We start from the raw sequence: 128,323 nt of genomic DNA, 5'->3' as shown, positions 1-128,323 counted from the left end.
TGTGTGTGTGTGTGTGTGTGTGTGTGTGTGTGTGTGTGTGTGTGTGTGTGTGTGTGAGTCTCGAGGGATGTTAATCCATTCCATCATTAATATTTCATTCAATTGGTGCAGAAAAATAGGCAGAGGGTCATGATGATGAATGTGTTTTTCAAGTTAATCTTAAACATGCTAGATTGGATTGAGATCTGGCCATGGAAGATGCCTGAAGTCTCTTGAAACCATTCACACATAAATCTGGCGCAGTTGATGGCTGCATTATTGTCTAGAAAGTAACCTTTGCCGTTAGGGTCCAGGTGAACATGTTGCTTAAGTTAAACTACAGGAATGACATTTCACATCACATGATCAATTTTCAGGGCAATGCCAAATCTAATCTGGTAATCACTTTTTTAATTGCCATGAAAAGTAATAAAGAGTTATGGTAACAGCAATATAGTATGCACTTGACAAAGTAATTACAAAGCGGCAGCTGTTTATTTTAATAACATTTCACTAAATTAATGGGAATCCACACTTTAACTCAACAGGTACCTTTTCAATGTTCCTGGCTGATGGTACACCCATAGGATGAGAATGGAATGTTTTATAAGCTTTAGAATGTTCACGGAGCACATATAGTGTGATTCGTAAAGAGCTGTACAGCATATTGAAAGCATGGAAAAACATCGCATACCACATATGTGATGAAAAATTCGGAAACATGGTAACTCATGTCAGCTATAAAACAATTTGTTGCAGCAACTGTCTTGGATTTATCCCTTCAAGATCTTTCTTACAACAGTTGACCAATGGATGGCGCTGTGTTCCAGACAAAGGTTCAGTTCAGAGAGAAAACCATGGCAACATTTGGCACTGTGTCTAGTATAAACGCACTAAAAATAAAGACATAAAAACAACGATGAAATGGTTACCGTAAACCAAAATGAAATCATCAAGAAAGCTTAACATAGTTTTATCTGTGCTCTTGGTAATAGTGAATCCAAACATTTTCAAAGGCCTCTCGTCTAATATAGTTTCTGCAGATGTCAGATCATAGCCATCATTTGATCACCAGGAGGCTTTATTATTTAGCAGTCCTCACCTGCGATAGCGTCTGCATGGGGCTGAGATAATTAGCAGTGCCAGTTTTTTAATAAGATGAAATGAAGGTAAGTAATGGAAAAACAATAAGCAGGGTTTTAGGTCACAGATTGGAAGAAGGGGAACCCTGCAGGCTGTCCTTGATGCCAGGACTGGGGAAGGTGGCAGCTGTTTCAATGGAAATGCCAGAAATCATTTATTTTTGTTTTAATGACCATGGGCAATAAAATCCTGGTAGTTATTTAGGAAAAACAATCAATTACAAAACAACATTTCCCAAAGACGTACTAACAAATGAAACCTGTATCAATTACAAAGAAACACGAAACACATGTAAGATTTTGGTTTACATGAATAGTCATGCAGTGGGTAACTACAAGTAGGTATTTAGAAAAAAACACCCTGCACATTGAACGCATGTGGAGCAGTCTTCTGAGTGGACTTCAAATAATCATATTGTAACACAGTGGTACAGGCCATCCCCTTGCAATGCATTCCTCAAATTTCTTCAGGGAAATTGGAGTGCAAATCTACAGGAATGGCTGTTAAAAATACAGCCCAGCCGATTGCTTTTCTTTCACAGGAAAAAAATGTTTATTTCAGGATGCTTCAAGGTCTAAAAATGGACATGTCATGATTGAAGAAAAAATGATGTCACATTCAAAATGGATCTTTTCTTTAGTTTCTTTCAGAAATATGATTTTTTTTACAGGGAACTACATATTACACGCAAATGGGTACAATTCACAGAAAACATGGAAACCGTGGAAGGAATAGAGCCTTAGTAATTGGTATTGGCTACAGGGTCACCTATCAGCCCTCTATCATTGTATATATTGAGGTCAAACTAAAAGACAGCAAAGTAGACAACCGCTTCATTTATTTCTTTTAACCAAAGCTAAATGTAAACTTTGGATGGACTCATATAAACGTCCACTACACTACTGCAGTACAGTATATAATGGTAAAAGTGCATTTAAACCTTATAAAATCATTGTGAAATCATGGGAAAGCAAAGATAAACAGGGTAAATAACAGGTAAGTAGAGGATACTCCTTGAATGTTCATTGTATACTTTGTTTAATTTATATGAATAAAGGTGTCAAGCTTGTTATATGAGACCGTCTTCAGTGTAAATAAACTCTGTATTTATTTGGTTTCAGATTTATTGAAACTATACATTTCAGTTGAATGCAGTACCAGTAAGGGTAGCTGTGGTCTTCAATGGTCTCTACACTTTGTCTGTACCAGTTCATTTTCTTATTCTGGGGATCCATCAGAGTCAAAATCGTGTCGTGTTCCCTTTTACGGGGGTTATGTTTTGTATGGGAATGATTTGCTTGAGTTTTACAATTTATGGTTTGAAAAAATTCTAGTTATCCAGACTTACTCATTTTACAAACTGAGATTAGGATTAGACCCAGATAAAACCAGTACATGTGTAATGTAATTAAATATATATATATATATATATATATATATATATATATATATATATATATATATATATATATATATATATACACACACACACAAATTCTTTGATAGATGTCGAATACATTGATAAACTTTAGTGCAGCTTCTGTATATTCATAGAGGCATGAGAAAAGCAAGGTAAACTGCAAAATGCAGTTTTCAAGGGGACTTCTATGTTTGAGAGAGAAACCATTTGCAGAGAAAATGACTCCTATGTCATCTGAGGCAGCCCATTTTTTGATAAAAGCCACTGTTAAATATTGGCGACAATAAATGTATTGTTAAGCCACTGTAAATGCTTGTATATTGCTTTCTGGTAGATAGTGACAATAGGACTTATACAGAACGTATACATCAAATGTAAAATTCCATGCTTTTTACAGCCTCTCTGTCGGAATGGATACCCCAGGGTTTGATGACTCTGTATAAGGATAATGGGACCCCTGCACTCAAACAATAACAATGATAGATAATTCATTAGTCAGTCTTTATCTTCTCTTTACACTTGTGTCAACTTGGCACAACGCAGTTCCAGCTGACTTGATCATCATTGTCAGTTGTCCTCAATGAAGCAAATACCATTTAGTTCTCCCCATGCTGTTAAAGGGGAGTATGAAAGGTAATCAAATGATATTGTGGATACAGTTAAGAGATTATGATACCTGAAAAATCAACAGCTTCCTTTGAACTATTCTGTTGAATCATAATTGTTTATTTTACTTTACCTTTTCAACGCTGAAGGTAACATTAAGATACCTAAATAGATACGTGTGTGTCTTTTACTGAAATGTGTGTGGGAACATGTGTGTCAGCACAATTTTAGGGTAAGGAATTTGATGTACGTGTCTCTGATATCACAAATGACTCCCTTGCATGTTTGTGTGTGACGTGTGTTTCTCGGTTGGCAAATGAACATTGCTGTTCACTGCCCTCTCTCCTTGGTTTACCTGTATTGTTTATTGTATTTGTTGTGGTTCTCTGTGTTTCCATGGGTTAACAGCAACAACCAAAAAAGAATATAGATGAATGTTGAAGGAAGGCCATACAACAGAATGTAGAAACTTCCTTCTTTTCTTCAGCCTTCAGTCCGGAAACGCAGAGACGTGGATAGAATGGCAGGAAACTGTGAATCCTTTAAGAGGAGCATGTCAGGCTCGGTGGGAAATGGGAGGAAGACAACCTCATGCTATATATGGACTTACTTACTTAAAGCTATTTACATTGTTACCACAGACATGTATACATTCAGCTTCATTATCCCATGCTCAGAATCTCTGGAGAGTATTTAATTAACAAGCCGCCAAGTGTATGAACAGATAAAGAAGAGTACTGTTGTCTCCATGTACCCTTTATGTGTCCTCCAGCTATAGTTAGTATACGACAAGTGCTTTGGTCTTTCCTTGTTTTAAGGTTCTATTTTTTAATAAATAAATCGTGCTTCTTCTTTGAGGTCAACAGGACCAGCCATTCGGCACACTGGCATGATGATGTTGCTATGTTGTCAATGGACGCTTTATTCAATTTTCTTTTGATCCCTAAGAGTGAATGGCAGAGATTCCACTTGTCATATTGTGAGTAATTGCATCTGTGTTCATCGTGTTTGATGACAATCTCATCACTCCCAAGTTTTATAAAGGCGGTTCAGTGCACCTGCCTTTAAAAAATGTCACTTATTATAAATTTCCCTTCAGGTTGGATGGTTTGGTTGAGTTGAAGAGAACTTGGATGAGCATTGGATATGATACTGCTCCAAGTATGGATGGAGGACAAGGGCAAAATGAAACTATTGTACTGTAATAAGCCTTGTTAGGATTTGGGTTATGTTTATGCACAATCTCTGTTGTATAAAAACTAAATATGCTGTACTTTGTAAGAAGCGATATACATGTTACGTCATAGATGTCTGTGAAGCCTGCCTGTTTATACTGGGCACTGTCATACAGTCCTTTGTACAGAAAAGAAGCCTTACAAACATTAAACAGCCATGGGAAGCAAACACATTTGACTGGATCTGTAACTCCTGCTTCAGAGATGTTGAAAATTGCCAGCATTTTAATTCCATCTAAACCCAGCTGCACTAGATTTGCTGACTATGCCAGTACTTAAGTTAACCAAACATCTCTAGCAGAAACAACAGCAGCCATTTGTATCTGACACAGAGGGGTCCAAAGGCCAGACCCGCTGCTGTTGACAGGAATGCAGTGTGAGTGTGATTGGATGGGTCAGCAACACAGTGGCTAGCACAGGCTGACACAGCCTAAAATGTGTAGCTACAGTATAGTTTGTCTGCGGTAAGCTAAGTACAGTGTTTTGAGTTTGAGCATTTTCATATGGAAATATATTCCATTATAATTTTTTTTTTCTTAAATGAAAATATGTTTTCAGCTTATGTTTTTCGTACTTTAAAATGTCATTTCACCACATGTGTTTAACAGCTATTAATATTACATGTATTATACCTGCTCAGCATATATAAAAAAGTTTGAAAAGAAATAGTATTTCCAACATATAGAAGTAACATCCTTTTTACAAACTGTCACAGTTAAAAAACAGCATTGATTTATAACACCTGGGTTACAATTACCAACAACTGCCATTATAAGATAAGATTTTTTGTATTATTTTGGTTGCCCTAAGCTTCAGTCTTAACCTTAGTCCCAACGTGATTAACAGTTAATCCTATTAATGTTTAACAGAGAAAAATACAGGTAAGTATCTTATTAATTACTCTGTAAAAATGGGTGATAAGTATAAGGAACAAGAATAGAATTACTGGTAGTATATGGTGCTGAGTTATTTCAGGCACTGCATTTCACCCTCACATATCTATTTGATAAGGAAATTCAGCCCTATCCAGATGTTCTGTTATAAATGGAGATAATTCTATGCTACTGAAATAGTCCACTGTAGCTGGCAACCATTTTGTTTCTCAAGAAGCTTTTTTCATGTCTTCAAAAATGTGTCAACAGTATTGCATTTTGCATTTAATTTAACTTCTTCAATATCCCAAATTGAACAGTCATTTTTTAGTTTATTGAGTCTGTTAAACAGGAGAATGCTATCATATGGAAATATCAAAAGATTTTATATATATATATATATATATATATATATATATATATATATATATATATATAGATACAAGGTTTTTTTAATTTTTCATCTTATATGTTTTTCATATATTAAGATCTACAGCAATTTATTTTATATTTATTTAGCCTTTTCAGCATATACAAAATATATTGAAAATAAAATGGTATCATATTTTTTGCCACTGTATGTAGCAACATGCAACACATTTTAGAAACATTTTCCTCCTGTGGCAGGTGGATAAGTGCAATCAAAGTTTGATCAGTTTTTTTTTCCCAAGCCTTCACTTGTCTGACCAGTTCACCAATCAAACATGCCTATACCAAGCTTCCTCAGAAACCTATATATCATCTTCAGCCTAAATGAATGATTCCTGAAGCACTCTTCTCTCTTGACCCTAAAATCAATAAAATGCCTTTCTTAAACGGTATCTTAAATCAAAATGGTACATTACAAATTTCAAACAGTACTGCATTCCTTCCTGAAAGGGTGTAATGGGCCTTTTAAAGAAAACTGTCGCTGGTTAAAATAAATAAAATGAAGTCACATCCAGTGAATACACTCTCAGACTCCTTTTTATGCAGACTAGACTCCATTGTTAGCCCTGCTGTAAACAGCCAGCTGGGTTTATTTTATTGGCAGGGAGAAACAAAGGTAAATAGCTTTGAGAAAAGATCACATCAGAGTTTGGCTCTAAAGCCCCGGTCTGTGCCAGCAGCCAGATGTTGCCCCCGGTAACCCTGTTGCAATGGTTGCTAAGGAAGTGGTGGTATCCAGGCTGCAGTTTGTAAGTAAAAATTAAATTCTGCTGATTAATGACAATTGTTCCAGCGACAAAGACGACAAATGATGGAAATATGGTAAATACCAGTCACTGATAAATGTAATGATCAAACTTTGTAATGTCCAAATTAGGAAAAAAAAAAAACCCAAAAAAACCACAGTTATTCAGTCTTTAAAACTGATGTGGTCATCTGCTTGAAACCACCTGCCTGTGGGCTAAGCAGTTAGCAAGGAACCCACACTGTTTATTACAAACAGTCACCTTTAAAGCTTCTTTTGAAAAACTTGAATTTATTTCACGTATCCACATATATTATGAATCTCACTTGTGTATTCATAATGCATAAAACACTCATTGAAGCTAATTATCAAGTCGCTGGCATGCATTTTGAATCCTTTAGTCATACATTTTAAAACATTACTATTCACATATGAAAAATCAACAAATAGCTGATAAGGATTTGTCAAAATGCCTGTGCATAGAACATCATGTGCATAGAACATATTTCGTACTTCTAAAGTAAAAAAAAAAAATGAAAAAAAATGACAGCACCGTAAGACACCCTACACACGACATATAGTATGATTTAAAAAAATAAGCAATACTAAAATCTTTTTTAATCTGAGGAATGTAGTCTTAGTTGGCCCAGGTTGGAACCAAAGCCAGGTTCTACAGGTTAAAGGGGAGGTGGTAACCAATCACCACTGCAGTGATTGTCCATTTGAAGAGCCCTTAGCTGCATGGTGCTGGAGAGCCAAGCTATAAGTAGTGATTCTGTTGTCCCAGTTACCTTCCCCCTCTCTCCCTCCAGGGGAGACCTGGCACGTCTGTAAGTACAAGCCAAGTTTGTTACACGCTTGGCTTGCCAGTTAAACAAGGCACGAGCCGGCCCCCTTGGGCTAGAGGGAGAAGCTAATTAATTCTCTTTACAGCCTTCTCTCACTCTCTTTCTCTCTCTCTCTCTCTCTCTCTCTCTCTCTCTCTCTCTCTCTCTCTCTCTCTCTCTCTTTCTCTCTTTCTCTCTCTCACCACTCATGCTAATGGGGATCAGCATGTCGAGTGGTTTTTCAGAATGTTTTTCCTTTCGCTGGGCGGTGACCGCACTTCTCTTCGTTTAGCACAGATGAGGAGCTTCATTTTGTGGCTTTGAGCAAAGGAGTCCACTAACTAACCTTGCACATGGAATCCTAGGAATTTAACGAGGACTGCAGTAGGAGAACTAAAGGAGAAGCTCCATTAGCTAAGCAAGTACAATATCAGCCTGCTTGTTACATTACTCTAAAAAGTCTCAACTACAGTCAAATTCAAGAGGTTGTATCATAATTTAACAATAAAAAAGTAGCTGCAAGAGCCAGGCTGTGGCAGCAAGCCAATGTCATAATGCAGGGAATACAATTTATCTGCTGATTTCAATTAGAGTAACCATTGACTCAAATACTGTCACCTTTGAATTTTAGTTGTTTAAAAAAGAAAAAAAAAAAAAAATCAAATTAAACTATTTAGAGTGATTGACATGAGTTAGTGTCAATCTGCATAAATAATGAAAATGCATCTGAGAACCTGGTCAAGTTTATTTATCTTAAGGAAGGACATGGTAGAGACACCTGAACTGGAAGAGCCATGGTTACCGACTGTAATACAAAGTAATGATGTCATGCTAAAACTAGGTTCTCTGTGCAGTGCATCAGTGGTGGTGTAGGCCACACTGTAAAGACACTGTTGCCTGATGCTTTGTGACAGATTGAGGCCAACAGTGGGGCAGCTAGCATGTGGTCATTCTCATGCAGTGTCCCTCACACTCACACAAGCTGGGACATGTACAGCAACATGGGCAGTAACCATCACTAACACATTGAGCTACTTCATGCTTTTTTAATCGATTTATCTGAATTTCACACAATAACTAACCTTGATATGTCACAGTGGAGTTGAATCCTATCCCTGCCAGCAATCACAGGTGTGGCCCTTTTCCAGTTAGGTAATTAGTGCTAATTGGAAAGTGGCCACATGTATAAAAGGAACCAGTCATACTTTGTTTGTTGAAGGGAGTTAGTGGAGTGTTTTGTGTAGATGGTAGTGAAAAGTGAAAACTGATTTTTTGCATTTTTGCATATTTTTGACACTGAATGTTATCAGCAATTAAACCAAAATCTAATATTAGATAAAAGGGACCCTGAGTGAACAAATAACACAACATTTTGATACTTATTTCATTTATTTATTAAAGAAAGTTATGGAACACCCAATATCTCCATGTGAAAAAGTAATCGCCCCCTTAGACTCAGTAACTGGTTACGCTATCTTTAGCAGCAATAACTGCAACCAAACGTTCTCACAGCGCCATGGAGGAATTTTGGTCCACTCCTTCATGCAGAACTGCTTCAACACAATGACATTTGTGGGTTTTCGAGCATAAACTGCTGGTTTCAGGTCCTGCCACAACATCTCAATGATGTTTAGGTATGGACTTTGACAAGGCCATTCCAAAACATTAAATTTCTTGTTCTTCAACCATTCTGATGTAGACGTGCTTGTGTGTTTCAGATCATTGTCTTGCTGCATGATCCAGCTGCGCTTCAGCTTCAGCTCATGGACCAATGGTCTGACATTCTCCTGTAGAGTTCTCTGATACAGAGCAGAATTCATGGTTCCTTCAAAGATGGCAAATCATCCAGGTCCTGATGCAGCAAAGCATCCCCAAATGATGACACTACCACCACCATGCTTGACCGTTGTTGCAGTGTTTGGTTTTCGTCAGTCATAACGGGGCCCATGTTGGCCAAAAAGTTCCACTTTGGACTCATCTGCCCATAGAACATTGTTCCAGAACTCTTGAGGATCATCCAGGTGCTTTTTGGCAAATTTGAGACGAGCATTCATGTTCTTCTTAGTGAGCAGTGGTTTCCGCCTTGCTACTCTGCGGTGAATCCCATTTTTATCCAGTGTCTTTCTGATGGTGGAGTCATGGACACTGACATTAGCCAAGGTCGAGAGAGGTCTGCAGATCCGTGGATGTTGTTCTAGGGTTCTTTGTGACTTCCTGGACGATTTCATGCCTTGCTTTTGGAGAGATTTTGGCAGAACATCCACTCCTGGGAAGATTCACTACTGTCCCAAACTTTCTCCATTTGGACAATATGGCTCTGACTGTGGTTTGGTGGAGCCCCAGAGCCTTAGAAATGGCTTTGTAACCCTTTCCAGACTGATAGGCATCAACATCTTTTTTCTGGAGGTCTTCAGGAATTTCTTTTGATCGTAGCATGATGTACCTGTAGAATTTGTGTGCTGACAACTTCACTCTGATGGTAAGGGCTAAAGTTAGTCAGATATATATTGAGCAGGGCTGGCCCAAATCAGGCCTGATTGTTAACCAAAGTATTCAAACAGCTGACCCTAATTATCCCTTTAATTGGGTTGAGTTAAATAGGGGGGCAATAACCTTTTCACACCTTAAGATTGCATGTTTGATTACCTTGCACACCAAACAAATGAAAGAAGCACCAAACTTCGGTATCATTTTTTAATCTCAGACTCCCTATGTATACTACCACCTACAAAAGGATCTCACCAAATTCAATGTGAAAAATGTGCAAAAATGCAGAAAATCAGACAAGGTGCAAATACTTTTTCACGGCACTGTATATTGTATTGTTTTTGTAAACCTTTTGTTTTGGCCCTCATGCTCTGTTTATTTGTGTCTGTTTGTTTAATAAACATGCGCTTACACACTTCAGCTGCAGCTTTTCTTGTTTCTGAGTCTCTCTTCCTGCTAATAACATCTTGGGCACTATCCTGTCACAGTCGCTAATATAGAAGATAAGCTTTACACTGGCATATCACAAAATAATAATGAGCAATTCCTGCATGCTCCTGGCATCACTTCCAGCTGGCTTGAGCTCACTGGGCACCCTGCGGGACTACCAGAGCCAATATGTTGTTCCCTGTGGAATCTCCAGACAAGAACAGTAACTACGCACAACTGTACCTTTACCAGGTGAAATCCTCCAGGACCCACTCACTGTAAAAGATCTGAATTAGCACAAACAAACCCCCTTGGTAAGCTGTCGTGCTCTTTGGCCCTGTTCTCATAAAGAAAACGTGCTCGTCAACCCCCTATCACTGGCATTTACTGTACATAACACTATTTTAAATTATACATTAAAAGGTTGTATTTGGGTTGTAGCTAAAGGTTTGTGAATATTGCATGTTACTGTAAGGCCTAGGGTAACCTTCGGTTCCCGGGGATCAGTAGAGTGGACAAATGGATCAGGCCAGGTGCTTTATCATGCTTACAGTTTTGTTCAGGTTTTATTAAACAGCGACTCCAGTGTACAGATTCAGCAATAATTGAAAAACACAAAGTAATTGGCCAGCAGATAGTATATAAACTGTGGTACAATTACAGTAACAAAATAATTAGAGTAAGGGAAGCAGTCGGGCGCGATCTGCACTCCACCACGTCTTCCGCACAACAACCCTCCTCCTCCTTTTCTCTCAGCATTGTCTCTCATCTCTCTAGCTAAGGGAGTTGTTAAGGTACCAAATAATATACGTCCACTAACAAAATCAAACTAAATATTGTAATTCTTGCTAGCTTCATTATAACGGCTCACATCATGTTGACAGTTTTACAGTAATAATTTGATTAACTGTACAAATACATTTTACAAACACCCCTGGTGCCAAGTAGTGAAGCAATAGATATTTTACTATAGTATAGTGGTCCCAAATGCAATTTAAAACTTATCTATAAGCAGTATCTCTGAAGCAATTCCAGGGGCCACGCTAATGGCCCTGCAGACTAAATTGTCTAGAGGGTCTGTCTCTGAGTTCACTGAGAATGTTCACACCTCAAGGCACAAACTTCAAATGATCTAGACTTCACACCTCGGGGGCGATGACCACATGAAAGGTAAAGATCCTCCCAGGAGGACTGAGAGTGTAAATCCTGCACTGGGCAGAGTGAAGTGCACCGAAAGAGCTATTTATCTTAACTACCCTGAAATAGCTACAGTATTATCGGATCAATATTGTTGTATAATGGAAGATAATGAAGTACTTTTCTTTACCACCCATTAGAACAACACAATTCCCTTAGTGAACTTTTGGTTTTTCCCATTTTTATATTCACTTTGACCCAAAAGATTTCTGGCCGTGACACTGGCTAAAATTCTTGAAGATATTTTACTCTAATAGTCATGAGCACAGGTATAATTCTAATTTAATTAAACAAGTTGTTTAATTCTGTTTTGGTAACTTTATTGATCTCTCCCTTTTGAAGAAATTGCACTGTTTCGAGTGAAAAGCTTTGAGAATCTTACCATTATATATTAACCATTGTAGAAGCAGTGTCTTAGCAAGCATGTGATTTATATACTATGCTCAGCTCCTTTCATCTGTTCAGCCAGGCATGCATATCCAGTAATGGCATCTCTGCATCTCTTGGATTCAGGCTGGTCTGTTCAAGGGAGGCAGCCTTGCCATGGCACTTATTGATTTTGTTACTGCAAAGTGGGAAAAAAAAGGTTATGAGAAAATAGAAAAGGGGACCTTTGTTTTAAGGAGAAAATCCTGATTCATTGATTCTCCTTGGCCCTAAATCACTAAAATAAAATAAATGCATATCATGAATGGTACCTTTAAAAAAACGTAGGTAATCACGTTTAATCTGTCTTTCCTTAAACAAACTATGCAATAATTTATTGATCAACACAGAGAGGCACAATCTGTGCATGGAGTTGACCTTAAATTAAGTAATATTGCAAATACAGTATTCTGCTAGCGGGTGACACTGTTATTATTACGCACAGTTTTTTTTTTTTTTAATCAAAGGATATCAATAACACTTTAAATGTGTTTTTACATGTCTCTAGCCTTACCACAGAAGCATAAGGGTAAGCAGGTTTTAATGTTTGGTTAGGATTAGGGTTAGGGTTAGGGTTATTGCAGATACAGTATTGCGCCAGGGAATGGCACCATGGGCAGCCTCTACCAAAGGATATCAATAACACCTTAAATGTGGTTTTTCAACCAGGTTTTAATGTTGGGATTGATCTTAATTATGGCTCTCTGGAGTATAGTGCCCAGAAGGCTAAACTAAGATAATAAACAAATACTAAGCAATTATATTGTAAATTTTACTGTAATGCCTGCATATACTGGAGCTATAATCTGATAAGATTTCATAATTGTGTTATTATTATTTTATTGGCTAGCATTAACTCAGACTTCAGAAATAAGTCTTTAATCTACTCTGTTCCTCCTAGCATTACCACTAGATGCAAAGCCAATAACAAGCCTAGACTGAGGACTCCAGTGGGTGTCTAAGGCTTTATTTATTTCAAATGGTCTGCAAAGAAATTATGATGAATCATCTCATTTACGTGTTTCCTTAGGGGCATCACAGAAAGCAACAGTGCCATCCGATCAGTGCATATGAGTAAATAGTGACACAATGATTCAAATAAGATGACATAGTAGGGCTATAATAAACACACCTGTTATGCGGGCAATACACTGATTACATATACCTAAGGCAGGCAATTGAACTCATTGTCAAAGCACTTCGACATGCTGTAGACTTACGAACCATAAAAAGAACACACTGTTTGAGTAATCGCATTAAGAACCATTTCGAATGATTGCAAGGATCGTAAAATGCCACAGACTGACAAATTGTGTGTGTGTGTGTTTTACAGCAAGGATAAGACATGCTAGCCTGGGAGCCAACGACCCTTGAATGGAAGGAAATGGAAATTACTCTTTATTGCTGTTGTGATATAAGAATATTTCTAAATATTTCTAGATCCCTAAACAATACACCAAAAACCATTGTTAATAGATAATATATAATGTGCAATAAAAAATGGCTTTCTTTAACAGTCTTTTTTTTTGTTTTCTTATAGATACAGACATACAGAATAGCACATGTAATAAATACTACAGTGTCAACAAAAAAGATCAGAGCCTGCCGTATTATCTGGCTTACCATTTGTGATAAAATTGATTCGTGACACAGGGAGCGGGACATTGAAGCCACGCCCACGCCCCAAACTCCCATTCACAGTTTGGTCAAGCGTTTCGGGGTGTGGTTACAAGCAGGACATTTCCTTTAGACTGACATTCCAATATTCGACTGCAGTGATCACCAAAAGGCTGGGGATTAGGGGAGGGTATTCGGGTCTCTTACGTAGCATTAGGGCGGGGTTTATTTGAATAGAGGGAGGGCGTAGGGCGGTGTAAAGACTCACGACCACGCCTCCAGGGGCACGAATTTTTGGTTCAAGCATGCAGTGACTCTGGAGCAGAAGCAGCTAGTCTTACCAAACAAAACAAGCATGACCAAATTTGGGGGCTGTAATACCAGCGGCTCTGGAATTTATTAGTTTTAAAGGAGACGCCAGCAATTGCCCTCAGGGCCAAATCTCACTTTTTTGTTTTTGTTTGCCGTTAACACAACAAACAACAATCTGTTATCTTTACTTTTGTGGAGTACGACTATACGCATTCTTTGTGGATTACTGTCAGGTTTGCAAACTTGATTTGATTTCAGGTAGGATGTAGTATATATATATATATATATATATATATATATATATATATATATATATATATATATATATATATATATATATATATATATATGTATATATGTATATACACTGCTTAACGCTGTTTTTGAATCTTTGTAATTAACATGTGTTTCGAATTATTTGGTTTCTGGTGTTGTGTTTGCAGTGTTATTGTGCATTGCTAGCGCCTACGCTCCCCTAGTTGTACATCATTGACACATCAAATCAGTTTAATCGAACTGAGATGTAGCAGTCTGACTGCACATGTCTAGGTATTGCCAGGTACAGTATTACGAATCCGTTTTTGTCTTTTTTTAAAATCTGCGGGAGTGCTTCAGTGTGTATTTTTTGACTAACTGCGTCTTTCTTTGCGAACACAGACGTAATGTATGTTAGTTTGATTTGTCACCTGACTCTGCACCTAACTGTTTTACAACTTTGTTTTTACATTTCATGTTAATCTTACAATCTCTAGCCAGCCCCACTGTTAAGTACAGCTGTGTGTATCTAGTAATTTAGTACTATCTACTTCTAGTACCCAAAACCAATGCACACTACAGTTGTACAATGCTAAACATTTGTATTATTACACAGTACAGTATTAAATGTAAAGGTAGTAAAACAAACAAACAAACAAACAAACAAACAAACAAACAAACAAAAAAACCCCAGTAGATTCAATTTTCCATTGAACTAATAAAGGCATCAGGATAGCAGGGTAGGGGTTGCTTTGACATTGTAGTTAAACTTTTGACCACCCCATCGCTGAATTTATTTTGCTATTGATCAGAGGCAGCTCATGAAATTCTCTTGGTTTATTGATTTAGGTGGCAGAACACCCTGATTTAGCCGGTACAGCATTCGTTCACGAAGGCTGGGTTACTTATTAGTAACTCGGTATAGACAACGGAGTTTCTTGATTGGTTCTTGATAATCTTTTGAAATCCTGCCCTTTCTGTTGGTCTGGAGTAAATAGGAGCCAGGGAATTTTTTGAGTTGTTAAATGCTTGTTAAAAATACATTTCAATGAAAAGGTTCATGACTTGTGTGAAAATGTTTTCTGTGATCCTGAGAAATATGATACAGTACTGAGACCTATTATAATAAATACTTTGTATAGACAGGACTGGATTAGTTTGAATCCCATGGCATACGCTATTGGAGAAAAAAATACAATGATATAGTAGCTTAATGGATCTTTGAGTGGTAAAGATGTAAGGAAAGGTACACATAAATATGTTCATTTGTCTATCTCTTTGGCTATCTCTAATTTTCTGGTTTTCTTGGAATGAATCCTAAAGTCTGTAATGAATTTGAACACTGACTATCAGTCCACAGTTACTGTAGCATACACTATTAGCTTGTTGGAAACAGTACTCAATATACATGAAGTCTTCAGGATTAAAACTTTAGAAGGCATATTGAATGCAACTTGGATATCTTCCACTTTGTTTAGGCACTGTAACTGACGAGTCACACTAAGTAACTTACATCTAAGTTACTTGCATAAAGTACGTTGCATTAAGTATGGATTTCTACCACAAGAATCCTTTCCAGTTCTGGTTGCTGTAACTATGCAGTGTACTGTAAAAATAATGAAGGAATAAATGGACTCAAGGTAACACAACAATGCCTGAGCTGGGATTGAAATCCAGGGTTTCTTGGCTCCTACAGAAGTCCCACCGCTTATACTGTAGATCAGATTGCATATGTCTCTGCCTCCATTAAGCCCTACTTTGCCCTGGAGATATTTGACTTCCCAAACCCAGCTTGAGGACAGTGGCTCTTTGTGAAAACTCATGCATTCTAGAAAGGGAAGCGATAATTACCTGTGCATGCCAGTTTATATTTTATTAAAATAAGCAAACACACCATCAAACAAACCCTTGAGGTGATAGCATCTCACTTCAAGGGTGTCCCAGGAGACTACAGACACATTAATGTAAGGAAGCCTATTGTTGCAAACTGCATTCATCCAGGCACATAAACAGTAATTACACAAGAGATATAAAAAGCAATTCAGAAATGCACAGGGTTTAAATAATATTTTTATACCAATCTAGAGACAAGGAGAGTTAAATATTAGCTGAGCACTAATATCAGGAGATGCCTGGTGTTCTGTTGTATTCTTTGGATAAGGGGTGAAGGGTGTTTAGATCCAATGTAAATTCACAGTTTTGCAAATAAATCAGCTGGTTTCTAGAGTCAAGCTCTAGTGGGCTCAGTTAATGATTTACAGTGGTGAAAGTTGCGTGAGCCTTACATTTTTCAGCCGTTGCGAATTAGCAAGCTACTGCGATAATACGATGAAATTCTACATTTTTTACTTGGATGTATATAATCCTCAACATTGATAACTGACCGTTCTAGGTGCAGTCAGCAACCAATTTCCTTATTGAATATTGCAATGCGATAATCATTGCATTTAGGAAACTTTAGTTTTTTTAAAAACAAGAAGCAAAACAGTGTGTAGGCTCTTCATAAAAGTCTTCAAATACAACTGAAAACCTGTGCCTGTGATCTACCTTCATATACAGGCTGCAAATAGGGCACCAGGGCGATTAAGTGACCGCTCATGTAATTGAGGCTTGCAAAATAAAAGCCACGGTGATCAATAATCATTTGATTGATTTATTCTTTAATCTCTTAACTATTTTAATTTGCATTGTAAAGGACAAAATGTAAAAAAAGGAAACGAACAAAGAGCATTGACCTTTAATTATGCATTGTAAGTACTGTAGATTGATTTGAAAAAGTCATTGTTCTCCCATTCAAGTAATGACTTTGGTAGGTCTGACCCTGCTAATTTGTGGGGTTGGACAAAATCACTCAGAATCCATTGTGCACAGCCTGCATGCCACTCCATCCCTCCCTTCATTAGAACATAAGTACAAATATCATCCTGTAGTAGTTTGGCAATTACCTCCATCCCCTCCTCTCCCAGTAGAGGTCACTGTGGAGTTCAGACAAGACCTTGGAAGAGGACACTGGAAAGATCTCTGGTCATGGCATGTGTGAGGATTGAGCGGAATTTTGAAAAATGACTTGTGTTGTTTTAATCAAATGTAACGTAACTAACAAAGAGATCTTGGGAACCCAGCAGCACTGCATGCCAAAAACCTTGTTCCATTTGCTACCACAAGAAACACAGAGTAGTTGGATGGCTTCTTACATTAGGAATAGCACCAAACGCCAAAATTTGTGGTCAAAAAAGCATAGATTAACAAACAAGTTCACGTCTTTGAATGAAAGTAAATTAATAAAAACTGTAATATACTGTTGGATAATTACTACACAAATGATATAAGATTTAGCCTTCATGTAAAAGGTAGCTTGCAGTACATGTACAGGAGAAAAAGATCTAGCAGTCCCATCTGTTCCCACTAGCTACTCTAATCTCTGCTTCATGATGTTCATTTTAGGATAAAATAAAATGCAGAATGAAGTTTTTTCCTGTATGGCATTAATTAATGTTCAGGACACATGGCCCGCAGCTTGTTTCACTAGGGGGTTCTTGATGACCAGCAGCCAAGATCAGAATTAAAAAATCTGGCCTTGGAAATGTGGGAACCAGAAAAGCCAGGCTTGGCTCTGAAATCTGTATTGAACTGTTGGCTCAGATGAAGCTTGGAAGATCCACATCGAGCATAAAAAATGTGAACGTTATTTTCCAAATGATGCCACCAAAACAACTACAGCATTTGTAAGCATGGGGTATAGTGGCTGCTAGTATAGTTCTGACATTCAGGTAAAAAAAGGGATTTTTTATTTGACTACTGTACCACCTTTTTTATGACAGTACAATGTCAACTCTGTCAAGGTCTACAAAATGCTGCAATCAGATATTGATATTATGCAGGCCTATTATTTCACAATTTCACTGACATTCAATGACGTTCAGCAGCTTTATTATCAAATGGCAGCTGCAGTTTCTCCCAGCACTATTATTCAGTCTACAAATATGGCATTTTTACTCAATATAGCCGTTCCCCCTGATATTCCCGAGGGGGGAGAAGACCTTTTCTGTTGAATAGCAGCCATTAAAATCATGCTACATCAAATTCATTTATGTTACAGTATCCTAACAAAAAGACTAGGCTTTTACTTTTTGCATAAACATGAATATATCCCCTGATCTGACATGAAGGCAGCAGTTGGAGTTTGTTTGATCCTTGATCTCGTTTACATATTCCTAATCAGCTCGGATAATTCATTCCACCTATGCTAAACCTTCAATCTTTGTCAATGAGCATTACCAGACAGGAGAAAATGAAGCTATTCCATTTCTTCAGTGTGCTCGCAGCTGAATATATATGAGGTCTGTCTGCACGTATGTCTTATTTTTGTGTTAAAATTGTATTATTGTCACATTTAAAAAAAAAAAAAAAAAATGATGCTTTTTTTTTTTTTTTTTTTTAAAAGAGTGGTCTTTTACCCAATAATAGAAATACGAGTTCAATAGGCATTTTGTGTAAAATTACAAAAATAAACTGTATAGAAGTAGTATAAATGACACTTGTAACCTTCCTCTGCTGCATATTGTAGCCATAGCATAACTTTTTGATTCACAAGAGTGCCGTAGTGCCTAGCAGTTTTAATGATTGTGTGGTCTTATGTATCTACAGCTAAAACACACTGTTAAGGGAATTTAAACATACAGGACTCAGGTAGGTCTGCTTTCTTGTAGCAAAGCAAGGAGAACACAGATAGAAGACATTAATGAATTTGATGTTACTGTAAATAACAGATTACTATGGGGCACTGCAGGTTTAACAAAATCTTTGCCAATCTGAGGTTAACACAGCTTCTTCTGTAGCTTGGCAGTAGTCTTTGTATGCTCATTACTGTAGAAGTCCTGTTCCCGATGGCCAGAGTGAAGTTTTTTTAAAAAGATGATTCAGACAATTTACTAATTTATACATTGGTAAGATTCTTGTTAAGAGAAGGGTCAGTTTGTACTGCTGCCTGTTACAATGCATTACTGTGAATGGGAGCTGGCCAGATGGAGTACAGTTCCATTTAGCAACAAGGGGCACATTGTCTGCCTGCACTGTAGCGGTCTAATTCCATATGGATGAAAGACGGTGTCATTTTAAGAAGAGCAGAGACTGATCGATCATGTGAATTAGCTTCCGCTTGCTTGGCTTAGCTCTGCTGTCCTGCCAAATTGGAATTGACTGTTGTCCAGTGGTTTAAAAATGATTGGGAGCCTTGTTTCACGTACCGAGCTCATCTGCTGACTGAGTGTGAGACCCCAGGGAAAAGTTAGTCCAAGTCAATCAACCTGAGTCGACTATGCTTAAATGTAGCAATATGAGCACCCCCCCGCCCAGCCAGGGATAATAATAGCCTGTTTTTCTAAATGATGTCTGCTCAGCTATAGGAAATAAAAGGCAGTTTAAAGAGGCAGTTTTGTATAAACTGTTATATGGCTTGTTTTAGCTCAGTTAGCGCTAATCCTGAACTATCTAATGTAAAGTGAAGTAGTTCGAGATTACTGTTAGTCAGGGTCCTTGAAATCAGACGTTAGGGCATCAATAGCTCATTAATGTTTAACATTATTTATGAGTGTAGTGATACGCTAAAGCCATGAAACAAGCATGTGTTTATAGCTTCAGTTTAAATCGCATTGATCATTCAAGAAGCATTCAAGAAGATCATCACAATGCATGATCACGATTCACTGATATACTGCTGTTTACATCCTTAAAACAGATCCCCCAGTTGAGAAGGGAAATGCTCATTGCTGATTACTATTCAGGCCCATGTCTTGAAGGAGACACAACAAAATCCACTTAAAAGACGTGTCTGGCTTGGCTCGCTTGTAATTTGATAGGTTAGTAGGTAGCAGCCAGGGAAGATAACTTTTTATCAGGGTGATAGAAGGATCACTTAGTTAATGCAGTATTAAGATGTCTTTTTTCGAAATGTCACGCACCACAGTGACATTGTTAGATAACAGCTTGCTTGTGTTTGTATTCTATTTATTTCAGATATTTATTTTTCCACTTGTTATATCTGCTTGTTTTACAGGGGAAAAAATTGATTTAGTTGCATGTTCCATGATTGTCTTGTGAAATATGCTTGCTAGACATAGTTTAATATCAAAGTGTGTCGAATAACTTTTGTAATTTAAACCCTATTGTATTAATGCTCTGCAACTATAATAATATTTATAGCACCTTTCATAGTGGACCACCATCACAAAACGCTTTACAATATACAAGACTAGGGTCTGTGAACTATGCATCCGCTGCAGAGTCACTTGCAAGAACATCTCACCTGAAAGATGGAGCACAAGGAGTTTAAGTGACTTGCTCAGGGTCACACAGTGAGTCAGTGGCTGAGCTGGGATTTGAACCAGGGACCTCATGGTGATAAGCCTGTTTCTTTAACCACTGGATCACACAGCCTCCTATGGCGCTACAAAAGTATTATGAAGATGCCAGTATAGCTTCTCACCGTTCTGGAATGACCTCTTGGGGGCAGGGGCTGAAATAATTGCTCTCTCTTTCTGGTTCTCACAGAGCACTTTTCAAGTACTGTACAGTCACTGTTTTTGGTTCACATTGTTGCATCACATGTTCCCTTGCTGGGGAATTGAGAGTGGTTGCAGAGCCACAACAAGGTCTGTGGGGTTTTTAAACAAAGACTCTGGGGAGCTGCAGGAGGTGACGATTCACAGATTTGCTTTGTAACCTCTGCTCCCTTCAGCGAGACCACTAACATTGCATATTAAGCTAAATTTGTATTTTTTTTCATGCTATTCTGTTACAGGACTGAAAAAGTCTATCAATTGGTTTGTCAGTTAGCCAGAACATCCTGGTCAAATCAACATAAATAAATAATATTATATTATATTTTAACATTGCTAGATGTTAATTTGGTTCTTGCAGGCTGCAATGCTCTTTTAAAACAGGCAAAGCTAGGCACTTGCAGCATGTTCTTGCTGATTTCAAGGTATGGGTCAATTATCTACTAAATCAGCAAACCAGATTGCTAACACCGCCCTGTTAGTCTCTTCCTAACCATTTCATTTGTCTTTAGGCATTTTATATGCTGGCGATATCTAAAATCTAAGAAAAGACTGTAGTGCAGAGGGACAATAACGATATAATCATCAAATCCACAACCATATTTAAAAAAAATCATTTGAATGTCAGGAATAATCACACATACTTCCTCTTTGGTGATTAAAATCTTGGCTCTGGTGATTCCAGTTGTCCAGATTTCCTGGTTAAACTCCCAATTCTCCATGCTGCTGATGCAAGGGCCTGTCCAGTCCCATTAGTTCTGCACTTTAACTTGTTTATATGGCAGTGTTTATTTACTAGTGACTGGCAGCTCTCAGCATTGCTGAGTAAGGTAATCCATTGCTCTTTTAATCCCCTCGTTTTCAGTGGATTAAAGCAGCTCTATTTTTCCAATGAAATAGTGCTGTGCTTACCAATAGAAGTTTCAGATGATGGTGTGCAAAAGTGTTGAGAAATGTAGTTGCACTAGCCACATGTACCTGGCTGTAGTATAGCACATTATGCCTAAAGTTCTTTTATATTTCTCCACAGTGAAGCCCATAAAAATAAGCATGGGCTGTAATGCAAACTTCCAGGGACTGTCATTTGGGTCTTAACAGATACAAGGTAGTGTGTTAACACACTGAACCACAAGGCATCACAGCAGCTTGAATGTAGCAGAAAGAGAATGAGAGGAGTGACCAACTTGAAGACAAATACAGGAGAAAATATCTGAGATGGATGGTAAAAAAGAGAAGGAAATAAGTTTTTTGTTCTGGTCTTTTTCTTTTGTTTAAATACGAGCTTCTGTTTGTGCTCAAACATAAAGCGTGTAATTTGTCTCTCCTCCGATTACTGAGAACTGCGGTATGTATGCTCTGGAATTGCAGTGAAAACCCCAAAGTTGCTCATCTGTTATTTTTATATTCTGTTCGGCACACAAACTTGGGTAGCAGCTGCAGTCTGTGGATTCCATCCAGTTCTTAAGGCCATTGCACACTGGATCCGATAACACATCCAAATTTAACGTGGATCTAAACAGAAAAAAACATCATGTGCATTCCCTGTTGCACCTTGCACACTGAGTCTGTAATTGTCATGCAACGTCAATTTTGGAATTTCACATGTGTTTAAAAATACATTGACCAATGAAAAACGACTGGGAAAACGCATGGATTCATGCAGTTCCCTGAACAAAATGGAAAAACGAATTATGTGTGTCCAACAAAGATTAAAGACTTTGAAAAAAGAAAACATGATATGTGAATTATATGTATTATAAAACATGAAATTATGAACTGATAGCATTCATAACACATGGATTTTGTGCAGTATAGGTTTTTACAAGCATATATTTTTTTATGTGAAATGTAGTCGAGGAACTAAAGAAACAATGGCCTAACCTGGAGACACATCAGAGAAAGAAGCGTGACAGGGCAACCAAGAGCGGTCAGGGTTTAACAGTCTGAAAAGAGGGGCAGTATATGAAAGTGATGGAATTTCTGGCTCCATACACAGAGAGTAGAAGTCATTATTGTAAAGTATTGTAGTATTGGACACAAAACAGAGTTGCTTAAAGTAAACACTTGGTTTATTCTCACACAAATAAATCAAGCAAAATAACCAGTTTTAAACAATCCAGATTCTTTTAACAGTTCCTTCTTCTCCAGGCTAACCCTGAAGTCCTGCTCACAGACCCTTTTTCTAGGGGAGCTGGAGGGAGGCAGTGCCCTCCCCAGCCAATCCATATATGGTTGGAAGTACCCTGCCTGACAGTTGGTGAGGGAAAGTACAGGCAAATGGCGATGGGAAACTCCCCAGCCCAGAGATCCTGGAAAGTCCCTGCTAGAAGTGGGCAGCACCCGCCGTTACAATAGCTCATTGCTAGCTTCCCAAGTTTTATATATATATATAAAGTGTTTGAAAAATGTAATATTGGTCATATGGTTTCTGATGCTATGACAGCTGTGTTGTGCAAAATCATATGTTGTTGTTTTTTAATGTGTTGCGTGTTATCATTATTGTAGATCTTGTAGAAATGTAATAATTAGTAAACGTTTTAACTTCCATCAGCGTTTGCTAATCATTAAGTTTATATGACATTTAACTTTGTGTTCAGAGTTATGAAGAATTAACAACAGAATTGTATTAAAATACTGAAACGCTATATTTACTGCAAAGCCTCCACTGCACACCAGCACTCTGAAGTACAATATTAACGCATCTAGTGTGCAATGGATTGCCGCACAACTTCTTCAGATGCCAGATGACGGAACAGATCCAGTGTGCAATGGACTTTACTCTGTTGTAATTGGGTTGTTTTTGCTGTTGGAATAAGTTTCAAGGCAAACAAAATGCTAGTGTAGACAAATCCTAGATGATTATAATTCTAGACAGTTTTCCTATCATTTGATTTTTATAGGATTCTATTAAGTATTTCAAGTTTCAGTATCCTGTTATCAATTCCAATTTCATAAGCATCCATAAGTCCTTGTTGACGGTTTACAAGAAGGGTGGCCAAAGTTGGCCATTCCACTCCTCGTCTTTGTTCCAAACCTGTTCTAAGTTGTCTAATTGAACCAATTAAAACTCTATCCAGACCCTAGAGTAAATAATTCATATAATTGTATCCATTAAACCTGGAGTGGAATGGCTCTTCATTGGACACCCTTGGTTTACAGCATTCTTCCACACCATGCCCTGTGAAATCAGCGTCATCAGAACCTCGATATTGTTCACTGTCCAGTTTATTTACACCTTGTGCCATCTGAAGGCACCCACGATGGCTACTCTTTGACTTCAAGCCTTCTTCATGCTCCGCTTTCATGCGATATACTGGATGCTTGTGAGTCTACTGGGAAGTACCTGCATCAGTTAGATGTTACAAATACCTTGGCCCTGTTACTGTACATTTTACAGGAAATATCTTCAGATTTGATCATTTCACCATGGGTCACTTTATGTAAACCGGACAATAATATTGGGTTAATGTTATTTTATTTAGTCTTACCCACATACCAGAATGCTTAGAGAATTGCCGAAGTGAAGCCTCGGGGGGGGGGGGGGGGACGACAAAATCCAGAAGCTCTTGTATGTGAATAAACTTACAAAAAATAACCCATGAACACCATTGTATTATGTATCCAAAGTAAAAAGATGAGAGAATAGTATTTTGCAATGTGAGCAGTAAATGGTGTAGTGTGAGATGTAGCGGCTGAATCTGAGTCCTCCATTGCATGAGGCAGGCCTGGCATTGTGGTCGGGTTTTAGGAGACCTGGCCCATCCAGTTTAGATCCAGCGCCCCTCAGTTTCAGATTCTAAATTGATGTAAAAAATCTATGAGAAATCATTAATCAAGTCAAAGTAAAGCACAATAATAATATTACTTAAAAACACGTTTGTTTGAGTCTGTGTGGTTGGTCGTTTTTTGCATGTCTGCTCTTAATGTTTTTTTTTGGATGCGTTTGTAAGTGGCCTATTGCTTTGTTTGTTTGAAAGCCTACAGTGTTAGAAATGTTATCATCTTGTCTCAAATGTTCAGGTCACCACTGTACATGCATATATGGATAAGAGTAGGAAAGTCCTTGGGTGCTAGCATCGTAAACAGGAAATATAAATTAAAAATGGATACTGCCGAACTTTCAGGATGTCTGTTGCTGACATTTTAAGGTTGTTTATCGAGAAGTGCCAAAGGAAACATCCCATTTTTAATCGGATCAAACCTAGGTTACTTTTCCTGTTAAGTCAGGTTCTTGCAATCTGAGAAACCTGGTTTCTGCCAAATCTGATGTGATTCATCCTAACCATCAACCCAATCATAAATTGGAATTGTGGAATTGTGGAATTGTGACAGGGTAATGTCACGGCCAAGCTGTTTATTACAAAGACAGTACAGACAAAAACACATTTACCAAAATAAAAGGTCTACAAAAGCTTAGAAACAGAAACACAGCACAGCAACACATACCTCCACCTGTATCACAAAAATTTAATTATCATATTAACACCTTTGATACACCCGTTATACACCTGTGACTATCTGGAGCCTAATTATTCATTAATGATTTATTCAATTCATTTCTCCAGCCACATTCCCATGTGTTACCCCCCCACCACACACACCTTATACCGGCTGGGCTTTCATCCTGCCACGGGAATTTATATATAAATATCATCTCTATAAAGGTATGTAAAATATCTTGTAAAGACACCTAGTATTTTTTTTAAGTGTGTGATTTAAGTTTTATCATCTTTTAAATGTGATAAGTTTCTTTTTTTTCTAAAGGTGGCATGTTCACACTGCACCTACACAATAAAAATGTATTGCCTCCCAGGCTTCCTTTCATCAGTGACCTATTAAAGAAGCTGGCTTCCTGCCTGGCACTCGAACATCAAATAGCCGCCTAGGGACTGATCAGGGCCTTATTAAATCCCACCATTGTTCTCTGGCTAGCTGGGGGCTCCATTAATGAAATCTACCCAGCCAGGATTGCTGCCTTCCCTCAAAGCATGCATAGCAGGGCTTGTAAAGCTTCAGAATAAAAGACATATTCCTATCTGCACTTCTGGGTAATTAGGGGAAGAGGAAGCTTTATAGAAATTCAGTGCTTATGAATATTGTGTGCATTGTATTTGTCACACTCTCCACCAGGCCTCATGATGGTGTATATACTGTATTTGTAAAATGTTATGTAATAAACAGAGCATTCAGAGGGGTCAATGGGAGGTTAGAACAAGTTTTGGAGAAGATTATAGTTATCATGCTCAACATGTAGTGTGACAGACAGACAGATACAAGCAATGCATAAGGTTCCACATTTTGAATCAGGACCCCAACAAGCAAGTTCTCCACTAGGCTCCACCAATGAGCACACCCTTGACCAGATGGACCAGCCGTGCTATATGGTCCTCATTCTCTGTTACGAAATTCTGTGGTAGTTTTGAGAATTATAACCATTAAACTAATTGCCTACAGTAAGCAGCATTCAAACCCAGACTCCTACTAAGACTTTGATTGACTGGGTATCTGCACACTTTCTTCAGCCTGCGAGTGTAAACTCCATACAGCTGTGAAGATTTCCATTCATGATAGCTTGTCGGCTTGCCTTTATACTGTAGTTCTAACCCCAGTTGCAAGGCGACTGTCACTGGAAAGAATACTAAGTATTTCTACTAATGCTGCATTGTAATCAAGACATTTGCACTATGACATGTGGTTGGGGGGAATTTTATTGGGACATAGATTAAAACCAGGATCAGATACATACCCGTGGGTATTTTTAGAAAATTTCCAGCTGCAGTATTTTCATGATTATGTACTGGGAAAACACAAACTGTTTTTGATCCTCAGGCCCTCCTACAAATTTGCATTTGTGGAATCTGATCCCTGCAACAATGCAAACAAGCTTAGTTTCAGAGCTTAAAAATATAGCTTTTTACATGTTATTTTTAGGAATACATTTCTCAAAACCTCCCACTGGCAAATATCTTTCAAGCTAGCGTAGCTAATCTTCTGGAGCTTTTAGTTCAAATGCACTGAAGCAACATCTCATTACAGTTTGTGGGGTACTATACTACAATGTGTTTGGTGGTGTGACAAAGATAATGGACTCTGCAGTATGAATGCACTCTGCAGAAACTCCACTTCAAAGAACAATACTGGAGATTAAGCACTCCTCGGGGTATTAACACAGATTAAAGTTCTAAATTTATATAACTTGGTTTAAAAACAATACTTGCTGCCCTTGCCACTTCTTTGGATCGGTGCATTTGTAAGACTGTTCGGTTAAGCAAACACGCTCTTCTCTTTAGGAAAACCCTCTTTCAAAAGCCTAGGAATGTAGTGAAACTAATGGACGCAGACGAGACCGGAATCATAACATACTAGAGTTTGTTCAAATTGAAGATATCCTGAAGCTGCAGAACTGGTTTGATATTTGTAAGGTTTCTTCTGTACAGTACTTTCTATTTGTAGTCAGAACCATAATGAAGGTAGTCTCTTACATTACTTTAAAACTTTTAAAGCCATAGCGTTTGATGATCTGCCACTTATCCCACATGTACATTGGCAGGCTTTAAAATTATTCAATCTAAGTTTGTTTCCATTGGCTGCAGACAAGATTAAACCAGTTTACATTTCACGAAACCTCTGTCAAACCAACATCCCAGTTAGCATTGGACGCTGGTAGAGAAATCAATTTCTCAGAATTCCTTTGATTGAACTAATGATAATCCTTCTGCAGATGATGGATAGAGAAGAGTGTCAAATCAGAAAAGAATACATGTCAAGGCCCTTTGACCTTTGTTGTTAACATCTGCTGGCAGATTAAATTGTAGACCAGATGAAACAGGTGGCAGTCCTAATTTGATAACGGAGCAGGATCAGATTGAGTTTTAAGGCTCGGTTTCAGAACACAGATGGAAATGGAGCGGGAGCTTCTGGCACAATTGCTTATCTAGTCTAGAGTCCTGCGCGGCTCCCATTTTTACGACCTGTTTTGAACTCGGACCTGCTACTGCAGGACCTGACCTGAACACGCAACCCACTGCAGCATCGTCTTCTTACCCATGACCTGACACGTTTTAATAAGACCTGCAACCAGACCCGAACCCATAAGTATTTGTCCTTTACCTACTGCCTGCACCGACTGACTCTCTCACACTCACATTCACACACGGATATATCTACCATTCTCCACAGATTGAGTTTATACAATAGGCTATACAGCTTGGTAGCTCACTTGAGTGGTCTGGATATATTTTAACATTGTAACATATTAACTATCAACTTTATTATAAAATTCCTTTTGTGTCTCCAGTTGAAAGGGAGCTACACCTGTGCTTTTGAAGAAATGATGTACACAAAAACAGGTTTTACAAGCAACAAATCCAGTCGATGTTCAGTATTTTAATTCGCTATGATTCCAAAATAATTCAGATTTACCTCTGAAAGTATTATGCAGTACATGATATAAACCCTGCGCGATCTTTTGTTTCACCCTGTCCATATGCATTTTTAATATCACCAAGCAGACGTGATTAAAGGATTTGTAACTTAACAAACAAGCAGCAGTATAAACCGAGAACACTGCTTAGTCAGCTGACTCCTCCCTAATCGCCTCATGCTTTATTGCAGGAAATACCAGTACATTTACCTTCTAATATGTTATTTGGGAAAGGGTTACATACGAGTACACTGAAAGGACTGAAAGTTTTTGGCGAATTCAGATCCGCAAACCGGAAAACAGTTAACATTCTGACCTGAACCTGACCCGCTTTTCCAGGTCACCCACTGGTATCCGAACCGATGCAAGACTCTACTATAGTCCCTATCTTGGTGTAACTAGGAGTTAATGTTGTTAATGACCCCCTTATTTAGATTTTATACAAATTCTTTTGAAATAATTTAGTTTTTTGAATTTCCTCTTTGGCCCCTTGAAGAAAATGCCATAATATCTATGCAATTGTGTGGTTCAACACACTGCATAATACTGTTGCAACAATATGTTAAGACTTGACTTTATATTCCGGTAGTTAATGTTGTAAAGGAGAGCTGAGCTGGCAGAGGCGTAGTCGCCAGTTTAGACACCAGTTTAGACAGCAAATCTCTCATCCCCTCTCTGCTGCTATAGAAATAAGCTAATTGAGGACTAGAGTGCTGGAAAAAACTTCTGGAAAAAGATCACTTTGTACAATGCATACTCAGTAATGTGTATTACCCTGAAGAACCCTATCGTAATTAATAGCAGATCCCTACAGTGGCAACACTTTGGATTTGAGTCAGCTTTGCTGAGCAATTTGGTCCAGATTGGGTAGCACACTCTTAATCATAATGGTACCTCTGCAAAAGATTACCAGAGTAGAGACCATTGTGTTACTGTTGATGTCAAGTACTGTACCATCCTACCTCATGACTCATGCTCAGTACTTACCCCTGTTTTAGAACTGTTTTAAACTTAAATCTTTATTTTGGATTCATATGGACCTCTAAACTGGTGGGTGCGGTACAGTAATAAGGCAAATGAGCATACAAACATGCTGGTTCATTATATTTTATTGTTAGTCTGACAAACTGATGCAGTTCCCAATGATCAGTCACCTGTCAATCTGCCAGCACATTACAACACTGGCTGAAGCAGCTTAATTGTAATCACCTGTTTGTGAAAATGAACTCTTAGAGACTGCAAAGCAAACTGTGAGGATCCCTTGGAGAATGCACAGATGTTAACAGTTGTAAACTGAACAAAGCTGTGGTGTGCGCTATCGCTGCAGGATGCTTTTTGGAGCTGTAGGAGGTCAAATCAAATCAATGCTTGCAGCTTTATTGTTAGCATTGTGCATTTGTTAAGATATTGCCATCTGCCAACATGATGCAGTGTAATGGGTGGAGTTACAGTATCTATTGTCCATGTCACATGGAACAATGTTGCAAGGTGCTGACAAACTGGAGCTGATCAAGTGAAATACAATTATTATGATAATACATTGTAAATATATCAATAAAATACACCACACTGTTTAGATCAATTGAATACACCACTATAAATCACAATTAACAAAGCACAAGTTAAAGAAAAGCTGAATATCTGCAATCTCACTGGAGTATTTCTGGATTGTCAGAGCCTCAGTGTTGACAGAACCTCTTCACAGGGGATGTGGTTTCTATGGCAGCCAGAGAGTGGCCCTTATTTTAGAAAGATGGCTTTGAGAATTCGTAAAGAATTATAAAATGGAATGAGATGGGGTGTGGGGTGGGGGGGTGGGGGGGAAAAAAAAAAAAAAGGCTGTGACAGTATTTACTTAAACTCTCTGAAGAGCTTCAGTCCGTGCTGGTTGCACCTGGTGCGGCTGTGGTTTGGTACAGTATAGGATGTAGGCTGACTGGTTTGCTAAAGAAAACATTATTTTGTTTGTAGTTGCGACAGTGTCTTTATTTATTGATTTATTTGTTGAACGTTACTGTCCCAGGGCTGTCAAGGTTAAATAGAAAACCAGTAAAGTTTCCAGTTTGGGATAATGCTTGATAAAACAGTAAGTTTACTCCTGAATGTGACTGAATCTGTAGTCTTTTTGTATTATTTTCCTCAGGACAGCCATACAGAAGGTTTTACTGATCCTACAGATTATATATTTTCAGCGTGATGTCCTTTTGAAATATGTAAAATCTGTTGGCTTTTCTTGTTTTGTTTCATAACTGTATGTAGGGCTCTTCGTGTTTTGGTTTTTATTTTTGATCACATTATGTCTCTTTTTTTGAGCCAACTCTGTTCAGTTAAACTCTTGGAAAAGTGTTGATTGTGAAACAAGTTCACTTCAGTTTTTCAGGCTATGATTCAGTTTTACTGATAATATAAAAAGGCAGCTCCTTATTTAATTCAAACCGAACGCAAACAGCGAGTGAAGTTAAATTGATTTCATTAAATTGTAATTAAGAGGAAACTGTTAAACCAAAACAGTTTATAACATTTTTCATTAAGATTTTAAATCCAGGAAAAGCAACTTAACTGAAATCGCTTTTTGTGATTGGGTTGAATAAATAATTAATGAGCTATAGGACAGAACGTAATCACACGCATAAACTGCAGGAAGGATCTTGATCATAAAATACTGCAGGTCCAAACCTACAGGATTATCGGTGGAAATGCATTGAGTGAGAGTCCTGAAATACAAGTCTACAGAGGTTAAATTCACAACGCCAGCCGACCTCTGTAGCTGAAGCTGTCTGTGTGAGAATCAGTTTTGGTTGGGATTGATCCTAGTTAACACCTGTACTCAAAATTCACTTTTAAAATAGAAACAACACTTCTAAAACAATGGTCATCCACCTGACACCAAAAGGGCTCTTTGAACCACAAAAGAACCATTCTGTTACCCTGATTCCAAGATAAACAGGCACATTTTGGCTGAGTGCAAGATTATAGAGAGAGTCTTAATGATTTATCCTGATTTTGCTATTTAAAGGGTTAGTAACGGAGTCGGCACAGTTTAACTGTAAAGGGGCATCGCGTGACCGAAAATAAAAAAAACTAAAAACGAAGAGCCCTAACTGTATGGAAACCTACCTTTAACTCTTTAAGGTACGAGAGACATGTGTCCCACAAATACAATTATACTGACTTTCTTATTTTCGCAATGAGGTGCAGTTTCCTTGTGATACTTGAGTCACTCTCAAATGTATTTTAAGAAGAAACCATTTGAACAAGCGCTCAATTCCAGAAATTCACCTATGGAATTGTCTATTTCTGCTATTAGTTTGGTCAATTGCAGTGGTTCTTGCTTCCTGTAGCTCGTTCGTTATATTCCAATCCGTTATCCATTTAGAAAATGTGATTCTGTTGAGTAGATTAGGAGGTGTGGCATATTAATGACATTGTTGCTTGTTGCCATACAGTGCAACACTATTAAGTGAGGAAAAGTCGCCTGTAAGACATATAACCATGATCAAGTTAGTTCATCCAATTCTGGAATAACAAGAACAGCGGAGCAAACATCCTCAGGGTGTGTGGTCCAATTACAGCTCACAGCACATGACACAGTGGTTACTTCACTACAACTAATGATTAACACACCCTGCAATGTAATATACAGTGTGCTGTTCTTCTTACAGAAAGCCTCAAAAGTGATGACAAGCAACGACTCTCTGGATCATTCTGGAGAACAGACAGCATGACAGACTTCAATCTTCAATAGATTCTTATTTACCAACCTTTATAAAACCCAGTACTGTAAAATGACAATTTTGCAGTATACATTGCTTTTATGGTAAAGTGGTTTAACTGTGATTTATTGCCATAATACACATTTAAAAGGGAGGAGAAAGACTGCTTGCATGGAGGAAACTCCTTGCATCCCATAATTAAATTTAACTTGTGGAGCCACAAACCAATGTCTTGTTTCACTGATTACTACCACTAAACATAAATAAATCACAAACATCTTCCATGACAACAAGGCATCAATTGCTGCAGACTGGTGGGTGCAATTAAAGGGGAAGCTTTAACTACTAACATGCATCCTGCACTTTTAGGAATTCAACATGCTGTGAGTCAAGCTCCTCCAATGGCTGTAACACAGCAAAGGTTAAGACCGCTTTCTGCACTCCAGCAGATACTATGAGGCACAGTAATAAACCTGCTGCAGTCCTACTGGGGTTGTATATTATTAACTCCTCATCTACTATAGCAACTGCAACCAACAGGGCTGCTTTTTAATCTGCATTTTTATTATCTTAAAGCCCTAGTACACACAAAGAAGTGAGTCGAGTTGTTCTTATTATAGTGAGTTCTGTCATTAGGTAAAACATTTTGTTTGTGTTAATTTAGAATTGACCAATCTATTATAATGCACCTGTGTAGACCTTGTCAATATTGGAATGTTTGGTTGACCATATTGTTTTGGATGGACAGTGGTGTAGTGGAGTCAGGGTTCTGAATGTACTATGAGAGTTTACTATTTAGAGGACTGCCTGTTCAATTACAGTAGAGTGACACTGAGTGATTGGCTGTCAAGCCGTCTGTATGTCTCACATTTTTACATATATCTAGAGAGTAGCTAAAGCCAGTTGTGTTGAATGCTGACACAGGTGTTCTTTAGCACATGTTAACAAGAGTATCAAGAATCTGGGGATCTGTGCATGCACCCTGTATATCTTCAGTCCCGCACACGCATTCAGACACAAATCAAGATAAGTGCTTATTCAGTAGTGAGAAACTTGGCTTGGACATTCTTTATCAAAAGTTTATGAGAGCACCAGAATCTAGAGGTATATGGAGGTATCTGTCCATCTGTCTGAATGTTAAACTTCCAGTTTCCTGTGTAACAGGATAGAGGCAAGCGTCTAAACCACTATGCAAAAGAACCAGGCCCATTTGCATCCATGGTTTTAGAGCTTTCAACCTCATCTCATCTCACCGACAAGGGACAGAATCTGTAACAGCAGTGTATCACACACTGCTGCCCCTTACACATACAGTGGATGCACAGTAGGTCACAATGATATACAGTGGCTCTCAAAAGTATTCACCCTCCTTGGACTTTTCCACATTTTATTGTGTTACAACATGGAATCAATATAGATTTAATTAGGAGTTTTTGCCACTGATCAACACAAAAAAAAGTCCATAATGTCAAAGTGAAAAATAAAATCTACAAATTATTCTAAACTAATTACAAATACAAAACAGAAAATAACTAATTGCATAAGTATTCACCACCTTGAGTCAATATTTGGTAGAGATACCTTTGGCAGCAATTACAGCCATGAGTCTATTTGGAGAAGTCTCTACCAACTTTGCACTTTCTTCTTTGCAAAATTGCTCAAGCTCCATCAAGTTGGATGGGGACCTTTGGTGAACAGCAATATTCAACTCTTTCCACATATTCTCAATTGGATTGAGGTCTGGGTTTTGACTGGGCCACTCCAGGACATTGTCCTTTTTGTTTTTAAGCCACTGCAGTGTGGCTTTGGCTGTATGTTTGCAATCATTGTCCTGCTGGAAGATGAATCTTCTCCCAAGTCCAATGTCTCTTGCAGACTTCAATAGATTTTCATCCAGGATTACTCTGTACTTTGCTGCATCCATTTTGCCCTCTATCTTCGCGAACTTTCTAGGCCCTGATGCAGAGAACCATCCCCATAGCATGATGCTGCCACCACCATGCTTCACAGTAGGGATGGTGTTATCAGGATGATGTGCGGTGTTAGGCGTGTGCCAAACATAGCGCGTAGCGTTGAGACCAAAAAGCTCCTTTAGAATTGCCATAGGCCTCTTGGTGGCCTCTCTGACTAGTGCCCTTCTCGCCCAGATACTCAGTTTTTGAGGACGGCCTGTTCGAGGCAGATTCACAATTGTGCCATATTCTCTCCATTTCTTAATAATGGACTTTACTGTGCTCCAGGGGATATTCAATGCCTTGGAAATGTTCTTATATTCTACCCCTGATTGGTGCTTTTGAAGAGTATTACTCCGGATTTGCTTTGAACGTTCCTTCGTCTTCATGATGTAGTTTTTGTTAGAAAATGTTCTAACCCACTGTGGGACCTCCCAGAGACAGGTGTATTTAACCTGAAATCATGTGAAACACCTTAAGTGCACACAGGTGGACTCCATTCAACTAATTATATGACTTCTAGAAACAATTTATTTCACCAGAGATTATTTAGGTGTGTCATAGCAAAGGGGGTGAATACTTATGCAATCAATTATTTTCTGTTTTATATTTGTAATTAATTTAGAACAATTTGTAGGTTTTATTTTTCACTTTGACATCATTATGGACTTTTTTTGTATTGATCAGTGGCAAAAACTCCTAATTAAATCCATTTTGATTCCATGTTGTAACACAGTAAAATGTGGAAAAGTCCAAGGGGGGTGAATACTTTTGAGAGCCACTGTACCTTTTCATGTTAGTCACTGCTCTAATTTTGTATAGTGAGCCACTCTGAATATAAAACCGTGTAGTGTTCGAACCACTATACCCATCAACTTCTTTCTGAAAGGGTTAAGTGACTGGTACCCCAGAGTGCACAGCTGAAAGAACCGCAAGTCTCATTGGGTTAATGATTTGGAGTGCAGTATTTTATCAACTGAACATTCCAGCCGCAGAGCAGCCAATTATCAAAGCTGGAGAGGTTTTCAGTGACCGCAGAGTGAAGGAACAGCTTTTAATTTCACAGACTTTAAAACAATTACACAGGGCTGCTGTGGGTTAATCAGCTGCATGTATCGTTTTTTCCAGTCCATTTTAACAACGAGCATGGTCTGTTCAGGGATTTATTTATCTACACTTCTGGTTTTAATTATAAATTATATAGCAAAAGACAGATGGCTACAAAGAATCACTTTGGCATATTTGTTTAAGAAAAAAAAGTCCCTCAATAACAAAAGAGAAATCACACAACAGGAGAAATTTCATTATAAACTGTGTTTAGCAGGGATTGTAAACCTTACAGAGAAAATGTTTCAGCCTGTTTTTTCACAAGAATAGGTTTTCTTGAAATTGATCTAGCTTTGAAAGAGGCCCCCAGAAGCTTGTTATATTTAGTCTAAAATACACATTTTTTCTTTTTACTATGATGGGTGCATGCAACTTGTTAAGCTAAATATTCACTGTGCTAGAAAAGGATAACTATACATTATTATTTTTACCAAGCCTCATGTTTTTAGAAATAATTTCTGACATTTCATTCTCCAGTTGTAAATGATGTATAAAGGAGCGCTACAGCTTGCTATTAAACTTGCAGTAAAAGATCCAATTTAAAAAAAAAAAAAAAAAATCTATAAGTGCAAAAGTTATCAGATCATTTTTATGGTGTTCTGTTTATCCCATACAGCCTCACAATTGATGAGGGCTATGCAAAAAACCTGGGCCTTGACAAGAGTGTATCTGGTTACTAAATAAAAAATTTGAGGACACCTTTGTGAATCAGCATTGGTTTGTTTGTGTGTGTGTGTGTGTGTGTGTGTGTGTGTGTGTGTGTGTATATATAAACTCTATCTTTATTTTGCCATCATATACAGTAACCTGCAGTATAGAACGGGTTAAAGTTTGCTAGTGCATACACAGTGCCTTGATCTTGGCAGTCTTCTTGGTTGATGTTATGGGAAAAGACTAAGTCTTGCACATTATGTGACCCTTTCATTCATAAGTCGTGAAAAGTGAAGCTTGGAACAGCCCTTCACCAATAGCTAAAAAGCATGTGTCTCAAACAAGCACGTGCTGGATGACTCGAATCTTAAGCGTCATTGGCTCTGCAGTAGATCAGGCTTGTTCTGTTTATTTTAATACATGAAAAACAGTTGAGTGAGTGGGTGGGGGGGGGGGGGGGGGGGGGGGGGGTTCAGGGAAGAGAATACTGAATCTAGTAGGATCGTTTTTTAAAAACCACTGAACCAAATACCTGCAAACTGCATAAACAAGCTTAAATGCTACTGTATCTACGTTTTATATAGTCTGTGATATGAAGGGATTTGAACTAGATTGCAGTACTGCTGATCCTTTTGAGGATAGGAATGTTGTTTGTATTATGAAAACAGGGACTGGCTAATGATAAATGTACTTTAAAACAAAAAGAAAAACACGCTGAAGACATTGCAGCGAGTGGAAACTGCACAGATGGCAGCTGGTACAGTAGCTGGACTGTGCTACCTGTGACATTTCCACTACAGAGGTTCTGAGGCAATCAGCAGACAACTGCATCTCTCTCTAACGTATACTACCATCTTAGGTCACTAATAAATGTGAAGCCTTGCCATTAAACACATTTTATTGTATACAGTATTATTTGCAGTAAACATTTTGTTTTTTTTCTAAACTACTATTTTGAGCAAAAAAATAGCCATAATTTAAGGGACAGTACTGTACGGCAAGTAATTTTCCTTCAGTAACTTTAAAGACAAAAATTTGTTTACATTTGAGGAGAAAGAGCTTAGTAAATCTGGCACTTAATGCGATTTTATTCATCTCTTGTAATTTGGTCACATTATTGGGAAACAATTAAGAAATAAACTAGGGCCATTATGCAACAGTAAATGTTTGTATACAAAGGCTATGGCCACCCAGCCTGTACAGTATACAATATATGTCTCTGTACAATATTGAAGGATGGATCTGATATGCAATTATGTCATTCAGTTTGACTTTAACAAAGGGTCTAGGGTTTCAATTTATCTTGAATCAGAAATTCACTGCCAGCTGAACCCCCTGCCATCTCTCTGAGAGGCCAGACAGCAGCCTCTCGTTGTTTTTGTAACCCTCTTTGAAGGCCCTCTCGTCTACAGTAATTGCCTCCCAGAGATTTAACCGTCACTGGTTTGCCTGTCCCAGAACACTCTTTCCCCAGCGCTCGACAGCTCCATCCCTGTGTTGTTTTCCTTTCATGCTGCTGCTTCAAAGCAAGGCCTCCCTCTTCACAACGACACGGAATGCCTTCTGGACCCATGAACTAGAAGCAGTGCATTACAATAACACGGACAAATTTACAGAATGTTTAACACTAGCACTAAATCATCTGCGTGGTACGGCTCTGAGTTGACTTTCCCTACCTTTTAAGACAGACAAATAGCTTGCACCCACAATGCAACCTTTTCAAAACAAAAGAAAATTCCACTTTGCAAACCTGATGTATAGTGAAATAGAAATATGTAAAGATGTAAAAAGATGCAATCAAACCTAAATTCTGAACTAAACAAACTGACTAATGTTATCTCATAAAAATACATTGTGTTGGGATTTGTCCACTTTGCTATGCCTTTGGTGTAGTACATTCACCAGGCTTTCTGGAGCTGTATGTGAGTATGTTACATCAAAACAGTGTGTATTACAACGTCTCTCTAGTATATTACTGCTGGGATACCTAAATAATTTGTAGCCCCCTGGCTTCATCCGCTAAGCTATCAATAGCTTCTTGGAGCTTCTGAAGGCAAGTGTTTTTGTCAGCAGCCTCTTACTGCGTTGAGAGGTAACAGTGGAGCACTTCAGGCCAGGTCTACAGAAGTTTGATGGAGCTGAATTCAAAGGGCAGCTTTTCATGTTGGCAGTGGTCCATTTCTACGGGCTCATCAATCGTTGACTCTTCCACAGTCATGGTTTGTTTTTCCCCTGGATTCGATAATAATATGGCTGCCAAATGAGTACAGACTGGAGTCCTCTGTTTGAGCTGTCTGTATAACAGTAAGCCAAGTCATTAGTGCAAAAACAAAAGAAGATGACTTGATGTAAGCCCTGTTAAGATAACAGCCTGCCGACGACAAGCTTTGACTGTTATTTGTTTATATGTGCATGCTTAGTGGTACTGTTGGTTTGTATTAAGGAACTGGGTTGAGACCACTTAACGTCCTACATCACCACTGATAACTTCAAACACTTGTGACATCGATGGCATTAGCCAAAGCTTTCTCTGGGTTTACCTCGGAATATCCACACAACCAATAAATTACTGTCAATTAGAAAAGTGCTGAAAAGCGGGCTTCAATTTGTACTAGCTTGAGTTATTCAATTTGGTCACTTGGTTGTCCTGTGTGTTAAGTTAAATTGACACAGTTCAAATAAGTGTGCTTATTCGTTTCAAGATATATTTTCTTTACCAATTTTTATAATATTTTCAACTCAGTTCCCATGCCAAATCAAATCCCATGCCAATAAATGATGTGAAATTGATAGGTAATTGTATAAAGGACAGTCTAATCTAAGGAACTGAGGTTCTATTACCAATCCAAGACTCTTAATGTAACTGTCAATGGTTGCTGGAAATGTTCTTGCTGACAGTCTTACATTGTTGCCAGTACAAGTGCTGTAGTTTTCGCCAGTTTACACCTGTTTTTTTGTCTAAATGAATTGGGAATTGGCCTTTGTTTAACCTCTGGGCTGTATCTGCTGGTGTTTATGGTTGCTATGCAGCCAGGGGAAGAAAAAGCACTTCAAAATCCCTGAGCCGAACCTGGGAAAGGATAAAGCTGTTCCAGTCACAACTCGCATTCCCAGGCTGAACATTTACTCTTGGAGGATATTTCACAATTTCAAAATATAGCTACTGTTCTGTATAGATATACAAACCCCCAAACTACACAACTGTGAAAAGAGACACTGAGACTTTTGAATGCTTTTATAATTATGAATGCACTTATTTACTGCTGATGCCTATTTTCTTAATATTTTTAAACATTGCATCAAATTATATTCAGTAGTACTGAATTGAACTATGAATTTAGACATTTTGGGGAGAGGTCTTATCCACCTTTTTCATAAACCAAAAAAGATTTTGTTTTTAGTGTTACCAATAATAATTTCAAGTTTCCTTTACTACAGATTATGTTATGTGTTTTTTTTTTTTGTGATCAACTGTTTTTATCAAATGTTTTCCAAATAAAACATTATGACAAAGCAAAACAAACACAAGAATTATATACAAAAGAGCTCATAGACATAGCAAAGAGAAAAAGGGAAAACAGTCATTCCAACAGGAGTTTGGCCAGGGAGGTGGAGACTGAATCCCATGTCTCCACTGTCTCTGGTCTTGCTCCATTTAGTCTAGCTGTTGCTCACTCCAGATGAACAATATCTCTAAACACAGTTAACAAGTAGTAGGCTGCAGCAAGCTCAATCCAGAATAACTTTTTTTGCAGCGGTCAAGCCTGCCAACAGAATTTTACATTACATTGCATTAAGTTCAACTAGTTGAGCAAAAATAAACAGGGTTCCTTCAGCAGCTGAGAACCTAACAATATAGAAAGCACACTGACTATGTATTTCCAAAATGCTGCAATTACTGAGCAGTCCCAGAACATATGAAGCACAGTACCAGGTGCACCAAAGTTACAAATATTACAACAAAAAACAGGAATAAGTTTCATACAAAAACGTCTATAAGGAGTTGCATACGCTATATGAATAAGTTTATAATGTATGCATTGATGCAAAGGTATTTGACTATACATTATCCCAATTAGAGGGATTTCCCAAACTCCCCGATTCATGTTATTGTAGTTTTGAATTTAAACTTTTGTTTTTAAAATCAAAACCTGTGTAGTACATACAGTAGCATCTGTACTCTGTTCAGACAATCAAGCACTTTGACTGGCTTGTGATGACATCATTTCTGATGATACAGTACTTATCAGGAGGCAGTGCTTGGTAATGATTTCCATTACATGAGAGTAGATGTTGAACTTCATGCTGATTTGAACTCGGCTCTCGCCAAGATAAGCACCAACTAAGACATAGCTTTGCAGTAAACTAATGTGATCCATCTGTATCTCCATCCATTTGCATTGTTTTCCATCTGATGATGTAGGTATCCTTCTGTCTGGTGTTGATTGCTGAAGTGTAATGCTGGCTAGGGATCAGCTCATTTTGCCTCCCCAGCGCATCAGCACACACAACGGCTGCGATGCTGGCTCCGGGGATCAACCCAGTGCTGTCTCCCCAGCGCATCAGCATGACATCAGTCTGGATTGAGCTAAGTAGGGTACATCTCTGGGGTCTTCAAGTGGACACCTTCCATCCTCTGTGTTTCGTTGACTAGCCCACAACACTTCAAGAGGGCTCAAAAGTGATTCTGGTGTCCCAGCATCACCCCCCTCCATCCCCCACTCAGCTCAGCCCAGCTTACTTACCTGTACATCAGCATTGCTTTCTTTCTATTGTGCTTGAGATCTCCATCCAGAATCTTTCCGTCTCAACCACAGCCAGTTTCTGCTTCTTTCTGCAGCTTCAGATAAGTTCTTCACTGTGCGACGCAACTCTTGGCCACTGAACCCGACGTCTCTGAGAAACCGGGTTGTAGAGCATGCCACAAATCCTCGACAACCCACCTCCACTGGGTAAACTCGTACTCTCCATCCTCACTGTTCTGACCAAATTACTAGTTGAGCATACCGAAGTTTCTTCCTCTCATACACCTCATCCAAGGCATCTTCCCGTGGCACTTATAACTCTACCAGATGAACAAGGCGTGCTGATCCAGACCAAAAAACTATGTCTGGTCAAAGGTCAAGTGGTGGCAATGTCAAGTGGAAAAATAAGCCATTGACCAACATCTGCCAGCATCTTCCAGTCTCTAGCAGTTGTCCTGGATGAGGCTTGGTTTTAACACCTTTTCTTGGTGGTTGCTCTCCTAGACGGAGGAATATTGTCTTTTGTGTGTAATGCTTTGATGGAACTTGTGGCAACTTATTGGTCCGGTTATGCTTTCTTCCAATGCTTAGGCCAAACATCGCAGCACCTGGTCATGGCGCCAAGTAAACCGTACTTGGCTAAGACCCACCGTACATCCTATCAAAATGTGCCTTAATGTTGCAGGTGATGAACACAAAGGACATGAGGGATCCTCACCCACCCAGAGGTTTAGGTTCTGTGGTGATGGGAGAACATCATATGCTGATCTGATGAGGAAACTGATCCTGCTCTGTTCCCTTTGCACATAGGTCTTGGCTCCTGATCTTGCATTGTTCCACACTCTCCCATCTCATCCATTCTCCCTGCTTGGCCTGGGAAATGGCCTTTACACACCTGATCCTCTTCTCCTGCTTTTGCACCTCATTGACTACCAGCTTCCTCCTTTGAGCTGGGGTTGCTTTGTGCCATGTAGGAGGAGCTGAACTGAGACCAAAGCCTCCTTTTCCATCCTGAACTTGCCCATAATATCTCCGGTAGGAAGGGCAGCTTTAGCATCTTCCACAGCTATAATGAAGTATTGTGATATGCATCAATTGCGCCTTTATAAATGAGATCAGTGCAGTTGAACTAAAATAAATAAAGCATGATTCCTCAACTTGGATCATTGGGGGAGAAAAGGCAAAATCACAGCTTTTACTTATTCGTCAAGGACACCTGGAACAACACTGCTCTACCATTAACGTGGGTTCTGCACTCAAAGGTTTTAAATGACTAGTGGCTAGGGATGCCCTGGAAAGATTGTTACATGTTCCGATTTGATCTTGTGCCAATGCAAGGTTTTATTGTTAGTTCATGGAAGTAATACAACCTTTAAAGTATGGCATAATTACTAAACTGCTCTGTACCGAATTTTGATAACACAGAATTTGTAGTGATTGTGATGCACTGGTGAGATGTAGCTTGATGTATTTTTTTTTTTGTCTAAATTGAATCTTGGCTCCAGATATGAACAACTATTTAACTACTGGAAAAAATAGGGACACACTTTTAGTTGAAAATATTTTTTTTCTATTCACTGTATTATAATGCCCAAGTCATTATAGCTGATGAAGTCAGTAAAATTGAGGGACAGTTTTTTTTTTTACCTAATGTATGAATCATGAAACATTGCAATGAAATGCCCTCACTGCTAATATGTGATTGCACAAATAGCTGCTTAAAGGCTTATAATGTACTTGGAGATAAGCTAGTGTCTGTGACAATTACTTTACTCTGCATGGCAGCACCAGTGTCTGGGTATACAAGCACCCCAACAGCTAAAGATGAACGCAAATATATATTTGCACTGCTGTGCAATTGTCTTCAAGAATACGAGGCACAGAATACAAGACCATTATGTGCCTTGTATAAGTATATTTCAATGTGTATTCCACTTTTTACAAAAATAATTTCTGTGCACAAGCCCATGCATGTTTCTTGTTTATCCAACAAATAACAATTTCTGAAACGGAAATTAGCTAGAGGCAATTTGGTTGCAATTAAACATCCTTAAAGTTGGCTCCTTGTGTTGAGTATTTACACATCTTTCTTTCCAGAGCAAAATGGAACATGCTTTGCTCTAGATCTAAAAAAAAAAAAAAACTGTAAGCGGCATAACATCTTCTTTCCAGGAGAGTTTCAAGTCTTGGCAGTAGTAAAGTATTATTATTTGACATGTCACGACTCATTAAAAGTGAACAAAAATCATTGGTAAAATAGCCCCAGACAATGAGAAAGATGATGTCATAGATGGCTTGTCAAATATACAGTAGCGAGGAGCTTTGCAGCAATCTCCAGGGCATTTCTAACAGGACACTGGGTATTCTTTCTACTTTAATTTGCAGATACGTCTGCCCGGGCTCTGGGCTCTCAAGTAGATTGTATTGGTGCTTCATTTTGCTGTGTTGGTTACCTTGGAAACCATGCACTGTTAACCCTTACTATGATGTCTTGCACTGTAAGGCTGTTTTTGTTAATGCAAGACCCATGTTTTTCATTAAGGAAAAAGTATACAGCATGTGCAGAGTTCAGAGGTTCATGGATTTTATAAAAAATATACAGGAGTTTAACCCTCCTGTCAAGGAACATATACAATAAAACACCACAGTATCATGTGTGGTACTAACTTATATGAGTCATAAGAAAAGGACATTCACACAAACATGCAGATCCTTAATTGGGATCAAAACAATTACAAGTGGCCCAAAAACAATTTGCAGAGATCATTTTCAAAACATTTAAAAGAGAGATGTACTCCTTCTGTCATGGTTAAGAGTGGAGCCGATACGCAAAGGACGTTTTACCTAAACGTGCCAACCCTTGTAATGACCAGGTTGGCAGGATCACAGGAACGCAGATTATAGTTGGTATCATACCTGTTAACTAGAGAACTTAAATAACAAGGCACCACGGCTTAAGAGGAGCCTGGCTGTTTTTCCACTGCAGAGCCTGAGCTGTGCCACTGATATCGCACGCAATGAACATGTCAAGTCGCATGTAGGTGAAGTGGAATTAATACCCGCTGTATTTGAGTTGAGAATGCTGGATCCACAGGTTATGGTTGTTTTTGTTTGTTCTTGATCATCATATATTATTAAATACAACTGAAATGGTCCGACTCGCCGCACGCCCTGTTGTTTGTCTTCCTCAAGTGTACTGACTGACAATGAGAATCATTAAATAACCCTGCCCTGGTCCTGCTCGGCTCTGAGCCAGATTCAGATGTGTTGTGAGGCCAGAGTTTTACGGTTTGGTTCTTGCTCGGTTTGACAATTAGCCATTTGTATAGTGAGGGCCTGGGGCTGTCACAGCTCGGATGTGCCAGTGGAAGGGGTATATGAGTGGCCCCTCTTAGAACAATACTAGAGGGCAGGGCTTCCCAAACCTGGTCCTGGGGACCCCATGTGTCTTCTGGTTTTCAATCCAACTGTGCTCTCAATTACTTAACTAAACCCTTAATTGAACTAATAATTTGCTTAATTTAGACCTTTTTAATTGTTCTCAGCTCATAACAAGTTGCAGAGTTTAAGTTACTTATAAATGTTATAGCAAACTTGAAATCTCCAACTGTTTAAGAGCTGAAAACAAGTACAAAAGTCTAACGTAAGCACATTTTTTTTCGGTTAAGGGTTTAGTTAAGTAATTGAGAGCTCAGCTGGAGTGAAAACTGAAGACACATGGGTTCCCCAGGACCAGGGTTGGGAATTCCTGCTGTATGGTGTAGCTTACAGTTATTGCTTCTGAATGCTGCTCAGGTGCTATGGAGTCAGTCTCCTTTATAGTATGTGCACCAAAATGAATCACAAGCATTAAAGAAGAACTATTATTAACCCTTTATCAGTTTAAGGGACATAATTATGTGGAAATGATTTTCCTCAGACAGCAGAGCTGACACACTTAATATGTGCTTCTGGAGAAGCAGCTATTGTACTGTACTCACTAATTACAGCAAGCCTGTCATCACAGTCTTGCACAAATCTATATTAATGAGTTTTTGTTGATAATGCTGTGATTGTATGTTTCAGGCAAACAGAATTATGTTTTGTCATCTTGTGAATCAGAGGCGCTTTGGACTGTATATAACCTGAGCCAGCCCCCATGGAGTGTAAAGCAATGTATTCTCTTTCATTGTCTTTGTTGTGTTTCCTTGTATTTTCTGTGCAGCATGTACATGTATATAATACACTGTAGCTTTGAATGCCTACTTTGTTTTCTGATCTATCTTTCCATGTCCCAGTTCGTATCACTGTATATGGAATACATCTGTTTCTGGTGGCGCTGCAGTATGTATGTTTGTCATTTGCAGGTGATTATGCAGTACCAGTGCAAGTTAAATTATTTATGGTATCATCTGATTAAATACAAATTAATTAGGAGAATGTCAAGAATCATAAATGAAAAGAATTTATGTGTTTCAGGTTATAATTCAGGTAGTAAGAGAACCTTATTATTACATTATAACACTACATACATATTCTAGTCATAACCCCATTACTTACATATTCTAGTTACTTACAACACGGCTGTGTTATCTACCCTTTTAAAATTCCAAAGGTTTATAAATTGTAACAAAAACTGTTTTTATCTCTGATCATCTTTTCAAATGCAGTAGTTGTATAAATAAATGCAATAGTTGTGTAAATAATTGTTTTCGCAGCATTTTGTTAAAACCTTTTAGCATGTCTGCTGCAATTATAATTTTGATTACCTTTAATTGGGAACTTGATGTTTTTTTTTTACAACAATAATAAAGAAACCTTTTTCTTTCATCTGTCTTCAGCTCATGAACAGTAGGAGGCTGTGAAAGTCGAGACGAGGAACACAGTATTTTGCAGGTAAATTTACTTTTCTTTATTTTGGTAATTCTGAATGAAAGTTATTTAAAGGTACAGTACAGTTTGGCTGAATTGCCGACAGCATTCTGAACCTGCTCACCATGGAAACAGACACCTACAGTATCTCTCACAGCTTTTTTAATCACTGATGTTCAGCAATACCTTTGTCTATAATGTTTTAAATTACAAACATTTTTGCAGATCTGCCCATCATTGCTGAAACTCACTTGTAATGGGGAGATGCATATTTTACTTATTACAGAATGCATGTCTAGGATCATTAAAGTGATCATCCTAAGTAGCACAGCCCATCTACACCAAAGCATATACTTGTGTGTGAGTTTCCAGACCCTGTCTTTTAGTAAAAAATAAAAGTCACTATGTCTTCACTGCAGGACAGCCTAACTCCTTTCCCTGCAAGCATATGTACCAGTTTTAGATTAGGAAGTAGCTGATCTGGTTCTTGACAGCTCATGTCTTCTGTATTGGACAAGACTTGGGGCTTGATGTTTGTCATTCAGTTGCAAGCCTGTTAGAATCTTGTTTTAAAGGTTTCACTCAGGAATGGAGGGGTTGAAATGGCAAGAGCTTTTGCAGGACAGACAAGAGTTGATCAGAATGAAAGTCGATATACATAGATTAGTAAAGAGTACAGTAGAAGGATCAAAGTCACTGGATTAGAACAAACTACTGGGAGGAACTGTCAGTCTGTATGTCACAAAAGTGGTAAGATATCTACAGTAGCCCTATTTGTAATGACATCCATGGCAGGGATGTGTGTGAAAATCAAGCTGGATTCAGAGAAAGAACAGAGCCCTTGACTAATTGCACTGAGAGTGTCGCCCCCTGACCTCTCTCCCACACGCACAAACAATCCTATCTCTAGTCCCTTTGAGGAACTGAACTCCAGTTTGCCAGCTGTCTATAGGCTGTGTCTCTCTGTCTTATATCTCTGATAATTTGATGGAACATGTTTTGGTGACTGACAGATGGCCACCATATTGCACACTTTGAAGGAATGTTGATATTAACCTCCCCCCCACCACACACACACCCCCCCCCCCCCCCCCCCCCCCCAAGGGGTCAATCCCCAAGATCCCCCTTCCCCACATGGGGTTTAGGGAAGGGGGCTTCTTTTGTTTGTTTTACTGTCCCAGGACAGCTTGCAAAAGGGGAAAGGTCACATTCTGGTGGACATTGACAGTGGAGTTTAGGTGTTTGAAGTATGGTAACTGATTTGAATAAAGTATATTGCTTCTTACTGAGTGTGAAATGTAATGGTCATGTTATTTAGTAAACTCATATGGGAGTTAATTGACAGAAACCAAACAAGAATACAAACATAAAAACAATAGTGTACAACAGTCTCTAAATAGTTATTCTGACTCATTCAAGCTGCGTAGTATCAACAGTTTCTGTTTCCAGCAACAACAAAAAAAGTACATATTTGGTTTCATATCAAAAAGCTTGTCTTTTTGTGTAAGAGTAGAGCTGTCATTGCAGAATTGAAGGGCTTCTGAGCTCAGCGTCTGGTGTTGAAACAGCCTTGTTGTGAGGAGCCTGAGTTCATAGAGCAGAATTGTACTATACAGGGGCTGGATGCAGGCTGACTCCAGGGCAGGTAAACAGTACTCAAGGTTAAGAAACAGAGCACCCTGAGGTAGACTCTGGTCCCATAGCCCCCAATAGCTAGTCCCAGTCAAACTACTACAGTAGTACAGTGCTGTGGAGCCCCAGGACTGCACAGTACTGTAGCTCCTATAGGGTTACACAATTGCAAACCGTTCTTTTAATAGCTTTTACATGTTTCAGATGGTTGTTCCCTTTTAAGCCCACATTTAAAATAGCAGCTTTGTTGTTTCCTGTAAAAAAGTTATGTGTTTAACAATTTGAAGGTAAAACAGAGTAGAAACTATGGGTTTAAGGAGAGCCTAATCTCACAAAACGATATGTATCACAATATGTAGGCAGCGATAGGATATGTATCATGATTCAGTACATGTGTTGTCCTGATTGGCTACTTGTACTGTATTATACATAATAAGATCAAATTCTACTGACTAGAATATGCCCCTTGAGATGTCCTAGGAGATTTCATTTGGTTAGACTATAAACATATTAAATCAGCACATTTAAGCAGAACTCTTACTTGACAAAATGGTTCAGTATCAAACTTGCTTGATAGATGTATAATATTGAGCAACACATTTTTCCAGTTTTTGGAGCTCTGTGTCCATTGGTGCCATAAATCTTAAAACCCGAATACTCACTTCTAGAATGTTAATGAAGAAGTACATGTGTGTGATTGAAAGGGTTTGGATTCACTGTGATATGATGGAACATTGTGTTATGTGGTATGTCTGGTACTGGATGTGATGCCCTGCTTTTCCCAGGGGCCCACTTCTAAAGGAGATACTGAACCTACCTGGGTTTTAACCTGCTGAACGCAAAGTCAATATTTATTTAATTTGCACTCTGGGATAATTCCCTTGAGTTTAACTTTAATCAAGTTTACAAGGCTTTTGCACTGAAGGGATGTGCCTTGAAATGGATTAGCTTGTGAAGTATTGATTTCTTTATTTTTCCACTTTGATGTGATGAACTATAACTACAATATGACCACATGAGAGGAATGGAATGGGCAATGGAAGACTGGTATTAACAACACAAACATTTAATGCTATAGTAAGTTGATAATACACTATAATAGTTACAAAGATATTTGGGCCATATTTTCAGAGAAATTGCAGTACAGGCCTTTAACTCCTATTTTTTTTAAATATGAAAATTCCACAGTAAAAAAGAAAACTACTTGAGTGTGTTTAAAAGACCTTCAGTTACACGACTTAGATAGTCGGTACTAGTTTTGTAAAGTCAGTAGGTGTTGTTTTTTTCCTTATTAAAGAACAGGAGTTCATTAAAGGTAGAATGCTTTGAAAATATGGCCCATAATTGGGTTTTGTATTCCACTCAAGTGATTTTTGTAGAAATAAATTGACCAGTGTATATTGTAAAATCCTTTGGGATATTATTATACTGTCAGTACATCATCCTACTGTACGTGATCCCTCAAACAGTTTCACTGTGGGCTTTGTCCTATAAAGGTCAATAGCATGGATGCTCTCTTAATATTAAGACTGTATGTCACAGAATGATTGGTATGTAATTAACTGGACAGCAATGTCTCTTAAGGGTGCTATTAGTGTTGGAGGTTGTTTTATTTCAATCTTATTGTCTGCGGTGTTGACCTTTCTATCACAGTGTGTTTCCATGAGTCAGTGCCTGTGCTATATGGAGGATCAGAACAAATCCCAGTTTCACTCCCCAGCACAGAAAATGTTTGTGCAGTGCAGGGATTCAGTCAAATTCACAGTGTTGCAAACAAGAAGGTGATCGATTGGGGAAAACCCTATTCCTTAGCAACTCTTCCAGAACGATTTTCAAGGCACAACACATTGTATGAGATATTGTTACTGTAGTGGTAGTATTGTACCAATGTGGTCTGCTGAGGGTTCTTCTAGGGTTCAGCATTGGTAATTCATTTGATTTATTTATTTATTTTACTTTTTTGTAAGGTGGTGTAACATCTATATCAGCTGCTTAATTATTGATATGTCACCATCTTAAATGTGTTAATTTGGGTTTTGCAGGCTAGAAAGGTTCAGAACTGTCGACGATGTGCCAGCCACTTTCAGAATTTGTATTGTTCTTGCAGTGTGTCCTTGTTACCTTCGGGGTGAGTGTAACCTCTCCAGAAAATCAGCTAAACAGACTGCTTACACCACCTGTTAGTCCAATTACTTGACGCTGTATTGTGATTTAACACCAGGCTTCCAGCAGTGAAAGGCAGGAGCGTCAAACCACTGAGCCATCGTCATCAGCAAAAGCCCTGCCAAGCACTATGAATGACCTCTCGTTACAGAACATCAAACTCGGGCAGTAATCATATTCCCATGACTTCCTGCAGATGTTTAAACAATCAGATGCCCACTCTAAATTGATGGAAAACATGGTTGGCACTATCAGCTGCACAGTATGACTTTTTTCTATTATTATTTTTACTGTTACTACACTGTAAAACCACTAGACCAATGAACACACATGCACATTCTTTGAATTTGTGATTGACAGTGTTATGGCAGATTTTTCTATTTCTTTGTCCACCCTTGTAAGCTCTTGTCATGCAGTGATAAAGACAGACTGTTATTATGTGGAAAGACAGTTAATGAAAGGTAAAGGGGCCCTGTGGGGATTTGTATTATATGCTCATCTTCAATTAAAAACTCATAAGCCATTGTTAAGGCTATGCTTGCTCTAATTAAATCACTTCCTAGTTAGGAAAAAGCAGAAGAAATCTAACAGAGGCACTAGATGTCTGTTCTACATTATCAGACCCAGTGGACAGAGATGTCTGATAGATGGGATACAGTATCAGGGATGTTGCCTTTCATGGTAAGCGAAAGCAGGCTGGCACAGTGAAGGTCACAAGCAGACTGACGGGATACTGGTGCTGGGGACAAACATGGGGTTTCCATGTTCGATTATTCATTCAAAATTTAAACGGATAGTCAACTATTCCTTAATTTTGAATCAGATGGAAAACAAAAGTATAGATCATTCCAAATTACAGTTAAAAACCAAAAAAATCTACTGGGAAAAAAATAGTCCTGGTGGTACCCCATCGAATTACCTATTAAAGAAAGGAGAGTAACATCTCTTAGTAACATTAATGTGTCATCTTGCTTTATTGAAACTGGGCGACATTATGAGTGACAGTTGAATATTTCCTCAGAAAGGTACACTCTGTCCAGCATGTCTTTTATATATTGAAGTAGATCCAGAGGAAGGACAAATGTGTCATTCCCAGACATGTATATTTAATGGGAAAAAAGGAATAAAATATGAATCAGAATTCCTTAGGTTGTATTGATTAGCATGCATTCTGTATATCTACAGTACACTGTGCAGCCTGTTCAACAGACCTGCCTATACAATTGACTACAGAGGCACATTTTTTGGAACCGTTGGGAAATAAAGGATAGCCATCATGAATTAATCTATTATAACAAAGAGCTGAATCCTGTATATGTCACATTACTGACTGTAGAGTATGTGAGACCCAGAGCAGTTGACTGTTTTTATATGGGTTTGAATAGGACGTGACAGTGGATACCAGAAAGGTCAGAGCATAAGACAGTAACTACAACCAGGTAATAAAGGCAGCTTATCATATACTGATAGGTCCTAATATGATTAGAAGCAACTGGTAGCTGATAATGGAAGATGACGGCTGCAGAGGACTGTCACAATCTGTAAGCACAATGTGCACACTCTGAATGCAGGAGCAAGCTGCACGAACAGAACACAATACTGAGAGTTATGTGGGGTAGTTTTAAGCGACTTCCATAATCAAGTATGCACTCTCCCTATATTCTCTGTGTTTTGCATGTCTAGTCCATTAGCTGGGAGCTGGGGTTTCTATGTAATGTAACTGGCATCAGAATATCGTTGGAAGCTACTTGCCACTGGAGAAATGCGAGCAAGGCCACGACCGTCTGGAAAGAAAGCCTTTGCCTCCGTGCGCTAATGAAAAGCTTCTTCATTAAACTAAATACCCCCCTAATGGGCTGCAATTACACAAAGTGCACTGTCCAATAGAGACTGCTTTTTATTACACATCAGCCTTTATTGACTTCATTAGAAGAAAGAGCGTTTCACTACAGCAGGAGACTTGGCTGCGGGAGCCTGTCTGCTTGCTGGCTAAACCCTGGTTATACTGTACATGTAAGTTCATACTGCTTAGGGCTGTCTGTTACCAGTTAAAATAAACACTGGACCAACCAGTCCAGTCCACATGGCAGCCAAACTCAATGCATGCTGCATTTAGAGGAATGTTGGAGCTAGCTGAAGGAATTAAAAAATGTCAATTATGCAAAAATCTAGTGCATACACAGGCAATTATTTGACCTTTTTTAAGAGCTGGATTCTTAAACACTGTACAAGAGGTCAGCAGTTATAGAGCTCTTAATCATCTCACACTGGCAGAGAATCTGTTCCACAGTTGCAACAGGGGCAGTGTGTATATGTGTGAGTGCTGTGCTCTAATTCCTGTGGTATACTGTTATATCTCTTCATGAGAGGCTAGCTGTGGTATCTCTATTTCCCTTCTGTAATTGTCCTGTTATTTTGGTCCTTGGAAGTGACTGTTTTTTATTTCCCTGCTGTTTGAACATACTCCCCATTCCCTAACCATAAAATCACAGGCTGCTTAAACAGGGCTTTTTTAGATCAAGGAAGGCCCAAAAAAAAACTACAGTTAATGTTGTGTGCTGTGCAGTCTTACGATACTGTAGGCTGGAGTGTGTTGGTGTGTTGTGTCTTCTTCAAAGACTTCCATTTCCTTTTTAAATTCAGTGAAGAGAGAAAGTCATGGGCAGTGCAAACACTTAATTATCAAGCCACCAAAGGGACTGAATACCAGTGGCTGCTTATTCAAGGTTACCCCGTCAGTCACTGTTTATTACTGTTTTGATTGAATAACAATGTGTCTCCTCAATAAGGTAATGGAATTCTTATCAAGGTTACTCCAGCCTGGCCCCATGCAGTTCTTTCAAACTCTGTAAATTTTGTTACAGGATTTAGCCAGCACTGCCTTTTTAGATTCAGTTCCCAATTCCCATTCCCTTTTAATTAATTCCAACACAGCAAAATTGCAATTAGTAGTATTCTATTAAATTAGCTTCTCACAGTGGCAACACATTACTTCAGTTGAAGTCACTGTTAGTCAATTAAGTCGGCTTTGTCACATAACATAATATATACATTAATATGCATTTAATTTTAATTGAAAGTCTGGTATAAGATAATTTTTTTAATTCACTATATTAAATAATGACGCATTAAAGAGCCTGATACATTTTGCTTTTTAAATGAAAGTTTAATATAAGATATTATACACGCATGTTACGCTGAGCTCATCAATCGCACTTACAAATGCATTTCTCTTTATTTTTCGGTAGAGTGGAATGAGGGCCTTGTTTTTTGTTTGTGTCTTTTCTGAGCACCTCGAAGCGCTGTGTGCCTGCATTGTGCTGCTCTCCTTCAGGACGCCACTCTAATCAGATGCAAATCTGGAGGAGCTTCTGGCTCATCAGACATTTTAAACAGCTCAATGAACTGTGTGTTCCCTGGTGTATTCACAGCAGCTTGCAGGAGCTGACAGAAGAGCAAGGCCATGGAGGGGGACTGTCTAAGCTGCGTAAAGTACCTCATGTTCATTTTCAACTTCTTGATCTTTGTAAGTAACTTTCTTGCAATATTACTGTTTTTATTTATTTATTTTTTTGATCGTTAACAAAAGAGCAATAAGAATCTTACAGAATGTTATTACTTTTAGGTAAGTGGGTTTAGGGGACTAATTAAAATGTCTTTAACATCTAATAAATTCTATGACAAACGTTTCCACCTGAAGTCTTTCTCAATGTCTGTCTTGTCATTATATTAAATTATTTTAGTAAAATTTGTTGTGTTAGTCTCCTTTTTATGATACTTTTTAATTTTTTTTTTTTTTTTTTTTTTTTTTTATAAGACTGACCTAAAGTAAATCTCCCTAAAAGGCAGCCAGTTTAAAGCCCTGGCATTCTCTTTATCTGGGATTTGAGATTCTCTGGAAGTCATTTATTCATTTGTTATGCTTCTACCTCAAGCTCCTGGGCTGTTTAATGCCAAGGCCTTTCCATTCCTTTCTCTATCAGTTCTGTGGCTGTCGACAACCCCTCTCTCACAGTGGCCAGCATCCAGCATCTGATCTCAATCAGGGCACAGCACAATTTCCCAGTCCCACTGTGTGAGAGTGACAGAATGCTAATGTGACATTATAACAGTGTATGTTCATGAACTACAGTAGGACAAGGGTCTCATTTTTAATGTCAGAACCTCCAAAGCTTTCACAATCCACTGCATTTACAACTCTGGATATTTTGTACTGCTCTGATCAGTGTGTGAAGAATTGCAGTGTTGCTAAACTGTTGATTATTTGAGACCATCTTCCTGTGAACAGCTTCAACACCATCTTCTTTCAGGCAATTTATAGTTGAAATAAAAAAGTCACATTTAAAACTATTATTTTCGGAATGTCAAAGAGTGGAAAAAATGGCAGCTAAAACTAAAAACAAACGACGTCTTTTTGTAATGCAATCTCAGTTTGTCTGAGATTTATATATAGGGCCTGTTTTGTTGTTAATGTTAAATTCATATTATTAAAACAAAAGCTTTGAAAACCACAATAAATGTCCACGAATAAAAAGGCAAGTTTTTGGAGTTCAGCTATAAATATGGATACCTGCATGTGAAAGTTAATCCTCTGTGATTTAGATTTTTTTTTTGTCTTAAACTAATGTCAAATTAATTGTGAAGTGAAGTAACAAATTAAAATACAATTTTGAGACAAGTTAATCAGAAACTTCAGGAGTCAGGATAATGTGACATGTGGCTCTCCATACAGCATCTAATGTTATATCCCAGCACTTATCAAGCAGCTGAAGTATGTCAGGTCAGCAGTGATCCTGTTATCTAGCTCTCCACTGACCTCTAGTGGCCGTTTGTTTTGCAGCTGGGGGGCGCCTGTCTGCTGGGAGTGGGGATCTGGGTGCTGGTGGATCCTGCAGGGTTCCAGGAGATTGTGGCAGCCAACCCTCTCCTCTTCACCGGGGCTTACATCATCCTGGCCATGGGAGCCATGCTGTTCTTGCTGGGTTTCCTGGGCTGCTGTGGGGCCATCCGCGAGAACAAGTGTCTGCTGCTCTTTGTGAGTGTAACCCTTTAACATTGTGATGCCTGCAGTGTGTCCCTCTGTGTCTAATACTGCTCAGTCCCGATAAAAACACTTGCATGCCATTCTGAATCTGTACGAAAGGCAGTTCTCCCTTTTTATTTCACGATTTGATAATTCACTAATTCTGTTAGACCATGCTGACAGTACATCATACAGGTATTCTACTTTCCTGTGTAAGAGCCCTTTTACTATTTCACTTTTTTCAATATTTCACATATTTGTATGTCAAGGTACATATTAAGGATGACACATGTGCATCGAATGCTTCTTTGTATAGTATTCATGCTGATCATGTGATCAAGCTTATTGTATAAAAGTATTTGCACATGTCATAATGCAATAAGGGTAACACATTGTTTTTAGTACTGAAAGGGAAGATGTACTTTCAAGGGCTAAAGACTTACTAACTGACTCCAGCGCATTTTTTTACTAAGTGGGTGGAAAACTTCTGAATGTTTCCAAACCCCAACGTCCTGTTTTAATCATGTTTTCTGAGCACGCTGTTTCACTGCCACATCTGTCTTGCCTCCATGCTTAAATATGTCCATTAATTTATGTGTCATTTGACCAGTGTTCAGAGTGCTGCAACAGGAGTCTGTGTACTGAAATAGAATATCTATTTGTGGACATGCATGTATGAAAGTGTGCAGTATCTCATAAGCTATGTCATTTCAAACATATTTTTCATGTTTTATAGTTTTAGAATTTGTTCTAAACATTTACCCATGTGAAATATAGAGGTCAGCTGTGTTGTTCATCCAGTAAGGTGCGTACAGAGTAACTTCCATATACACATACATTTTCTACACGTGTATTCTCATCCAGATTAATGTTGTAGAACATCCTAAAAGGCAACTAATGGAGGACTTCTCAGGATGTTTTTTTAATTTCAAGCATTCCCAATATTTTAAAGTTAAAATGCTTTTGCCATAACCATTTAGGAAATTAATGCCTAGTTTTATAACTTGTGTTGGTGTATTTTCTGGACAGCGTGTTGTATTGCGGTGTGTTAAGCTGAGTATGGTATCTTTTCTCTCTCTCTCTCTCTCTCTCTCTCTCTCTCTCTCTCTCTCTCTCTCTCTCTCTCTCTCTCTCTCCTCAGTTCTTCATGCTCATTCTGATCATTTTCCTAGCAGAGCTGGCAGCTGCAATCCTTGCCTTCATCTTCCGGGAGCATGTGAGTGTCCTATCTGCCTGTTTCACTAGTTTATACCATGAATAACTGTCAAAATAAATAATGATCATTAACATTTCAAACAGAAAAAAAGTTACTGTCCCAGATTGCATGGTTTTATATGGAAAATGAAGTCTCCTTGACTTGTTTTATCTATATGAGCTATATGAAACAGAACCACTGTTGACTACTATGAAGTGTATTTGGAATGTAGTTTACCAGTACAAATGGAATTGTAGCTACACCATAAATACAGTTTAATCATACTAAGTAATAACACAGTGTAACAGTTTTTTTTTTTTTGTATCTGGGTAGTAAGTGTTATTTCCTAATTGCTTATGCCTCAAAAGTATAGAAAATGGCTATTATTCCCCACAAACTTTGCTTTTGTGACCAGGACAGTGATATTTCAAAATATCACTATTTCCAATGGGAAAACGGGCAAATGTGTGTCTTTTCGTTCACATAAAGTCAGAAAAAAGCAATTAGGAAATAACACTTACTACCCAGGAACAAAAATTGTGTTACATAGTGTAGTTATTGTGCAGCTAAGGCATAATATACTGAATGTAAAATGCATATGTTGTTTAAACATTGGTCTGAGTTTAAGCACTTCTGAATTGTTTTTTACCATGAGGTTGACTTGCATGACAGTAAACAAATTGGGCTTTCAATGCATTTAGTGGTTTTATTAACAAAACTGAGATAACGTCACTTTGCTGTTGACCAGCCCATCTCGTTGTGTTCCAGCTGACGAGAGAGTATTTCACAAAGGAGCTGAAGGAGCACTATCAAGGCTACAACAACACAGACGTCTTCACAGCCACGTGGAACGCATTCATGAACACAGTGAGCCTCGTGGTCTTTCTTGCAGCACTGATTCAAATAAAAAAAAGAAAACAGCAAGCGTGAGGCTTGACCGTCAAAGAACAAAGCTTCACTCAGCGCATTTAAAACCCCAGTGTGGATTTCCTCTTTCTTCTTGTGCAGTTCGGTTGCTGTGGAGTGAACGACCCAGACGATTTTGAGGGAAGCTGGTTCAGGCTTCTCTACCCGGATGACCTGGTCCCAGAAGCATGCTGCAAGAGAGACACCCACACCAGAGGGGGCGCTTTCATCAGCAAGGAGGAGTGTCTCATGGGGAACATGCTGTTCCGCAACAACAAGGTAAAGAACAGCCCAAGTTAATCGCTGTGACACTTTCATAGAGGAGACGTTTTAATGGGGAGGGGGATTTCTGAAATGCCTTATTAATGTTTACAGTAGTACACTTGTCAAATTCAATGGCAATGATCAATGATTTATTAAGTATCATTACAGTAGTTTAGTCAAAGGTAAACTATGAATTAAGCTGAATTAACAACAATCACTCTCCCTCTCTCTCTCTCGCTCTCTCTTTCTAGGGATGTTACTCTGCTGTTGTGGACAATTTTGAGATGTACATATACATTTCTGGGGCCCTGACTATAGTGGTGCTGACTATTGAGGTAGGACATTTCAAATGTATTCTATTTTCAGCTATCTATATTGGACTTGGCTTGATACAAAGAGAAATATCCACACTCCCATGTTATGGGTGGCAGTGACACCTTGTGTCCATTTTAGGGACTGTTCAGTGTTGAATTCTTCTCCCTAAGTAGTTGTGGAGGGCAGTGGTGCCCCCTAGTAGAATATTCTGCTGTTTTCCCCTGTAGCTGTTCAGTTACAGTAGTATCAGTGAAGTTCAGTACTAGATTAGTTTTGTGCATAATCCAAACAACCTCATTTAAAAAGATATCTCTTGAGTGAAAGGGTTGAATCTGGTAAATAAGATACTGTTTTAAGAGCTGTGGGAGTGACAGATGTGGCGTACTCCCCCTCCCCACTGTTTACAACCCCCAAACTAAAGTTTGATCTTTTTTTTCTCCTCAGCTCTTTGCCATGGTGTTCGCAATGTGCTTATTCCGGGGGATCCAGTAGGTGGCGCTGTTTCAAAAAGACTTTTAAAAGGGGAAATCAAGAAATAGTAGATTCCTTGTAATGTAAAAAAATAAGAAGAAAACGTTTGTTGATTTTAATAAATTGAATGACCAAGAGGGTTGTACGTCAGGGCTGGAACTCTGAGGTGCCAAAAAAAGAGAAGAATGGCTAATTGGAAGAAAACGATTGAAGAGGCGGGTTGCATTGCACTGATGTTGGGGTGAAGAGGATTTGATTTGGAGGAGCAGATAAAGAGGTCTGCGGTGCTACAGCAAGACTTGTATCAACCATAGCCTCTTACAACAGGGCCACTTCATTCAAACCCAGTGTCTTATTCTGCTTATTAGACTAACTGAATAGTCTGTTAGTAGCAAAAACCTTAGCGTGTTCTTACCATTGCTCCCTCCTTATTGGAATAGTCATACTACACTATGTCTGAAGGAATGTTTCCTTGGAAGTTGGGGGGGGGGGGGGGGGGGGGACGATGTTTGCTGTTATTTTCTCAATTTAATTTTGGTTTGTGAACATTTGTTAAATAAAGATGTGTGCTTTTTCCCCCCTCTCCCCTCCATTAATCTGTCGCTTTGACCTTGATCAGGCAACATGGCAAAGCATTTCCCTGTCAGTTTTATCTTGGTAAAAGTGCATACCTTAAATACTCAGGCTATACATACTGTAAGATATGCAGGTCATTTCACAGCCTTTCAGAATCAGGGATATTGGGGGAAAATGTAACTTTACAAAGTTTGCCCTCCTCCCTCCTGTATATCTTCTTTTCTACAATGAAAACATATGTATGAATATATTAATATTGAATGCTTGATTGTGCCATTTTAAATATATATTTCCCTTTTGTGTGTACAACTTTGTAAAATTGTTAAAAAAATGGCTGGTAACCATTTCCCATGTATAGCCTACCATTTACCCATTGCTCAATTTTTTAAGCCACTTACTCATGTTTTGATAATAACTGAATATTTAACTTGAATTATCTCAGTCAAAAGCAGGGTTGTGCCAGAGTAGCCTGTATATACAGGGAGGTTTCCCCATGTCAGTAGGCCACATGATGTTGTTATGGCATAGCAATGACACAATGAAGGGTAGCAATATCCTTGGATTACTGCAACCACTGGTCATGTGACAGCTTGACATTATTAAGACATTAGATACCGAATGGAGCATTCCTAGATAAGTGCACATATCACCTCTTCATGGTTGGTCTCTTTCAATACATTTTTTTTTCCATTGCAGCACTGCAACGTGTCCAACTTACTTTAAAATGACTAGTGATATCTGTTTCCTATTGACTGAGCTTCAATGTACAAAGCTAGATTGTGATTTCGATACCATGCTTGTACACTGCAGATGACCCTGCAACCCGGTAATAAAGAGGTTGACTCAATATTCATTAGAAGTTTCGTGGTTGGTTTTACAAATCTCATCATCATTAATATTGAAGTTTTGGTCCAGGTCTGTGAAACCAGCTATAACACTTTACCCAAATCCCAAATGAAGTCACTTCCCCCCCCTGCACAGAGCCTTGTAAATACTAAAGCCAGCCATGTCTGCATGTTATTATCCTGTATTTAGTAACTTTAGGATGTCGCTTGCTATTTGTGACAGATATACACATATCAAAATGGAGCAGCCAAGCACTTAAGCTATACTGCATTTCATTGCTGTTCCTGACTGCATTTAGACAGTGTTTATGTTCATATACAAGAAATTCAAATGTGTTTAAAACAATAAAACCTGATTTCTAAAAATGATGTGTGTGCTGTCTCCTGTTTATCTAATGTATCCATATAGCTCTATCTGGCTACGCTGCCTGGCTGCTTTATTAGAAATCCTTCCTCACACTTGGTCTTGCACCTCCTTATGGCATGAGATGCACACAAAGCTGCTGTGTTGCTTTAGTCTAAATAGTGGCATCTAATAAATAAACATTATTTAAAGTAAAAACGGAGGCTTTTTTATATATAAATTTTGATTATGTGTTTATAAACATACCACTTGTTTTACAAGAATAAAAGAACTCATAACTATATGAATCTTTTTCTTGGAGAAGGTCAGTATTGAACCCAGTACTTACTGCTCCACAACCACCTCCCTTACAACTATAATTAAAAACATCACTTTCTGTTGTTATTTCACCCAAAAATGTGTTAAAACTAACAAGAAAGTGACATCACCAGGGTGTGTACAAGCCTGAAACCCACTGATTATCTAAACCATCCAGAAGCATTTCATGCAGTTTGCAGTGTGTGAGAGAGGATGGTGGTTGTCTGCTAGGTCTCGAGGCTGACCTATTGACAGGAGACCTAGAGGATTCACCAGAAAATGTTAGTCTTTTGTAGTGAATACCTACTTTTGTTTTCTCTTTACTAGCTTGTGGACTTTGTTTAGGTAGCTGTACACTTCAGTTTTAGGCTTCTAAGCAGTCTCTGAATCTTAGTGTTTGTGGAAAAAAAAACTAAAACACAACAGCAGGTTATATAATAAAAGGGCTGAAACAATGTCCCTGGAAAACTCACCTTGTGTTCGAGTCCACATGAGGATGAATGGTGGTTTATACTGGTTTCCAGTTATGTGCAGCTTCATAAAAGACTGGTGCAAGGCAGTGAAACTAGAGGGCCTGGGTACAAGAAAATGGGGCTTAAAGTGGTGTGGTGTTAACTGCGTTCCTATGGAAACAAATAAATATACCCAAAGTATTCAAGTGCTTTTTCATGAGAGACAGAATACAAAAACAAGAAAAAAAACACCATTTATTTAACTTTTTCTTTAAGAATACAAACACAATATTCCATCTGTAGTTTCCAAAAATATTTCAAAGCTAACAAAAAACCAAATACATATTTAGAACAACAATTCACCTTTCCTGTAAAACATTTGAATGTTACAGATTGTTGCATTTAAAAAGAATAATATTAATAGTCCACACAAAATATTTGAATTTCAACACTTGATCAGCATATGGAATTTTTTATTATTTTTTTTACTAATTATCCCATTTTTTATCCCTCTGAAATCGGCACCTGCTGTCTGTTACGCTCCGCTTTTAGTGACTGATGCCTTATGTGTTCCAAATAAAAATCGCCAAGAAACTGTAACATGCTACCTAATTCAGTCCAGCATTTCGTCCTACATTTCTGCTGTCTACCTCAGTATGATGCTTTTCAAACCTACTTGCAGTAATTTTCCACACATAACACGCACTCCAATGTATAATGCACAAGACTGATGATGAATCGTTTCAATTAACATGCACCTCTTGTGTACTACCTTAAAAAGAAAATTACAGTATGCAAAATAGAATACTATACTCTGAGTATACACATATGCAAAAAAAAACAAAAAAAAAAACAAAAAACACAGAAATGCAGCTAAAATGTGTGCATTACACTCTGAGAATTTTGGTAAATGTTGAGGGATTTTTACACTGGTGCCAACTTACTTGTATCTCCTTGCCACCTCTCTGTGGTTCAGACTAACATGTAAAGATAATAAATAAATACATATTATGTACAAAGCTTACCAAGTGTATCCTAGCAACGTGCTAATATATCATACTAGCACTAAAAGAAGCGCACTCTCACACACTCAAGGTTTAAATGCAAACCAGCAACAGGAAAACTTCAAACTGGGTTCTAATTTGATGCATCGATTCACCAATATGTAATCGAAGCTCAGGATCTATTAATTGTTGGTAGCCCAAGATTAGTGCTGTGAAACCAACCAAAAATGTTTAGCAGTTTATAAAAAAGAAACTTAATAAATTCAATGTTTCGAATAGGAGTCTCTTCCAATGTTGAAATGAGTTTTGATTCATACAGTTCGCCCCCAATTATATGAAGGGTCTCTTTCATGTATAGGACGGTAACCCTGCAGAGGTGTGAATGGCGCTAGTAACAGCAGGCCATATAGGCAAGGAAAAAGTAAGGAAAACGACCTTTGTTTAGGTAAAAAAGGGAACAAAAAGGGTAGGCAGGTAGATTTGGTGATAATATTTTCTGGTATAGCAGTGGCATTTTGGTTATTTCTGTTATTAGTTCTGCTACTGATTTGTTGTTGCCTTTGTCTTTCTTTCTTGCAGTGCTTTGGTAGCACATAGGACTGCATGCTGTTTGAAATCGTGGTCATGTCAATTAAATTGCAGCATGACTGAAGTGGGTCTATCCTCCCAGTGCTCACCATCATATCCATGTTGTGCTATGGGGCTGGTCTAGTTTCACCAATATACTGAGCTACATTTATTTTATTTTATATATATATATATTTATTTTGTATATATATATCTATATAATGTAAACCAAGTTGGTGGTTTGTCTGTCTCTCCCACGCTACTCCACTCCCTCCACTGTTTCCCTATCGTCACTTGCCTTCAATCCAACTCTTGTACTCGCCTATCACTGTCCTGACCTTTCTGCCCCCTCCCACCTCCAGACTATTATTATCCTCTACACCCCCTCTCACACCCTCCAATCCTCTGCCACTGACAGATAAGCTGAACCCCCCCCACCACCACCAGTGGCCGCTCCTCCACCTTTGCCCGTTGGTAGTGGAACGACCTACCCACAGATATCAGGACTGCTCAGTCCCTGACCACCTTTCAGCGCCTCCTCAAGACACACCTGTTCAGACAGCATCTGTAAACAACTCTACTATACTGGACTATATGGCACCCAATTGTATCAGTACTTGCATCAGCTTGTTATTTTATTATAATTATAATTATGTTATTTAATTATATGTTCTGTATCTTGTACTTTATATTACTTCTAATTGCTCTTATTTGAAGCCCAGTTCTTATCCATTTATTGTACTTTACTACTTGCTCTTTGTGGAATTTACTCTTATAACCAAATATTTTTTACGTTTAACTGCTCATAGTCATAATCATTCTCAAACGTATTTACTGTATTTTTTTATTTTCTGTCATTTCAGTTTGCTCTTACTACTGATTTTATTGTATTTTATAACTGCTCTTATCTATAATGTGATATTTTGTAATGTGATACTTTGTATCCCTGATAAGGGTGTCTGCTAAGAAATAATAATAATAATAATAATAATAATAATAATAATAATAATAATAATAATCTTGCCTGTTAGTTTGTAACAGAATCCTGTGGTTGTACTTTCGATGGCTAGATGTTAGTTGTGGACGCAGTGTTGTCTATAGACGGTGCTCATTCCAATTCTCTCATGTTTTTTGATGGTTTCTGATTGATTGAAACATGTACTTGTCATTGGTTGCTTTGCTGGTTTTGAATGTAGTTTTATCATTGTCCTGTGCTCTTTTCCATTACTTCATGGAAAGCATGTCAATGGTTGTCTGTTTTGTCTGGGTTTGGGGGATCAAATCCTCATTTCCCTCTCTGTGTTTCTGTCTGTTTTTCAGTGGATTGTAATGGGTTGAGATGTGGTCTGATGAGACGGGTTGAAATTTTGGGGTTGGCTGCCAAACCACCAACTGTGTTTACATTATTTACTGTAAAAAAGTGTAGCTCACTATATTGGTGACACTACCCAATTAGTAGCCATTATATTTGAACTAGATGGATATGATGGTGAGCACAGGGAGGCTAGGCCCACTCCAGTCTTGCTGCACTTTAATCAATATGACCATGACTTCAAACAGCATGCATGTATATCAGTCTCACATGCTACCAAAATGATACAAAAAAGAAAGACAAGGAAGCAATAGCACTATTAATAACACATAGCCTATTGAGAATTATTAAAATACCACTATTATACCAGAAAATCACCAAATTCACTGCAAGGTTACTGTCTTGTTTGTGCAAAATCTGCACATGAACATTCAGTCAAACAAGCATTTAGTCAAAGTATTTTTCCAGTGGGCATATTTTCTGTGTCATAAAAAAAAAAAAAACTGCGGATTGGCTCATAAGCCCACAGTTTACGAGCTGTTTATGTTATTTTAATGTTGTACTGCGTTTTCTTTTGTAAATTTTCTTTTGTTCCCTGAAACTGTTTTAATGTCTATGGTTTCCATGGTGATGCCCAAAATCAAAATTGCCTGAAGACTTCATGCTCTTTAAACTCTTTTCTTTTACATTACAAGTATATTTTATTTGTTCAGGTTTAACCCTTCTGACTTCCATGAGGAATGTTATACTTTTAGGGTAAATGTTATAGCAGTAGACTTGCCTCACTCACTGCTGCCCTATACTGAAAAGTGATCAAGTCTGATGAGATTGTGACTCCCTCTTCCCTTGTAAACCCTGCAGGGATCCCACCAATCCACTTTGTCAAAATAAATAGAAGTATGCTATATTAATGCGTGGGGGAGGTGGGCAAGCCTTTCTTTACAGGCTGGGGGCAAGCCACACAGCATAGGGGAAAGCAACACTAGTTCAATACAGGAAATAGAGGAGACCCACCGAACTTGCTTATAGACTGAACTATTTGAGTGACCTTTTTCCAAACCCTGTGTACTTGTCTAGCCCACTTGTATTGTCATATTTAACTCCAAGCTACTTGCACCAGCATACAACTTACTATACACTTCCTGTCCTTTAAACCACTCACAAATATCACAAACACCATTCCCATCAACGCACATGAAGAATTTGCAGGAAGAACGCAGTTGCTGCCTCATGTATACTGCCATCATCTAAACACACTATGTACCTTAAATATCAGCAGCCCACAAGCACAAAAACACAAGAGATTTCAGACCGCCACCAAATGAATCACATGTTTTAAATAGCAGTATAGTTGGTCCATATTCTTGTATTTTCATAAGAAACTGCCTACTGAACATATATGTGCTGTTTATATACAGTATATTGTATTACATATGTTACTGTGTTTGAGGAGAATATAAAAAAAACTATAAAGAAAGTCTGTTAGTGTCTTCATGTGATATATATATATATATGTGTTTTTTTTTTTTTTTTTTTGCTTTGATTTTTAGGTCTTCAATGTATGTTGTAGCTACACTGTACCTACACTTGTTATATTACTTATGATTACTTATGATTCCAAACTCCAGCTCCATGTCAGCAGTACTGTATGTGTACGCTGCCTATGTGACCCAGCAAAACTTAAACATTACACTTACAACTTCTTTCAATGGGTCAGTAAAGAAACACTTTGTGGGGTAGAGCCAACACTAACCACATATTATCTTACAAAGACACTGATAATAATTTCTAGTTAAAGCGTTTTGTTTAACTATATGATGCAAGCTAGCAAAAGTCAGGATTTGTAATCCAGAAGGCAATAATTTTGACGTTGAAACACATATATTCAGCTACTTTTATTTATTCTTAATACAAAATGGTAATGCGACATGCTTTTAACCTGCATTCCCTAAATAGAATTGCAGTGTCTTTTATGATCCAAACACGTTTGGTTTGAAGTGGAGGAGGATAGGTATTGACTTAGTGAGTGAGTGATTGAAGTTCTTGCAAAAACACTTAAAGGGTTAACAGATCCTGACACAGTAGAGTGGGTAGAATACTGTAACTCCATAAATATTTGCGACCAAAATATTTGGTGAATCACACTCATAAAATCTATTTTGCTCCAGAAATGTTGGCGACCTGTTGCAATATACGAAGTATGTATTGTTAGTGGATTTACTTTTTCCATATGTGAAAAACGCATAATAAAAGGCTTGCAAATATGTATGGCTTTACAGTAAAAGGAAATACACAGTATGCATCGCAATGCATAATTTTAGAATGCAAACTATGATAAAGTCTTGGTGTGTTTCAAATATATACATGACTTTAGCTTCTCTCTTGTTGATAATGACATCCCTTCTATTTAAATCTCTCTGAACCCACACGTAGGAGTTGATACCAGAGGCACAACATATGCGACTTATAGTCCACAAATCAGGAAGACTAAAGTTCTGGAAGGTCATTTGAGCTGAAATTGGCCCCAAACCAGAGCTCATTTTCTGTCGTGCTGTATCAATATATGCCACAGGAAAATGAACACATCATTTTAAACAGGTTTACACAAAGAAGAAGGAATAAAACAGTACTGTATCTTCTACCTTTTAATGTTTGAGAAGCACACAACTGGCCACTGAACTACTGCAGCACCACATCAGCTGACGTTGCTTCACACAGATACAAATTGCAGATAACTGACTTAAATGCAGATAAGTACCAACATACATATGTTAGATATGGCAATCCTATTATAAATCTACTGTATTTACTTCATAAACAAATTTATATCTTGGTACTTTTATGTTCAATCATATATTTGGTAACTTTCGTTTACAATAAGTGGCAGATTTTGAACTATTACATATTAAACTAAAATGCTATTCCTTATTTAATCCCAATTGTATAAAAAGGATGCTCAATGTTCATGAAAAAATATTCCACATTTACTCATATGAACAGCCACCTTCCAACCCTTCCTAAAACTGCCACTTATTGAAAAAGTGGGGAGGTCAGGCAAAGTGAGCAATCCTCATGTCTCTGCACAATACACATTCCCTTCTTCCAGCCAACTATTTATAAGATGAACCAGCTACCTCAAGGCCATTATATGCATTCATTTTGGCAGTCATAATAGAATAATGCAAGGTCTTGACTGTAATAAGGAATAAAAGTGCTTGAAGTTGCCCATCAAACATCACTTACCATGCGGTACTGCTTTGACACTAACCTCCACAAATGTTACCAAATATTGCTGGAAATGCCCATGTACTAATGTTATTGTACCTGTCTATTCCTGGGTTGTATAGACAAGGTTTGTGTGTTGAGGATGAAATGGAAAAGGTAGTGTAAATCTGGGTCTGGTCAGGACAGCCTCCCTTGCTGTGCAGAGCCGAAGCCCTCTCCTGGGTTCAGATCTTCTTGGGCCTGCGCCCCAGCTGGTAGTAGTAACAGAGGCTGATGCCGACAAACGCAACTCGGCTGAAGACCAGGACAAGAGCTTTGTTGGACACTGTGCCGTTCTCAACCAGGGTGATGGCAGTCACTGCAGAAAGAGAGAGAGAGAGAGAGAGAGAGAGAGAGAGAGAGAGAGAGAGAGAGAGAGAGAGAGAGAGAAAGAGAGCAGAAGCTGCTTATAGGATGTGGTAACTAAGATATATTCAAATACATTTTATTACTTCGTTATGAGCACTGTAAACATTATCCAGCTTTGTTTTTCTGGTTTTAAGATCTCGAATGTAAGGGAGTTGCAATTGCATCTTAACATCCGGCAGCTCAAAGGTGGATGTCAGCGAGCTACTGGCCCCTGGAGGACAAAGGTCAGAATTGCAGGTGTCTGCTTCAGCTGCTGATTTTTGCAAGTGAGACTGCCAGAGCCAATGCAACACTGGGGATTCCACACAGTGAAGACACTCCTTTGACTGTCTGGCTCACCCTGCAGACTGCACTGTCGTGCCTTCATCAGGCGAGTCATTCTGGATTTCTATTTATTTATTTATTTCATTTATATAGTGACTTTCACACTAAAGTATCACAATGCACTACATAAACACATAAAAATACAACAAATTCAAAATATATACATTATTTTTTATTTCAACAAAATTCTCTCCTGATATGCCAACTAGGGTTTTGCAGTATACTGGCAATACGACAGCGTACAATATGTTAAATCATTGTCAACAAAAAAAAACCCGCTCTATTGCCTTGCACCCTAGTTTCACATGGACAATGCGCTCCAGATGCTCTCAGCGTATGTCATTATTTTCTGGCTGTGTACATTCCCAAGATGCCTGTCACTGGATCGGTGTGTTTATTGAGCACAGCTCTTGCAAGTATGTGCCCCTTCTCAAGCACCTTTTTAAATCATTTAAAAACAAGTGAAACGGCTTCACTTGACTCCTAACTTGTGCACTACTTAATAAATGTTTCCAATGATGAGGTACAGAGAATAGCATAATGGTTTCTGAATTACATAGACTTTTAAAGTACTGATCAGTACTGAGTTTATAACTTTAAACAGTATTTAAATAGGCACAATTAAAAAGAACAGACTATGGAAATTCTACTTTCAACACAATAAACACGGCTATTTTATTTAACCTTTATATAAGCTATTCAGTCTTAACTATTTGGGCTGCTACCTACATGCATACATTGTACATTTCAATAACAAACATGGCGGATTAAACGCATTGCCATTTGTATTGTGAACTGGAACATTATTTGTTTCCTGATTCATGGAAAGAAGTGGTAAAACTCAGTACAGAATTCAATTGAAATGAATGCATAAAGCCACACGAGGGCAGTGTTTACCACTGTAAAATATTTGCTGTCAGGCAGAGAGAACACGTAGCAGTGCCGTGTGCTTCATTTAAAACGTATTTAGGGTTGGCTCTTTTTGCATTTTAGTTTTGCTCTATAACAGCTGGACAGAGACTGTCGTTTCAGTAAATGTACTCATATTACTTAACCTTTTCAGTACCTTTAATGATCTTACCATTTTAATGCGATCTCTTTTTCTTGTAATGCAGAAAGTTTAAGCTTGGTGAATTTGACATTGCATTCAGTCATTTGCTGCACATTTCAGATGGTCTGTCCTAGTCTAAATGCTATCAATGCACCACAGTTTTCTTTAAACCATGTTAACAATTTGATATGTGTTTGTAAAAGATTAAACTGCTAAGGCACTGTTGTTTTTTTTAACTTATTTAACTAAATTATTCTATTTAGTGGTACCATGTACAGTGTAATCTAATCAAGCTTCAGTCTACTCAGATCCTTAGTTTTATTTGCTCCTGTTTTACTGTGAAAACTTTTAATTCTAAACAGGTTTTGCCAGGCACTATTTTAACACGCATACACAGAGAAGGGGTCGTCGGGTGAAATGTAATCTAATTCTATTTGATCATTCTTAAATATCAGAAGCTTCAAATTTCAATTCATTGTTAAAATTGGAAATCCATTAACATAACTTTTTAAAGGATCCTGATTTTTGTTACCATGTGCCTTGGTTTAAACTGTCAAGAGATTACTAATGGTATCTTATATGTTAACACAATCATCTATAATTATGAAACACTCAATACAACACGTAGTCATGAAACTCCAATGTTTCGACTAGAAGTCTTTAGGAATGTCTTCAATGCAGAGTGTTAAAGTTCCATTCTCATGCCACAGGGTTTGGTGTAGTTTATAAACCCCCAGATGGAAAGTGTGAATTTCTTCTTAGTCTTATAAGAGAAAAATGAGTGTTGGTCTTGCACGTAGCGGTGTGAATAATTATTACCAAGTACTTGGTCATATATACAAAAGAGGAGAACATGCATAATTTAGATGAGAGAAATTAATACATTGGAAATGACTTGATTAAGGAGTAAGGTACAATTCAAGTGTGGATAATGATACATAGATAATAGCGAGTAGAAATAATGAGAAAGTTGAAAGAGAGGTGTATAATTTAACTTTAAATTAGGAATATTTTCTAGTACCGTTTGTACATGGTGGTTTATATCTGTAATAAGTTGTGTTATGAATTGTTACTCCTTTCTTGCACTGTGTAGGGTATAGAACTCAGTTGAAATGCTCAATGACATGCATTGCTAGTTTTGCCAATATAATGGATGGCGTACTTATGATAAATGTAAAACCAGCTAGTTAGGTGTTGATCTTTCATGTTGGTTTGTAACGAACTCTGTGGTATTACTTTGAAAGACTGTGCCTTTGGGCAGGCAGTATGACCTGCACAGTGAAATCTGATTCCTCACTTGGTTTTGTTGTTTTTACTGCTGGTAAGTGGTGTTATGTTTTGCCTTTTGTTTTCTCACCTTTTGGTGCTGTTATGTTGTGTGTTACCTGGATTTGCCATTTGTTCTTTTCCTTTTCAATTGCTTATGTAAACGTATTATAGTTCCAAAACTAGTAAATTGGTGGCCATCTGATTTGATCAATATAAATGCAATTGTGAGCATTGTGACTCCATACCAACACCAACCTTGGTATACTTTAATAACCACGAGGACTGTTTCAAACAGCCAGGCCAGTTGCAAGAAAGGAAGAAAAAAGACCAACTGATCACAGAATTAATTACGGCCTTGGAAAATGCAAAAAACACTGTATTAGAAAATATTTCCTGCTTGAAGTGTTCACTAACGCACAGCTCTCCTTTTATCTTTCTACTTATTCCTACTTGCTGCTATCTCTATTGTCCAGCTTTATTGAATTCTCTCGTGCATATAACTTCCACTTTGAATTACATTTACTTTACTTACTGACATAGTTTTGTAACACCACTAAATTCTAGATATTCTGTCTCCTACATACGTGACTAAGACTACTTGGTAATAATAGGCCTATTCGCGCCAACACAAGGATTGTGTTTGTTATATTCAAAGCCAACCCACTAATTTCCACATTATAGAGATTACAGCAAACCCTGTGGCGTAACAATGTGATCTTCTACTGATTTAAACATTTGAAGTCTTTGAGGAAAGACTTTAGCATAACCGAGGCAGAAGAGTTAAAGGGACTAGAAGCACTTAAAAGAAACAAATCTCCTGGGATGGATGAGATCCTCCCAATAGTACTCAAAGAAATGAAAGAAATTATTTACAAGCCGCTAACCAAGATCATGCAACAGTCTCTTGACACAGGGGTTGTACCGACAGACTGAAGAATTGCAAACGTAATACCGATCCACAAAAAGGGAAACAAAACCAAACCAGACAACTACAGACCAATAAGCCTGACTTCTATTATATGTAAAAATAAGTATCCTGGGAGACAGTCAGCACGGTTTTAGGAAAGGGAGATCGTGTCTAACTAACCTGCTTGATTTTTTTGAAGATGCAACATCGACACTGGATAATTGCAAAGCATATTACATGGTTTATTTAGATTTCCAGAAAGCTTTTGACAAAGTCCCGATAGAAAAGATTCAGAACTGGGCAGACACATGGCAAATGACACTTAATAGAGAAAAGTGTAAGGTACTGCATGCAGGCAATAAAAATGTGCAATAAATATCATATGGGAGATACTAAAATTGAAGAAGGAATCTATGAAAAATACCTAGGAGTTTATGTTGACTCAGAAATGTCTTCATCTAGACAATGTGGGGAAGCTATAAAAAGGCCAACAAGATGCTTGGATATATTGTGAAAAGTGTTGAATTTAAATCAAGGGAAGTAATGTTAAAACTGTACAATGCATTGGTAAGACCTCATCTAGAATACTGTGTTCAGTTCTGGTCACCTCACTACAAAAAGGATATTGCTGCTCTAGAAAGAGTGCAAAGAAGAGCGACCAGAATTATTCCAGGTTTAAAAGGCATGTCATATGCAGACAGACTAAAATAATTGAATCAGGTATTAACAATGTCGACCCAAGGGACTTTTTAGACGTGAAAAAAGAAACAAGGACCAGGGGTCACAAATGGAGATTAGACAAAGGGGCATTCAAAACAGAAAATAGGAGGCACTTTTTTTATACAGAGAATTGTGAGGGTCTGGAACCAACTCCCCAGTAATGTTGTTGAAGCTGACACCCTGGGATCCTTCAAGAAGCTGCTTGATGAGATTCTGGGATCAATAAGCTACTAACAACCAAATGAGCAAGATGGGCTGAATGGCCTCCTCTCGTTTGTAAACTTTCTTATGTTCTTATGTGTTAAAGATTCTGTAAGTAAACCTCTCTAGTAGTATAGGAAAGATAACTGCACAAAACAGCAGACCAATAATACATCTTACATAATAATAAGCATATCTATAGGGAGAGTTGATGAGAATTTAAATGTACAGTTGATGCTTACCTAAAAATTGTATACCGAAATAGCATGCTTCTGTCAGCAGGGTCCATCGGATTATCACCTTCTCTGTTGTGTAGAGCGCATTCCACATGACTAGGGAAATGCCTGCAGGGAGAGCACATTGACAGGGATCTTGTTTATCAAGTAAACAGGTACTGTGAGCTGCTCATTGAGGGTCTGAACCAGCACACTTTAAATAATTCTTGTTTCCACTCCTCTAACACAAGCATGTTAACCTCAACTTGCATACAAGCCACCCGCAACTTCAAATCATCTATCATATACGACAAGGCAAAAACAGCCTTTGCGAAGTGTTCACTCCAGTTTGTTACTTATTCCTGTATAATTTGACAAAACGTGTTATCATTCCTACTTTCAAAGAAAATTCAATAAACAAGAGCAAACCTATTTTATATAATGTAGTATGAAATGAAGGGCACTTGTATCCCATCAGACAATGTCGAGAGATCCAGCAAATATCTACAGTGTGATGAACAGTGTCATTCAACCGATACCACATATTGACTGGATGAATTGCTTCGATGCAGAGTTTAAATAAAAGGAAAGCAATTCCCTCAATTCAGATGTTTTATTTCATACGTGGTACTTTTTGTTTAAAGCTGAATCCTGCATAAATGTTCATGGAGTGCTGTGGTTATTCAATTTGAACCTTGCGAGTCTCGTTGCTTCTCTGACCACCCACATACATGGAAGAGGTGCAGCACAGCTTGAAAGTTAATGGATTTTCTGCTATTTATCTCATCTCTAAAGGTGTGGGTATTATCTGCATTAATTTAACCTGCTAATGTAAAGCCAAACCTTCAGTATTTAAGTGTATGTTATTGTGTGGTGTGTCTTTTATGCAGTAGTGTGGATGTAGACCAAGATTCTAGTGCAATTAGGATGCTTACTCTGTACAGCAATGCTGGCCATGCTCTGTATTTGGATGGCAAAGAACACTACACTTAAATGCAAATGCAGCACTGTATTGTTTGAGCTGAAAACCTGTCAAAACATCTAAATACGATTCTGTAAAATGCCTAGACAGTGAGAACTGTCAACTTAAACACCGCAATTAGTGTTCAATCACACAATGCCTTTGGATTCCTAATGATTACTTTATGCAGTTAATTGCACGTTTTTTTTAATGCAAAAACAGATCCTGAAAATCGGTCAGGCACGTTTTAGCAGAGGTCTCAACTGTCAACATGACAAATTGAAAAGAAATTTAGTGATTGTTTGTATTATAGTTTTCCTTTTTCACAAATATATATATATATAATATATATATATATATATATATATATAATATATATATATATATATATATATATATATATATACAGCTCTGGAAAAAATTAAGAGACCACTGCAAAATTATCAGTTTCTCTGGTTTTACTATTTATAGGTATGTGTTTGGGTAAAATGATAATTTTTGTTTTATTCTATAAACTACTGACAACATTTCTCCCAAATTCCAAATAAAAATATTGTCATTTAGAGCATTTATTTGCAGAAAATGACAACTGGTCAAAATAACAAAAAAGATGCAGTTGTCAGACCTCGAATAATGCAAAGAAAATAAGTTCATATTCATTTTTAAACAACACAATACTAATGTTTTAACTTAGGAAGAGTTCAGAAATCAATATTTGGTGGAATAACCCTGATTTTCAAGCACAGCTTTCATGCATCTTGGCATGCTCTCCACCAGTCTTTCACATTGATGTTGGGTGACTTTATGCCACTCCTGGCGCAAAAATTCAAGCAGCTCGGCTTTGTTTGATGGCTTGTGACCATCCACCTTCCTCTTGATCACATTCCAGAGGTTTTCAATGGGGTTCAGGTCTGGAGATTGGGCTGGCCATGACAGGGTCTTGATCTGGTGGTCCTCCATCCACACCTTGATTGACCTGGCTGTGTGGCATGGAGCATTGTCCTGCTGGAAAAAACAATCCTCAGAGTTCTGCTCTGACAATGTTCCCCAACTCTGAGGATTGGTTTTTCCAGCAGGACAATGCTCCATGCCACACAGCCAGGTCAATCAAGGTGTGGATGGAGGACTGCACCTTTTTTGTTATTTTGACCAGTTGTCATTTTCTGCAAATAAATGCCCTAAATGACAATATTTTTATTTGGAATTTGGGAGAAATGTTGTCAGTAGTTTATAGAATAAAACAAAAATGTTCATTTTACCCAAACACATACCTAGAAATAGTAAAACCAGAGAAACTGATAATTTTGCAGTGGTCTCTTAATTTTTTCCAGAGCTGTATATATATATATATATATATATATATATATATATATATATATATATATATATATATATATATATATATATATATATAGAACACTTACAGTCGATAGGAAAGCAGTTCAAGACGCTATTAACCTCTCCCATGTAAAAATCTTGTCACAAGCAGATGTAAGAAATACCCCACTGTTCGATGGTATTTTACTTATTCATTTTATTGCATCTACTAAGGCTGGGCACCAGCTGCTCTTGGAGACAAGGCATGTTTGAGTGACTCTATTGGGGTCACACGGGTTAGTCTAATCTTAAATTGGGTAAGATAACTAATATATTTCACAGCAATACTGTGTGGCTCTTTAAGCAGCATTTCGATTTAAATTGAAACTGTCAATTCTATTTAACTGATAAAATTCCTGACTGAACATCTTTTGTCCAGATGTCAAGATGTAGCCTCTCTGAATGAATGCCACCCTGATCCCCTCCGCAAAGGGTACCCTCGCTTGTGTGGTGATTCTCAGGTCTATTGCCACCAAGCATCCAGAGCCTGATTCCAATTCCCCTTTTGCTTGACAGTTGGACCGACGCACTTCTGTAGTCCTTTCATCTCCCAGGTGCTACTTGCAGAAAGGATTACTGTAACATTCTAGAGGTATGCCTAGCCATCTGGTTAGTACTTGATTAGGAGTGGGATTTCCATCTAAACTCAGCAGGAAATACCAGGAATGAATGGAAAAAGCAGGTGTGATATCCAAATGGTATACAGATTAAAAAAAAAAAAAAAAAAAAAACTGTTCAGATCATCTCTAAAACATAGTGGAAATGCATAAAATATGTAGTATTTGCAAATTCTTTAGTGTGTGTGTGTGTGTGTGTGTGTGTGTGTGTATGTGTGTGTGTGTACTGGACTTGATGTCTTTTACATTGCCAAGGTTACTGCCAGGGGGTTCTGCTACAGTGAATGAAACTGTAGCTCTGAGTCCGATTTTTACGACCCGCTTTTCCCTACAGGACCCGGACCCAACCAAAACCGTCTTCTTACCCACGATCTGACCTGCTTTAATAAGACCCGCAAGTGTTTGTCCTTTACCTACTGTCTGCGCCGACTGCCTCTCTCACATTCACACACAGATACAGTACCTCTACAATTCTCCACAGATTGAGTTGTTACCATACACAAAAACATGACAGATTTTACAAGCAACTAACTCAGCCACATGTTCATTATTTTCATTCGCTATGATTTACCTCTCAAACTATTACTCACCACGGACATTTCTGATATCACCAAGCAGACGTGATAAAAGGACCTTGTGACATATCAAACATGCGGCAAAACGAACTGAGAGCTCTGCTTAATGAGCTGACTTCTTCCTAGTCGCCTCCTGCTTTGGAGCAGGAAATACCGGTACATTTACCTTCTGATACGTTACTGAACCGCAAACCGCGAGAAAGGTCACATTCCGACCCGAACTCGACCCGCTTTGCGGGAAACCCACGGGCACCCAACCCGATTCAGGACTAGCTATTTAACAATAGATTATTGGTATGCACACAAGGACAAACTGCATACTGTTTTTTTTTTTTTATTTTGCTAATTAGTTCAATAGCTATAACCCCTTTCATGGTCTGCGTTGGAACAGGCAGCACGATCATGAAAGACTTGCTGGTTTAGTGGGATAATTCGAATCTAATTTGATCCAGTACTTGCCTGAACCCTCTACCCTGTACATGGGTCTGTTTTGAAAAAGGAAAAAATACTGAAATGTGTCCTTGAAAGAACTTTAGATTGTTTAAATAAATAGTCAGAATTTGCATGGAAAGGTTGTTTTTAATAAAACATGTTGACAGAAGCAGATTTTAAAGAGCACATTTTTTTGTTCCATTTGAAATGCAAAGGCTCTGGGCAATTCCATTCATTCTGGCAGCTGAAAAACACTGTTTAAACTGTACAGAACAGAAAACCAAACAGTGGGCCTATATTCAGGTTCACTAGGCATCTATTCCATGTAATCCATACTTTTCTATTAGAAAGTTTTGGAAAGTCCAATATAACAGCTGTACAGTCATTACATGCACTAATGATTTTTGGTTGTTGTGCAGCAGTTCTATTTACATATCAAAGTGCTGGAGATCAGTCGATACCCCTGTGTTTGAAATGGCAGACACATTCTGTATTGACAGTAACAATTTGCATCTCTCCTCTGCATATGTTACAGATATATTTTGTTCTTTTGAAATACAGGGATAGAAATAAGACTCCAACTGTATTGAGGTTTGTGCCAAAACCTGGAATTAAGTCTTTTTTCTATTCCTGCAATAGCAAGCTGCAGGATGGAGAAAACATTCAATTTAAAGGAATTAAGTCACACAACCCAGTTATTAGCATAATCTCAGAAGGGGACTTATATAATTTTGTATATGCATGAATTTTCAAAAACCACTCCCCATGCACCATAGGTTCTTTGAGAAATTACCTCTCTTAATATCATCTCACAAACCTGCTTGTCACGTTTTGTGCAGCCTGTCAAATGCTGCGTGGCCAGACTTTACTAAGTAACCCCAGAATATAATTAATTTCCAACGCAACTAACAACCAATAGTCATCTCAGCTGATAAACTGACATTTTGTGCAGCCTGGCAAATGCTGCATGGGCCGCCTTAATGGGATACAGTTCAGCTACAAAACACCAACATCACCAAATTTTAATCCTTTAACATGGTCTTATATAAATGCACCCAAAAATAACACAAGTGCAACGCCTAACTGCTACCTCTCATCAGTCGACAATTCATCACTTTTTGAGATAATGTTTTGTTCCAGTTAATGATACACAATGCATTTTTCCTGTAGTAAACTGTATGCATTTGTTTCAATGTAAAGAATGGCTAAATGTCCAGTATTAAAACACTGCTCTTTAATTCCCCATTAGTTTTCTTTCTTTTTTTTTCGCACTCGCACTCGTGTTGTCATAGACAAACGTGAAACCTGGTTTATCTCATGACCCGCTTTATATGACAACATACGCCTGCACAGCAATCATGACACGAAGCGGGTTCATCTGTATAGCTGTACCGTTTTAATTCTATCTATATATTTTTACAATTTAATTGCATCCAATGTGTCTGGTGTAAGGTGCAGAGTTTTTACAAATCATTAACAGAGACGGTTTGATTTCTATTAAGGAACATGTGAATAAAAACATCAAAACAACCGTGAGTAGCAACGATAATGTTATAAACCCCACAGCCTGTTCAGTAACACCTAATCATTACAGTTGAGTAAGATTAAAAGATAGAAACGTACTGAGAAGTGCACCTCCATACAGTCTAATGGACATCTTGGTGCCAACAAGCTCCTCATCGAAGATGGCATCATACAGCTGGATAGGGAATGTGAGGGCCTGTGGAGGTATACAAACACACAGCTTGTGGGAATCTCTCAATCGAGTAGCCCTACAAACCATTTACACTTTATTAATTGCCATACAGTCCGTTTATATAGAGACCAATAAAGACACTATTTGAATGATCTAAACCAGAGGTGTCACAATCCAGTCTCGCGGGCCGCAGGGTCTTCTGGTTTTCATTCCAACTTAAGCACTCAGTTAATATAATTGATCTAATTATTTGTTGAATGTGACATACTTCAAGGTCTTTTACAGTTGATGGTTTTAAAAACGCGCTTGATTCAAGGTACACTACCTATGAAACACTTTGCGGCCTGGAGAGAACTGTTAAATATGTCCAGTTAATCAAATAATTAGACCAATTAAGTAATTGTCAGAAGCCAGAAGACACTGCGGCCCTCCAGACACCTCTCTGACACCCCTGCTCTAAATACTACCACCTTTTAAATGTGTACCTGCTCCACTGAGGAAATGTTCCCTCTATTTTGTATTGTACTTGGTGATAAGGATGTCAATAAATCATAGTGAAGATTAACTGTTGAAATCCCATTACTGATACCAGTATCCTGTATAATTAGTGTTTTTTCACTACATTATCCCATAGCTTAGCCTTTTGTGTCAAAAGTATTTGAGAAATATTTCATAATTACAGTATGTGTTCTTGGTGCCTTCTGACAACATTGCAATGTCCCCCTTAGCATTTACTTCTATACTACAGCATCTGATTTTTGGCATACATTTACTACAACCTTTCCTAGCCATGTTTCCTACAGCTCATTTAGGAAATGTCTTCTTGTTTCCAGTAGTGATTGATCAGACTGTCTAATTACCCCATTACCTAGATCAAATCTTCCGGGACTAGCTCTAAATGTGACCTTTTTATATAGCTCTAAGCCATTCCAGCTACAAGAAAGTAAAGGAAATACTCTCTGCTATTGCAAGTGGTGTGTGTTGGAGATTTTAATCTAATGAGACATGAGCAGGAGAGTGCTGTTATCAAACCACTTGAAACAAGCAGAATATTGTAGCAAAGAGAGAAACAGATAGGGCATGAAGCCGTGATTTTCCATGTTCTTAAACTTTAAGATAAATTAGGAGAGATTCCAATTTGTAAACTAGTTTCCCTGTCTGGTTGCTGGCAGATTGAGCAATACGTAGACGTTTCAGAAATGAATAGTCACTGCCCATTAATGTGTGGCACCCTCTTTTGCTTGTGCTTCACAGTCACTTGTTGTGGCATCGTGTGGATTTTAACAGCTACATGTGTTTGTTCTTGAAGGATGATCCACACCTCAATAACTCCAGTCGTTCAGCAGCACTATAGTCCTGGGAGGTTTCCTTCTAAGGTTCTTGCTTATCGAGTCCTGGATGTGTTGCATTACATTCATTAGATTCATGTCATTGGATTGGCTAACCCATTGCAATGATCAAACACAGTCCCAATGTTCAAAATTGCAATTGAAATGGACTCTGCAGATAACAATATTTGGTCAGGGCAATGCTTCAAATGCTTCCCTAGACCATCTGAAAACAAAAAAAGCCTCCAAGATGTTGTAATGAGAACCTCAGTGAGGGCATTCTCAAAATCCCGCTGCATTGACTACCTGAGAACTGGCATAGCTGTGAAAAATAGCTTCCCAAAATATTTGGGATGGCCTCTCACTCTGAATGCTGGCTTCTGTGATAAGAGGCTTCCATCGTTGTCTCATTCTAAGTGGTAGAGATACCCTTTGACTATCTACATGTGTGTCCTAGCTGCAGTTTTTGTCCCTCCACTGATCAGATTATTCAGCGAGACCGGTCTGCCTGCACTGGAGGCTATGTTTGTTTGTTTTGCAATCTTTTGGGATATATTGTGCCGACTTCGGAAGATCCTCGTGCTAAGTTCCTCCTATGGAAACTGCTGTACGAAATGGTGCAACTTTTTAAAATTTGTGATCGATTTGGATGTTCAGTGTGCCTCTGATCAGGCTGTCTACAGTTGTGTCTATTGATTCTGTATGTGTGTAATGGATTTAGATTCTGGCAGTGTTCCAGTTCTCGCACTCCACCCGAAGATGGCGCTGTGGAGTACAGTAAGAATGCCCTTGGAATGTGCAATGTGTATTATCATGCAAATCACAGCCTCTAAACAGAAAAGGGCATGGAAACACTAATGGAAGCAATTTGTTAAATAAAATGTACATACCATTAAAGCCAAGACCGTGAGCATCACCGCGGAAACAACCAGCCAAACCCTGTGACAAAACAACATTTCAAGTTAACCCAGGTGAAAATGGAGGCATAGCCCACAACATCTGATTACATACAGTATATAACTTACACTTTTCATTATCGTGATTGGGGTTAGTTGCTAGGTAGCTTGTAAGCAGGGTACAGCAAACTTGTATTCCTATTCAGGTGCGCTTTAGCCATTTAAAAGGTATTATCATTTTTAAATCCATTTCCTATATATATACAGAGCATCAAAATAAACTTATCACTATTATAACTCATTATGTTTGATGAAAAAGGTATATAAATGATGGACATTGCCGAAATGTTTCCGGTTTCTTTTTAATCACTCGATCATTCATTCTTGGCCATGACACGCCTGAGTGACTATGAAGCATATGCAATTAAACACCTAATTAGTGAGACAGTTGATTGGACACTGGATATGGAGTGATTTCAGCTGTTGAACTGCAAGCTTGAATAAAAGCTATAAAAAAAAATCACAGAAAAAAAGACAAAAAAATATGCCTCGTCTGTGCAATCGGCATGTTGGAGGCTGGATTGGGGCAATGTACTGTGGCTCGCCGTCTTGGATGCTCACAGCCAGCAATTTGAAACCTGGCGAGGCAGTATAACCTGAAACACTCTGTCAATGACAGGCCACGAACTGGGAGACCAAGAGTCACAACACCTGCCCAAGATCGACAGATCATTTTGCAGCATTTTTGTGATGTCAACTGTTAATCAGCACAATAAAAAGTCACTGCACCTGCTCTAAAAGTTTGTCATTTTTCGAAGTTTGTCATTTTATTTTGATGTTCAGTATATATTACTGTTGGTAACATTCTTTTGTGATTAGTTACTAATGTCCTAAATTGCATGACAAATGCCCTTCAAACATATCGGTAGATCAACACCAAAGCAACAGAAGTCTTGTACCTGAGGCCCAAAGGTTCCCGACCTGAAAATTTGATCTCGTTGCCCAGAACCTGACTGATCTGAAAAGAGAAATGAAAATAATTTGTTATTAGCAGTGATTACTGCAGTAAATTAAAAAAACAAAAAAAACAAAAACACATTTGTATGCTAGATCGCCCTTCTGTACATTTAGTAGTGCTTTTGCAATAAAATAACCCATGAAAAAAAACAAAAACTTGTGAATCACCTTTACAGAATCCTCCCTTTTATTGACCATTTATTGTTGTGCCATGTCACAATTGCATACACAACATTTGTAAACCCTAAATACAATGTAATAACGTCCAGTACTGCATTCAAGTCTTGATGCCCAAAAGCTGAAATGTTTGTAATCTTGAAAAATAAATGAATTTCTCAGTATCTCATTTTGTTGTTAACAGAATAAACTAATCATGTTCTTAGAACGCTGTACTGTATTTTGTAAGTAAATTAAATTTGGAGTTTAATTTAATTGGGGAATAAAGAACCTTCCCATTTGTCTATCTATTCTCTAGCTACACCTAAAGCACGTTCAGTTTGTTGTTTTTCTTGCTGTCTTAAATTGTTTCTTGTGAATTTAGTGCTCAGAAAGGGAAGATACAATGGCACTGGCTACAGTGCTAGCAAGCAGGTATAAGAGCTTCTCACTTAGAGCTCTGCATGAGCACACCTCAGAACTGACCCCAGAACCTCCCTCCATGGGTCCATCTCAGCCTCTCAGTAACCGTCAGCTTGTGTAATGGTTTTATTATGTGGGCCAGGTTAAGATCTCTAAACTCACTTGAATCCAGACTACAGTGGTTGTTAAATATTGGAGAAAATATGTTAAATAAAACTATTCTTGTTGACATAACAGAATCCACACTGTACTCCATTTTGGCTTCCCCTGTGAAGTGCCACCTCAGCTGAGTGCATCAAACTCTAATCACCTGTGTGACCAAAGATGTATTTAAACCTACGGTTTGAAGGGAAGGGACAGTGTATCAACAAACTGTACCATTAAACCAATTTGATTTGCATTTCAGCAATCTGTAAGCATGCAGCGACTGTGCCTGTTCTGTCAAACTCTGACATTATACCCAATGAAACAGAATATGAGCTAATTCTAGACATAAGACCTTTTTAAAAAAGGAAACACTGCAGCTGTAATGCTGTTTAATGTATTTATCAAAAGGTCACATTATGGTTATCTAGCAACTGCCGGGGCAGAACCGGTGAGAAATGAAAACAGGCTTATGACAGAGAATGAGATTTACTGCTAAAGAAGGTTAACGAATGCTGAAGGCTTCCACAATTTACAAGTCAATCACGTCCAGGAATGGATTATTACAGCCTGGGGACTGAGAGAATGGATCTATCAACATGCGTTCTCACTGCAAATCGGGCTTTGCACAAAAATCTGTCTGTAGTTGGCAATCTAGGGCTGTAGTAATCACTGTTTGTTTATTTTAAAGCGCACAATAAGACTGCAAGAAGTTCCTGTCGGCAGGTAACCTCATTTTCTAACAACCACAATGCCCCTGACTGACCCTGCTCCACACAGATTATCTGGCGACAGTGACAGCATGTCACAAAGAGGGCCGGAGAGGGTGGAGTCAGACCAGAAGCAGGAAATAAAAACGACAGAGAGGTGGAGTTTGGTGGAGCTGAGCGAATGGTCTCGCTCAGCATTTAATTAATGAACAGACACAGAAAATAAACGGTTGCAACAAACAAAAACAGGACACGGCACATTCGCCAAAATAAACAGACAAACAAAACGGACTAACACTAAACAAAACACGGTGAGCAGATATTTTACTTCTATTATTTACGATCACAATTATTACCTCCGTCCCCTATCCCATTCTCCACTCACCGAACAAACAACCACGAGTGGGTGAAAACATGCTGCTTTTATGCAGCTGTACCGAGACTCGACTGCTAATCAATCATTCAATTGGAGTCTCGGTACAACTGCACGTGAATTAATAAAGTGCAATTCCCCGTGCTCACATATTACATTTTACTTGCACGTGAAGTGCTTTGCAATCCTCGTGCCTAAATACAAATATAAAAAAATTTTAAACACTCATGTTACACAGACCTGTTTATATCCCATGTACCGATGATTATACACCAACATTAAAACACAACACATAACACAAAATACACACAGGGTCAGGCACTTTGCCACACAGTTTACTGGGCCCTTCTGCAAGTTTGCATCTCAAAGCCTGACCCATAGTATAAATACGTTCAATATAACAAATTTAAGTGAAAACAACATTATATGTACACACTTGACAAATTACTATCCCAAAAGCATGTCATTTTTTTTTTTAAATACTGAATTTTTACCATCTGTTGGTTAGAATCTCATCTGCCAGCAGTGCAATCACATGACCTTAACACTGACCTATTGCCAGAGAGCTCGCTCTGTGTCCCACCTCCAGCTTGACAATCTGTTAGCTCTGATTTGCGAATTTGGGTTTTGATTGACAGTCCGCCAATACTACCTTGCTGCCTGGTGACCTGCAAGTGTGGCTCCATTGACTCCATACTCAATGTGTTCAGCAGCTCATATCACTTCTGTTAAAGGGGTTGAATGACTATATAACCGTTAGGGGTGTAGCAAGGCAGTATCTATCATGGTACGCAGGTTGTAATGCAATATGCGTCATGACACATGTGTTGGTCTGGTTAAGCTTGAATGCTGCATAATAAGATCATTTCATGATGGGTTTTATTTTAGATTTGTTTTTATTTTTTATTAAATACAGCAATTAAATTAGTTAGCGAGAATATGTTTGCATGCACACCAACTGCCGGCATAAAACTACTTAATCTTCACTGAGGAACCATATGGTGAACTACAGTAGTACAAAGCACTATGTTGTACATTTGGTCGTGTATCACAATACAAACAATATGCACTATAAGATATGTCTAAGATATGTTGTGTAAAGAAAGTATCAAAATTCATCGATACACGTTGAATTGCTACCCCTCTAGTAACCATTGTCAACATGAGGTCTTGCAGCTTTCATATATTACATAAAACTGTACACGTCAAATAGCTTCCCAGACATGACTTACATTTAAAATGGTTATGTGAGGGACTTACAAAACCAGCTGTATCTTCAGAGGAGCATTAAAAGCATACAGAATGGATTTTATATAGGATTGTATATAGCACTATGGTACAGTAGCTTGCGAAAGTATTGACCCCCCCCTTGGCATTTTTCCTATTTTGTTGCCTTACAACCTGGAATTAAAATTGATTTTTCTTTGGATTTCATGTAATGGACATAAACAAAATAGTCCAAATTGGTGAAGTGAAATGAAAAAAATAACTTGTTTCAAAAGATTCTAAAAAATAAATAACAGAAAAGTGGTGCGTGCATATGTATTCACCCCCTTTGCTATTAAGCCTCTAAATAAGATCTGGTGCAACCAATTACCTTCAGAAGTCACATAATTAGTTAAATAAAGTCCACCTGTGTGCAATCTAAGTGTCACATGATCTGTCACATGATCTCAGTATATATACACCTGTTCTGAAAGGCCCCAGAGTCTGCAACACCACTAAGCAAGGGGCACCACCAAGCAAGGGGCACCACCAAACAAGCGGCACCATGAAGACCAAGGAGCTCTCCAAACAGGTCAGGAACAAAGTTGTGGAGAAGTACAGATCAGGGTTGGGTTATAAAAAAATATCCGAAACTTTGAACATCCCACGGAGCACCATTAAAGCCACTATTAAAAAATGGAAAGAATATTGCACCACAACAAACCTGGCAAGAGAGGGCCGCCCACCAAAACTCACGGACCAGGCAAGGAGGGCATTAATCAGAGAGGCAACAAAGAGACCAAAGATAACCCTGAAGGAGCTGCAAAGCCCCACAGCTGAGATTGGAGTATCTGTCCATAGGACCACTTTAAGCCGTACACTCCAAAGAGCTGGGCTTTACGGAAGAGTGGCCAGAAAAAAGCCATTGCCTAAAGAACAAAATAAGTAAACACGTTTGGTGTTTGCCAAAAGGCATGTGGGAGACTCCCCAAACATATGGAAGACGGTACTCTGGTCAGATGAGACTAAAATTGAGCTTTTTGGCCATCAAGAAAAACGCTATGTCTGGCACAAATCCAACACCTCTCATCACCCCAAGAACACCATCCCCACAGTGAAGCATGGTGGTGGCAGCATCATGCTGTGGGGATGTTTTTCATCGGCAGGGACTGGGAAACTAGTCAGAATTGAAGGAATGATGGATGGTGCTAAATACAGGGAAATTCTTGAGGGAAACCTGTTTCAGTCTTCCAGAGATTTGAGACTGGGACGGAGGTTCACCATCCAGCAGGACAATGACCCTAAGCATACTGCTAAAGCAACACTCGAGTGGTTTAAGGGGAAACATTTAAATGTCTTGGAATGGCCTAGTCAAAGCCCAGACCTCAATCCAATTGAGAATCTGTGGTATGACTTAAAGATTGCTGTACACCAGCGGAACCCATCCAACTTGAAGGAGCTGGAGCAGTTTTGCCTTGAAGAATGGGCAAAAATCCCAGTGGTTAGACGTGCCAAGCTTATAGATACATAGCCCAAGACACTTGCAGCTGTAGTCGCTTCAAAAGGTGGCTCTACAAAGTATTGACTTTGGGGGGGTGAATACTTATACACACTCAAGTTTTCAGTTTTTTTGTCTTATTTCTTGTTTGTTTCACAATAAAAAATATTTTGCATCTTCAAAGTGGTAGGCATGTTGTGTAAATCAAATGATACAAACCCCCAAAAAATCTATTTTAATTCCAGGTTGTAAGGCAACAAAATAGGAAAAATGCCAAGGGGGGTCAATACTTTCGCAAGCCACTGTAATGTCAGGTTAGGTAGAGAATCGGTCTAGGAACAGCAAAAAGCTAAAACGTTGATTTTTAACTGTTATGCCTGAATTAAACAGAGCCCTGCAGCTGTGCACTCCAGTAATGAATTGTTTATATATCCATTCTTACAACTTTTACATAAAATCTAATTTGTTATGGTTACACTATAGTTACTTTGGGGAATCCAAATCCATAAAAAACTGATATCTTTGCTCAACACGGTCATCTTACTTTCAAGGGCATATTTATTTTTTCAGTGAAAAATAAATGTGGTAATTATTAAAAAAGCAGAATAGGTCTGCATCTTTGTTTTATCTATGTTAATCTGCAGCCCCTACTCTCTAGTAAACAGCTGCTCAGGGATCAGCCTCAACATATACCACAGCTGGCATTGAAACAGCTACAGTATGGGCCTTTGCCTAACATTAACCCTTGAGGGGATAATGGTTGAAGTTCAACAATAATACTGGTTGTGTTTTAGAACTGCAGGCTACTCCTCAATCCTCACCTCAAGAAGCAACTACCGTGCATGCAGTTATTTTTCTGTGCTTTGTTTATTCTCCAAAGATTCTAGGCTTATCTTGCTGATCTAACATGCTGAAAATGAGAAATCTAGCTGCAGTTGCTGTTCCGGTATAAAGAACACAGTAGTTTGTGCAATGTGTGTGAACAGAAATGTTACCGTTTTTGACTGCCTTCTGAAATGACTGTTTGTCAGATTAGTAAGAAGGTACTTTTTAAATCCACCTTTTTTTTTGATTTTGTAAACTTTATAAATGGAAAGCTACAGGTTTTATAGATTTCAAATTGACAGCTTTTCCAAGGATTTCCAATGGCTTCATTCAGACATTACTAGTGGCTCTCTAACCTCCAGGCATATTAACCGGCTCCTGATTCCCAGCAGAAAACAAGATCTGCTGCCTGGCATGTTGGTAAATTAAGATTAATATTGTGCTTAGAGTCAAAATAAACTTTCTATTGCTTCCCAATTAAGAGACAGGCTATAGTGCTTGTTGAGTACATTAGCTGCTGTATGTTATTAAAGGCGGTTAGTTAGTCATGCATTTGTGTCAAACGCCAATTAAGGGGTCTTTTGATGGGAGGATTGGAGAGATAATGAACATCTTAGTAGCTTGGTAACTCATGACCTTGCTTTTGTTTCAACACTCACACAATCTGCAGAAAAAGAGATGTATGTAACATTCACCACCCTCCAGCAAGTATAGCACTTCGGGTTCTACAGTTGTAACTGTCAGGTGCTGCATAGTGAATAATGCGTAGTACCCCCCCCCCCCCCCCCCCCCCAAATAGTTGGAGTCCGTTTTCTAATAGCCACGCACAAATAATGCTTGAGGGGAAATATCGTGGCTCATGTGAGTAGCAAAAACTGCCTATAAGTAGTTGCTCTGTGCATTAATCATTCAGACAATTGCTTGCATCAGTGATGAAGGTTCAGATGATGAAGACGTGGAGTTCAGTGGTTTTGGATCAGATGATACAGACTCCACAGTCTGACTGATTACGCTTCATATTTTGTATTTTTTTTTTTTTTTAGACACTACAAAAGCTTTTAACTCAGGCATTGTTTTCGTTTTAATGCTATCGTGCTACTTTCAATGATAAGCTAATTTATTATTTCGTGTTGAGTTTTAACACTGGACACTCAACTGTCTTATTGACAGAGATTATGAAAAGCCAGTTATTTTAGTGGACTGAAGATTTCACATGTTTATATATTTTTTAAATGTAAGGTCAGAATCTGGTATTTCAGTAAAAAGATTGTGGGATTTGAGATATGATAAACACATCTCTGATTTTATTCCTCAACGGTTTGGATAATTGTAGTTGAAACTTGGCTATAAAAGTTTTAAACCTTTAGAAATTAAGTCTTTCACTGATTTGATCGCATGAGTTAACTATTGTTAATTATTAAGTCAGAAAATAACATAATGCAGGTATTGTATCGTATGTACCTTTGGAAAGAGACTGGGCTATATCTCTATATAGGGGACAAGTTTCAATTGCTTGGGCGATATTGACAGTAACTGTATGTGTACTATTATTTTCCATTAAAAAGGTTTCTTCACTAATTCACTACCCTTTTTCAACTTTTTCAGATGGAATAAATGACAAGGCGGCAGTGTATATGGAAAAACCTGTAAAAGTGTTAATACAAAAACTACAAACTTGAGCCAGTGGTTCAGAAGATATAAGTTTAGGTACTGTGTATGTATTGTATTATTACAAAGCCAATTAAACAAACTGCTTTAAACATGTAAGACGGTAACTAGTCACTTACTGAATTTTTTACAGCGGGGAATGTAAGGGCCTTAAGTATGAGTGAGAAAGAGTTTTTTTTTCCTAAAAAAATAGATGGACTTGGTAGATGGAGAATTTCAGTATAACTAATACTGTATGTACAAAACCAGCACAAACACATTTCACCTAATGAGACCACAAATCCTTAACACTATCTCCCAATTGTATTTGTATGTGAATCAAAACTGACATTGAAACATTCACAGCTGCAGGGAGGAAGGAAAGGGCAGTCCATGTCCAGGAATAACAGGAGTTTGAATGTCAAGGACGTGCAGAGGAAAAAAAACAGGTAGTAACAGAGCAGGACCAGAGCGGGGCGGTTTAGCAGGTTTCCAACCATCTATTTACAAGAACTGATTCATTACCCTGACCTCTAATCAAACAGTAACTAGATTCCACCCAACATGGAGGGCTGCAGCACCTTGGCTGAATGTATATACTCAGCACATTCATAATGGTTAATTCACAGGGGAATCCTTAACGAGTAGTTATCACTTAAAAGGTCCACAGCCTCTTAAATAGACAAATATTATTTCTGATGTCTAGTGAAAGTTCTGGACAGCAGCAGGGTGTCAGAGCGGGAAGACAATGCTGTGCTCTTTGAGTGCTCATTTCCTGGAATGAGGTGATGGAGACATGAGAACTGTGGTTAACCTTTTCAGTGCTGAAGCAGAGAGGTCTCCTTATTTTGTAGTGTTTCCCAAATCTACCAAGGTGTTGTCATGTAAATATAATGTTGAAGAGGCTCACATAGTAAAAGCACCACCACCTCCAGTGCAGGGTAAGTATGGTGCTAATCGCATTGGCAATTTTGACTGCGGATCTGCAGGGAGCACTGCATTTGCCTTTACAAACCCGCGGGTTCAGGACTAAAATGGTTAATCTCACTGCACTTCTGTGACTACTGTGTGTCAGACTCCTGTTTAATCCAGACGAAATGATCCCAGGCTGGGCCTTGCCTCCCGGGTTCAGTAATTTAGGTTCTGCGGATGAACAGGCAGCTGGCTTTATCTTCAGTCCTCCTGATTTTTTGTACGTCATTTTCTTGGATGTTGTGAGATGTTGCAGCAAATCAAGTCAAACGGATGGAGAAGGGAACTGCAAGGCCAGCTCTAGAGGATATATTTTCAGCGAATAGCTTTTTATATCTTTAATATATATTTATGCACTTGTTTGAAAAGTCTTATAAGCTTTTACACATTTTTAGTATCCACTTTACCAAAGCTTTTAGATTATATCTAATGTTATGTGGTTGTAAAATTCTTAAACAAAAATGTAAGAAACAAAGTAATGCAATTTGTACTGCAGCTCAGTAGATCTACCTTGCTGATTTGCAGTCTAAAAGTAACACCTATATCAAAGCTGTGTGAGTCACTGATTCCCTTGACAGGCTCTAATAAAGCATTTCAACAGTAATGAACAAAATGAGGGAGTTCAAAACATGTGCTTTCTTAGTTTTTTGCTGCTTTAAAAGGTTTAAAGACATGAAACCAAACGGCTGAGTAAAATGGCTGTGATTCTTTTTGATGTCATAATAATCTGAGATTTTCAAATGTTAACAGTTGCAAAGCAGCGATTCAAATTCAGTACATAATTACATCATGCTGTCTCTCCCCTGTCTACTTCCAAAACAACTTGACAGACGGGCAGCTATAAACCTGTATGAGTCAGAGAGACGGGAAACAACCAACCAACAAGAAAGTGTCCAAGACGGGCACCAACCAGTGACTGAGACGGGCACCAACCAGAAAGAAGCAGAGGTACAAACCAACCAACTAACCAAAACCACAAACTGACACCAACCAATCAACAACCAACCAACCAGAAAGAGGTAGAGACGCATAGGTACAAACCAACCAACTAACCAAAACCACAAACTGACACCAACCAATCAACAACCAACCAACCAGAAAGAGGTAGAGACGCATAGGTACAAACCAACCAACTAACCAAAACCAAAGACTGACACCAACCAATCAACAACCAACCAACCAGAAAGAGGTAGAGACGGACAGGTACAAACCAACCAACTAACCAAAACCAGGGACTGACACCAGCCAATCAACCAACCAACCAAAAAGAGGCAGAGACAAGTAACGACCAACCACATAGAGGCAGAGAGGCAGGATCCAAAGAACCAACCAGAGGTAGAGGGACAGGTCAACGGAACTGAGGGGGAGGCACCAACCAACCACAGTACTGTGGGGGAGGCCCTTAACCCTTTGCATTCCAACATTACGATTTTTCCTTTCCAGGCTCATTGTCCGACAACATCGAAACATCTCCGGAAAAAGTCGAGAAAACCATTCAATGGCCGAATGAGACCAAATAAAAAAGAGGCGTGTGAGCAATAGCCCTAGCAACTGCACCACAGAGAGATAAGCAGACATAAACCAAGGAGGTAACTGCTTCCGCATCCAGCGCTCAAAGAATATCTCAGACATTTTCAGAGCTTTTTGAGATGTTCCAGTAATAAAATAATGACTTGGATCACATTATTGAGGAGTTTGGTGATAAAACTAGTGATTAGGAGAGGATTAATCAGTATGCACATCTATAAAGAGGTATGAACACAGGGTGGGGCTTGGCTGGAGATGCAGTACTGATGTCGCTTAGCATTGCAATGCCCTTTAAACCGGTTTTACTCGGAAATAAATAAATAAATTAAACAGCGCGTGTAAAATAATCAGCATGTGTGAAAATAAATTGGACCTGAAGTGCCTGACAGGCACTGAATAAATGGACCTCTAAGGGCTAACCAAACAACCACAGGACTGAGGTGGTGGCAACAACCAACCATAGGACTGAGAGAGAGGCACCAACCTACCACAGGACCACAGGCCGAGAGAGGCGGGACCCAGTCAGCCAACAAACCACAGGCTGAGAGGGGCAGGATCCCACCAGCCAACCAGTAACAAAGCAGACAAGCATGCACCCAGTAACAAACCAGAGTGCCTATTATTGAGGGGGAGGCACCAACCAACCAACCACAGGACTGAGAGGCGGGACCTCTCCAACCAGACGGGCATACACCCAGCAACAAACCAGAGTGGCAATCACTGGTACTTCTCAGGCAGACATCAAGCAACCAATGAGAAATGGAGAGCAGGGAGTATATGCAAAGATTACTTTGTCATTATGATTCACCAATCTCATGAGTCTCCGGTTTATTATTTGCCATTGCAGCTTCAGGGTAATCAAGTATACATAGGATTTATGCAATTTAAAACTTCACGACTCACCCCACTTGTGTTCTGTAGATGTCTAAAGATTATTTAAAAAATATAAACAATTCAATAAATTTCTATAAAGCAAGCTGAAAGCTTGGAAGAGGTGACGTAGGTTGTCATTGCAAGTTTTGCAGAGATTTTATGCAAATTACTTTCTGTGACTACTTTTAAAATGTGGTGGGCTTCAAAGCATTCACATATATACAGGAAAAAGTTAGAGTTAGGGTTAGGGTTATCTGATTTTTATTTTATTTTTCAATAGGAAATATAGTAGGCCCTTATTGAATGCATGGGGTGTACTTAACTACACCACACTGCCCCCAGTCCCTAAGTTCTACTGCTGCTCCACACTGCCTCACAAGCAGTTTCATAATTATTTTTAGAGTAAAGCAAACCCCACACCCTTCACGTGGGTGCCAAAGCTCTACGACATTCATTGTCAAGTAAAAAATAAAATGATCACCATATTAGCATTTTGTGCACAGACTCAACGGGCCATTGCCTTCAAGAGAATCACAGATCCATTCTGCTTCACTAACTTCTCTATTAATTAGAAGGTGCCAGGTTTCAGGGGCCTATTGTACCACACTTGTAACCTAGCAACAGGGGAGTTGAGTTATTTGCAACTCCCTAACTCTACTGGAGCAAACTCACTATGGTGCATTATGAGCAAACCTAGGACTCAGGACTAATTAGTTTAGCTGCACCGTCACCAAAACAACATCCAAAGTACAGTATCTCCCATTCTGTACCGAATCTAACCTTAGCTGGACATTCACAGGCTTTCTATGATATGTTTTTTTTTTTTTTTTTTTTGTATGGAAGTATTAGGTATAATCTTAATTTTTAGAAAAATCCATACAAAACATGGGCTTTGCAGTTTAAGAATAAAATATTGATTATGATACTAGAAGCTTCTTAAGGCAGCAAAGGGTGTTTTTAATGCATTTGTTTTTTTGTCTGATAACAAATATTGGACATCTAAACTGGCTGCTGTATGCTTAATCCCAGTGCTAGGTTTTTCATTTGTAGTTTAAGGCTTCATTATTCTCAGCTAAGTGCTTTTTCCATCTCAGGATCGCAGTTACTTTAAAAATACATTTTAACTGCAAATTACAAGTTAAAAATAACTTGTAAAGCCCCCAAATAAATACACACATTATCTCCTTTTGCTGAAATGATCCAGCCTAGAGATCAAAGGCACAAGGGCATTCAAAAGTATTTTGATCAAACATTTACTCTCGACACAGCAAAATAGTAATTTTCTTTTGAAAGGATGTTGAAAGTGCAGTGGCAAGCAATCAGATACAGACATTTCAATCTAATATAGAATTTTGATTTGTCTGATTTGTCATGGCTGGTTTCACAGGGTCTAACATTAGTCCAATCAATGTTAACTTGGGGTAGGCAGTCCAAATTTAGAACTAAATCGGGGTCTGTGAAACTAGCCTTCAGGTGTGGGACACCACTCTACAAAATTGTAGATTAAGTTGTACATCTAGGAAATGAAAGCCCTACACAGATAGAAATACGACTCCTAATGCATAGCAGTTTCAACCATGCCAGGTTTTATTATGAGCTTGATTAGAACTTGAACAAACTCAGGTGTGTCTTATTAAACTTGTAGCAAAACCAGGAATGGGTAAAACTGTTGTGCAATAGGAGTCTTATTTCCATCCCTGTCTCCATCACATCTGTATTGAATCAACTACTTGCTACTTTGCAAAATTCAAATTTAAATTTTATACATCAGTTTCTTCTCTTGAAAGCTTCAATAAGCATCTCCTTACTGTACTTGTTAAATTACAGGACAGTGAGCTATCCTGACCTTAGACCTGTGCACTTCTCCACCGTCGTCTTCCCCTCCGACCCCAAGGATCTTCCTGGTCTTCAGCCGGCTGACTAGGTCTGACTGGCTGTTCTTCTTCATCAAGGGGGGGTGCGATTTGGTGGCCATGGTTCACACTGTACTGCAGAGAACTGCCGAAACTACAAAAGAGAGAGAGAAAGATGCAGGCGGTTAAACCAGGTGAGTACCACTGAGAACAAGCTTGTATAGGGTTATAAAAATAATCCATTATCGTGATCTGTAATTTATTTAGTCCTGATTGTTTTATTGTACTGAAAAAATACTAATTCATAAATCTTCTTTCTGGCAGTCATTCAAAGCTAAAAACGATCAGCGCATTGGATGAAAAATGTAGGGATGCAAGTAGTGAAAGTGGCAGTAAGGTGGTGAAAATTATAAATAGGCTGAGCTAATTCTAAACAGTATCTTACTTTAAATAAAACAATACACTTCTTGAAACATTTGCCTACTAGACCAAGAAGTTTCTTTCATCTGACAAGATGACTCAGGCCTTTGCTAGGCTTTTTATTTTTAATAGGATAGCAATTTTGTGTATGTGTCTAAACAAATGGTGAAATGACCCTGTCACAGAGACGGCCGAAGTGGGCGGCGTCAGAACCAGGAAAGGTAATGCAATACACAAAACACAGGACGGATGAAATGAAGTGATGAAGACGCCTGTTGGCGCCGGTTTAATACAAAATAAAAGGTTTACACAAACACGAAAAACACAGGACACGGCACTCTACGCCAAAATAAATAGACAAACGAAAACAGACTAAACTTAACAAAACGGTGCACGGACAGACACTGACAAACACGGTGAGCGGATACTTTTCCTCTTACTATTATTATTATTATTATTATTATATACTACTACTACTACTACTACTACTACTACTAATTTCCTCCGTCTCCAATCCCGTTCTCCGCTCACCGAACACCCAACAACCAGTATGTGACAATGTGCATCTATATATACTATTGTGCTGGGATTCAATTACCAGTTAATTATTCACTTGAATCCCAGCACGTGAATTAATAAAGTGCAATTCCCCGTGCTCACATATTACTACATTTTACTTGCACGTGAAGTGCTGTGCAATCCTCGTGCCTAAATACACATATACATTTTTAAACACTCGTGTTACACAGACCCGTTTATATCCCGTGTACCAATGTCTATACACCAACATTTAAACACACCACACGCAACACATAACAGATAATATACACAGGGGCGGGCACTTTGTTACATATACCCCCTCCTGTGCAAAGCACACATGGCCTCAATGGCCACCTCCCCCCTTAAAAGCCCAAAAGTCCCGCCCAAAGTCCTTGGCCAGGACCAGAGGCTTCCAGGGGCCCACCGGTCGTAATGCTGTCAGCGGGGTAGCATTCTCCTGCCAGGGTAGTCCTAGCAGCGGAAAGGCTGCTTGGGGTGTGGTCTCCTGACCTTCCCCCTTCTTCGGCGCCGGCAGCTCCCCTTGGTGGGGCTTCAACCACCGTTCTTCCTGCAGGGAAGAAACTGCAGAGGGAGCAGGTCTCCGGACCTCCTCCCCCTCCTCTGGCAGCGAAACTGCTGCTGGGGTTGGCGGTCTCCAGACCTCCTCCCCCTCCTCTGGCAGCGAAACTGCTGCTGGGGTTGGCGGTCTCCAGACCTCCTCCCCCTTCTTCGTGGCCGGCAGCTCCCCTTCGTGGGGTCGTGGCCACAGTACTCCCCTTCGTGGGGATGCGGAGCGGCGGGCTTCCCCAGGCGATGCAGAGCGGCGGGCAACCCCAGGCGATGCAGAGCGGCGGGCAACCCCAGGCGATGCAGAGGCATCCTTGGGCGAAGCGATGCAGAGGCATCCTTGGGCGAAGCGAGGCTGGCATCCTTGGGCGAAGCGAGGCTGGCATCCTTGGGCGAAGCGAGGCTGGCATCCTTGGGCGAAGCGAGGCTGGCATCCTTGGGCGAAGCGAGGCTGGCGAGTCAGGACAAGCTGGGGTGCGGGTGTTGGCCCTCTTTTCGGCCACTGCAGCCGGGAGGTTCTTCCCCGTGCTTCCCTCAGCAGCCTATGCAAGGGCTGCTGAGGACCGCCAGCATCTAGTCCTGGCCCTTGTGGTGCAGGGAGAGGCAGCTCCTGCTCCTCTCCCCCTGATGGAGGTGGAGGCAGAGGAAGCTCCAGCTCCTCTCCTCGTGATGGTGGGGGAAGTGATACCAGCAGGCATTCACCCTCTGCTGGTGGGGGAAGTGATACCAGCAGGCATTCACCCTCTGCTGGTGGGGGAAGTGATACCAGCAGGCATTCACCCTCTGCTGGTGGGGGAAGTGATACCAGCAGGCATTCACCCTCTGCTGGTGGGAAGGGATACCAGCAGGCATTCACCCTCTGCTGGTGGACAGGGACCCAGCAGGCATTCACCCTCTGCTGGTGGACAGGGACCCAGCAGGCATTCACCCTCTGCTGGTGGGACAGGGACCCAGCAGGCATTCACCCTCTGCCGGTGGAGGTGGCGGAGGCAGAGGCAGCTCCTGCTGCTCTGCTCCTGCCGGTGGAGGTGGCGGAGGCAGAGGCAGCTCCTGCTCTCCTGCTGCTCTGCTCCTGCTGCTCTGCTCCTGCCGGTGGAGGAGGCGGAGGCAGAGGCAGCTCCTGCTGCTCTGCTCCTGCCGGTGGAGGTGGGAGGCAGAGGCAGCTCCCGCTGCTCTGCTCCTGCCGGTGGAGGTGGCGGAGGCAGAGGCAGCTCCTGCTGCTCTGCTCCTGCCGGTGGAGGTGGCGGAGGCAGAGGCAGCTCCTGCTGCTCTGCTCCTGCCGGTGGAGGTGGCAGAGGCAGAGGCAGCTCCTGCTGCTCTGCTCCTGCCGGTGGAGGTGGCGGAGGCAGCGGCAGCTCCTGAAAAGCTCTGGCGGAGGGCACTGGGCAGCTCCTCCTGCTGCTGACTCCTGTGGATGGAGGAGGCGGCGGCGTGTAGTCTCCTGGTGGTGGAGGTGGGAGCGGTGTGTAGTCTACCCTTGTTACAGGGGACTGGTGCGGCTCTCCCTCACTTGCAGGGGAATGGTGCGGCTCTTCCTCCCTTGCAGGAGACTGGTGCGGCTGTGGAGACAGCGGTGGGACCTCTGCCTTCCTCTTCCCCTTTCCCCTTCTCTGCCACCTCCTCACCTTCCTCTCCTGCGGCAGTTCCTCCTCTCCTTCCTGGTAGGGGCAGCGCACCACCGGGTGCCCAAACTCCCCACAGGCAAGGCACCAGCTCTGGTCCTCCAGACCACCGAGGAACTCCTCCAGGTCCTGGCAGCCATCTCTCCAGTCCCAGCCTTCCATGTTTTATTTTTATTTTTTTTTTGTTGTTGCTGTGGTTTTTTTTGTTTTTTTTTTTTTTTTTTTTTTTTTTTTTTGACAAAACACCTCTGCTGGTCTGACGCTTGGAGGCGCTGTTAAATCCCACGCAGGACACCACGTGTCACAGAGACGGCCGAAGTGGGCGGCGTCAGAACCAGGAAAGGTAATGCAATACACAAAACACAGGACGGATGAAATGAAGTGATGAAGATGCCTGTTGGCGCCGGTTTAATACAAAATAAAAGGTTTACACAAACACGAAAAACACAGGACACGGCACTCTACGCCAAAATAAATAGACAAACAAAAACAGACTAAACTTAACAAAACGGTGCACGGACAGACACTGACAAACACGGTGAGCGGATACTTTCTCCTCTTATTATTATTATTATTATTATTATTATTATTATTATTATTATTATTACTACTACTACTACTACTACTACTACTACTACTACTACTACTTTCCTCCGTCTCCAATCCCGTTCTCCGCTCACCGAACACCCAACAACCAGTATGTGACAATGTGCATCTATATATACTATTGTGCTGGGATTCAATTACCAGTTAATTATTCACTTGAATCCCAGCACGTGAATTAATAAAGTGCAATTCCCCGTGCTCACATATTACTTGCACGTGAAGTGCTGTGCAATCCTCGTGCCTAAATACACATATACATTTTTTAAACACTCGTGTTACACAGACCCGTTTATATCCTGTGTACCAATGTCTATACACCAACATTTAAACACACCACACGCAACACATAACAGATAATATACACAGGGGCGGGCACTTTGTTACAGACCCCTAGAATTGTTTTGAGACCGGTACTTTACTCTCCAAACAAACTGGACATTGCCAACAGACTGAAACTTAAACAACCCTTTTGAGGTTTGGCAACCTAGTTATTAACTTGATTTATGGCTACCTTGAAACACAAATATGATTTGACTGCAACTCCTGACACGTTTCAAGAAACGCATTGTATTTTGGTCGCTACTATGCTGTGTTAACCTCCAATTGTTTGACTATCAAAATCCACTATACAGAGGGCTGTAGGGGCTAGAGAGGCTTGATATATTCAAGCAGAGCAGTCAATCATACTACTTTGGAAAGTTCAGATAAAAAAATTAATCTCTGCCTTAGAGATGAAAATAAAGTACAAAGTTTGCAGTAGCTTCAGGTAGTACTGAGAACATCAGACTGTCCCTAATGAATACAGAGACAGGTAGATTTGAGAATATAAGGTGGTGAATAAGCAGCGAGATTGACAGGGTGGAATCAATAAATGCACAGTAGAAACCAGGAAAGCAGCCCAGAGGTGTGAGAAGTCAACAATCACTAAAACTCCCGAACATGTTAGTGACTGACAGGTGGCACCCGACAGCACACCATCTCTGCTGGGGTTATATCTGTCCTGGACTTGTTTAATTTAAATCGAAATTTAACACACTACATAACATGCATGTGCATGGTCCCCTAGGACACCTTAGCCAGGGAGATGTTTCATAGACATTACTCAAGATAAACATTTCTAGAAAATCAATAGTACTGTATTATACCCAAATTCAACCTCAATGGTCTGTAGGTGGTTCGTCTATGACTTAAAGTTCAGAGAACATTTGTGGCCATTCAAGGCACTTTATGATTTTCACCATGTACGGAGACTGACACAATTTGTGCACCTGTTGTGTAGTTTTTACATTGGCAATAGGTTTAATATCACCATTCATATGGAGATAATCAGAAGGCAGTCCTCCTAAAACAAATCTGTATAAATACATCAAAAGATACAGTATGTTGAAGAATATATCCTAGCACAGGATGCATCAAAGTACAGGAATTGTTTTGTTGTAAAACACCACAAGGTGTAATGTAACCTTAAGAATGCATTAAAGCCAGGGAACACTCACTTAAAAAAAGTGGAAAAAAGTGGTATCGCTGTGGCATATGGAAGCAGTTATTGAGGTTGCTCATGATAATAAGAAAGCTGATTTCTCATTTTTCCGCAGTGTGGAGATGGAACCTTGTTTGGAAGCAGGCACAGGTCATTACAGCTCTGTAAGTGAATCCAAGAGGAGTTTAGAAATCAGTCCTACACCTGAGTGGGTGCCGAGGGAATAGCATAATGCAAGATTTAGTTGGCAAGCAGTGTCCTAAAACTGCTGCACTCCATAGAGACTAGTCTAATTTCAGACCCCTTTACACACAGTGTGGCAGTAATGAAGTCGGGTTGAAGGCAAGGCAATAGCAAAACAATTAGGCCAAGGTTTTCCTGTGTTTCTGAAAAGATGCTTTAACAGAATTAGCAAAAATTCCTCTTAGCACTGCTAAGATGGTATATGGTACCGATATGATGATTTACAATAAGCCAAATGAGTGTGTTCCAGCATAGACTTCCAGCAATATGCAAGGCACGTTTTTGCACAGGACAGTCCTTTAGTACAGTCTCTTCACGTAACCATTTAGCTGTCACTTGCTGATGTTGATTTTACAGGAACAAAAAATCTACACATTCCAGTTAGTGACGCTTCATAGAAAAAAGTTATTACTATTTTTTTTTTAAATCCCTATACAAAGTTATGATACTCTAGTCTATACCAAATATGTCGTATTCATTGTTTTAGTTGCGAGTTTATTTAACGAAAGATCTTAAATGTTTATATACAAACATAGCAATACTGTATACAATTCATATTAGTACTGTATTTTTACACAAACTAGTGGACATTTATATTTTCTTAATTAGTAACATGTAAGTAAGTTTTCTTAAAAGGAAAAAATAAACTAGAATGATGTTTACATAGTAAATCACGTCAAAGCGTGCTCGCTCACCAGGGGTGTTCAGTAAGGGTCACAAATTCCAAGTACAGTATCTGGTACTTCTCATTATATCTTTCTAATTCTTGTGACTGGACATGAGAAGTATGTTCTGTTGTTACAAACTCTAACCACAAATGCACTCGAGCCACCCTGCTTTACTAGTCAGTACTTGTTCAGCTACCAGTGTTGTCCGCTGTTTAGCTCTCCGTGTTTTTTGGCCCGTGACAGGAGCTGTAATATAAATTATTCACAAACTGGCGATTTATTTATTTACAATAGCCTAGAGAGCAACTTGTGTTTTTTTTTTGTTTTGTTTTTTGTAAAGACGATCATATCATTTTATGGAAATTAAGGGTCATACCATGTCATTCTTCTCCTTCTGAAAGGGATAAACTATTTTCAAACAAATCTCAAAATTAAAAAAAAAGGTAGAAATAATGAATGCTCTTTGTAAGCATTTCAGTAAGGTTTCCACTGTATGTTTGTGGTGATAAGATTTTGGACAAAGTTACTGATATGCTCCATAATCCATTCTACTAACCCTAGACAAGCAGAACAAAAATATATAACAATAATTGATAAGGACACAAGATTCTTCCAGACCTTTCTCATTAAAACAAACTATCAGCGAAGGGATGATAGAAACTCTGTATGAAGCAATTCTTAGCAGATATCTTGTCTAGTGCCACACTTGAGTTTTATTTAGTCTAGCAAGTGAATTAGTCTCATAGTAATGAGGTTAGCAGCTGAGGAAGCCTTGTTGCTAAAATGATTACAAGCAGAAGGCATCAAGAGTGGATTGCAGCTATGGATCAAATTATTTTTAAAATCTATTTATTTATTTGAGATTCTATCCCTGCCAGCCACTTCTGTGAAACTTCACTAAATCTCTCTGACACTTCTGCTGCTGCTACTGCAATTTCTGACCAAAAGTAGTACATTCTAGTGCGTTTCAGGTGCAAAATTGTCATGGAGGAAGAAACGTTACAGTATAAAACTAGCAAACAATTTAAAATGGGGGCGCAGTACTTTTCTTTTTTAAATGTTTTTATTCACCAAGGCTTGAAAATCACCACCTTAGAAAAAAAAAAAAAAAAGCTTTGGAGTATTTCCTAACAAGTATCATGTGTAGATGCACATCCCCTGGTGTGACCTAAATACTGTACAAAACTGTAGCTATCAGTATCATAAGAAAGCAGACCACCCAGACCTCCAGTACAGCGTATCCACCGCACGCGTGTGTAAATCTAAGCAAGAGATAAGTCAAGCATTTTAAACTTCCAGAATCAGGTACCCTCAACTCATCCAAACCATGTTTCACCACACAGTGCCGAGCTGGCTTTCTAGATGCAAAATGTAACAATGGATGTACATATGGGTATCTCAACTACAGTAAATCTCTGTTGCCTAACCAAGGACAATGGAGACAACCAGTTCCTAAGACAGATATACAGATATTGGATCAAATTATCAAAGAGGTTACTATGAACTAGACTCATAGAATCAAGAATTCACTTGTATGAATGACAGTTTTCTTACTAGAACTAAAAATGTGATGGTCGGCTGCACAAGTGGCTAATACCTGTGTTTCCAGGACATGCCTGCCCCACGGTGGGGGATAATATAATACAGCGTGACAATTTCTTTCAACAGCTGTCTGAACCTGTCATAGCGGCAGGACGTTCTGTTACAGGAAACACACTGTTGATTCACCACATATACGGAGCCGACTGTTCATTCAAACTGACACCGTGCAGAACTTTGTCAGCATGGCAGTGGGATCACGGCTGCCATGCAGGTCAGCAATCTTTTAGTCATTTAAATATGTGTATCAACCGAGCCCTCAACAGCTATTCATTTAATGTGAACATTGTGTTACAAAAACATCCTGCTTTTTGTAAATGCAATAACTTGGTCCATAAAACCTGATGTGCTCATACTGCTCCATTTACCATCATTAGGAGAAAACAATGGAAAGCATCGATACTTAAAAAAAAAAAAAAGAAAGAAATCAATCAAAATACTAATGTTCTGCTTTAATTCTGTCACTTTGTAACATTGTCTTTCTAAGTGCAAGTAAATCGCATTTTCTTTTCTTGTGTTATTTACAATGCATTACGTTGCTAAGTGAGAAGAACATGCAGAGCACAGACATTTAAAGTGGTAGCGTGGATAAAACAAACAATTCCAGAACTCAGATTACAAAGAGGTCTGAAGCAGGTTACAACCTTGAATTCTGTGGTGGTTCTGTGACCTTTACACCATATTTTGGTCTGCAGTGTAGCAACAGGACATGGCCAACATGAACAGAATTTATTCTTAACATGCAATTTCCTGTCTCCCTGTGACGGTGCAGGGCTTGCAGCGAGAGAGACGGACGGAGAGACAAAGGAGAACGGGGATCAAGATCCAGATCCTGAGTAATTATATACCTGTACTTTTGTTTTGGCCATTGAGCCCTTTTGTTTTGTGTTCCTGTTTGTTTGCTGCTTTTTCTTGTATGTTTATTAAATATGCGCCATAGCACTTAAACGCATTTCCCTGCCTGTGGGTCTGTTTATGCTGCTGAGGAGAACTTGGTGCAGACCAGCCCAGCCACAGCAGCAGATAGAGCCAGCACCGCCACAACCTCCTGAAGACATCCCAAGAAGGGACCTTAATTGACAATCCATCCCACCCACTCGAACTTTGGATATTTGGGGGTGGGGGGGCGTGGGGGTGGGGGAGGGGTGACGGTGCGGTGCTTGTAGCCGCCACGCACCGTCATATTATTATTATTTGATTTATTGTATAATGATGGAAGTGTGAAATACAATTTGGGAACCTTACAACTGAAATTTCTTGTGAACAGGTGTCCTGCACTCTGTTGAGCGTGTGCATTATTAGATCTTATTGGGTCTCCTTTAACCCTTTAAGGTAAACAAGGAGAATGCTTAAATGGTTTCTTCTTAAAATACATTTGAGAGTGATTCAAGTATCGCTGACAATTTGGATGACCAGATCTAACCTGTGAGGAAATTTTAAACCCTGTTTCATGCAGCTCATTGCGAAAAGATTAAAAAGTTAGCATCATTTTATTTGTAGGACATGTAAGTCTATTGTACCTTAAAGGGTTAATGGTGTTACACCATAATCAGATGTAATATACTCCATCCTTTTTCTTATAGAAAGTCAATATTAACTAAAACTAAGGGTGCTAAATTAAGTACAAAATAACAGTTGACTATCATTAATCTGAACCAGTTGGGACAAGACCTGGTTCATTTTAATAATTTGTTTGGAGTACCGATCATAATCTGTACCATGATAAAATACCTAGTCTAGTATTTGTATATTTAGTACTACCAATACCAGTATAATACCAGTGTAACTGATATTTCCCTATAAAATCCTGTGCTTGATTCTCCGATTAACAGACTACTACTGACGTCAGTAATAGACTGCAATCACTATTATGACGACATATTTTTTTTTTATTTATTTATTTATTTTTTTTAGTTTAATTGTATGTGTGTGTGTTTATGTTTTAGTGCTGGTATTATACAAAATTAAATACAAGCTACTGCAAATAATTCAGATTGTAAAAAGCCACCTTGGAGTTCCGTGACAGCGGCCTCGTCCTCTTGAGATGTCACGGAACTCTGAGATGTCTTTTTATTATCTGATTTATGTACTGTAGCTTGTATTTAATTTGATACCAAAAAAGAAACACACAGATAAAATTTAATATTTTCTTTACTAAAAATCACTGCTGTCGGTTAGCATCTTGGCTTTTTCTTTTGGCTAACATCAGATTCATAAAATTGCACAATGACTTTCGTGTGAATGGCCTTTGGGTGGCGCTGCAATGGAGACTGCGTCAAATTCATTATTTTCTCACTATCTTTGTTGTTTTGTTTACCGGTTGCAGTTCACTAATCTCTGACAAGTATGATCTGAGAATGGCGAGATCAGAGACGTTTTTTCTTATAGGGTTGGTATATTGCGGCTGTGCTTGTTAATATCAAGAGTCTATCGCTTATTTTCCCAGTGAATTTATTTATTTTGTGTTATTTCTTTCCATTGCTCCAGGCAGTGTTAAATAATATTTCCACTGTATTTATTTATTTTCAAACCATTTCAAAAACTAATATGATTTCGTCATTCTGGATTTTTTTTTTTCTTTAGGTTGGAGCCATAGTTGCATCAGCCTCAGACTCTGTAGAAGTCCTTCATATGTCCTTCACCAGTACACCACCCTTGCTGAATCAAATGGCGAAATAACTATAATGTATTATGTTCTCTCCTGCCCAGAGATCAACACCGCCAGTAACAGCCTCAGAATGAAATAAAAGACGAATTGAATTCATATTAGTTTGTGACACGTCACCCAAGTCATTAGGTGTTGATGGCTTGCTGTCACTTGGGAAATCAATTCTCATTAATCATATTAACTGCATCTGCTATCAGTTATTTAGATGAGATTTATGTTATCTGGAGCAGTGTCATTATCTGTGATCAAAGTGAATATTTATTCAATACAGATTGACATTTCTATCCTGCTGTAGAATACAGTATCGACTCTAACGTGCAAGCTGGGATACTCTACAAACAATCAACAATGGCGTTGCCTGGGAATAAGAGGTCTGTCTTATTTATGTCACTGAATGTTCACACAGTCAATCAAGAAACTGTAGATAAGCGCAGGTTCTGACTAATCTGCCGTCTCTGGTGTTACAAGGGAGAAAGTTAATGGATTTTTCACATTGAAATATTCATATGAATATTCATCAATTTTTTCCTATTGTAGTATACTTCAATAGAATATTCTGTCCAGAGAATATCACCACGTAGGCTTGCAAAATCACACACATTATACATTATTGCAGAGGATAGCTGAAATTATGCAATAATTTCAGGGAGTAATTGGCTATGTCTATTCCCATCTCTCTGGCATTTGTTTACGGCCATTTACAGCAGTTCACGGAGCTCTGTGTTTGGCTGGGCGTGTTCTTTGGATTGTGATTTGGCAGGGCCTTGGCTAAATTGAATCCTGGGGTTAGTTTGGTGTCATTCACTCACAAGCAGACATGGGTTGGCTTGGACTTGAAAACAACAGTACAGGTTGTTCTCAGCCATGAGGCCTGCTTAGGTAGAGCAGGGAACCAGGCCTGTGCTCTTGTTTCTACAAGGTCCTGTAGTAACAGCTCTCGGGATGAGATTCACTGAAGCTGACCTAGAAAAGACCACGTATGGCCTCATGTTTGTAATGCTACATTATAATTTTAGATTTTCTGATGAGAACTCTGCAGGTTCCCATGTATTCTGTCACTTGTTCAATCATGTTTTCCCATTCATTGTAAAAAGTGCATGGTAATATGTACATAGCTTAGCCTATTTTGAGCAGAGTGACCCTGCCAACCCCTTGCTTGAGTAGAAAAGAAAGCATACTTTCTCATATATTTTTGTTTACAAAAAGTGCCACCTAAAGGTTATTGGTTTGTTCATTTGCAAATCCCTTAGGGGAAAATGATGTTCCTTATAGACTTCTGCCTTTATCTGTCAGATAGTGTCTAAGAAAGCAACACAGGCAGAAGCAGCCTTTGGGAATCTGATTTAGGGTTTATATTTTTCATTAAATTAATTGAGAAAAGTATTTGGCTTCATCCCTCTGGCTGATGTCAGTTTGTTTATCTGAGGCAATCCATTGTTTACTTAGCTGAGAGAGTTTCCTTTTAGCATCCATATAATAATTTGCAATCCTCTTTTAAATGTTCTTTACATTTTGGGCCATTTTATTCTCAAAAAATCATTGTTATTTGTCAACCTAACTTTGGACCTCAGAGCTACTGAACAATTTAAATTGAATTTGGTTAACACACATATTACAGCATGTTCTTCTATGTGAATATGTGATTTGAGAAAATGTTGCAGCTTAAACTGTAACCACGGCTGCCTGTAAATACTTGAATGTCTGAAATATTAATAATAAAAAAAAAATTTGCTTTAGTAATTATTTAGTTTAATTGTGTTCCTTTCTTTACTACAACAGAGTAAAATGTAACACTAAAATGTATTATTTCAATATAGAATACCATTATTTTGAAAGAATATTCAAACCAACCAAATGCTTTGTTGGTACTGTTTTAATTGCAGCTCACACATTAAAAAAAATATGCTGAAGTCAATGAGGTCTGTTTGGACTTTATTACAGTCCATGAGGTCATGGAACTACACTCCATGTTGGCTCTAGAAGTTCTATAGTATACATCACAACATAGTCTCTATGTTGGAACCACAGATACATCGGACTTCAACAATCAATTAAACCTTGACCAAACAGGACAGGAAATGGCAACCTGTCATCGAACAAGGACAATGGATTCTCCACGCAAACCTCCACACCAAAAACTATTGTGGGTCACTTCCTATATGCAAAGCACCGCCCTCCTTGGACTGGAGATTGCTTTACTGTATATATCACTTTACTCTGCTCCTGAAGTGTTCTCCCTATCGCTCAACAGGTTGTCGTAAATGACCTCAAAACACATTATTTTTCTTTATCTGTAGTTCTTAAGCTACCTTGTAACCGTGCTAAAGCTACTGGGGCAGGTGCCGAGAGACTGGCGGTGATGTACTGTACCATAATGAGAACAGTTTTAAAATTCACACGATGAGACCTGGACCCTGTAACCATGGTAACAGCTCTGTTACTGAGCATTCCCAAAAGTCAATGCAGCAGACAATACTGTGGGGGGGGGGGGGATAGTAAATGTTCCTGAATGCGACCTTTTGCAACCATGGCCTTGTTTATAAATTAGGTCTTAGCTATATTGATACACCAGCCACTGCGGAAGCACACTGGATGCTGCGATTAATAGTGACAGATGCTCCTGATAAATTAGTACTTTTTAATGCCCTGTTATTAGGTTGTTTTGCTTTCACTTGGGTTCTTTAAAGCAGTGGACTAGAGATTGGGGTGGAGATGTTGTCCATCACAGGGTTTAGTGTACATTAATAGTGGGGCTAGAATGATCCCAGATTGACATGCCTGAGCACACCCCCATCCCTCTGTATAAAGAACAGCTCAAAATTGAGGCACTCCAGCTTCCTAAGTGATTGGGAATATGCCTTTTTAGATCAGTCTTCCAGATCTCAATTTCCCAGGCTTGGGCTGGAAAGGTGACCGGTTTGGAACCCCTCAGAGCCTCCACACACTGACTGTGTTCCTGCAGCGCCAATCGCATCCCCTCACTAAAGGTGCAACTGTTCCCTTTACAAGCCTCCATTAGAAGAGCGGCAATCATTTATTTCCAATGAAATACAGTGTGCTTTATTCCCATGGAATGGATAGGTCAGAGACCTGCGACAGCGTCTACAATTTATGAACCATGTGTTGTTTGGAAGCGAGCCAAAACACCTTCAATCTGATAGAGGACTGTAATCTACTCCGATTGCCTGCATAATGGCATTAATTGACCGTGTCTGAGTTCACATGAATGGTGTTTATGAAAGAGTTTAACACAGCCGTGGTTAATTTGCTAGCTTTGGAGCACAGAGCTTTCAGCATCGAGTTGCTAAATGTGAGGGCAGCTTACTCCTGTACAGAGTTTAATAGATAAAAAAATGCAGCTGGTTGGTCCTGAACACAAAATTGTATTAGACTCTCAAAAACTAAAATTCAACTCTTGCCTTAGGCATCCTCTAAGTCACTTCGGATGCTTACTTCTATTTAAATGTGCAATGTGAAATTGTAACAATGAATAAAGTTGTGCAAAAAGTTATGGAAACTCAAGTTAAGACAATGTAATGGGACTAAATTCCTTGTGTTTTCGATTTCCAGTACTGCATTGGTTTAATAATTTCCCCAAAACAACAACCAGAAAGCTTCCTTATGGAAATTAGGCTTGTATTAAATCAAAATTCCAGTGCCACTGTAACCGTAGTCCAATAACATGTTTGCATACAGTAACACATGGGTTACATCCTTTTGATTTCAAGACATGCTGTTTTACGGAGTTACAAAAACAATGAACACCTTGGCAGAGCTTAAGAGACCTTGAATTATATTTCCTAATTGACTGGTTTAAGTTTGATCCTTTTAATATCTATAGAGGTTTTAATAGCATACCTAACTTAAAGCTTGTCTTAGATCTTTGTGCTGCTACTGCTGCCCTTAACATCTCTGTAGAGTATCACCCAGCACATAAATAAAATATAATTATTGAATGCATGCAGATCTCCAGATTGAATTCTCCTCTTATGTTTGCTGGCTCTCCCACGTTGACTACTTTTTATTGATTTGTCTGGCTCTAAAAGTCAGCAACAAATTCCTCCTTGAACACAACATGTATTAGTTGTGTATTCCAGACATGTGCCTGATACAAATCCTGCTTTGAAACCCAGTGGAGGCAAGAACAGCACTGTTTCACAAACCAGTTAATGATTTTAAAATAGATTCAACTGGTTATCCATTAGTTTTTAAATGTTGTATGCCTTGAACTCGCTTTCAGAGGAATTCACTACATCTGTCCAGTAGTGTGACACTGGGAGCAGGTGGAGCCAAGCTGAAATAGAGGCCAGCCTCACGTGGCTTTATGTAATGAGGAGTAACACTCGTGGCACAGCAAAACTATAAGACACAGGAAAGGAAAAGTTTACTCTTGAAACATATAGAGTAAGCAACAATCATGAATTCCACATTAATTCATATTGATATACAATGATACAGAAGACAGCGTAGAGAAGACAGTGGACAATTTATTAAGATTTATTAAAAAAAATAAAGTTCATACGTTATGAATCAATGTCATATAAGGCATCTGAACACCATGTCATGCGAATAATGGTGCTGCCTAGAACAGTTAGTCGTTAAAGTTTATTAAACTTTGAAAGGTGGCTGTTGGATCATCCCAGACTGCAACCAGGAAATAAAGGACCACTGCATCGTTAAGCAAATATGTATCCTTGCTGTTAGACGCACCTGGTGACTTAAATAGGAAGACAATGGCTTCAGAAGAATCAGGACACCTACAGTAAGGAGTCAATCGATACACACGGGAACGTAGGAACAGAACGCAAGCTGTATTGGCCAGAACAGAGCTCAACATGGATATTCATTAGAATCATAGACGTGACCAAACTCTATAGGTGTTGCATCATGGGAGTACTGTTTTTACTCCTTAGGCTGTACTGGGTGTAACTGCAAAAACAAAAGCAACACATTTCTACTTGTAAAGCTCTTTTTGTGTCGAGACGCCTCAAGACGCTATTATAAAACACAGGCCCAAACAGTCAAACTACAAAATACAAATTACAACACAATTACAATAAAAAAAATAATAAACACTGAAACATTAAACTAAGTCTCTGTGTTCATTTTGAAGTATTTAATAGAATTTGAATCACTGAAATATGAGTTTTGTAGCATAGTAAGGAAAAGCACCTGCTTCCTGGGGTCTGTGCTCTTCCAAAAAACCAAGATCTTGAAACCACATTACACTACTGGGTATATTTGAAATGAGCAGCTCTGTATCATAACCAGGAAAAAGAACAGACACAGCAGCAAGTAGCAACAAGAGAAAGGAAATAGCAAGCTCATACATTTTTTAATTTACATCACTGTCAGGGCAGCCCCACATGTATACATGAGTGTAGAGAAGAGACAATTACTGTACAATATATTAGTGCTAGACGAGGACATTAACCTCTTTCTAATTATTGGACTACGCTTTGCAATATGAATTGATGGAGAGAATATAAGGGAGAGGAAAGGACATGGGATCACAGTAAGTATCTATGAAGGAGCTGTTAATTCAATCCCTCACTAAAATCCATGAGAGCTTACATTGCTGTTTCATTGTAGTGTGTTTAACACTGCACTGTTTAAGAAGGACTGAATGGTGTTACAAGGACTGGAACAAAACATTAACTGTACTAACTGCTTGTACTTTGAATTTGTAATTGTACATTTAAACCCTATGTTATATATAGCAAAAGTATGTAAATCAGTGTGCTTACCGGTAGGAGGGAGTATTAGTGTTGTTGACGGGAGGCCTGTGACATGAAAAATAAAGAAAGAAAAGTTCATAATCTGTGCACACACGGCAAAATGCTCATATTCTTTAAATGAAAGGGTGCAGACTTTTGTTGGAAGAATATTGCAGGAGTGGTGGTTTTTTAAAATAGAAAATACACAGTAAAAAGAAAAGAACTTCCCTTTGAATTCGGCCATGGTTTGTTTGTTTTTGGCAGCTGCGAGTGACATGCTGCGAGGGCGAACATGCGAGTAATTTTAGTGATATAGATAAATACCTATGTTAGAAATAAAATCAGGAAAATCAGAAAGAAAAGAAATAATGGACATTCTAATGTACTTTATCTGATTTTTGCAAATTAAATGTATTATAAAATATCACTTGAATTCGGCTGATCAATGTATATAAGCTCACCTAGGCAGAGGTGTGGTGGGTTTTAGTTATTGTGGTTTTGTAGCCTGACGAAGTAGCAGTAGCAGCAGCAGACAGGAGCTCAGGAACTGTTTTGATGTCTGGAATCGCTAGAGGCTAGCTAATCATCTGTTAAAGCTGATCTTGAAGAGCTCTTGTTTATTTGTTTATTTTTCCATGTTTATACTTTTGTTGTTGTTGTTTTGATAATAAATGCTTAAATATTGCACCTTCCATCTTGGACTTCTTGCCTTGCTTTCTGCTCACCATTACTGCAACTGTTTGGCAACCTCAGACTGTCTAACTTGCCTACGGGAAGCCAAGACAGTGTCTGGTATTGTAAGGTTGCAGATAATGGAGGACTTGTGGGCCTCGCTGGCAATAAAACATTCATCTTTTTATAATAAGTCAGTTTCAATAAGAATTGGCCATTGTGTTGAAACATTCCAAGTACATATTCCACTCGAAATCTGCAGATGCCAGCTGCACAACAATCTCAGAGTTTAACTGAATTCTGTATGTTCAGCGTTTATAACAAATGATAAATTACCAGCAACAAATGACACCACTAAACCGTTCAGCTCCCAAAACAAAACCTTTGTCAAATTGAGTTAGTGGTGAATTTGATCAACCTAGTGTTATATAGTGTGAGTTCAGGGAGACACATTACACAGCAAGGGGAAAATCAAAATCACAACTGACGATAGCTTCTTTATTTGCTTATTACAGACACACTCTCTTAACACCAACTGAATGTTCCGCGACTATCGTGACGCTTCCGGGTGTAACTACACTACCCCAGTACAAAAGGTTCCTACCTTATTAACTATACAAGACAAAACTATGTCCCACCAGGATAAATCCCCAGGTGGACTTTTAGAGCAATTTACAGCACTAGGGAGTGGGGAATCAGCACGGATTGAATTAACCACATATCAGTAGTTATCCCAGGATTACCCCTAAAAATAAGTAGTTGATGCAACCCAAGGGGAATGCTAACTGTCTTGTTCCAGGTTATTAGAGTTTCACTGTAATCTTAGCTACTCATTGCTCTCTCGATTCACTTATTTGATCTCATATTCCACTGCTGTGCCAAGCAACACCCAAATCAAGCTTGTAAAGAAACTTTATATAACAGTACAAACCACATATAAAGACTATCCTCAATAATTCATAATAGAAACAGCCTGCCGCAATATTTACTGGTATAGTCGTTACAAACAGACTCAATTCAGTTGCTTTGATTTAAAACAAGGAATCCATTTACTTGCTGTTACCGGTGTAAAATGTTTTTCTTGGTTAGTTTCCGAGTTTTTGAGTGTATTTATGTTCACAATTTGCTAAAAAAAAACTTGTTTGTTATTTGATTGATTGGTGGACTGGCTGTTTACACATTCATGTAATCCTTCTTGGCATCATCTTCCTTCAGTCTAACCAAAAAAGAACATGTTTTATTATGTTTAAATGTTTTCTCAAGTTCTGCCTGGATTTTGTTGTCCAACCAAATTTCTTTCACTGTCCAGATGGTTCCCCTGAACAATTTCCGATTGAACTTTATACTTAAAATGTTTGCAGCTACACATAGTTCCCTTGTTGTTCAATAAAGTCAAGCAAGTCAACCAATACACAGTTCATTTTCCAGAAAAAGCATTATATAGCAAGTTGTTGCTATGGCAATGATTGTTTCTACTGTATGTTAATACCTTTTATATATACAGCAGTTTACTTTTCTTTAAGCGATTTTTCAAGTAACACAAAAATAGGCACCATTAATTTAAACAACAAAAAAATGTACTCCTGGATTATGTAATGTCCTGTTCTACGCAATCAGCAACAATGTACAGTAAGATAGCAATTAAACGACCACAGCAACACTGAAAATTAATGGCTGTTGGAAAACATGGATCGATAATTGATTAGGAGTTTGCTACTCATGTGGACTGGCAGAGCTATACTGGTGTTGTTTTCTGAAAAGAGACTAATATTGCAGATAGCAGACTGTTTGGTTCAAAATGTACTGCTAACCATTGATAGAGACGTTGCGTCTACAAGCTCTTGCCCAACATTGACTGCAAGCTAACGAGATAACAATGCTGTGGACTACAATAGCACAGGCTCTAAAGACTTCAGAGAGATCGAAAGAGATAATGCCACTGGGATCAAAGGGGGTCGCAAGAAGATAACAAAAGGCAGATGTATGGACCTTTTGTCTCCAGGAGTGTGAAGAATGCACTGAGTTCAGAGGTTGTCACACTAGACTACACAAACACACACACACACACATACAGACACACACACACACACACACACACACACACACACACACACACACACACACACACACACACACACACTCAATTAACAGAATAATGTGTTGTACCTTGACCATTGGTTAAGTGTCAGAGAAAGGGGAGGTGGACCATCTATACAGAAGGGTATTTAATGTCATGCAAACATTGTAATGATGAGTATTCTGTTTGTCCTGTACCTGGGACCAGACTCCCTGCATATTTCAATAAACTTAACAACTGATTGAAGAAAAGGACTCTGTGCATTTTTCTTGAATCTACTTAATCACCATCATTTTTTTAAAGTTACTTCAATGGCACATAATAAAAAGGTTCATTTTGATAAAATATCAATTTTTGTAGGGTTACGCTGAACCAAAAAACAATAGTTGAAAGTTGCTTGGAAATTAATGCACAAAGGATGGGAAAAAATAACGTTAAAAGCATCTTGGATGTCTAAGCACAAGCTCCACAGTGCTACGTTTTGTTAGACAGCTTGTCTCTTGGGCCAGTCTTAATGAGACTCATTTGGATTTGCTGTGACAGTTTCTTTCTCCCAGTGAAAGTAAAACATGTCAACAAAATCTTATAGGTCAATTGCTATGGAAACCGTGCATAAAGAACATTATTAATGACATTATTTAAAACCACCACATATTCTAGTGGGAAAAGACAAATAGAGCATAGAAGACACCGAGTATATGCTAGCTGAAACGGCGGCCACAAGTTTCTTTTAGTGTGACTAAATATACCACCATTTGATAGATGTGTTTCTTCAGGTAAAAACTTTTCTTTTTAAATGTCCATTAATATTTTGGAAGATGTACAGGTCAAAAGTGAGAAATCATCATGATCTCAATCTTCTAACAAATACAAAAAAGTTCCTGTGGACAAAAAAGCTTGTATAACCGTTGACAACTTGCTAACAAACACATTAAGAAATGTAGTTCACAACTGGTTCAGACTAGCAAGAAACAAAGGTGCATGCATCAACAACCATAAGAGGCACTAATAACTAGGGATGGGAATTTTAAACGTTTAAACGTACAAACACTAAAGAAGTGGTTAAACGTTTAATAATATGCTATACGTATAACCGATCATGTGGCAAATGTCACCAAACGTGTATTTTTGATGCATTAATTTGAGTAATTTATCATCAGTAGTCTGTTGAGTATCAGAATGCTCTAGTGCCACAATAAGGGAGGATATTATAAAAAGGATGGGGTTTGGCAATTGCATCCAAGTAGCTTTTCTAATTGGTGCAACAGAAAGATTGACACGGGGGCCGGTTTTATTGACTGTTAATCTGGCGCTTCATTGGCACACTGTGTGTGTTTACACCTGTGGTAGGCGTGGTATGGTATCAATTCCACGGTAGGGTAATAACGTTAATGGCCAGCGTTTCTTCAATTTGTTCTATATTTTAAATGTCATCTCTAAACCAAGGAAGCCACATTTGGAAGTATTTTGAGGAATGAGAAAACCGTGGTATGTATATGCCAAACAAAACTGCTGTACCACAAAAACACAAGTTCAATGCTTCACAATTTGAAATGAAAACATTATTGAGGATGGCGCAACTGATGGCAATAAAAAGCAAACAGCCATAACAACATTTGCTATAGATTTGGCCGAACATTGGGCGTGATCAAGTTGTCGCCATCTACTATTAAGTCTTTGCCATGTTAAAACGTTATTTGATTATTTAGAGTTATTTACTTAAATACAAGCCAGGACTGTCAGTATCAGAATGTAATATAAAGAGTGTGTGTGTGTAGATATGGATTAAACATTTAAACGCTGACATTGCAAAGCGTTTAAATGTTCATAAAAATTTACCAAAAGCACAAAATAACTAAAGATTATAACATAACATAGACTGCATGCAAGAGAAAATAAAAAAAAAAAGGTTGTTAAACAAACAGGAGAACAACAAGTGACTTGTCAGAATGCTGCTGCACCTTTGTTACTACACCTTCAATCAAAATCAAAAATTTAATTAATGAGGTTTGGGTGTTTGAGGAGAAAAATCACTAAAAACTAAATGGAAATTACCAGGCACCAATTATCAGTAATAAAGAACAATGATTTTAAGAATATATTATAAGTAATGTAGCATTTCTGCCCTAACCTTTGCCTTAAACATAACTTAATCATTATAAGCTTACTAGGAAGCCGAGAGGTTACAGATAATTATCTTACTTACTGTAGTTCACGTTAATTTATATTCAGTTAATATAAATCAAACATGTTTATACTCCATGACATGCATTACCAATCATGAATATGGTTTTAGTACACTATACACGTTGAGTTTAAACATCTGTAGTACAAACCCTGACCTATTTGTTCATTTTGTTTCTTTAGACTGTCATTATGGCAGCTGACTATCTCATTGCCTGAAAATGTCACTAAGCCTTTCATTGAGAACCAGTTTTGCACTGCTCATGCATTTTATTTCTGATCATTTTAGATTTGAACAGCACTTCCCCACTCTCTTCACTGCAGAGGATCGAGCACTTGAATGCCCTTTCAATTGAAACAAAATCAAAAAGACATTTAAAATTACAACAGCAGTACTGGTACATCCACCTGCTTATTACTGTATGGTTTAACCTCTACTGTCCAGGGATTCGAGAAATAACATGGCGATTAGAGAGGGTCGGATTAATGCATAGGCAAATTAGGCAAACTATTCAAGATGTCAGCAAATGTCAACAAAAAAGGCTACTGTAGATCTGTATGTCAGTAAAAACAACCTTGATTTGACTACATGACAATGTACAGGTATGTTTTTTTTTATGCATTATTGTGGACATACAGTTGGTGGACAACAGTTTGAGCACCCTCCTATATAGAAGTATCATGCTTTAACAATCAACATATGGCGTTCTTGTCCTTATTCCAACTGTTGTCTCTTTATTCAGTAAATCGGGAAAGGCGATTGTCAAGCCCCACTATGGGATTGACGCAGGCTTCAGGTTTTTCCTGAATTTATTTTGAAATGTATTTAGCACACCACCTTCAATTAAACTGTTTGTCAGATTCAGTCAGTTGTCAGTTCAGAGCAATGCGTATCTCCAAGCAATAGGGACTTATTAGCCCTGTATATAACACACTATAACAGCATGGCAAAGCATCACTCAGCTTTTTCACAGATAATAACAAATGTATATTCTATTTAACAGTAAATAGAAACTAAACAAAGTTGTATTTGAATACTGTGTTAATTTACTGTGTTTCCATTTTTTAAAACTATTTACAGGTGTTATGCAATGTCTTTGGAGCGTTGGATATGAAAAAGCAGCCAATCAATGTGTCTCCTGAAACATCCTGCAGTCTCTGTTGAAGTGAACGCCCTGTTACAGCAGATCACAACACTGCAGGAAATCAGACAACTGCATTTTTCAAACTATTAAGAAAGAATCATGTTTCCATTGGTCTGCTAGCGACACACCTGACAGGGGAGTGCTTGCTTGTTATGACTGTACATTGCATCAGATAACCAGGGCTTCATGGGATACAGAACATCTTTCAATGTAGAATCTGTGTCATTTCTGAACTAGATCATTATATTTCTTCTAGTTCAATAGCTGTACAGGAAAAAGGAGACTACTTAATGAACCAAACACACACACACATACACACACACATATACACATACATATCAGCAGCTGCCTCTTTGAGCTAAATGATATATATATATATATATATATATATATATATATATAATATCTAGATATATATAATGATATCGATATATATATATATGTGTGTGTGTTTGTGTGGTTTATATCATTAATTTCTAAAATGCATATTTATATTCTTGATAATAAAAGATGAATCCGTAGGACATTAAAATTACAACATAAAAATTATTATCGCTACTAATGTGGTGCAACCTTTAATGGCTGTGGAAATAACAGGCAGAAGCAAAAGGAGGCAGTTTAAGCTCTTGTGTGCGTATTTATTCACAGAAACAAAACAAAACAAATGAGTACTGCGTCTTTAAATATGTCCCCCTATATGTAATGGAGCCCAGGCAGAGCAAGTAAAAGAATGTCAAAAGAATGTTTTATCACTATTAGCGGTTCTCATATACTGTAAGTAAAAATGAAATTGAAGTGTGTATGTTAAACTGGGTCCTATGAAACGATTGCTAAAGCCTATATGGCAGTTGTTCTCAATCCTGGTCCTGGGGGACCACTGCCCTGCTGGTTTTTGTTCCAACCAAGCTCTCAATCACTTAATTGAACCCTTAACTGAACTAATAATTAGCTTAATTTGACTTTTTAAATAGTGTAGCTTATAAAAAGTTAGAGAATTCAAGTTCCTTATACAACCTAAAGTGAAATCTCTATCTGTTTAAAATAATTAAAAAGCTCAGATTAGCCAGATTATTAGTAATAGTAATTCAGCATTTGGTTGAAACAAAAACCAGCAGGGCAATGGTCCCCCAGGATCAGTAGCGAGAACCACTGCTATATGGGATCAAATGCCTTGACAGACTGCAATAATGTGATTTCCTATGATTTGAAGAATTCCAGTTTAGTTGGCAAGTGCAGGCAAGATGGTGGATCGCATGGATACAACATTGTGGAAGGAGGTTTATACCCCTATTCTCCATTTCATAGTAGTAAATATTGAAATTTAAAAAATACTAATACTAATGGCATTATAAAATGTTAAAATGAAAACAAATCAACCACAGAAACACAGGCCACATGTACCGTACCTACTGGCAGGTTTCTGTTAATAAAAAGTAAATATACACCTATATATATATAACTGTTGATCTTACATGTATCACTTACATATCATACACAAGGGACCAGTGCTGCTAGATCAGTAGAACACACCTGACACATTCTACAGTGGCTCTCAAAAGTATTCACACACCCCCCCCCCCCCCCCCCCCTTGGACTTTTCCACATTTTATTGTGTTACAACATGGAATCAAAATGGATTTAATTAGGAGTTTTTGCCACTGATCAACACAAAAAAACGTCCATAATGTCAAAGTGAAAAATAAAATCTACAAATTGTTCTAAATTAAATGACAAATCAAAACAGAAAATAATTGATAGCATAAGTATTCACCCCCTTGAGTCAATATTTGGTAGAGGCACCTTTGGCAGCAATTACAGCCATGAGTCTATTTGGATAAGTCTCTACCAGCTTTGCACATCTGGACACTGCAATTTTAAATACATTTTGATTCCATGTTGTAACACAATAAAATGTGGAAAAGTCAAAGGGGGTGAATACTGTATATGCAAGCCTTCTTCTAAGGAATAGAATGGAAAGCTTTTCACATTCTTTGTGCTCCATTGGTCTAATCCTCTGCCCTTATCTTCAAGTGTTTCTGACCAGAAAACTCTAAATAAATATCATTTTGTTTCATGAAGAAGTACTTTAGATTTATGTCAGAAACCAACCTTCCTGGGACGCATTAACAAGTAAATACATTAATTAACTGATAAACAGAAGTCTTTTGACCGGATCTTCATGACCTACGACTTACCAATGTTGTCAACCCAGTTTCAACACAATTGGATGAGCTGTTCTTCAGATACTGTATATGTAGAAATGTAAGTGCAACATACATAAATACCAAAAGACAGACTGACACATTCTCATATCTACAGATTCTCACATAACTAAATAATGCACTTAATAAATTTCATCACAGTTATAAGTACATACTAATGCCTCTTTGTCACAGGCTTCACTGGGGAGAAGGATTTAAAAACAAATCCGTCTATACAAATTGAAATGACAAACACAACAGAAAGGTGTGTATTTTAGTAAATAATTCTAAATTTGTCATATGTAAACATGAAAAGGGCTTTCAGGAATTGTCCGAATGCTTAAATCCCATCTGGCACTGGACTTATCAATATAATCTTTAAGATCCCTATTCTCTTTCACAGTGGAGTATTGTTTGCTTGGTTTAAGCTTTCCACGAAACATCCTAAAGCATGAGAAAATGCAAAGGGACACATTTTAGTATAAAACTAAAGAAACTATAATGAAATATCTGCTTCCTGCCATTAAATCATTTCTTGCTTCTTACTATTGTTAGAATGGTTCTTCCCAGAAAAATATGCATTTGCCTTTGTCCTAGCTTCACATTGGAGCCTTATCTACAGTACGTACCCATGGAGTTCTATTCAATTGATATAAACTGCAATAGCTCTGAATACCACATACTGCTGAGATCATTAAAATAGATCCCACCTTCAGCGTTACTGAATAGTTCACAACAAAACACATTAATTACTGTTGCTGCCTGCTGTGTTGCACATGTTCGCAGTATAATTTTCAAAATAATAATTATTTCATACCCACATACCCCTGAACACAAATCAGTTTTGCCGAGTGTTTTCATTTGAGATATTGTCTTTACATGAACACGTCATAAAAGAGCCACTCTGCATAGACCAAAAACAATTACGATTATGGTGAAAACAACATAGCGGGAATACATACAACACAGCAGCCAGTAACATTGGGTTTTTCACTGTAAACGTTACAGACTGTTCTTTATTCTATGCAATACAGTATTTGAAAGCACTCTGCATATCACACAGGCTTGAGTATGCTAGTAGTATAGAAGTCTAGCAAATAATAAAAGTATTTTGTTTCAGTTTCTTTCTGTGTTTTTTCCAATGCCCCCGAACGGGTATATTTGATTTAATCAATTCACTTTGCCCAAAAAACACCAGACCGATTGCAATTAATGCCTGGTCTCATAAATTGCCTGCATTCTATTGGAAGATATATCTCAACATCATGAAAATAATGCTAAATGAATGTTTATGAAATCCTCTTCATGATAAAAATATTTTAAAAACTCTGATCAGGTTATTTTTCATGTACAATCAAATGTCTTGTTCAAAGCATATTACCAAAGTCCTCTAATTAATGTCTTCGCAGCGTTATTGTTCAGTGTTTGCCTCGATATATATGCTAATTGTAATATACAGCTCATCCTTCCCTGGATGAATTTTCAAGCTTCCATTTTGCTTGCTCTCTGTGCTTTACCATTATAAAAGGCACCCAACTCTGCTCCACTTTAAGTAACTGTTTACTTAGAGAACCTGTCTGGGAATTACCAGTACATTCTGTTTTGCAAAGTGACACCCCAAGGGACTGATAGAACTGTGGGCCACATTGGCACGCCCGAGGTGAACTTTAAAGGGCCCCTTGTTGGATAGAAAGGCAGAAATGCCTGGACTGGAAAGCAGGGGTTAGGCTACACCCAGGGGCTGTGTTGTGCATTCTGTAGTACAGGTGTATGGGACACGGGAGTATATATGTACGCATATTAAAGAGCCACTAGTGCCATTCAATGAAAATGGTCCATTTATTATGTTGCCAAATATTTTGTGGTGATGCGTATATCTAAAATCAACAGAAATCTGATCAAAAAATCTTGGCAGTAGTCTAATATTGACGATATTCAATCTATCAAATTTGGAATGAGTGGAATATTTAAATAGGTCACAGGTTTTGTGCTACTTCAAATGAACGTCGATAAATCTGATTAAATGGCTTCCATAACCTCAGATGTCAAAAGCTTATATTTTCTCAATGGACCCAAGATTATTTCATTACACATACAGTCAGAAAAATGTCTGTTCTGCCTATTATCAGTTGTCACTACATGGGAAAAAAACAGTATATCACAAGTGATGTCTTCAAACAAAACAGAAGCCAACTTGAGAGCAAACAGGATCCCATGTGCACCCTGGAAACAGGATGTCACTTCTGAAATATGGGCTCATTGCAAAGATTGTTCTCCTGGTCGTGCTGAGTTGCTGATGTTCGCTGGGGGCCCACAAGACTGCATTGGCCTTTGCGTGCCTGTGGGTTTTGATGTAAAAACATCATCTCATTTCGCTTCAGGGACCCCTACTGGTCAGATGCCCCACGAGTCCAGGCAGAGAACTTCCAGGCTGGGACCTAGGTCTCCAGGGTTGAGTAGCTTGGTAACATCAATTGCTTAGGCTTGACAGGTGAACAGATGCAAGTGGCTGGACAGCAGAAATGAAGACCGCCTTTGAGCTTTAGTCACCCTCATTGGTGACTTTTTTTTTTTTAATTCAGTAGCTAATGGCTGGCTAATGAATGTTCACCAACAACATCATCACTGACCCCTTTTGGATATGCAGTGTTTTCTAATACAGTGCTTCCTGTGCTGTAAGCCAGTTTTATGCCAGCGGTCCAACTACAGCACAAGCTGTAAAGCTTTGTTTATTTTGTATCCATGGTGTTAAACTAGAAAAAATGCACAGTGAAAGTAGAACAAGGGATAAAAAAAAAACTAATAAAAAAAAAACTAAAATATGTTGATCGCAATGCAATGCAGTGATTCTTCTCATTCTATTAAGTAGTCTCCAGTCATCACTCCAGTCCAACGTGTGTATTTTTGAGAGAGGCTAATGCCAATGGTTTGGCGTAATCTAATTATCAGTCACCTGAGTAAAGGTTTCTTAATTACTGATCTAGCTATGCAAATAATGTTTACACTTTTCATTTTAATAGTTCTGTGTGGGCTGTGTAATACATTTTTATTTTCTCTAATCTGAAACTGTGGGCAGTTTGCCAAGAAGCACAGTCCCTGAGCCTTCTAAAAATGTCAAATCTGCAAGAATGTGTTGCCATATTTCATTCTTGGAAATGTTTACCCATAACATACTGAACTGCAAAAACAATAAACAAAAAAAAAACAAAAAAAACTAATAATAATACTACAGAGAACAAGCCTTCTGAATTAAAGGTGGAGTGCACCATATGCATTACTTCTTTGAGGAGGTAGTTACATGTCGGTAAATATGGATGTGTTTCTTTTATAACATGTACATTACTGATGAAGGGGTAGGTACCAGGATCATGTGCATATGTAATTGTGAAAAAGGGGTTGTGGGTAATCCACTGACAGACTGAGAGACACAGGAAGTTAGAGGCCACAGGCAAAATCATAACAATGGCAACATGGAACAGAAAACACAAGGTGACAAAACAAAAAACCACTGAGAAAACAAAACCACAAAACAAAAGGTTGTCTTGAAGACTGCGAGCGCCACTCCGCCATTCAGGGAGCTCCAGCTGACACACCCACCTCGCTATACTTTGGGATCTAAATATCCCTAAACTCATCCCTGCTCCATTTACTAATTAAGACCCAGACCCCGGTTCCACTTAGTGGTTGGCGGCTTTGTTTTCTTCGGTTTGGTTGTCCAGGGTAGTGTGGACAATCCACAGCCTCAGTGTGTCAGCATTCTCCTTATATGGCGAGACGCTCCGCCGGGATACACCCACAAAGCTAGTCAAGAACCCGATTCCCTGCAAACAAACTCTGCTGGTAGAACGTCACAGGCAAAGGATCCTGCTCTCCAACTATTTACCAAAATAGGAACGGAAAAATGTAATAAATACATTTTCATACCCACTTGCATGCCTTCAGCACTGCTGCAGTAATACTACCGAATCCGAGCTCTGTACAGTTGTTTATTTCTTGTTTTGTAAGATTAACAAAGTTTTATCTTTTAAAAAAGTAGGAGTTGATTAAAGACTTGAGTAAACAGTCCAATAACATGCTCCTGTGTCTTGAAACCCAAGGACTGACAAATTAAACTTCATCTGCCACAGTGTCCGGGAAATGTTTGAGTTATTAAATTGAGTTATTAAATTAACCTTACGAGTTGTTTGTCACTTGGTAAGATTAACGGTTATATTTTAATTAAACAAACAATTGCATTTTAGTGTAAACCATGATAAATCAGGCCCATGGTAATGTAAATAATAGATGTGTTAAGGTAAATGAGACACATGCTTAATGTAAATCAAAGTTATATAAAAATGTATTCAGAAAAAAACGAGATGAAAGATTGTAAAGAAACTGTCTGACACAATGCACTGCAATCAGTATTTAAGCCATTCATTTTTCCTGTGTTTCCCTGTTCCACACATTTCACAGGTAAAAATGGGACACAGCTTGTGATTGTGAAAATTTTTTTTTTTACTGTAACAGATTAACCAATGGGTGATATGAGATACTGTAAATCATACCCAACAGTAACTGTTATGACAGGTAAGTTTTATGAAATTATGATGAAAACTAGTCGTAGGGGAGGGAGAGAAGTCAGCATTGCTGAAATCCAACATGGTGGCAACACTTATATTTTTCACATGCAGATAAAGAAGAATTCTCAGAAATCACCATGGAAACAGATGTGTAGTAATGTGTGACTTTCCCTGTTTCCTGGTAATTAAAGCTCTGCAAGACTTTGATTCCCCTTCTTAGGCAGGGAAGCATCATTTTTAATCTCCAGCTTTAAAAACAGATCACAGCCAGCAATGATGTGTGTGTGTGTGTGTGTGTGTGTGTGTGTGTGTGTGTGTGTGTGTGTGTGTGTGTGTGTGAGTGGGTGAGTGTGAATGTGTGTGCGTGTGTGATGTACTGTATTTAGCAAATCATTTATACATCTGACAGCGCATATTGTGTAGGTTTGCCCAGCAGTGAATACAGATCAATTGAAAATATTTCAGCTGTAGAATGCTGGTGAACTGGAAGAAAGAACTATGCTTGCAAATTACAGTGCATCGTAAAATCTGAATTGTGTGTCAGAGTTAAGGTTATCAAGCCTGAGGCAATTTATAGTACTTGCTTATTTCACAGTGCTTATTCGAAAATGCCTTTTGTAAAGGCATTTTTCTTAAGAGGCTTGCTGCATCTTATTGGAAGGTCTTGCCCTTAGCGCTATAAAGCACTGGTTTATTGGAAAATTAAACACATGCAGAGATGGCTATTTAACAAAGGGACTGATATTGTCGTCTTCTGAAAAACTATGATATTCCAATTAATATAATGCTGTGGCAAACATGGGTCGGTCACATTTTAATTTGCTGAACATGCAGATGAACATTCAAGTATTCAATAATACAATATGTTCAATTTCAATTAGAAATAAAAACTGATAACCACACTACTGAAGAGGTCCATCTGAAGAGTACAGTTAAACCCTTATCAAATGCAGTGGCAGATCTTAACAACAACAACAACAACTACTACATTTCCAATGGTCATAGGAAAGGTAATAAGTGGGTCTAGAAATCACCTGGAGTGACCCCAATTGGATTAATATAGAGTTAAAGAGTGCAAGTATTGAGATCTGCCACTGTAAAAAAAGACTCCATAGACTCTTACCCACAGTAGAATGCAATGCAATAATACACAACAGGCTTTCAAGGGATACTGAGATATACAGAACAGACACGTCAGGTGTTGGAAGTTTTATTTATTTCAGAGCTCAGTTCATATGTTAATAAAAATAAAACAAATAAACAAACAAACAAAAAAAAGAACACCTTACCATATGTTGTTAGCATACTGTATACATTCCAATATATTTCTAAGAAACAGAAATAATGCATTTAAACATATGGACAATCATCCATAGTAAAAACAACAATAACTGTGCTGAAACCCAGCACACAGGGCCTATGAATAGTGGTTTTAAAGCAGCTCTTCAACATTAGCATAGCAGATGACTAAAAATATGACCTTTGAGTCATGTTGGTTTATTCTACACTTCGAAATATAAACGATCACTGGTAATGACTTATTCTGTCAGCGTTCTCCTTTCTTCGGCCAGTGATAACTCACGAACAACTTGATGGAATGGATACACACCTATTGATTTAGGCTTGATAGGAAAGTGCGGGGTAGTACTATTATAATATTATAATACTATTCTATTACTATTCAGTACTATTATACTATTCTAATTGGCAGTACAGATACAGCAGCATGAAACACACTAATTTACACCATGTAAAGATAGAGATCAACTCTTGACTAATCAGAAGCAGAAAAGAAAGCTGACCTACAGAACAAAACTCTAAAGAACTTAATATGTAGTGCCCAAGTCTGAACCCAATTGAATGGTCACCAACACCACATTTCCTGCCAAAATAAGAGGTTTATCATTTTCATATCTTACTAATAATACAATACTCTTCAAAAACCTGATATGTCAGGGCCTTTACACCCAAGTTCATTTGTGGACAGGAAAATCCAACTATCAATGTTTCAGTGCTGACTAGTAAAATCTATTTACTCTTTAAATTAAATAGTTACATTTTATTTGCATTCTGGTATACATACATTCATAAACCAGCCATAAAGGAAGCCATTCAAATAGCTTTGCTTTAAGACTTTTTCTTCAGCAAAACGTGCCCGTCAACGTAGGAGAGCTGTGGTTTAAAGATCTCATCTAAAGGGGGCTCCCAAGTTGCACATCTGGTAAAGGCACTACTAAATTTACACAATAATAAAAATTAAAAAAAAATCTCATCTCATCTCATCTCATACTAAATTGCCAACACACGTTAATTCAGGGTACTGTCCATGCAGAGGCTTTATTGGCATGCCTCAAAGTTATCCGGATTTCTAATCCCAAACATTACCAACTGTCGGAAAATCCCATCTCAAAAAAGGAATATCATTGAAGCCCACCTCACCGGCAAACAATGACTCTGGAACGCTTTCCCTTCCAGGGTTAAAATTTTACTTAAAATATTACTTCAAAACTGGAAGGCAGAGTCTTGATTAAAATCACAAATGAACCACAGGGTTTAAAATGTGTAGCACCACACAGTGTTAAAATATGTTTCACAAATATTTAGGAAGGTTCTTATACATGACGTGTTTCATGTACAATGTTATACATTCAAATGTCTTTCATGTACAATGTTGTTGCCTATAGAAGCATCATCATAATGTGTTGATAAACAGCAAGGCCTGTGTAAACTGGATCAAAGTGGCAGATTACTAGATGGCACTGGCTCGCACATGAAGACACTGTGGCTGATCTACCCCGTGTTACATGTATCTATGGCACACAACTAGAACTAAAGAGCAGCTCCTGAAATCCAGTGAAAGCACCTCAATAAAGACTTAAATAAAAACATTAAAAACTACAGTATTTGAGTAATTGCAAATGAAACATGTAAGGGGCTAGTGAGATGAAAAAAAAGTGATGCTTCTTACTTTAAGAATTAAACATAAATCTTGCAATAAAATAAGCATACTAAAAGAAAATCCAAATAACATTTTGATTAGAAGTATGTTGAAATTAGTTTTTCATAAACTTGAACATGATTGTGGAGCACTGCAGATTAAACTGTAGACTGACTCTTAGGTTCACTCAAACAAGATTGTGCAATATTACCGTATTCCTTCAAATTTAAGACGCACTTTAACCATTATTTGCTTCTCAAAAATAGCCTGTATCTTAAACTTGAGTACAGTACAGTGATGCGTTTATTAAAATCCCCCTAAAAATACCCGTGTACACAAACAGCAACTTGACTGACTGCCGAGAAAAGACAAACCAAAATGTTACCGCCCGATCTCAGATCATCAATGACATACAGGCTCCATTTTCAAAGAAGCATCATTAGCTTCCTGAGGAATTCGAAGAGAAGCTTTTACAATTTTAGTACTGGGCAGATCGGAAATGCTGATCAGTGTTGTGTCATGCTTGCTGTTGCAGGGATGCATGATGCCGTATGTGAGTGAGGGGTTTGTCTACGACAGAGACGTTATCTAAAGCACTAGTACACAGCACAATAAACGAGATTCATGGTCAATCTACAACAACACTGTTTCGAGTCAGTTTTGTAGGATACAACCTCAATTATGCTGCTGTATTTTTGTAAATGCATATTTATTTGATGTTTTATTTTTCCCTCAAATTGAGGGTGGAAAATTTGGGCTGCGTTTTAAATACGAAGGCGTCTTAAATTCGAAGGAATACGGTATAACAAAAGCGACAAGATCCCCAGTTACCCGGAATAAAACGGTAATGATCGCAAACGAAGCGTTTGTCCGCTTTATTTATTATAGTTGCACCTCGGAAACCTACAGTCACTAAGGTTCTTGACTCCTTAGAACAGAAAGAAAGGTTGAGCTGGACAGTTTTCTGCAGATCTATGACAATTCCTGATACACACTTGCATGTTTGGTTTGTTTTTTGTTTTGTTTTGTTTTATTTGTTTGTTTGTTTGCTAATCATAAGCTGCAAGGTAAATATGACATATTGTTTAGTTATTATAACGCACATTGTGATGTACTTTTACTCAGATCAATTCCCTTCTGTTAGTTTTATATAATTATGCATCCAAAGAGATTAATATTCTTTTATTTAATACGCTGCAAGCAGTAGCAGGAGCAGAGTGACAACTTACTGGAAATCAGGTTTCAAAGGGAGGAGAACGCTTATCTACCAACAGCTGAAAGTATAATTGGAGAATGTACACACAAAGCAAACTGTTAATTCCAGTCGAGTGTACAGGAGGATATCACACCTTTACAATACTTTTTTGGACATGTTTTTAAACATATTTTATATACTGTACTGCACCAGCTACAAAACACCATGCTGAGATTCATCATTAACGAGGTTCTTCACTCAATTTACACACCTGATCTTCTGTCCCAATTCTAATTTAAAATATGTTTCTCAATGTTTTGTGTTTGTGCCAATACAGAGAGAATTCATCCAGAGGACACAAAATCCAATTTGTGCAATTTTAATAACAACGTGTACAAAACTGTACTTGAATAAATTGTAGTATTATTTATTTATTTACTTAGCGACCACAACCTCAGTACCGTACGTATTGTTTGTTTAGAGTAGAACTGGATAACAAACATTCATATGCTGTTTTCACCAAAGCACTTATTGAAACACACGTTGAAAGATGTCGGCGTCACAGTAAACAAAGTGCTGAAAGTATTTTGTATGAAAAAACAATTTCAATCAGGTTCTTCGAACAAGCTACGATGGCATTTTTGACCAGACTCTTTCCTACGCAGGTTTGTACTGGATACTGACTGCAAATAGTAGATGCGCTTTCCCTCCATAAATACCAGATTTAGCTAAATAAATAAAGGATCATACTCAAAAGGCTGCACAGACGTAAATGTGTAAGTACACCCTCTATGACAGACGGGACGTAGTTAGATTCAGTGTCCTGCAAACATGCAGGGCATGTGTTAAGCAATTATTCGGCTATTCAGTCAATTAAACACCGATGACTATCCCAGTGCAGCTGAACGACAGAATGTACTCAGTCTTGTTGAAAGAGAGGAACTGTTTTCCAGTTTTGCTTCTGGAGTAGCTGAATACAACAACAAATGACATATAATATATGGCAATTACACGAAACGCAAATTATATTGAAGGATAACTTAGTTTGAAAGACCAGAAGAGAAATGCCTCATGTATACGTCCTTATTTGAAGTTTTTCAGATAATTTCAACAACCTCAAATTGACAAATAAAGATTCTCCTCGTTTGCAAGAGATCTGATGCGGCTAAATCACCAAGCTTGATCAAAAAGGGCACTGCATATTACTGATAACGGTTAGGCTTCCTAAAATAACGTCCCAAAAATAGTCAAATGATCATGCTAATTAGAAAACTGCAGTTAAACTAATGGAAAACATGTAATTTAGGCAATTTAATCCACAAAATAAGCAATACATTTGTACTTTCAAATGACTCTATTCTGTTGTTGCACATCAAAACGATCACAGGTGAAAGTGGCGTGACCCGCCTGCAAAACCAAGAACTTCACCAGCACATCAATGCAGATTCTTAAGCACTGTATTTCCACCCCACTTTCACAAATATACTTGATACTGTCTTTGCAAACTGACATAACCCCTCCAAAAAGAACAACAGCAAAACAAATCAATAAAAAAATCATTATTATTTTAGTAATGAAAAAGTATGTTTACTTACAGGCTTAGTTCATACTATTGTAGCCCGCCCGCTTTCTTTATTTCCTCTGTTTCGGCCGGTATGTGTGAGGTTTGAGGTTCCTATATTTACATCGCGCGTTGGTTTGCTTTAACAAAAAAGAAAGAAAAAAAAAAAAACACCGTAGAGATTGTGAGCGGAAAACCCACACAATTACCGTAATGAACAGAATACACATAACATAGCATGGCTTTACCGTAATCTACCACCTACAGACAATCACACACAAGATACTAGATATATTTTAATCGTACTTTCAGAAAACTTGCACATAGTACCAATATAAATCTTTATCTTTCTATGCCAATCATAGATCAGTACATACCAACTGTAAAATATCTTTTCTTATCCTTTATTCCAGATCCTTCATTTTGTTTGAATTGTTGGAGGAATATAGCACATTTTCAACAGATTAAAAAAGATCATCTATTTAGCTATTTGCATACAGTAGATAAAGATCTGTGTAAAATTAACTGCTTGCACGTAATATAGAGTATACATGTAAACACATTTGTTGACTTCATAAATTTAAAAAAAACACACACCGGGCAAAATACCATGATATCTATTTATATGTTTTACTATGGATCCACTGCTATGAATTTATCTGTGCTTTTACCATGGAATTCCAAAGTAACAGTACAGTTCTTAAGAAACTAAGTCAAGTAGTTTTGTAGTGCCTTCATCAATGTAACTTTTTTAATGGACAAACCTATTTTTGTCAATAATGGGTCCATATTATATCCATCTACGATGAGTTTCTATATGAGTAGCCCCCCCCCCCCCCCCCAGCCCCCCACCCCCCTCCCCCCCCCCCCCCCCCCCCCCCCCCCCCCCCCCCCCCCCCCCCCCCCCCCCCCCCGAAAAAAATATGCATTATTTATCCAGTAATTCACAGCTAAGAATTTTCCTTTAAATATTTTAACAACCTACCCATAACAGAATGCTGTGTAACACAAGCATGACACTTCTTTCAATAAGGTGATGCAGCTTTTACATACTATAGAAGACATGTCAGGGATGCTATTTCCATTGTTTTACTATTCATTTTAAGGCTAGCCCGTTTGCACAAAAGTGTGTGCAGAGGTGGCAAGCATTTCATTTCTTTTTGAGCAAGCCTTGTATGCAATTTAACTGTATGATTTGATTCTTTGTTCTTTTGCCACAAGTATCTTATTATAATGTTTGCCTATTCAACTGGCATTCAGACACAGACCTTTACAGCCTGAAGGCACTCAATCCTAAAGTCTATGCAGCTCTATTATACCTGGCAACACATGGACCATGTGTGATAAAGACATTACAGTACTTCCAGGTACAGGAAATAACAAGGATAACTATAGTGTTTGCTCTGCTCCCTGATCCTTGTCCTCAGTGAGAATTTTTTTTTAATAACACTGGCATAGCAAGGATAGATCAAGATTTTTCCATATGGCTGATATTTTTTATTGTCCCAAGTAGTTGAATAATTAATTTTTGTCACACTCTTAAAACCACCCTCCTAGCTATGCCACTGGTCTATACGTGTGTTTGACAGGGATAGTATTGACCCTTACACCCTGTCACACAGCATAACAAAAATATTTGTTTCCCGAGCTGTGTAACAGACCTTGAAATTGAAATTCATAAACCTGCTACTTATGTAGTTGGGTTCTACTACAAGAAGCTGGTTTAAACAAACACTTAGTGTGCATACATTCACAGAAGAAGCTGGGAAAGGAGCATTTGCAACATAGGTATATTTGTTAATGCACAAAATGTTATAATACAGTTACAAAACCTCATTTTTTGTAGAAACGAAGGGCAGTCTGGCCTG

At 38.5% G+C, this 128,323-nt stretch overlaps 2 protein-coding genes across 5 annotated transcripts; one reads left to right on the top strand and one right to left on the bottom strand.

Moving 5' to 3' along the window:
• Positions 1-13,727: 13,727 nt before the first annotated feature.
• Positions 13,728-58,734, top strand: LOC121330284 (tetraspanin-18-like). 3 transcript variants are annotated; one of them, XM_041276677.1, is made up of 10 exons: positions 13,728-13,982; positions 44,405-44,473; positions 44,948-45,002; positions 52,205-52,299; positions 53,614-53,808; positions 54,938-55,012; positions 55,760-55,858; positions 56,000-56,176; positions 56,413-56,496; positions 56,921-58,734. In XM_041276677.1, the coding sequence occupies exons 4-10, from the start codon at positions 52,237-52,239 to the stop codon at positions 56,966-56,968; spliced, it is 741 nt and encodes a 246-aa protein (XP_041132611.1). In that variant the 5' UTR covers positions 13,728-13,982; positions 44,405-44,473; positions 44,948-45,002; positions 52,205-52,236; the 3' UTR covers positions 56,969-58,734. The 3 variants fall into 3 exon arrangements, with proteins under 3 accessions (XP_041132611.1, XP_041132613.1, XP_041132610.1); XM_041276679.1 differs by lacking the exon at positions 44,405-44,473 and having other exon boundaries at positions 13,728-13,957; XM_041276676.1 differs by lacking the exon at positions 44,405-44,473.
• Positions 58,735-64,572: 5,838 nt separating this feature from the next.
• Positions 64,573-126,648, bottom strand: LOC121329564 (tumor protein p53-inducible protein 11-like). 2 transcript variants are annotated; one of them, XM_041275205.1, is made up of 8 exons: positions 126,490-126,648; positions 107,951-107,986; positions 91,784-91,944; positions 79,526-79,584; positions 78,561-78,609; positions 76,270-76,366; positions 70,712-70,813; positions 64,573-65,947 (listed from the first exon to the last, which is right to left on the bottom strand). In XM_041275205.1, exons 3-8 carry the CDS (start codon positions 91,910-91,912, stop codon positions 65,814-65,816), a joined length of 570 nt encoding a protein of 189 aa, XP_041131139.1. In that variant the 5' UTR covers positions 91,913-91,944; positions 107,951-107,986; positions 126,490-126,648; the 3' UTR covers positions 64,573-65,813. The 2 variants fall into 2 exon arrangements, with proteins under 2 accessions (XP_041131139.1, XP_041131140.1); XM_041275206.1 differs by lacking the exon at positions 107,951-107,986.
• Positions 126,649-128,323: the final 1,675 nt, after the last annotated feature.

Source organism: Polyodon spathula, chromosome 17, assembly GCF_017654505.1.
Source record: "Polyodon spathula isolate WHYD16114869_AA chromosome 17, ASM1765450v1, whole genome shotgun sequence".
Lineage (NCBI taxonomy): Eukaryota > Metazoa > Chordata > Actinopteri > Acipenseriformes > Polyodontidae > Polyodon > Polyodon spathula.
This window is presented reverse-complemented; position numbering and strand designations above follow the sequence as displayed.

What these genes read in the sequence shown, in the direction of transcription:
- LOC121329564 (XM_041275205.1), bottom strand. Translation starts at nt 91,912, where the DNA reads ATGGCCACCAAATCGCACCCCCCCTTGATGAAGAAGAACAGCCAGTCA. An exon ending in GTATGGAGGTGCACTTCTCA is followed by an intron (nt 70,814 to 76,269) that starts GTACGTTTCTAT and finishes CTCTCCCTGCAG; the next exon opens with GCATTTCCCTAGTCATGTGG. An exon ending in TTTCGGTATACAATTTTTAG is followed by an intron (nt 65,948 to 70,711) that starts GTAAGCATCAAC and finishes CTCTTTCTGCAG; the next exon opens with TGACTGCCATCACCCTGGTT.
- LOC121330284 (XM_041276679.1), top strand. Translation starts at nt 52,237, where the DNA reads ATGGAGGGGGACTGTCTAAGCTGCGTAAAGTACCTCATGTTCATTTTC. An exon ending in TTTTCAACTTCTTGATCTTT is followed by an intron (nt 52,300 to 53,613) that starts GTAAGTAACTTT and finishes TTTGTTTTGCAG; the next exon opens with CTGGGGGGCGCCTGTCTGCT. An exon ending in TGCTGTTCCGCAACAACAAG is followed by an intron (nt 56,177 to 56,412) that starts GTAAAGAACAGC and finishes CTCTCTTTCTAG; the next exon opens with GGATGTTACTCTGCTGTTGT.